Source organism: Caretta caretta, chromosome 3, assembly GCF_965140235.1.
Source record: "Caretta caretta isolate rCarCar2 chromosome 3, rCarCar1.hap1, whole genome shotgun sequence".
Taxonomy (NCBI): Eukaryota; Metazoa; Chordata; order Testudines; family Cheloniidae; genus Caretta; species Caretta caretta.
In genome coordinates, this window is record NC_134208.1 from 81,172,747 (window position 1) to 81,316,925 (window position 144,179).

General features: G+C 43.0%; 2 protein-coding genes and 1 long non-coding RNA gene across 9 annotated transcripts; 1 reads left to right on the forward strand and 2 right to left on the reverse strand.

Moving 5' to 3' along the window:
• Positions 1-217: 217 nt before the first annotated feature.
• On the reverse strand, positions 218-55,522 carry POPDC1 (popeye domain cAMP effector 1). Of its 2 annotated transcripts, XM_048844912.2 has the most exons (10): positions 55,416-55,522; positions 49,772-49,832; positions 47,635-47,868; positions 34,284-34,408; positions 21,975-22,162; positions 20,267-20,375; positions 16,211-16,378; positions 9,185-9,326; positions 5,369-5,470; positions 218-2,215 (listed from the first exon to the last, which is right to left on the reverse strand). In XM_048844912.2, the coding sequence occupies exons 3-9, from the start codon at positions 47,855-47,857 to the stop codon at positions 5,403-5,405; spliced, it is 1,023 nt and encodes a 340-aa protein (XP_048700869.2). In that variant the 5' UTR covers positions 47,858-47,868; positions 49,772-49,832; positions 55,416-55,522; the 3' UTR covers positions 218-2,215; positions 5,369-5,402. The 2 variants fall into 2 exon arrangements, with proteins under 2 accessions (XP_048700869.2, XP_048700868.2); XM_048844911.2 differs by lacking the exon at positions 5,369-5,470.
• Positions 55,523-55,551: 29 nt separating this feature from the next.
• Positions 55,552-73,949, forward strand: LOC125634333 (uncharacterized). Of its 2 annotated transcripts, none has more exons than XR_012667627.1 (3): positions 55,552-55,624; positions 70,651-70,705; positions 73,052-73,949. It is a non-coding gene; the product is annotated as an uncharacterized LOC125634333 (long non-coding RNA). The 2 variants fall into 2 exon arrangements; XR_007355881.2 differs by lacking the exon at positions 55,552-55,624 and adding an exon at positions 55,637-56,045.
• POPDC3 (popeye domain cAMP effector 3) lies at positions 73,419-95,154 on the reverse strand. Of its 5 annotated transcripts, none has more exons than XM_075126607.1 (5): positions 94,960-95,140; positions 82,941-82,984; positions 76,816-77,545; positions 75,213-75,321; positions 73,419-74,521 (listed from the first exon to the last, which is right to left on the reverse strand). In XM_075126607.1, exons 3-5 carry the CDS (start codon positions 77,304-77,306, stop codon positions 74,210-74,212), a joined length of 912 nt encoding a protein of 303 aa, XP_074982708.1. In that variant the 5' UTR covers positions 77,307-77,545; positions 82,941-82,984; positions 94,960-95,140; the 3' UTR covers positions 73,419-74,209. The 5 variants fall into 5 exon arrangements, with proteins under 5 accessions (XP_074982708.1, XP_074982706.1, XP_074982709.1 ...); XM_075126605.1 differs by lacking the exon at positions 94,960-95,140 and adding an exon at positions 94,358-94,572; XM_075126608.1 differs by lacking the exon at positions 76,816-77,545 and having other exon boundaries at positions 94,960-95,154.
• Positions 95,155-144,179: the final 49,025 nt, after the last annotated feature.

Consider the following 144,179-nt stretch of genomic DNA (forward strand, 5'->3'; position numbering starts at 1 on the left):
GGATCATCCATATTCATTTTTGGTGCATCATCCCTGCTATAATTAAAGAGTCTCTAGCAGCATTTCCACTCAAACTCTTCTCTGAAAACTTCCTATAAAAGTTCATGCTAGACAAACTTACTTAGTAAATTCTACACACCAAAATAACCCAATCCCACACCCAATCCTCCGCATTTAGTATAAGTGCAAAAATTTAGGAGTTACAAATTTCAAATGCTCCTTTAATTCAAACATTTTTATTGTTTAGAAAATAAATGTTGCGGACTTGTCCTTAACATATCAAGTCCTCTGGCTATCTACAGTATTTTCTTTTAAAAAGGTCATGCTGTACAGTTATTTGACAATCAGCTACTATAAATGTTGCATAACCTTTTTCATGTCTTTAAGTTTGTCTTAAATGCTGATAATGCTAGTACCACACAACACTCATTGAACTTATACCTAGCCGCGGTGATTTTATCAGATCTGTATCTTTATAACCAGTTTAAGTACTTATACAAGAGATGGCAATGGATCCAAAAGGAGCTCTTATTGTCTACAAAGTAAATAAAGGTTTTTACAAAACTCAGTGAATTTATACGGTAAATTACCTCCGCTCCAAAAGGGGCCAGCGTGATCTACTGCATACATGTGAGATGTAAAATGTATTTAACATATATTTACATAAACTGGTAACTATGGCTCACCTCAATGAGAATTTTTAATATGCAAAAAACAAGCCACAAGACACACTGAAGTAACATTAAAAATTAAATTTAAAGCCACAGAAACAAGTGTCGTGCTTTGGCATTGCAAGAGCTTCAGAACAGTGTAAAAACAGATTATATACCATAGGCACAGGCTGATTCAAGGACACTCTTAGGTTTAGCTTCACTGGCAATACTAGGACGATGATCACAGTAAAAAGATCAGAGTGAGTTTAAGCCCGACTCCCACTGTTATCCACAATCTCATTATTTGTCATATTCTAGTCTCCACATTCTGTCATCTTAAATTGTTACACAGACTGTTGTATCTGCCATTACGTTCTTTGACAATGAATACAGTTTATTATTGTGATAAATACATTGACGTTATTTAGGCATCACACAAACTGGAGGTGAAGCTGGTAGCACCACCTATTATTAAGGCTGCCCAACACTTCCCATTACGAAGGGCCCTTTTTTGAACTACTTATAATTTTGCCAAACCATAACTGTTTGGGCTGAAATTTTCCATACTGGGCATCTCCCTCAGGAGAACTTTTTTGGAAAACTTTAGCCAAAACGGTGCAGCTATTTCCAAGAACAAAACTAGGGAAAAATACATTATTTTGGCCACGTTTAAAAATTCTGGTGATTTTTTTTTTTAAAGATGCTTTAGAACCCCCATGCATTAGAGCGGAGACTTGAAATTTGGCAGAAGGATGGCCTTTGTGTCAAATCTATACATTTTGCCAAATCCTTGTGAAAAATAGAATGTGATCATGTAATTAAAAATTGCATCATAATGCATACACATAAGGGGGCCAAATATAGGTTGCATGGGAAACTTAATTCTGGCTTTTCCTAACTTTTGAGTACTTGACTGTGCAACTTTAATGTTCTTTTTAAATTGTTTTGTGTGTGTAAAATATAAACACACACTTTCATGCACACACAAAAAAAGTATTAACTTCATTTTGAAATTGCAATATTAATAACTATGGTGTTCAGTACAAATGATATTGGGTCAAATTTTCCAAACATTCCCATTCACTTTCACTGGGACTTAGGCTCGTTAGTGGCTTAGAAAAATGGGACTTGGGTGATTTTAAAAGTGGTCCTCAGCAAGCAAATAAAATTTCAGACTAGTCTGTTGCTTAAAATTGAATTCAACTAGGCAGAGAGCTAAAGTAAAAATACAACCATTCAAAAATCATGGCCAATAAGTAAAAATACAATGTCTTTTTAATTTTTTTTTAAAAGGAGAATAAATAAAACTTGGCATCTTTATTTAGAAGCCACTAACACAGGTATATTGTGGTTTAATTCTCTGAAAGTAAAGGTGCTGATAGTTTTCAGAATCCCATCAAAATAAGCTTCTTGCTTTTGCCATGTCTACAGCGCCATGTCTACTCAAGGTAGTCACTGAACCTCAGGCTTAACAGCAGATGGTAGTTCAAAGACATCATCTTCACCACTTTCTTCTATCGGTTTCATTTTTGCTGAAGCTCTCATATAGGGAGATGTCCGGCCTGCCACAATTTCAAAAGAGAAGAAAAAGTTAAACTGAAGAATACACCCCCGCCATGATATAGACTTATATGTGATAAGGACACAGCAAATCTGATGATTCTCCCAAAGGTGAAGAATTTATATTTTCCAGGTGAAAGTCAATTAATTTGACATCTGTACTATAGCATTAGGAAATCATGAATGCCAGGTAAAGGGGATAGGAATCATAATCTTTTAGGGCCAAATGCTACTGTCCATACTCAGGAAAAACTCCTTTTGTGTCAATGGGAGTTTTCTGCACTTCTTACTCAGGGAATTGTGTTCCCGATAGGTATTTTTCTTATTGCTGTATTCATGCACGAATTGGCCCAAAGAAATAGAAGGAGGACTTAAGCACAAAAGGTATCTCTGAGTACTTGCCTCAGGATACGCAGTCATGACAAAATTCTTAAGTTTACTCTGGCAGATCTCAGCCAGAGTAACTGATCATAGCTCCACTGCCTCATAAGCAACAACATGGGATAAAACATACTGAGGGGTAAGATACAAATCCCATTGCATAAACAACTATAATGAAAAACATGTATGTTATATTAACAACAAAATGTAGGACTAAATAATATGCACCATATAGCTAATGACTGAAATTGGTTCACTGCTCTAGCAGTAGGTGGTAGCCTTCAGGCAAAGCAGCAAATGTATAAAACCCTCTAAAGGAGAGCACACAAAAGCACACACTCAGTTGGAAGTTAATGGGCATTTTGCCTGAGAATGGACTTCAAGATTTGAATCTATAGGAGTACATACTGTGGAGGGGGATTTAGTTTCATAACTCTCATCTGACAGGTAAATCTATGTCCTCCAATCTGAAAATTGTATTTAACTCCCTGTCTTCTCTCAATTCCCTAAAAGTTCAGCAGTCCTTCATTCACAACTGGTGCAGGCTTTGGACTGGCACAGTTTATAAACAGCCTGCATATGATGACTGAAAACAGTATGAAAAAACTTTAAAATGTTAAAATATTATCCGAGAAGAAAAACAGTAGAAGAAACACACTATATATGCAGATAAGAAAAACATTTCCCTTCAAGAATCTTTGCAGTCATAACATATGGTTAGTAAACTGACACTTATTACATAAAACTACTTAAACTTCAATCCATCCACTATGCAATAATTAATAAATGTTTTATTTTTATTACCATGGCACCTACGAGCCCTAGTCATGGACCAAGGCCCCATGGTGCTTTGTGCTGTACAAAGACAGAAGAGAAAGATGGTCTCTGTCCCGGGGAGCTTACAATTCAAGTATATGCTTTCCATTACTGGGATCAGATTTAAAAAATTACACTCATGCAAACACTGGAAGGCATTAATCAATGCTTTTAGACCACCACATGTAGTAAATGTATTATGCAGTACTTTCTGCCCCCCCTCCCCCAGTATTTACAAACTACTTTAATTACTCAGCTGGCTTTATACAGAGATTATTACGTATATTATTAAATACAGGATTACAAAGGCCTTGTTTTAAGATACTTAATTTTGTGAGTAAAAATTGCAAGTGCAGGTTAGGCCACTTAGGGGTATAGCTACACTGCAATGAAAACCCCGCAGCAGTGGGTCTCCAAGCCCAGCTCCACTGACACGGACTTGCACTCTGGGGCTAAAAATAGTAGTATAGACATTATTGCTCAGGCTGCAGCCTAGGCTCTGAGACCCTCCCTCCTTGCTGGGCTTCAGAGCCCGGGCTCCAGCCCAAGTGAAAACATCTACACGGCTAGGTTAAGCCCTGTAGCGTGACCCTGAGAGTCAGTTGACCTGGGCTCTGAGACACGCTGCCATGGGTGGTGGTGGTGGTTTTGTTCAGTGTAGACATACCCTCAGATGTTTAAATCTGAGATTTGTGGGTGAAGTTATGGATTTAGATATCTAAGTGACCTAAATAGCGGGCACAAATTGCACCCATAAAAATGGAGGCCTGAAAATTTAAAACTAAAGTTTCAATTTCTTTTTTAGATGTCACTAGTAGTTAATAATTTTGAGGGTGATATGAGCAAAGCTTATTTTCCTTTATTCAGAAAAGCCCATGTCTCTCCATAGTAGGCAGAAGCACGGTGGCACAAGCCTGCTGAACAGAGTTGGCAGTCTGCTCTCATACTGTAAATTTCTTCTGCACCACAGAAGTAGACTTTTGAAAGTGCCAGGGGGTGCTTGACCCCCAGCTCTGTCCCAGGCCCACCCCACTTCTTCCCCCAAGGCCCCACCCAGTTCTGTCCCCTCCCCAGAGTGCACCACATCCTCGCTCCTGCCCCCTCTCCCCCTCAGCCTCCTGCACGCTGTAAAACAGTTGATTGTGGTGGGTGGGAGGCACAGAGAGAGAGGAGAAGATGCTGATCGGCAGGGCCCGCCTGAGGGCAGGAGGTGCTGGGGGGAGGGGGAGGAACTGATGGGCAGCTGCTGGAGGGTGCTCAGCACCCACCATTTTTCCCCCCATGGGTGCTCCAGCCCCGGAGCAGCCATGGAGTCAGGGCCAACATTCTGCACCAATGTCATGCCCTTGCTTCCTCCAAATGCTGAAGCATCATCTAGGCATGCCTCTATCCTTTGTAAGGAGAACATACAAAGCCTGAATAAGCCTCAAACCTGGGCCTCCAATACAATAGTCTATTGCACTGTCTCCAGTTCCTAAGTTCAAATGCCTATAAAAAACGGTATTTCCTGTGAAACCCAATCCTGCTTTAAACCACAAGCTGGGTATAACATTGAACATACTGAGTAACACCCAATGAAAGCATTACTGAAAAAAATCCTCATACTACCTTCTTCCTTAGCTTAGGCCTTAGAGGGTTGCAAATACAGAATTTGTAGAGACCAGCAACACTACTGAGTGAGCTAAACCAAATACTATTTTTTTTTTAAAAGAGACTAAGTCACCTTGCATGTTTATTACTGTTAATCATTAGGCTTATTTTGTAGCAATAACATTGAAACACCATCAAAGATAAAATTAGCTGAAATTATTTGTCTGCTCCAATTCATTCTTTCCCCCACTTACTTATGTTTTTAAAAAAGTTACTTCACAGTTTCATTTCTAGTAAGTTGTGCACAGATGCATTGTGTATTTCAAGTACAAGTACCAATCTGGCATAAGCAAACTTCATTTTAATACCTTTTTGAGGATGTTGGGTTAATATGTGATGTTATCAACAGAAAACATCATGCTGCAAACGACCCGCTCCATAAGTATTATAGAACTCTTGTTGGTTATTTCCTTAATATAAAAGCAGAGTGTTAGTTTTTTGTTTTTAGTTATTTAAACTTAAAACACAGTTTATTAGTATGTGAGTAGATATTCTTGCTAATAGAACCAGTTTTCCCTCTTTCTGTTATAAAACTTTGATAAAGTCTTTATATGGATTTCTTTTTAGAAATGTATTAGAGAATTTATATTTTTGGAGCACAGCAGCAAAGTCATAACTTAAAAAAAAATTCTTTCAACTCATTCAAAAGATGAAGTTCTAGTTTTTACAAGTGTATTCCAGTAAGTACATGAAACTTAGGAGAGTATTTTTTGCTACTACAATGTAGAAAAATCCTAATCAGACCTTTTTACTGGGAAGCTTTTGTCTACACAAGAACTGGTCACATAGAAGGTTATAATTTATGCAGAGCCTTATACAGATAAGCTCCCTTTTATTGTTTTCTCCTATGGCAGAAGACACTTGCTTTTCGCTTGTTGCCCTTCTCTAAATAATCTACTGTGGGTTTTACTGCTGTTTTGTTTTTACTAAAAAAAAAAAACCGTACATTGGTTTATGCTCTAGGCTGCAGCTTGAAGGGGAACTCAATATTGGTACATTTATGCCACAATTGGAGGCATACTGGCATGCATCATTGGACAAGTCTGAAAAGCAATTATTGAATATGCTGCACCTACGGGTGCGACAGGGCTACCTGAAACATAAAAGTGGAAAGCTAGATGTCCACCTTTTTGTTCAGATTGCTTTTGGGACCCGAGAGAAAGAGAGCCCTGGCTAAATCTTCTTCTCAATACCTACATTCAGGCAATGCTAATTTGTGACAGTGGAACTGTGTCATATAGACAGTGTTATATAGGGGTAACAGACTACCCAGCCGTCTAGGCAAAGAATTTAATTCCATAGAAGCACTGCATATCAATGAGACAGCTAATCCCCTTCTATCAGTTTTGGAAGCTTAGACACTTTATTAACTAACACAAAGAAATCTTGTTGAGAGAAACAAAGAGATGGAATAATAGGAATACAATAGCGAAGAGGACTTTACCAAGTATTATTAAACTCAGGTTTATCTTAAATGTGGATTAATATTATCTCTGAAAATTGTAAGCCTTTAGATAATGTTGAAATACTGGAGTAAACACTGTGAAGCTGTTAACTAGAAGTGAGGTTCTCTTCCAAACTGCCCATGACAGTCTCCCAATTGCACAAATATAATCATTCAGTTTCCTACATAGGAAAGAGAGGAAGTTGTATGCGGGAGAGCTCAGAATTAATGTCCCCCAAAACCCTGTCTTGCTGGAAAAAAGATCATAGGAAAATTAAGAAAAATCAAATCTGATCTGCCGCTAACCCCCTAAAACTACATCCTGTCAGTCACCCCCTAACAATCAGGGTGGAACACTCCTAGGGCTTGTGCTCCTATAACTGTGATGACAATATATCATTGGTAAAAAGTAGAAAGAAAAGGACTCCCCAAATCTGGAGGCTTGGATAAGAATTGTAAGGGAGACAGTGGAGAATGGATAATTAAGGTGGTGCCTTAAGGTTAAATAAAAATTGTTAAGTCATCTGTTTTTTTTCATATTAGAAAGAGAGAAATTTGGTATTGGTGGACCACTGACAAGTTCTTATGCATTAAGGTCCTAACAGCTAAACAGTGAGATCGCGAGAGCCACCATAGTTAATTCTGTATGACCCAGTTAAACTAAGAGCTTGTGCCAGCTCGGTTAGGCACATTTTTTTTTATTTCCAATATCTGATTTCAGGTTAAAATGATTACTAAAGCTTATTTAAGTTAAGTGGGAGACAAAAAGGAAAGTATTGACATGAACACATATGACCCAAGTACACTTGATAAACAATTTTGGGTGAATGTAAATATTGCAGGATGAGAGGAGCCTATTTTTCTAAGCAAAATTTGTTAGATTCTCTATGTTGAAAACAAGTAACATAATATGATCATGGAACCTGATGATTATAAGAAATTGTTTTTAAATAAAAAAAATCTGGATCTAAAATGCGTATTTGGAAAAAAATAAAGAAATTCTTGATGTGTGTGTGCACGCGTGCCAGAGGAAGTGACCATCTAGTCTGGTGCCCACATAACTTAGGGATTTGGGCACGCCTGTGATAGTGAACGTGAAAGTAACCACACAGTTGTGGGCAAATCAGCATAACATAGTAAGACTGCGTGTCTTTAGAACACCTCCAATAAGCTTCCTATAGTTCTACATGCAACAGAGAAAAAAAGCCAAACTAAATTGAGTTATTTAAAAAATTTCTATAAAGGTATAAGATCCTGATGCAAAAAACACAGAACCTGATCCTGGCTTTCCCCATTCCACCTACTTTGTGCTACTCTAGGGGTTCGGAGCAGGTGGAAAGACAGTTTAACTGCCTACTTGGAGATTTCCAATGTTGGCACAGTGCAGACATTTTTAGCTCTATGTCACATTCCTCCCACCATACCCTTTATTGCCAGATAGAGAGGGAAGAGCATGTGCTCTGACAATTCCTGGAGAGTAAAATTATCAGTAGTATTTAAGCGCCTTAGGATACGTCTACGCTACAAAAAACAAACAAACAAAAAAAAACCAAAAACACAACCCACAACCCACCGGCAGCGAGACTCAGACCCTGGGTCAACTGAGTCAGGCTTGCACTGTGAAGCAGTGTAAATGTTAATGCTCAAGCTGGAGCCCGGGATCCAAGACCCTCCCTTCCTGCTGGGCTTCAGTACCTGGGCTCCAGCCTTAATCTGAATGTCTGCATTGCTATTTTTAGCCCAAGCCCACGTCAGTTGATCTGGGTTCCGAGGCTCACTGCCTTGGGTCTCTTTTCTGTGTAGATGAACCCTAAGAGACCTAGCCATGGACCAGGGCCCCCTTGTATTAAGCTCTGGGCAAACAGAGAACAAAAAGATGGTCCCTGACAATGACTCTTCATAGGTATTACCAGCCAGCACAATGTAGGACAGCTCTGAGGCTGCTCTAAATTGCACTATGAGCCAAACCAGCCCCAGCATCAAAGAGCTTGTAAAGGTAACATAAAACCACCATTGCCGACCCTGCACCAAGCGCTCTCCAGTGCGGCTTAGATGCAGCTATAGCAGTGGTTCTCAAACTTTTATACTGGTGACCCCTTTAACATAGCAAGCCTTTGAGTGTGACCCCCCCCCCAAATTAAAAACCACTTTTTTTATATATTTAACACCTTTATAAATGCTGGATGCAAAGTGGGGTTTCGGGTGGAGGCTGAAAGCTCACAACTCCCCATGTAATAACCTCGTGACTCCCTGAGGGGTCCCAACCCCCTGTTTGAGAACCCCTGAGCTATAGGCTATAGCCCCTGTGTACACGATTCATGCATTATTTTTTATACTGAATACAATTACTGAAACTTTCAGTGTTATTTATACATGTGATGTGCCTCCCTTTCTCAAATATATCTGTTTGATATTATTGATCTCAGACATTATAATGTAGATCATTTCTAGTATTAGTAACACTCCCTAATTTTTAAATTAGGTATATTCGGCTGCCATCCAAAGCCACTATACCATGTCTCAACTTCCCTACAGCTTAGTACAAAAGCTCCTTTTATTTACAGCAACACACAAATGGCCCAAATCTTGCTCCCACTGAAGTCAATAGAAGTTCTGCAGTTGTCCTTAATGGGCCACAGGGCTGGGCCCAAGATTTGCTTCACTTTTTTGGAGGACTCACGAAGAGAGGAAGCAGTGGAAGACCCACGGAGAAACTGCTGCAAGCCATCTTCACTGTCACTGGAACTAGCCATGCTGTTTCTCATCTGCATCACAGAAAGCTGTGAGCAAAGGCTGGGCTGCTGCTCCATTTTTTTGGAAGTCTGAAATAAAAAGGTTTTAATATATTACAGCTACATTTTAGAGAAACGAAAGCAAATCTTCCTCCATTGTAGGATCTTTGGGCTAAAGTATGGCTATTAACGTCAGAGGTGAGCTCCTATGCATTAGTGGCTATGGGCATTCCATGCAAGTGAGATTGAAGAAAGCATAACGATTCTCCAGTGAGAGAAGTGAGCTCGATTCATTGCTCTAGAGGCAAAATGGGGAGTGAGCTTGGAAGAGACACTCACCATGCTTTTAAAAACCATGGAAATAAGATGTTAAAGAGAGAAGTATCCTGCATTCATTCATCTTGCCCACACCGTTGTGAACACCACACTCTAACACCCCATTAAGATTTCAGTTCCATCTCCAACAGATAACAAAGTCAGCCAGTACCCCTACTTTATCCAACACCAAACCTTAACAACCACTTCATACACTCTCGTGGCTAGCTAAGCACATCGGACTGTCACACGATGCAAATATTTGGAAAGAGAATCCATTCTGCCCCACAGTGCCACTTTAAGAACCATGAGAAAGTCAAGAGAGACAAACTTGATCGATAAACGTATCCAGCATCCATACTGCATTTTCAGTCTTAATGTGTATGCATGGTGTTTGTGGTCACTAGTGACATAAACCTGTGTGAGGGAAGGCTAAAGTAGTCTCTGGGTTTCTCATTATCAGGATGGCACTACAGGGCAGAATTATTATGTAAGCCACCATGACCCTAGATGTGCATGTGAATACTTTCATATACTCGGTTTTTTTTATAAAGCAGTACTGCGAGTTGGAATTTCCTGGCTGACATTTGCATTTGAGGCTACTGAAGTCTTCCCACTCCTCCCCCATCCCGCCACCTTTTGGTAGATATAAAGGATACATTCATTCAACCTTAACTCCTGGCTAATCAACTGCTGCACTTGGGAATATATTCTCCAAGTGTTACAATCTAGCTTTGGGGTTTACTGAATACAGATGAAGTGTATGATCCCAGGACCTTCACTTGCTTTGGAGTACCCCTCTTGAGAAGGCTTTGGACTATAAAGTTTATATGAAAATAATCATACTCTACCTACTCCAAACAGAAGTCAGCCTCAAATTCCTGTTTCCATGCTCTGAAGAGTGCACAAGAGAAAATGGGTTTGCCTGAGGGAACTTAGCATGCAAAGGAGACGCTCATCTGTGCGTTCTCTTCTTAGGCCACACTCCAGATAGGCAAAAATCACTTGCTAACTGTGCAGCACCATCCTCATTATTGCAGTACAGAGTTCCGCTGTGTGCTCCCTGTCCTGTTCCTCACTTTTTTTTTTTACCTTGCTCTTATATGCCCAAAACACCAAACCTGTCCTTACAGGATCAGGCCTGTCTCTTATATTCTAGCTGACTTTTAGCAGCAGTTTGTATTCGTGCATTTATTGGCCAGGTATAATGTAGCAGGGGACAGTATAGGCAATGCTACATTGGTTAAAAAAAAAAAAAGGAGGACAATGTTGTTTCTCGAATGATTATTGCAGATCTGTCTGGAGGCAGAGAAGAAATCCAGTAGAATTACTGATGCTGAATTCCAGGGATGCTTTTGGAGTGAAATTTGTTCTACAGTATGAGTGGCAATTAATTCATTTTGGATTATTTTCCACTAAGTTCAAAACTTTATTATAGCAGCTATAATATGACCTAGTTAGGAGAATTTTGATTAACAACCTTATAAGAAAGAATTTTGGGTTGATAAATCCAAGTGGATTAAAATCATGAAGCAAGAGCTAAAGTGACTAACCCTAAACCTACAAGTAGTTGGAAGTTGTATAAGTGGTGCAGAAGAAGTCCAATATTACTAGAGTAAATGTTTATCAAAACTCTGAAGCCACTACATAAACAATAAGACCCAATAAGCACAACATAGCTCCTCTATCCAAACAATGCAAAGCCATGTAAGGAGACACAATGAAAGTAACACAGGGTTACGTATAGATTTGTCCTCACATAATACCTGAATCAAGACTTGTCTCCAAAAAGTCTAACAGTTGAAGTCAGAGATGGTAAAGTCCCCCTAGTCACCTAGTCCAGCTTCCTCCCAATTAAAAGATATACATAACCTTTTTTCATATAGCTAGGGTCCTACCAAATTCATAGTCCATTTCAGTTAATTTCACGGTCATAGGATTTAAAAAACCATAAACAGTTCATGATTTTGGCTATTTAAATTTGAAATGTCACAGTGTTGTAATTGTAGGGGTCCTGACCCAAAAAGGAGTTGTGGGGTGGGCGGCACAAGGTTATTGTGGGGGGAGGGGGGTTTGCGGTACTGCTACCCTTACTTCTGCGTTGCTGCTGGCAGCAGTGCTGCCTTCAGAGCTTGGCAGCTGGAGAGTGGTGGCTGCTGGCCAGAAGCTCTGCTCTGAAGGCAGAGCCACCACCAGCAACGCAGAAGGGTGCCATGATATGGTACAAGGTAAGAGACCCAGGGCCCCGTCTCTGCTGGTCAAAAATCACTCATTATTTACCCACAGTGGAACAGTTTCAACAGGAGGGACGAGGGAACCCCACACCCTAGTGGTTAGAGGCCCCTATTCACATCCTTTCTCCCCCTGTGGCAGAGAGGCGGGGGACCTGAACTAGTGTCTCCCACATCCCAGCTGAGGGCTCTAACCACTGGGCTAAAAGTTATAAAGGTGGGCTTCACCATCCCCTCCTCCTTCTCTGACTGTTTAGTGTGGAGTAAGGGAGGCCCCTAACTCATTCCCAAAGACAGACTGTAGGCACCTAAGCCACTTGACGCTAGGAAGCTGGTTTCCATTCATGGATTGCTAAGCAGAGCTAGGTGCCTCCCTGGAGCCCGGACCACCTGTCTTTGGGAGGGGGTGGAGCTTAGCACACTCCTTTCTCGTTGGCACCTCCCACTACTTAGCTTATGTGGCTCTCCACCTAGCATGCTGGCTTTCTTAGACACCCATCTCTCCCTATTTATTCCTAGGGAGCCTAAGCACCTAACTCAGGCATTGAGGAGTGCACTGTTGTTCCTGGATTTTCTAGGAGCCGTGAAACTCAGCCTTGCAACATTTGTGGATCCCACCCTGTGAATTTAGTTGGTGATTTGAGTCCTTTTCTTATCTGACAGGTATCCACATCATTAACATCGCACCCTGACCGCAGGCATTCCTTGGTGCCATTACCTGCATTATCAGAGACACCAAGGTTAAATGAAAAGAAGAGACGATGCTGTCTTCTCATTCCTGGAGGTTTCCCTACCAGCTGAAGGCAGAGGCACTTTGGCTGAGTAAAACAAAGAAGCTTTACTGCCTATGTTGTGCAGATCACCCTATTCTCTGCTTGATGTTTGCATCCTGCAATTGCTGACAATCATCAGATTCCTCCTTCATAATCAATGGCAAACAGTGGTTTGACCCCAGCAAATGATTTCTTGTCTGGAAATTTGCAGCTTCTTTTCATTGAAGAATCTGCCAGCCTGCTGAGAGCAGCAACTAAGAGAGTAAGGAGGATTCCTGTCTCACACTGGTATTACACCGGTATATCTCCACTGACTTCAATGAGGCTGCTCTTGATTTACACTGGTGTAACTGAGATAAGAGTCAGTCCCATATCTGATGTTTAATCATTGGAAGAAGAACCTATACCCACAACACAAGAGAGTTCGCTTCTGCTGTGGAGATGGCAATCAAATTATAACAATGATCACTTCCTGACCTATCAGCTACTTGGCTAGAAATATTTATATCAGTCATGGGTTCAGATTCTAAGGCCTGGTTACATTGCAAAGTTGGTCAATGTAAGCTGCCTCAGACTGACCTAGTTGTGCATGAGTCTACACTTAAATTTGTCTCCCACCCAGGTAAATGCCCTGTTATGATGACATAGTAACACCACCTCCCTGAGCAGCGTTAAGCCAGGGTTGATGTACTGAGGTTGATGCAGCACATGTGTAGACACTGTGTTACTTATGTCAACTCTAACAGTCCTCCAGCAGCTGTTCCACAATACCAGACACTAACCATTTTGGTCACCATTGTGAACTCCACTGCCCAAGGTCACAGGAGATCAAGGAGATCCTGCAAGCCAGTGCTGCATCAGACCATGAGCAAAGGGCCTGGAGGGTGAACACTGCACACAGCGTAGCCCGCCACACTCTGCCCCCAGCCCTCCTGCTTCCACTCAGCACGGCTCCAGTCTCCTGGAGTAGTCCCAGCTTGGGCTGTGCCACCTGCCCTCCCGGTACTCTGGGGATGGGGTGGGGGGCTGTGGCCACGCTGCCTGCTCTGGGGCTGGGAGCACTAGCCTGCGTAGGGGTGGGGGCCAGCAGCTCATGCGCTGCCCATGGGCCCAGGAGGCCAAGTAGGAAAGGGAGAAGGAGATCCACAGGATAGAATGGGGCTTCCCTGGCAGCAAACACAGATGCTGCAGACCCTTGTGGACCTACAGGTTCAACAATCACAGTGTTGCCTCCCTTTGCAGTCCATGCAGAACTCCACTGCAGCACCTCCCTTCCCCCTTTACCCCCAACATTCTACGCGGCATCAGGGGCTACATCCCTACCCCTACCACTGTACCCCAGGGGACATTAAGGGCAACTACAGCTTCACATACAGCAATGGTCGCTTTCACAGGTTAGCATACGTAGGTAAGATGGACATGAATTTTCTTTCACTTGGTTAATAAATGAATGGAACAGAACTTAAAGTTTTTAATGTATTTCCTTTTAAATTGAACAGATTTTTCTTTGCAGTGGTTTTGTTAATGAATAAAATTCTATTTGGAAAATAATTCGTTATTAGCTCACAACATATGCTGCAGAGTGCCTAGCAGTTCTAATAGCACCTGCTTACTTGTTACTGTACAGTGTGACAACTCATAGCATCAGTGACATGGTGTAATAACCATAGATGTACAGCAAGCACCACAAAATGAATAGGTGCACTGACAATGTTATATTCATAGGTGTGAACCAACACCACACAATTCCTAACAGGTCCAAAACAGCAAGGCCAGGTTGAGCACAGTACACCACAATGCATTCCTGTGGCTCACTGCTGAAGTTCTCTTCCAAAGCCTCCCTGAGCAGTATAGCTCCATGTTGAGCTCTTCTAACAGCCCTTATGTCTGTCTGTTCAAACTCAGCAGAAAGCCATTCCACCTCTGCCCTACACTCTGGGACGGCAGCTTTTCCCCCCGAGCTTCACAGTTATGATGCAGGACATAGCAGGCAGCTGTAACCATTGGGATGTTTTTTCCCATTGAGATCCAATCTTGTAAGCAAACACTGCCAGCATCCCTTCACTCTACCAAAAGCACATTCAACTGTCATTCTGCACCTGCTGAGCCGGTAGTTGAATCTTTCCTTTGTGCTGTTGAGGTGTCTGGCTTCATGAGCCAGGGGCGCAAGGGTCATTTCAACATCAATTCAGTGATGATCTGCCACTTGGGAAAGGAAGTTCCAGCTTGTAGTTTTCTGAACAGTCCTGTGTTCTTAAAGATGAGAGCGTTATGCACCTTCCCTGACCAGTCAGCACTGATGTCGGTGAAGTGTCCCTGGTGATCGACCAATGCTTGCATAACCATTGAGAAGTAGCCCTTTTTGTTGATGTATTCTGTGACAATGTGATCTGGTGCCAAAATAGGGATATGGGTGCTGTCTGTTGCTCCACAGAAGTTTGGAAACCCCATTGCTGCAAAACCATCTACTATGTCCGGCACGCCAGAGTCACAGTCCTGCATAGCAGGACATGAATAATGGTCCTGCATACAACAAAGGTTGCCACAGTGGATTTTCCAACTCCAAAATTGTTTCCCACTGGATGGCACTAATATGGCACTGAAAGTTTCCAAAGTACTATTGTCACTTGCTTCTCCACTGTCAAGGCAGCTCTCATCCCAGTGTCCCTGTACTGGAGGGCTGGGTGAGCTTAGCACACAGATCCAGGAATGTGGCTTTGTGCATCCAAAAGTTCTGCAACCACCACTCATCACCCCAGGCCTCCATTATGATGCGATTTCCAGTCAGGCTTGTTTCTTGGGGCCAGAAATGGCGCTCTACCATCTGCTGCTGCTCCATGAATACCAGTAACCACCTTGACCTGGCTCTTGTTATGGCCCACAGCTACCTGTTCTCCAAGAAATAGTCCTGATCCCCACAAATCAGTGGGTTCTTCTTACGGCTTTGCAAGTACCAGAGGATCGTGCGTCCTGTGCTTGCAACACTTATGACAATAGGGCAGAGCTGTGTAGGCTCCATGCTTTATCAGAGATGGCAGACAGAGAGGAGGGCTGTGCAGTTTTGTGAGATTTTTAAATATGGCATGAAAATTATGGGATATAGATGACATTATGGGATGGAGACAGTTGCATGCTGAGAAGTTGACCCCTTGCGCCCAGTCACACTGATGATTTGTTTCTGCCCCACCATTCATTGCCAAAACTTCCCAAAAGACAGTGCGTTGGACGGTGACAGGTTACGCACTGGGATCCCTACCCATGGTGCGCCACACTGTGCATCAACACAAGCACTCCTGAGGAGTATGCACAGCACCACGGCAAAGCGCCAAGCATGCATGTAAGCGATATACTAACTGCATCAGCTTTATGCCAATGTAACTTGTGTCGGTGAAAGTTTGTGGTGCAGACTTGGGCCTTAACCACACCTCTTTTCTTTTAAGCACTGAGGTGACATTGATGAGCACCTTTATCATCCAAAACACCCAAATATTTTGCATTAAGCATTTTTGATACACAAAAAACAATTCCGTCAAGAGAGAGAGAGAGAGAGAGAATTTAATGGAATATATGAGCAGGATTAAGAGGATAAAATTAACCTGTCTTTATAGCATCTAACAATAGAACACAGGGAGGGGAACCCTCCCTCAAAACTCACCTTATCATTTAGTGTTGGATCATTCAATGAGTAGAGTTTGTTTGTAATATCTTTACCGATAAGATACCTAAATATTTCATAAAGGAATGGTTCAGATTCCAGAAAGTAAGTCAGTCGTTCCCTGGACCAGCACAGAAACTTACAGTTGTCATCTGCAGTAATGGTGACCTGAGAAAAACATATGTACAGAATTAACACCGATTTATGGTTTGAAAAACAGGTCACACCAGATTTTAATTTGGGGATGCAGCAAAAATAAACTAGTGCAGTCATGACTCAACCCGTGTATATCCCATAAGATACATACCACCTACAAGTTTAAAGGCACCCAAGATGCTGCTGCTTATTTTTTTTAAATTCCATTTTTTAATAAGTGCAGTAAATGTTTTCAGCTGAGATTTTTTTTTTCCATTTTTCATTTGTTTAATGGACTGGCGGAAGTGTATGCCATGAGAATCCTTTCCTCGCCAAATAGAGCTGTCTCCATCAGTACAGTTAAGATCAGCATTTGTAATCCAGACATATATTTAGAAATAAAATATAAGGAACACACCTTTTAATTCCACTGAAATTCACTGGACATAAAACAATCAAATTAAATCCAGTGACCTTAATGCAATTCCCATCTAATTACATGAGAGCTAAATTTGTCCTAGAAAGATTTTTGCAAGGATATTGTGGAAAAATCTCTTTACTCATGTGACTAGTCCCACTGATGTTCCAAGACTACTTATGTAAGTAGTTATTCATAGTTACTACGCGTTGACGCAGTTGGTATATGAAAAAAATATAATGATAATAATAAAATAATAATAATAATGTTTTGAAATCTCATACAAATTGTTACAGCTTGATTTGCTCTGTCATAAGCTACAACAAAATTAGTGACCTTTTCGTAAAGGCAAGCCTTCGACACCTGTGCTAAACAATCCAAGCAATTAGTCATCAGTAGTACTGTTATGGAAGTTACAGAAAGGTTTACGTCCCCTTTTCAGGAAGACAATTACAAACTTATTAACACTGGAGCAGGGTCTCGCATTCTAGCCAGAAGAGGGCAGTGGCACACTGAAACCACTATAATCACAGTTCAGTACTGCTATAGCCATGTTTAAATCAAATCACTTATTTTACAAAAAAAGTAAACAATTAAAAGTAGGATTCATATAGTTACTTCTTTTCTAAGTTACTTGTAGCCTTTTTTCCTCCTTAAAATAAACTAAAGAAGGTATAAGTCTCAGAAGGTGAGGGAACACAGTTACATACTAGACACAGGTTTTAAGTGATACATTGTAGTCTCCATTTTTTGTAATAGTTCTTAGAAGTACAGGTTTGGGAAGAGTATTTGTTCATCAGCACAGCCAGCGGATGGAGCACAAAAGGTTCTATAGATCATTTAAATATAAAGTCCTGCATGAACATTCCTGATGAGATTTTTTTATATAGGTCAGAGTGTGGAAATTAAAAACAAAACAAAAACCTAGAAAGTGAAGGTCATCCCATACTAGATAATAATTTTAAGGTAGGAGAAATTTGATGCTAAACTATTTCCCTTCAATAGCATTAATCCATGTCTGATCATCTTCTAAAGGAGAGATTACATGAAGAAGACTGCAAGTGTACAGGATTCCTTTAGTGAATATATCTTCACAACCATCTCTCCTTGGCCTTATGCCGAGTTCTTGACTGGAACATATTATCCTAATCACTTAGATGCCATACCAACCCTGCCTCCCTTCCCGGCATGATGAGTGTCACAGTCCAGTATCTATTGCACAGTCAGTCATAGTTAAGAATAGTAACACTTTAAGGAACTAGCAAAAAACATCTGGTACTGATTTTAGTATTTTGGGTAGAAAACCTTCCCTCCTTAATATTTTGTTATCTGCTGCACACCAGTATATAATGCTTTCAGCCATCTGTTCACTTTCCAGAGCTTCTAAAGCAACATAAGTTAAACTGAGAAAAAAGCCACTGTTATTCTGCATAAGAGTGTCTGCATGGGGAGTTATACCAGTAAAACCATACTGGTACAATTATACTGGTATAGTAATTTCCCCAAGTAGACAAGACCCTTAGAAACCATGATCACTGCTACAGCATGCAGATAGAAAGATAAGGGATTTCTGAGACAACAGCATTGTTCTATAACATGGCAGAAAGGGCTTGATCCAACTCCAACTGAAGTTAATGAGTGACTTTTCATTGATATTAATGGGAATCAGATCAAGCAATAGGATCAAGTCCTAAGAGATGTTAGAACCACACTGTTTTCCTTCAGAGTGCAAGGCCATCAACTACCAGTCACGTTAGTCTCTGTTGGCTTTACTCTGGATTCACACCAATGTAATGAGATCAGATTGTAAACTCTTTGGGGCAGGGACTGTCTTTGTGTTCTGCATTTGTACAGCGCCTAGTACAATGAGATCCTGGTCCATGACTAGGGCTCCTAGATGATACAATAATAGTGTCGCTCTATGTTATAGTATCAGATCAGCTAAACCTAAAAATGAGAACCCCTAAGATCACTCCCTGTCTCCAGTGTGGTACTCTATGGCATGTTATACTAGGCATCAACTCCTGCAGCCTCACTTATGTGATGCTCAGGGGTGAAAGTAATATAAAAGACATACCGGTACAGGGGCCTGGCTCTGAGCCCCCAGAAGGGGCGGGGCCTTGGGCAGAAGGGGCGTGGCTGGGGGGGGTCAGCCTCCCCCAAGCCAGCCCTTCCATGCAGACCACCCCGTGCTGCCTGGGGCTCTGGCGGCGATTTAAAGGGGCCAGGGCTCCCACTGCTGCTGCGGTAGCGGCGGCAAGGAGCCCTGGGCCCTTTTAAATCACCAGGCCCAGGGACAGGTGTCCCTTTTGCCCCCCCCCCCCCCCCCCGTCCCATCGGCAGTCCTGGGAGGGGGGGGGGGGGAAAGAGGCAAAAGGGGCAGCGACGTTAAAGTGCGGTCAACTGTGTAAGGGCCGGTACAGGCTGCCACTTCTTACTGGTATGCCGTACCAGCCCACTTTCACCTCTGGTGATGCTCCTGTTGAAGTCATTGGGAGTTTTGTCTGAATATAGACTAACTTTTGCTCTTAATCATAAGGACAATTTTTGTGTGCATGTGTTCAAAAAGGAGGCCTGCTCCTTAAAGACAACATCTCATATAATAAATTAATTTTACATTTTTGGGAACACAAAAAGGAAATAAATAAATAAAGTGACTCAGTATAAGTAATTATTGCTGAATGACAACTGCAATATTTTCACACATTAGCTTTTTTTCAATTGAACACATTTAAAGAGACACCAACTTCAAACTTGTAATAGTTTTTTTTTAAAGCAGTTACAACGAATGCCTAAGATTACTGTAACTAAAAGAGTTTAAAAGAAAAATATTTTTTCAGTTTCTCGTCTTTGTGCATTTGACAACAACATATTGCATATAGCCAGTTTCATACTTTTCCAATAGAGTCAGTTAAGACCAGATCCTGTAGATAAGCACCTGAATAGTCCCTGTGGGTGGATAAAGTGAAGTATGTGCTTGTTTGCAGGATCACAGCCTTATTTGTGAGTGTGACACATACAGCAATAGTAGAAAGGAGGAACATTAAAAATATAAATGTGTGATTGTAAACCAGGGGAACCAGAGGTAGCTGTAGTACCTGAAATTCACTTAAAAAAACAAAAAAACAAAAAACCAAAAACACTAGCTAGATTCAGTTTGAGAACATCTTTTTAACCTATACATATCTCACTCAACATTTTGCTGACAATTTCAAAACTCCTTCTGATTTATATGTCCTGCACAGGGAGTGCAGATCCTATTAAACAGAATTTAAATATATGAACTGTAGGGAGAAAGAACAGCATAGAACAAGCCAATACTGAGGTTTGTCAGTGAAAAAACTAATATCATTTTGAAATGAATTACTAGTCAGGAGTATCTTTTAAATGGTCTAACATATATTTTTTTAAATATAAAAAAAAACCCGTAGCAAAAACTGTGTAAGTCAATAAATTCACTGCTCATTAAGTTCATATCCAGTGACAGCCAAATAGAAACATACCTGGAATTTCTCACCCCGGTTCATCTGAGTTGATCGAAATTCAGGAGAATCTATAAAGGCACAGGGGTAAATATTATGCAGAAAATGCCCTCGATAGGAGACCTTCATTCTGATGATAAAAATATTTGTTAGAACATTTAAAAAACATAAGGTATAACAACAATCTAAATTTGAATAGGATTATTGACAATGATAATACAGAACTCGGAGAGGTCACTGTAAATCCATGTTTCAGGGAATTTCCACCAAGCATCTGACCTAGTTGTCAGCCAAATAATGAGAGTTTTGACAAAACTTAGTTTGATTCTAAAGGGAGCAGTATCACAGCCTAAAAACAGGCTACATGGTTTGAAATAATAAGTATATCCTTCATAAGGTGGTGCTATTTGTAATAACATCACAGCATCAGCCAATTTAAGTTGCCTGATATAATCCCCAGGAGTACTGCTTTCAGGGCTATATTTCTAGAATAAAAACCTAGAAGCAGAGCTGTATGAATAATGGATTTTTTTGGTTTGCTAGCAATTCCAAAACAAAAAAACAGCACTGTTTCGGGTCAAACGTGAAACAATTTTTGGGACGTTTTTGGTGAATATTTTGTCTCCATTTCAACCATGTTAAAAAGCTTTTTATTTTTTTTCCAATCAGAATTAGAAGCAATTGCCCAAAGAGAAATTTCGAAATGAAGTTGTTTTGAAGTGAAAAATTGAAACACTGAGAAAAATGTCAAAATGAAACAGTTTGGGTTTTGTATTTATTCACTGATTAGGGTTTATTTCCACTCCAACAATTCAGCAAAACCTACACAAATTCACTAAACATTTCAGTGTTGTCGAATCTGCATATTTCACTGAAAAAGAGTTTCGGCCAAAAAAATTGCCCAGGTCTACCCAGAAGGCAGCACCCAGTAGGCAGAATACTACATCTATCAGATGTCCTCCAAATACCTTGGGTTTGATCCACCTGCATAGTGACATAGGATGCCACTAGCACCCCTAAGGAAAGAGGATAGATGGTGGTACCACAGCTTACAGGGAATATCAGCTTTAAACTCTAGCTAGAACTCCACAGCAGCTTCATGAACAAGTCTGATCAAGGGAAGTTATGAATCGGTGCATCTCCAAATCAGCTGGCTCTGCAGATCCCATTGGCCAGGAACTGCGGCCAGTGAGAGCTGCAGGGGTGGCGCCTGAGGGTGGAGGCAGCTTGCAGGGCTGCCTAGCCGCACCTCCACCTAGGAGCAGCGGGGACAGGTTGACGCTCGTGGAGAGCCACCCAAGGTGAACCCTCCCTCCCCCCGCACGGACCTGGTACCCCAACGCCCAGCCCTCCCCGCACTCTGAATCCTTCGTGGCTGTTCCTCCCCATCTCACTGCTTCCAAGGAGCCATGCAGAGCCAGGTAGGGAGCCTGCTGGCCTCGTGCCAACTGGAGTATAAACCTGACTTTCTATGAAGTTTAGAAATGTCAGTTTAATAGAGCTTTCTGGTTGGTACAGGGCTGGATAAACACAGCTTTTACTGTATATTGCGAACAATTATTTTTAAAATGACCTTCCTTTGAATTTGTTTTTCATTCCACCCTCATGCAATACACAAGACTTTCCCAAACTTTAAGAAGTGGGGTTTTTTACCCACGAAAGCTTATGCTCAAATAAATCTGTTCATCTTTAAGGTGCCACCAGACTCCAAACTTGATGCAGCACATACTTTCCCTTTAGCAGGATACTTAGTCGATCATCAACTGATGTTTTGTCCTCTGCAGCATATGCTTGACCTGTTTTTAAAGTCTGAATGTTGCAGAATTGTCCAGTTAATCTCTGGAACAGTTCTGGAGGTACGTGGAGTGGTTGAAACATTCTCTTGTACAGACTACTGAACTCCTTCTCTATCTTGATCTGGAATGCAACAACAGACATTATAAAAGGCGAATGGGTCAGTGAAGAAACCGAAGTGCAGGGTTATTTTTCAGTTCCACAGGTTGCTATAAAAATTCACCATTTGCCAAAACGGTTGTAGCTGAGATACCTCAGGTTTTGTCTACATATAGGGCAGGAAAGAACTGGCATCTCTCCGCAAATGTTGACTCTCAGATGGTGACCATAGCACTTGTTTATGCAGAGCTAAAATTGTGTCAAGATGGTATGCTGGTACTTTAAACATCTTTTCTGTACCCGTAGAATTTGAATTGATGTAAATAGTCATTCTGGATTTATACTGCTGTAAGAGCAAATAGAGTTTGGCCCAGAAAGGCATCTGGAACAACAGGACCCCCGTGTCTTTCACTACACATCTGTGCCTCAGGAAAGAATGAGGGAGCACCTCTTCATATTCATGGCTTGTATACAGAGGGACAGCAGGCCTGCAAGCCCTAGAAACAGAGCCAGCATGCAGAAACCCACCATACGCACATGTCATGAGTGAGGAAGAAGCCACTGCCAGATGAACATCCCACTCTTGGGAGCGCACCCAAACTGCGGCTGCAGGGAAGAGGAAAGGAAGCTGGCTGAAATCCTAAGCCTGAAAGTATTTCCTGAACGAAAGCAACTGGGAAGGAGACAGCAGCTAGTGCTTTGGGTCCTTGTCTACCCCAAAGCACAGGAAACCTTGAGCAGAGAGGCCTGCTTGGTGGTGGAACAGGACAGACAAAGGGTGTGGACATCAGAGGATAAAAAGGGAAGTAAACATATTCAGAATGGAAAATAAAGAAAAAATGATTAACAAACTTATAGGTGGGGCTGGTAGCACCACCTGTTATTGTTGCCCAACACTTTCCATTAGAAGACTCCAATTTCAGGTCACTTATCACTTTGCCAAACTTAAACTACTTTAGCTGAAATTTTCCATGCCAGGTGTCCGCCTCCAGCTCAATTGTTGTGGAAAATTTCATCCAAAACAGGACAGCCATTTCCAAGAATGAGACGAAGGAAAATAAAATTATTTTTCAATGTTAAAAATATTCTAGTGACATTTTCATTGGAAAGGCCCCTATGCTTTGGGATAGGGACTTTACTTTTGGCAGGGAGGTGGCCTTTGTGTCAGGGATGCGCTTTTTGCCATCACTGTGAAAATCCGTCCAAATCCAGCCAAGTTACACTTCTGAAAGGCACATTTGCACAAGTTCAGTTGAAATTTGCTATAGCTTAACAGTGAAAAGTCTTGCAAGATTCTATCCTCACTGAGCATGCTCGAGGCCTGTCACAGCTCCTTGTGCTGATCAGAAAACACATGTGCCAGCCCCACAGAGCAATGGAGCATGTTCCAGTCCAGGGGCAAAGGTAGGCTTTTAGCTATGGCTGCTCCTGGCTAGGGTGTGTCCAGACACCCGCACTGAGAACAGGGAAGTGGTCTCTCCTGTGCTCCCAGTGACCTCCACCCCCTACTCTATTGGGACCCAGGCAACGCAGTGGAAGGAACAGTCTGATTCTAATGCAGAGGGAACAAAAGCCAGACATAGGACATTGAGAGTGAGGGCCAGGGAGTAGATTGGGACACAGAGCTCGAGGGTGGAGACTGGGACTGGCTGGGCAAGGAGCCTGAGAACCCGTAGGGATGGGAAGGGATAAAGATGCTGGTGAGAAAGATCTGACAAGAAGACAGGGTGTGACTGGCTGGGCAGAGCAACTGGGACAAGGAGCCAGCGGAGGGGAGGACACTGAGAATGGATGAGAAGCCTGGGGAGGGAGATTGGGACTGGGAGCATTGGCTCCTATGGAGGCCTGGGAAACATGGGCAGGGGAGTACTGGAGGAACACAGAGACAAACTGGGGAGGGAGACTGGGAATGGGAAAAGGCGGATCCTGGGGCTGGGACCAGAAGCCTCTCAGAAGTGGAGACTGGCACTGACTAGATGAGGAGAATGAAACTGGGATACAGAGGACTGGAGCAGAGACAAGGGCAGGAGGATTCATGGAGGATGGGACAGAAGGGGTCAAGCTAGGGGGGAAAATGAGCAGAAGTGTCCGTGCCCGCTGCAGCACACATTCCTCCAGAGTCTGCAACGGAGCCCATGATCCCCGAGTCTTACCACATCCTTGCTGCCAGCAAATATCTTTGAAACCCACTGGCAAAGTGTCCCATCCCCCTCTACAGCTAGTCCACATAGAGAACAACAACAACCACCAGCTAGTACTGCTATCAGTTATTCTGTTAGCTCAAGCGGCAGAGGTCTGTGCAGTGGATCTAAAAGATTCCAACCTGCTAATGATCCCTGTGGGTGTCAACATAATGCCACGTGAAAGAACTTCCATTTTTGAGTTTGCTTTTTAAATATCTAGAAAATTACGCCCAAAAATTACATTAAAAAAACATTATTAAGGATGCAAAGTCAAGCCCTGAAAAGCTAAGAAAGGCCGGATTAACATTGCCTGTGCACCTTTAATCTGTCCTCCTTATGCATATACATTATGATATAGCCTTTAAATACCTGAAAGAGGGGCGTTGGAATGGAAACGCTCAGGCAAGATTAACAATAAGGTTGTTAGCACTCAAACTACAGTAACTATGTTTGTAGGAGACTGAACTTTTCAATTCCCCAGGCCGTGCTGCACATCATAGTTCTTAACAACTAAAAAGGGCCTATGCCCAGGCAAAGCAAAGTTTCAATTTAAACATACATGGTAGGGAGACGTGTGCTAGGGATCATAATAGATCAATCACAGAATCCCCTAAGGTTGTTAATATCTGCATATAGGTTCCGTGCAACTGTGAGGTTAGATGGACTGATTGCAATTGACATCTCTTCTCCAGTCAGTCCCTCCTTTGTGTCAGCAATTCTAACTTAATGCTGTGTATCTCCCTGCATGTGATCTTACCAGTTCACAGACTGGGTCAAATTTTATTCTTAGATGTGTATGTGCAGCCCCCGTGGACAGAGTTGGGAATTACACAAGCATTTGTGAGGGCAAAACTGACTAAGGAAAACAAAACAAAGTTTAGAGCTTTCATGATCTAATATGTAAATATATCTAAGTGGAAAGCAGGCGTAACTGAAGTGCCGCTTTTAAAACGAGTGATCAGGTGGGAGGTATTATTCTCCTTTGAGAGCCCTCCCTCTCAAAGCAGTGTTCACCCTAACCTAAGTAAGCACAGTTGATCGCTTCGGCAGCCGTCATCGTGAGCCATTTTCCAAATGAGCCATATGGGTAGGTATCAGTTTTGCTCTGTGATAGATGAAGAGTTCTGGAGTACTGCCAAAGCCTCGAGCCAGAGTGCTGCAGAGGCACTGATTACAATCTTTTAGCTTCTGAGTTAGGGGGAGGTTCTTAAAAGAACCATGTAGGTAAAGCCTCAATAAGCTAAAGCCAAAGAAGTCATATTTTGGTCAGAAAAGAACCCACTGTTTTTCCAAAGACTACATTTAATGAAATAAATATTTAACGGAAAATATCTATCAATTATTCATTCTGCAATAAGGCTTGAATTTTAATTGTTTTTCCATTCTTTCTGGATTATGTGATGTGTGAGGCCAAGTAAATAAAAATGATTCTGGGTGGTGGCCAATACTTGCAGATAGAAAATCTCATTCAAAAATTATTTTTCAACATCTTCTTTGCTACCTTCTGTGGTTATGTTTAAAACCACCAATTTTCAAGTTCATAGTAAAAGCAAAGTTACATTCACAGCAATTACAAAGAGTGGAGTAAGTAGCCGATGTTGCATCTACAAGAAGAGTTATTGCTCAGAAGGTATAATGAAGAAGATACATATATTGTCTGGCATATGTTTTCTTGTTTCCTTTTAATTTTACAGTATTTTTAAAATTCACATGATGGATGGGTTTATGTTGCAAGATATTCAGAGCCTGATTTTCAGAGGCGCTGAGCATCCACACTGCTTACAACTGCAGTTATGGGTGCAGAGAACTTCTGAAAAATTGGACCCTTAGGGTCCAATTCCTCATTGTGCCATTGCCTCTTTTTACTTGCTAGGTTAGCACAAAGGGGCAGGTTTAAGTCCTCTCTGGGGAAATTACCCTTTCTACTGGGAACTCCTTATGCTAGGTGCACAGTCAACCCAACCAGCTCTGTACCACCTCTGAGAATAGGGGAAGCAGGGTGGGGGTGGGTTGTACTGAGCGTGGCGTGGCCAGTGTGGATCCCCCAGAGAGACCACTGCACTGTACTTGGGCTCTTCCCAAAGACAAGAATTGCAGAGGAGAAGCCTCTCTTACCAATAAAGGGAAGAGTGTGTGAAAGGCCACTGTTATGTACTCAGACTATTGTTTTCAAAGCAAGAAGGAGCGTTCTGAACAGATGATCTTCACTTTAAGCAGTCATTCACATCAATGCATAGTGAGCGTAAAACAGTACCTGATTTGGTAACATTTCACTCCCACCATCTTCTGGGCAAAGGACTACAGAAGGTGTAAGGCAATGGAGTAGCAGGACTGGGATCTTCAAATGAAGAGAGAGTGGAGTTGTTTGAAGATACAGTCACATTGTCACTTTGCTTTGTCTGTCACATGAGGAGGGAGTATTCTAATCATGATGGAAATTTCTAAGCCGATATTTACATGCATGAAACTACTTTTATACTGCTGAGTTCAAATCATAGAAGATTAGGGTTGGAAGAGACCTCAGGAGGTCATCGAGTCCAACCCCCTACTCAAAGCAGGGCCAATCAACTAAATCATCCCAGCCAGGGCTTTGTCAAGCCAGGCCTTAAAAACCTCTAGGATGGAGATTCCACTACCTCCCTAGGTAACCCATTCCAGTGCTTCATCACCGCCCTAATGAAATAGTTTTTTCTAATAAACCAACCTAGACCTCCCTCACTGCAACTTGAGACCATTGCTTCTCGTTCTGTCATCTGCCACCACTGAGAACAGTCTAGATCCATCCTCTTTGGAACCCCCCCTTCAGGTAGTTGAAGACTACAAAAGAGAAGAGTGAGGGGGGATTTGATAGCAGACTAAATAAGCCCAGTTCCCTCAGCCTCTCTTCATAAACCACATGCCCCAGCCCCCCTAATCATTTTAGTTGCCTCCACTGGACTCTCTCCAATTTGTACACATTCCTTTCTGTAGTGGGGGGCCCCCAAACAGGACACAGTTCTCCAGATGTGGCCTCACCAGTGCCGAAGAGAGGGGAATAATCACTTCCCTCAATCTGCTGGTAATGCTCCTTTTAATGCAGCCCAATATGCCGTTAGGCTTCTTGGCTACAAGGGCACACTATTGACTCATATCCAGCTTCTCGTCCACTGTAATCCCCAGGTCCTTTTCTGCAGAACTGCTGCTTAGCCGGTCGGTCCCGAGCCTGTCGCAGGATGGAAGGATCCCATGCACTATGTGCAGGATTCTGCACTTGTCCTTGTCCTCAGATTTCTTTTTGCCCAATCCTCCAATTTGTCTAGGTCACTCTGGACCTTTCCCTACCCTCCAGCAGATCTACCTCTCCGCTCAGTTTAGTGTCATCTGCGAACTTGCTGAGGGTGCAATCCATCCCATCATACAGACCATTAATGAAGATGTTGAACAAAACTGGCCCCAGGAGCGACCCCGGGGTACTCCACTTGATACCGGCTGCCAACTAGACATCGAACCATTGATCACTACCCATTGAACCTGACAATCTAGCCAGCCTTCTCTCCACCTTATAGTCCAATCCATACTTTTTAAAACTTGCTGGCAAGAACACTGTGGGAGACCGTACCAAAAGCTTTGCTAAAGTCAAGATATATCACACCCACCACTTTCCTCATAGCCACAGAGCCAGTTATCTCATCATAGAAGGCAATCGGGTTCGTCAGGCATAACTTGCCCTTGGTGAATCCATGTTGACTGTTCCTGATCACCTTCCTCTCCTCCAAGTGCTTCAAAAATGGATTCCTCAAGGACCTGCTCCATGATTTTTCCAGGGACTGAGGTGAGGCGGATTGATCTGTAGTTCCCCGGATTCTCCTTCTTCCCTTTTTTAAAGATGGGCACTATATTTGCCTTTTTCCAATTGTCTGGGACCTCCCCCGATTGCCACAAATTTTCCAAGGATAATGGCCAATGGATCTGCAATCACATCAGCCAATTCTCTCAGCATCCTTGAATGCATTAGATCTGGACCCATGGACTCGTGCATATCCAACTTTTCTAAACAGTCCTTAATCTGTTCTTTCATCACTGAGGGCCGCTCACCTCCTTCCTGTATTGTGCTGCCCACTGCAGCAGTGTGGGAGCTGACCTTGTCTGTGAAGACCAAGGGGAAAAAAGAAGCATTCAGTACTTCAGCTTTTTCCACATCACCTGTCACTAGGTTGCCTCCCCCATTCAGTAAGGGTCCCACACTTTCCCTGACCTTCTTGTTGCTAACATACCTGTAGAAACCCTTCACATCCCTTGCTAGCTCTAACTCCAATTGTGCTTTGGCCTTCCTGATTACATCCCTGAATGCTCAAGCAATATTTTCTCCTCCCGAGTCATCTGTCCAAGTTTCCACTTCTTGTAAGATTCCTTTTTGTGTTTAAGCTCTCTGAAGATCTCTCGGTTAAGCCAACCTGGTCCCCTCCCATATTTGCCATTCTTTCTGCACATCTGGATGGCTTGTTCCTGTGCCCTCAATAAGGCATCTATAAAATACAGCCAGCTTTCCTGGACTCCTTTCCCCCTCATATTAGCCTCCCAGGGGATCCTGCCCATCAGTCCCCCGAGGGAGTCAAAGTCTGCTTTTCTGAAGTCCAGGGTCTGTAGTCTGCTGCTCTCCTTTCTTCCTTTTGTCAGGATCGTGAATCAACCATCTCACTGTCACTGCTGCCCAGGTTGCCACCCACTTCTACTTCCCCTACCAATTCTTCCCTGTTTGTGAGCAGCAGGTCAAGAGGAGCACGGCCCCTAGTTGGTTCCTCCAGCATTTGCACCAGGAAGTCGTCCCCAACACTCTCCAAAAACTTCCTGGATTTTCTGTGCACTGCTGTATTGCCCTCCCAGCAGATGTCAGGGTGATTGAAGTCCCCCATGAGAACCAGGGCCTGTGATCTGGAAACTTCTGTAATTGTCCGAAGAAAGCCTCATCTACCTCATCCTCCTGGTCTGGTGGTCTATAGCAGATGCCCACCACGACATCACCCTTGTTGCTCTCGCCTCTAAACTTAACCCAAAGACTCAAACAGGTTTTTCTCCAGTTTCATACTGGAGCTCTGAGCAATCATACTGCTCTCTTACATACAGTGCCACTCCTCCACCTTTTCTTCCCTGCCGGTCCTTCCTGAACAGTTTATACCTATCCATGACAGTGCTCCAGTCATGCGAGTTACCCCATCAAGTCTCTGTTATTCCAATCACATCATAGTTCCTTGACTGTGCCAGGACTTCCAGTGATTCCTGTTTGTTTCCCAGGCTTCTTGAATTCATGTACGGGCACTTAAGATAACTAGTCAATTACCCTGCTTTCTCAGTAGGGATCAGGAGGCCTCCCCTGTTGCACCCTCCTCCTTGCGTTTCCTCCCGGTATCCCACTTACCTCAGGGCTTAGGTCACCATCCCACAGCAAACCTAATTTAAAGCCCTCCTCATTAGGTTAGCAAGCCTGCTTGAGAAGACGCTCTTTCCTCTCTTCCTAGCAATCCTTCTTCCTGAAACATCCCATGGTTGAAGAATCCAAAGCCCACTCTTGGACACCACTTGAGCAACCATGCATTTATCTTCACAATTCGATGGTCCCTACCCGGCCCTTTTCCTTCAACAGGGAGGAAGGATGAGAACATGACTTGCGCCTCAAACTCCTTTATCCTTCCTCCCAGAGCCACGTAGTCACAGTCACCAACTCAAGGTCATTCTTGGCATTATCACTGGTGTCCACATGGAGACGTAGGAAGGGATAGCAGTCCAAGGGCTTGATCAGTCTCAGCAGACACACCGTCACATCCTGAATTCTAGCTCCAGGCAAGCAGCACGCTGAGTTTCCTGGTCTAGATGGTAGACGGATGACTCCATTCCCCCTTAGGGGAGAGCCCACGACAACCACCACCCCATCTCCGCCTCTTGGGAGTGGTGGATGTGGAACCCCCATCCCTAAGACAATGCTTCCCATGCCTTCCGGTCGATGGTGTCTCCCTCTGATCCCTTCCCTCAGGTAACTCTTCCAAATCATTCTCTGCCATCGTATCTGTGCAGAGAGCCTGAAAATGGTTTCTTACCTCTATCTGCATTGGGGGTACAGGAGTTCTCCTCTTTCTTCTTCTGGAGGTCACATGCTGCCAATTTTCTTCCCCATTCTGCAATGTCCTCTGAGTCTTCAGCATGCTGTGCCTGCAGTACTAAACGCTGTCATCTATCCAGAAAGTCTTCATTTTCTCTGATGCTACCCAAGTATCAACCCTGAGTTGCTAGTCCTTTAACCTTCTCTTCCAATATGAAGACTAGTTTGCACTTGATACAGACGAAGTCACGTCTATCCTCTGGGAGAAAGGCCAAGATGGTATATCCTGTGCGGGTCACAACAGCGGATCGTTCACGATCCACATTGTCTTCCTTTCAAGAGCCTCTTCAGATGTTTTATTTACTGCTCACAGAAGCCTGAAAGGCAAAAAACTCTGTGAGAACTCCCCCAAGGCGAACTCCCTCTGTTTGCCTATCCTCTGTTCACCGCTCATTTTGTTCACAACTGGCTGCTTTTTCATAAGGCTGCTGGCTCGAAGCAGTTGCCCTGGCCCAAAGCCTTTCCTCCAATCAACCATTCAAGGCCCACCTGGAACAAAGCACTCCCAATTCACACTTTTCAAACCAACCAACCAGACGGTCAAACAGTCACAAATCTTAGTGATCAGTAGTCCTTCATTTATTAACACCTCACGGTAAAACTCTCTTTGGCTCAAAAAACAGAGACAGCGTCTTCCATTACTGTGCACTTATTTAGCTATTTGGATTTTATGATGAATTGCCTTTCCGCCTAGACCAAGGGTGGATACAGCATTGTCTCTCTCATACAGACACACACACCCCTAGCAACAGAGGTGAAATGAGCAATTTCATGGTCAGTATTTGCTTGTATGTATTTTAACCTCTAAAAGAGCAAGTGTGAGTGGTCACACGCCGAAGATGGGTGCTATCAAAGGGACATAGACAGATAGAGTAGAAAGACAAGATGACAAAATCAAAACTGATATTCTTGCCAATGCGTGAGAGGTGTCCCATTGGGGTATGAAGAAATCTGGACACAAATGCTTGTCACCATTTAAAAATGCAACCTAAGACTAGGGCTGAATGGAGGTTCTTACGTAGTGTTGCATCTCTCCCGAACACTCAATTCCATCCAAAGGACTAGCTACTATTAAAATCAAATATGGCCTGCTCTTAGAAGTCCCGGCTGCATTGCTTTACTGGCACATGCAATCTGAAGATGAAAATTGAAAAACAAACATCATTTTCTTTTCAGACACCACTGAAAGGCAGTTGTCAACCATAACGCGCTCAAGGGACAGTGCATATAAAAATAGCCAACTGCACTTTTCCCAGTATGGGCATAAGTAGCCAACTAAACCCAGAAGAGGAATTTAGCAACATTATAAGATGGGCAAGAAGTCCCCTCACCCCACCTGTTGAAAGGATTATCTAACACTTTAATTGACTAGTAGTTTATAAATTGAGTTTCAAACTCAAATATTCTCTATTTGGACCTACATAAACAATATCTATCAGTGTTTTATACTACTGCCCATCACTGTAGCATTTGAGTGCCTTTCCTGCAAGATCAATAGCAAAAGTGAAGTCCCTAGTGGACTCTGGCACTTTTATACAATCAAATTATTACTGTGGCACACAAAAAAAAGTATGTTAGTATTGCATTAAGTCTCAGATTTTAGTCACTTAAGTCAGAGTTAAAATTCTTACTGCTATTTTAATCTTGGTCCTTTGCATACATCTGTTGCAAGAAGGTCTTTTGTTACTTTATCATAGAATACAGTGGTTCTCTGTGTTTTCAATACCAGGATCTACCATCCTCCCCCAACACCCTCTCTAATCTAACAGAAGAAGGGTAAGATGGTCATGACACATTAGTGACCTCTCTGGAGGTTATGACATCCATGTTGGGAGCCTATAACATAATACATATGAAAATTTGTGTACAGTAGGTGCTTGGATACAGTAATGGGTGGGGCATAACAGACAGAATATCTGAGTTTATAGGCAAAGGTGCAGTTTCATCATCATATCATATTCTGAAGACCAAGAAAATGTTTTCTAAAATAATTGTGTAAGCATCTCAGACAGAGAAGTAAGAAACAAATGTGCTTATCCCTTTTAAATTGAAGAGATTTTAAAAGGCAATGGGCAATTTAGGCTCATCTTGGATAGGCTCAATATACTGTATGTAGCTAAATGGACAGTTAGCAGTAGAGCAATCTATCTAGTTTTAAAATAGTGACTGATGATGCTTTAGACAAAAACTAGATAAAGCTTTACTTTGCCCTGCCAGGAAAGGAGGAGAGTATGTGAGAGGGCAGCCAGGGGATTTGATTTGGTATAAGAATTCAGTTCCAGCTGGAATTTTTTCTTCCAGCACTGATCTAAGATACACTTTGGAAGGAGTAGGTCTGATTTCAGGTACTGGCTGAACAAAGCTAAAGGCCATATTCTGCAGTACTTAATGGAGTAATGCATAGAGTTGTTCTGCTAAACACCTCAGAATTTGGCCCCAAGTATATATATTCCTGTAACCTTCACATAGCAAATTTCTCTTAAGATTGGACTTCATATTGTACAAAATCTAAGTGAGCAAAAAATAAAATTTTCCCTTTTTCTTTCTAAGCCTAAAGATTTCTGAAAAGAGGCAAGAGGCTGCAGTAAGGACTAGCTATGTGCTAAAATTTAAAAATAAATGGTCATACACAAAAAGAATACATAAGGGGAACAAATTAATGGAAACACTCCTGTGGTCCACTGGAGCCATGGAATAGGCACATTCTAACCCTTATCCCCACCCATCCATTGAATTTGTGTACTCACAGAATGGGAAGATATCAGGTGGCAGGATGGATAAAGGAATGGGGATTCCCAAGGATCCTGGCTTCCAACCTCAGTGACTGTGCTCAAGTCTGTTGATTGACTCCAGTTTTACACTACTCTGAAGACCCTTCCAGATTATTGGCTCACTCCCCTAGCTGTTCCCTTTGATTCTATGGAGGGGAGTCAGAGGGTGCACAGCCAGAGTTTAGGCAGCTTTAGCTTCGCTGATTTGACCTGCAAATATCCCCATGCCCCAAACTGGTTAAAGGCAGGAATCATGACACTGAATGTGGATCTTCCATCACCCTACCCACTTTCTCATGCTCATTCCTGGGCATCCCAGATATCTGATAGAGAAGGGAATAGTATTTCACTTATCACTTTCCCCATCTGCAGGGTACGACCAGGGTTTTCTTTGTGGATTTCCTTCCCTCTGCAGGACAGGGCAAGAAAGGACACATGGCCCAAAGGGTATTTTTGTATGAATGGACTGCAAGAACAACATTAAAGTTGTTTGTATATGAACACCTACATTTATTTCCAGGTTTATGAAGAGCCAAAATGTACTCTCAACCTTGTCCGCACCAGTACACCAGATACTTCTAGGTTTAAACTAAGCAAGAGAAGTTTTATCCCTAAAGAGGTCATGGCCTAATTTTCCAGGAATAATTAGTTATGGATGTCCACCTTGAGATATGCAGACCTGATTTTCAGAAGTTTTGAGCACCTATCCTCTGAAAAATCTGGCCCCTTTGAAATGCTCCAGTTGTGCATCCAAAAGTCACTAGTCACTTTTGAAATGTATGTCCTTGTCCTTTAGATAAATAAAAGGATGCCTGACCCCCCCCCCCCCAAAAAAAAAAAAAAAGGTTTAAAATGGAAGTACTACATCAGACAGTGATGCACAAACTATCAGGATAAAATCACACTAATGTTAGCTGGTACCTGCTGGGGTTGATAACTAACCCACTCAGGCAAAACTCCAACAGAATTCAATATGAGGCTTGCCCAAGCACAGCCATAGGACTTGGTCCATTCCTTGTACCCTACCAGACTCTGTAGTAATGATACTCTTTACATACCGGTCTTCTCTTGTACAGTAGATATATAAAATGTAGGAAGTTGACAACCAAGAACACCGAATTCCAGATCATTATATCCAAAGCACAGCGGTACAGAATGGCCCAGATGATGAAAAGTACACATCCTGTCAAAAATAAAGCAGGAAGTTAAAAGATATAAAAAATCTGGTAAAAATATTTTTGTATTTATACACACACACACACTTCATTCTTTTGATATAGATAATACAGCACCCTATTTTAGAGTACAGTGATTATGTTCAGAAGTGATGCATTTCACAAGTTTCAGTCTTAGGTACTATGGATCAAGGTAAGCAATGTTTTATTAAGTGTAATAGTTAATTTTATTTAGTTACAAGAAGTAACTAAAACATACAACTGCTTCATACAGCTGTCATTACGCTATTTGAGACAAAAATGATAACAGGGTGGATAAAAATCAATGATTTTTTATTTAAAATCAGATTTTTTGATAAAATGCTTTGAGGAAAAAAACCTATCTAAAGATAGTTTTAATTAAGGTACATTATAGCTCAAAGCATATCTCATTATGGAGTAGGAATTATAAATTCTAAATTCTATAGTATGAAACAATATATTCATGTAATGTTTAAGAAAAGTTTTGTAAATGAGTTCCAGTAGTTCATGGATTAGGGACCCAATCTTCTGGGGTTCCAGGGGCTTCAAGATTTAGGTTCATCTTTCTATCTACCCAATGGGACACAGTGCTCAGTCTAGAAGATACTATCAGAGATGCTTAGTTTTGCAGTTCTCAAACTGTGGATTTCGGTCTCCAGAGATAATATGCTTGTTAACAGCAAAAATGTTTTAAAATAAATAAATATACATAGAGAGGTAAGAAATAACAGACCTCAACCCTATTGTCCCTCTGCAAATTTGTGTACACAGAGTCAATCCCATACCTCTCTCTAAAAGTGCAAAGTTTCAAAAAGTTCAATGAATAGATTGCTAGTGGCAGAACAGATTTGGACAAGGAGAAGTAGTCTGGAGATAAATGTGAGAAGGGAGGGACAGGCAGTAGAAACAAAAGTGAAACTGTTTGAGTAACATATTCCATAAGCCTTGAGGTCTTTCTGAGGGTAGCCCTCATTGATTTGGGGTTACCAAATAGGGTTTGGTACTATTCTCTCACTAGAAGGGAAAACCTATAATGGCAGTAGGCCATAATATTTTATTGAAGCTCCTCTACCTGTGGGTAAGACAGGCATGCGTGCAAAATGCAAACAGTGTAACAAAGAAATACAAGGCCTGGTTGCCTAAATGAAACAACATCATGAGAAGTGTTCCTTCTCAGGAGGAAGCTGCGTTGAAGAGGATGAAAGGAACATGTCGGATCTTCAGGTTGGTAAACTTTTTTATTTCATACTTTAAGGACTGCCTGTCTTCCTTCTGAACTATTCTTGAATTCTCATGTTTGAGCAAAAAATATAGTTGTTACTCAATGGTACTATCATTTTAGATGCAGTTGTGATAAAAAAATAAATAGCTGAAATAGGCAGCTCTTCCTTTTACAATTTCACCTTTAAAGTAGTACTGAGTGTCAGTGAATGCAATGAGTAATGCTAAATGAGCAGTATGGTAATAATAATTAAATAACTGCATTGGCTTATTTTGTTTAGGAGAATCCATCCTCAACATACAGGATTCTGAAGACTATCCACCTTCAAGATCACTATTATTTTCTATAGTTTCAGAGCTATCTGCCAAGGATAGCATTTCAGTCACACCATGTATGTCACATAGCCACAGTATACCACCTGTAGCAAAAAGAAAAAAAAAAATCTCCATCATCCAAAAACCACCATAGGTAAGATTACAAAAAAAGAGGCAATTGATGAAAAAATTGCCCGGTTTGTTTATGCAACAAACTCTCCTTTCCGTATGATTGAGAACCCACGCTTCATTAACATGGTTCAGTCATTAAGACCAGGATACAGTCCACCCAACAGAGCAGATGTCTCAGGCAAATTGCTGGATAAAGTGTATGAAAGAGAAATTGAGCGGTGTGCAAAAGGTCTAGAGGGTAAAATTGTTAACCTGAGTCTTGATGGGTGGACCAATGTCCGCAATGATCCTGTTGTATGTGCTTGTGTGACAATAAAAGAAGGGAACATCTTCCTTACAGAAACAACTGATACATCAGGAAATGCACACACAGCGGAGTACCTACAAGAAGTAGCATTAAAAGCTATCACAAACTGCAGGAAAAATTTCAAATGTCTAGTACGCAGTTTGGTCACAGACAATGCTGCAAATGTATCCAAGATGAGAAGAAATGGATTTAGAAGGGAGTCCTAAACTAACAACATATGGTTGCGGTGCTCATTTGATGCACCTCCTAATCAAAGATTTCAGTGTTTCAGAAATAAAGGCTAATGTTGTTGAAATTGCAAAATACTTCCATAACAACCACTTTGCAGCAGCTGCTCTGAAAAAAGTGTGAGGAACCAACCTAACTCTCCCACAAGCCATGCGACGGAACTCAGCAGTGGACTGTTTTGAGCACTATATCAAGAACTGGCCTAATCTGATGACAGTTTGTGAACAAAATTGTGAAAAAATTCTTAACATTGGGCTTAAGAGAAATGTTGAACACATGCGGAGTATCCTGAAGACTATTTCTGTAGCCTTGAACAAAATGCAGGGAAATAGTTGTTTTATTGCTGATGCTGTTGAAATTTGGAAGGAACCGAGTGAGATCTTAAAAAGAGAAATATGCAATGACAGAGTTAAATGACAAGCACTATCTGCAGCTCATTTTCTTGCAAATATTGTCAATTCTCAGTAGCAGGGTCAAACCTTAACTGCTGAAGAAGAGGAGTTGGCTATGACATGGACATCCAGCAATCATCCCTTCATAATGACAACTATAATAAACTTCAGAGCTAAGGGTGAACCATTCAAGAAATAGATGTTTGCTGATGACGTTTTAAAGAAAGTCACACCAGTGAAGTCACTTAGGTGGAAGTCACCTAAGCACTTGGATTCAGAGACCGTTGAAGTGATAATCTCACTTTTAACAGCAGTAGCTTCTTCTGCCGGAGTAGAAAGAATATTTTCTTCCTTTGGACCAATCCATTCCAAATTGATAAATCATTTGGAGCTGAAAAAGCAGGAAAGCTTGTTTTTCTTTTCCAGATTATGAACAAACAGGAAAATGAAGGTGAAGATGCCCGAGTTAGCAGCAGAAGCCAATATTTTACGTTTCTCATGTTGACCTGGCTGACATAGTCGATTTAATTTGTTGGTTTTTTTTTTTTTTTAATATTTCATTTAACTATTTTAGTAAAAAAAAAAAATTAACAAAATCAAACCTGATTTTAAAAAACTTGAATGTTTAACTAAATTCAAAAATTCATGTGCTTGTTTTGTTAAAATATTATGTTTGCTGTTGAAGAAAAAAAAATCCAGAATACATAGTGTTGTTGATTTAGTTAAATAAAACAAACAATTTAAATGTCTGTCTGATGATCTTCTCCTAATACAGCATGGCAAGAAAATCCTCCAAATATTAATGATTAACCTGTTGAATTGGAGATATTTATGAAGTCATTGGCAGGTGAACTATCTGCTTCAATTACCTTTGGTAAATGAAATAACCAAACAATCATTCATTTTCTGATATAGCTGTAAAACTAATCTGAAAGGTTTTCAAAATAAATCACTTAAAAAATGTATAGTGTGTACCTTCTAAAAATGAAACCTACATCTATCTCTGAGTTCTGAAGAATACGTATTAAGGTTATAACAACCAATAAGAATGCACTTCTATGTAGAAATCCATGATTAAATGGAGGCTTCCTGACTAGTGATTAAAATCAAATGCACCCTGATGATAAGCATTGATGATAAACATTCATTTCTAGGGCTGATGCCTGTAGATAAACAAAACATGAGTAAGCAAGCACTATTTGCCTGGAGCTCCCTAAATGCCATCCACCAAGATTTTCAGTTTTAAAATAAAAAACACCACCATAACATGTTATGAATCTGGCTTCCTGCTGTGAGTTATGCCATTGTGCAAGATATCATTTGTTAGGAAAACAGAATGACTGATGAATATCTTCTACATAATTTTCAAATACTAATTCCTCTGCTCTGATTAGTGAGAGCTAACAAACAAGATAAAGTTCTTAATTATGCATCTTTCTCTTACAATGTTACTCTTTCAAGTTGCCATCTCAGCTTGAAAAATTTATACTCCATACATTTTTGCCAGTTCAAAATTCAAACTAGAGCCCAAATCAGTGAACCCTCCACGTGCAGAACTCCTGTTGATTTTAATGAGAGTTCAACAGATAAAAGGTCTTGCAAAAACTGAGGTTCCTGGCCATTAGAGAAACTGATTTTGGTAAACTAGCCTTTTGTAAGTGTGAAAAGAGATATGGAACAATTACTGTAAAATTCATATAAGCAACATAAAGGTCTGGTAATTAAATAGATTCTCTCAAACACTGAACATGTTCTATATTGTAAAAATAACAAAAGTGATATTTCTCAAAAATACACCTTACAGGGTCATAACTTTTCTCAACATTTCCTCAATGGGTCATGAAGACTTTGTTCGTAAAGTCTTAACATAGTTCAGGAACCCTGTAAGTGATTTACCGCTCTGCCATTGTACTGTGTGTAGAACCAGTTTGGCCCCACTCAAATCATGTTTAAAGTCTTCCTAACAATGCAGCTGAAAACAAGGTTTTGGCATCACCTACTGTCACGAGGTGCTTACAGTACTTCAATGGTAAAAACCTAGCCCTATTCAAGTCAATGGCAAAACCCCTTTTGACTTCAATGGGTCCTGGATTTCACCCTAGCTTTCAAAGCTATTTCTAAGCTAGCAGTGAATGAAATGAAATGCTAGAACAAAGAGAAGCATCCATACGTTATCTGAAAGCATTAAGAATTCCTCCTGCTCTCTAATTTCTCAGAGCACACATGATTGCCAAGTGTGTTGTATTCCACTGTTCTGAATCCAACTACATCTTTATTATTATCCAACTATTTATCTTTATTAAAAGTCAGGGTATTTAAGGTGGTTAATAATGAATCAGGCCAAGACTCCAACAGTGAATTGCTTTTTTTGACTACTATCAGAAAAAGGAAATTCTAGTTAGCTCTTTGCATTACAATAGTATTAGACTTGGAATATTATTATTAATTATTTGTATTTCCATAATGCCCGAGTGCCCTATCATGGAACAGAACCCCATTGCACTAGGTGCTATATGAACAGAATTGAAAAAAAAAAAATTCCCTGTCCCAAAGAGCTTACAATCTAAGTATCACACAAGAGACAAACAGGGGAGCGCAAGGAAAGAAGACGACGATATTAGCTAGCATGATAGGCAGCAGTCTTCGTGTGCCAGAAGCTAACGGTTGTCAAGTTTTTTGCAGGCTTCATGGAAAAGGAGAGTTTTAAGGCGGAATTAGAAGGATAATGAGTTAGTTTTGCAGATGTTTAGAGGAAGCGCCTCCCAAGCAGGTGGGGCAGCAGGGAGAAAGCACAAAGATACTTGTTTGAAAATTCTGTAAATGGGCAATGGAGGCTGGCATCACAGATAGATGGGAGCGAACATTTCAGTAGAAAATGAAAGAAGATAGGCAGGCTTCGGTTAGCTGTGAAGGGTCTTGAAAGTGACAAGTGGATTATGTTTGATGCAACTGAGAAGGGAAAGTATGGTCAAAGCAACGGGCTAGGAAAATTATCTTTGCAGCATCATTTGAATGAATATGAGTGGGGCAAGACAGCACTTGTCAAGGGCAGTGACAATTGAAGAAATGTTGCAGTAATCAAGAAGCAAAATAACAGCCTGGATGAGCATTTTAGATGTGTGGATGGATAGGAAAGACCATATCTTAGAAATGTTACGCAAAATGAATCCGCAAGATTTAGACATAACCTGGACGTGAAGACCTAGAAAGAGATTGGAGAGGATGCCACAGTATGGGCCAGAGTGACAGGCAGGATGGTGGTGTGATCTACAGTAGCCCAAAAAGGAGGTATTGCGGGGAGGGGGCAAAAAGGGGAAGTTAAGATGAAGAGATCTGTTTTAACAATGTTCAGCTTGAGCTGACATCTAGTCATCCTCAAGAAAATGTGTTTAAAATATGTTCACACTTCACTCCCATGGTATGTGATGTCATCTCAGACCTCATATTTTAAGAAGAGTTGGGGATAGTCACTACATGAAGCTTTCCAAGGAAAACTTAAATATTGCAGGGGTAGGAGGTATTTCTTATTATATCAGTGGTCTGAGAGTGCAAGAGACTTATACATTTTACAATATAAATCTATCTTGCTATAACTGAAAGGAGTTGCTATAACAGCAGGAGTTTGCCTGGGAGTTCGCCTGGAGTGAGCCCAGTGAGGCTTACATCTTGCCAACTTCTCTGAGGAAGCTCATAGTAGGAAGGTGATATGGAAGGGGGGGGGGGGGAGGTTTCAGCTGTTGTGACCTGCACTGGATGTGCCATGTTTGTCTTTCTTCCAGAGGACAGAAGCGACATTGTCTGTACAAAGTGCAAGCTGGTCTCCATACTGGAAGAGAAGATTGAAGGTCTGGAACAACAGATAACGACCCTGTGTTGCATACGAGAAACTGAGGATTTTCTGGACAAAAGTCAGGATATGCTTCTACGGGCACAAAGCTCTAAAGATTTAGAGCAGGTTGCACAGCGGAGCCAAGAGGCCAGTGAAGAAGCTTGGCAACATGTGACCTCCAGAGGAAGAAGGGGGAATGTCTGGGTTCCAGCAACGTGGACACAGGTAACTAACTGCTTTCATGTTCTCTCCACAGGTACCATTGCGGCGAGTGGACCAGATGATAAATCTGGGGGGAGAAAGCAGAAGGAGACTCTGCTGGTTGGAAGGCATGAGATGCACTGTCCTGAGACTGTGGGTTCCACGACCACCACTCCCAAGAGAAGGAGGCGGGTGGTGGTGGTCGGGGACTCTCTCCTCCAGGGGACTGAGTCATCTATCTGCCGCCCTGACCGGTAAAACCGAGAAGTCTGCTGCTTGCCGGGGGTTAAGATTCGTGATGTGACGGAGAGACTGCCGAGACTCATCAAGCCCTCGGATCGCTACCCCTTCCTGCTTCTCCACGTGGGCACCAATGATACTGCCAAGAATGACCTTGAGCGGATCACTGCGGACTACGTGGCTCTGGGAAGAAGGATAAAGGAGTTTGAGGCGCAAGTGGTGTTCTCAAACATCCTCCCCGTGGAAGGAAAAGGCCTGGGTAGGGACCGTTGAATCGTGGAAGTCAACGAATGGCTGCGCAGGTGGTGTCGGAGAGAAGGCTTTGGATTCTTTGACCATGGGATGGTGTTCCATGAAGGAGGAGTGCTGGGCAGAGACGGGCTCCACCTTACAAAGAGAGGGAAGAGCATCTTTGCAAGCAGGCTGGCTAACCTAGTGAGGAGGGCTTTAAACTAGGTTCACCGGGGGAAGGAGACCAAAGCCCTGAGGTAAGTGGGAAAGCGGGATACCGGGAGGAAGCACAGGCAGGAATGTCTGTGAGGGGCGGGCTCCTGCCTCATACTGAGAATGAGGGGCAATGAACAGGTTATCTCAAGTGCTTATATACAAATGCACAAAGCTTTGGAAACAAGCAGGGAGAACTGGAGGTCCTGGTGATGTCAAGGAATTATGACCTGATTGGAATAACAGAGACTTGGTGGGATAACTCACATGACTGGAGTACTGTCATGGATGGTTATAAACTGTTCAGGAAGGACAGGCAGGGCAGAAAAGGTGGGGGAGTAGCACTGTATGTAAGGGAGCAGTATGACTGCTCAGAGCTCCGGTACGAAACTGCAGAAAAACCTGAGTGTCTCTGGATTAAGTTTAGAAGTGTGTGCAACAAGAGTGATGTAGTGGTGGGAGTCTGCTATAGACCACCGGACCAGGGGGATGAGGTGGATGAGGCTTTCTTCCGGCAGCTCACAGAAGCTACTAGATCTGGTTCTCATGGGTGACTTTAATTTTCCTGATATCTGCTGGGAGAGCAATACAGCGGTGCATAGACAATCCAGGAAGTTTTTGGAAAGCATAGGGGACAATTTCCTGGCGCAAGTGCTAGAGGAGCCAACTAGGGGGGAGCTTTTCTTGACCTGCTGCTCACAAACTGGGAAGAATTAGTGGGGGAAGCAAAAGTGGATGGGAATCTAGGAGGCAGTGACCATGAGTTGGTTGAGTTCAGGATCCTGACACAGGGAAGAAAGGTAAGCAGCAGGATACGGACCCTGGACTTTAGGAAAGCAGACTTCGACTCCCTCAGGGAACGGATGGGTAGGATCCCCTGGGGGACTAACATGAAGGGGAAAGGAGTCCAGGAGAGCTGTCTGTATTTCAAGGAATCCCTGCTGAGGTTACAGGGACAAACCATCCCGATATGTTGAAAGAATGGTAAATATGGCAGGCGACCAGCTTGGCTTAACAGTGAAATCCTAGCGGATCTTAACCATAAAAAAGAAGCTTACAAGAAGTGGAAGGTTGGACATATGACCAGGAAGAGTATAAAAATATTGCTCGGGCATGTAGGAATGAAATCAGGAGGGCCAAATCACACCTGGAGCTGCAGCTAGCGAAAGATGTCAAGAGTAACAAGAAGGGTTTCTTCAGGTATGTTGGCAACAAGAAGAAAGCCAAGTGTGGGCCCCTTCATGAATGAGGGAGGCAACCTAGTGACAGAGGATGTGGAAAAAGCTAATGTACTCAATGCTTTTTTTGCCTCTGTCTTCACTAACAAGGTCAGCTCCCAGACTGCTGCGCTGGGCATCACAACACAGGGAATAGAGGGCCAGCCCTTTGTGGAGAAAGAGGTGGTTAGGGACTATTTAGAAAAGCTGGACATGCACAAGTCCATGGTGCCGGACGAGTTGCATCCGAGAGTGCTAAAGGAATTGGCGGCTGTGATTGCAGAGCCATTGGCCATTATCTTTGAAAACTCGTGGCGAACGGGGGAAGTCCCGGATGACTGGAAAAAGGCTAATGTAGTGCCAATCTTTAAAAAAGGGAAGAAGGAGGATCCTGGGAACTACAGGCCAGTCAGCCTCACCTCAGTCCCCGGAAAAATCATGGAGCAGGTCCTCAAAGAATCAATCCTGAAGCACTTACATGAGAGGAAAGTGATCAGGAACAGTCAGCATGGATTCACCAAGGGAAGGTCATGCCTGACTAATCTAATCGCCTTCTATGATGAGATTACTGGTTCTGTGGATGAAGGGAAAGCAGTGGATGTATTGTTTCTTGACTTTAACAAAGCTTTTGACACGGTCTCCCACAGTATTCTTGTCAGCAAGTTAAAGAAGTATGGGCTGGATGAATGCACTATAAGGTGGGTAGAAAGTTGGCTAGATTGTCGGGCTCAATGGGTAGTGATCAATGGCTCCATGTCTAATTGGCAGCTGGTGTCAAGTGGAGTGCCCCAGGGGTCGGTCCTGGGGCCGGTTTTGTTCAATATCTTCATAAGTGATCTGGAGGATGGTGTGGATTGCACTCTCAGCAAATTTGCGGATGATACTAAACTGGGAGGAGTGGTAGATACGCTGGAGGGCAGGGATAGGATACAGAGGGACCTAGACAAATTGGAGGATTGGGCCAAAAGAAATCTGATGAGGTTCAATAAGGATAAGTGCACTTAGGACGGAAGAACCCAATGCACAGATACAGACTAGGGACCGAACGGCTAGGCAGCAGTTCTACGGAAAAGGACCTAGGGGTGACAGTGGACGAGAAGCTGGATATGAGTCAGCAGTGTGCCCTTGTTGCCAGGAAGGCCAATGGCATTTTGGGATGTATACATAGGGGCATAGCGAGCAGATCGAGGGACGTGATCATCCCCCTCTATTCGACATTGGTGAGGCCTCATCTGGAGTACTGTGTCCAGTTTTGGGCCCCACACTACAAGAAGGATGTGGATAAATTGGAGAGAGTCCAGCACAGGGCAACAAAAATTATTACGGGTCTGGAACACATGACTTATGAGGAGAGGCTGAGGGAACTGGGATTGTTTAGTCTGCGGAAGAGAAGAATGAAGTTGGATTTGATAGCTGCTTTCAACTACCTGAGAGGTGGTTCCAGAGAAGATGGTTCTAGACTATTCTCAGTGGTAGAAGAGGACAGGACAAGGAGTAATGGTCTCAAGTTGCAGTGGGGGAGGTTTAGGTTGGATATTAGGAAAAACTTTTTCACTAAGAGGGTGGTGAAACACTGGAATGCGTTACCTAGGGAGGTGGTAGAATCTCCTTCCTTAGAAGTTTTTAAGGTCAGGCTTGACAAAGCCCTGGCTGGGATGATTTAAATGGGGATTGGTCCTGCTTTGAGCAGGGGGTTGGACTAGATGACCTCCTGAGGTTCCTTCCAACCCTGATATTCTATGATTCTATAATTCTATGAAATTGAGCTCTATGTTTTTCATTTACTCATAACGAAAAATTTTGGGGCCAATTTTTTTTCCCATACTTTGTCCAAGTATAGATTTTTTTCTGACAAGTTAAGCGAGAGTGGAGAAAAACAGATGAAGAAATGAAAAACAAAACAAAATACAATAAAGCCCAGACCACATAAACAAACCCTACCCTTCCAGTCAGGTGTTTCAGCAACTGCACAGATGCTCAAAATTCTCTATGCAGTTGTTGTGGAGTTTTAAGAGACTGGGTCTGTATTACCTTATCCAAATAAGTTCTGCAATGTCAGAATGTTGACCAGGCCCCAAATCATGCTAAAACAATTAAAATATGTTGAAATACCACAAACGGAAGACAAGTGAGCCCAGGACAATACTTTCTATTAGGGCTGTCGATTAATCGCAGTTAACTCAAAAAAAAATCAGTTTTAATTGTGCTGTTAAACAATAGAATACCAATTGAAATTTATTAAATATTTTGGATGTTTTTCTACATTTTCATATATATTGTATTCTGTGTGGTAATTGAAATTAAAGTGTATATTATTTTTTATTACAAATATTTGCACTGTAAAACTGATATAGTATTTTTCAATTCACCTCATACAAGTACTGTAGCGCAATCTTTGTTGTGAAAGTGCAACTTACAATAGATTTTTTTGTTACATAACTGCAGTCAAAAACAAAACAATGTAAAACTTTAGAGCCTACAAGACCACTTAGTCCTACTTCTTGTTCATCCAATCATGAAGACAAACAAGTTTGTTCATATTTACAGGAGATAATGCTGCCCTCTTCTCATTTGCAACTGTGATGGGTTGGATCACAGAAACCCCCTTGGGACTGCCAACTGATGTGCCAAGACTCCTTTGGTCTCTGCTTTCCCTGCCAGTTTGGGACTCCAGCATCCTGTCTTGTGGAGCCAGACACGCTAGTCTGCTCCAACACAGACTCAGGGTCTGAACCACGTGCCCCAAAGCTGCAGACTAACTGAAAGCAACTTAAGAAGTGTTCCTGTCCTTGACACTCAGATGCTCAACTCCCAATGGGGTCCAAACCCCAAATAAATCTGTTTTTCCCTCTATAAAGCTTATACAGGGTAAACTCAAGTTGTTCGCCCTCTATAACACTGATAGAGACACATGCACAACTGTTTGCTGCCGCCCCCCCCCCCATTTATATATCTTTTGCATAAGGTGGGACTCCTTTGTCCCTCTGGGTTCTCACCCCTCCTTCTCAATGGAAGAGCACCAGGTTAAAGATGGATTCCAGTTCAGGTGACATGATCACATGTCATTGTAAGACTTAGCCCACAGGTATACAGGAAGACTTACAAGTAAAACAGAAAAGGAGTACTTGTGGCACCTTAGAGACTAACCAATTTGAGCATGAGCTTTCGTGAGCTACAGCTCACTTCATCAGCCATCTACAGTCAATTGTCTTGGTTAATGGGAGCCATTAAGATTCCAAACCAACATTAATGGCCCACACTTTGTATAACTACAATAGGACCTCAGAGTTATATTTCATATTTCTAGTTTCAGACCAAGAGCGATACATTTATACAAATAGGATGACCACACACCATAGATTATACGCTTTGTAATGATACCTTACAAGAAACCTTTTGCATGAAGCATATTCCAGTTACATTATACTCACACTCATTATATGATTTTATAAAAATATGCTAGAGTGCAGCATCACAACAATGTCACCAGAAAGTGAGAACAGGCATTTGCATGGCACTTTTGTAGCTGGCATTGCAAAGTATTTACGTGCCAGATATGCTAAACAATTGTATGGTCCTTCATGCTTCGGCCACCATTCCAGAGGACATGCTTATGACACTACTTAAAAAGATAAATTGTTAATTAGATTTGTGACTGAACTCCTTGGGGGGAGAACTGTATGTCTCCTGCTCTGTGTTACCCACATTCTGCCATATATTGAAATATATTTCATGTTACAGCAGTCTTGGACAATGACCCAGCACATGTTCATTTTAAGAACACTTTCACTGAAGATTTCACAAAACACGAAGAAGGTACGAATGTGAGATTTCTAACCAACCCAAGATTTAAGAATCTGAAGTGCCTTTCAAAATCTGAGAGGGATGAGGTGTGGCAGATGCTTTCAGAAATCTTAAAAGAGCAACACTCCGATGCAGAAATTACAGAACCCAAACCATCTAAAAAGAAAATCAACCTTCTGCTGGTGAGATCTGACTCATATGATGAAAATGAACATGCGTCGGTCTGCACTGCTTTGGATTGTTAATCAGCAGAACCAGTCATCGGCATGGACACATCCCTTGGAATGGTGGTTGAATCATGAAGGGACATATGAATCTTTAGTGCATCTGGCACGTAAATATCTTGCAATGCTGGCTACAACAGTACCATGCAATCACCTGTTCTCACTTTCAGGTGACATTGTAAACAAGAAGTGGGCAGCATTATCTCCTGCAAATGTAAACAAACTTGTTTGTCTTAGCAATTGGCTGACTAAGAAGTGGGATTGAGTGGACTTGCACGCTCTAGAATTTTAGATTGCGTTCAAAAATAAAAGTTTTTTTGTACATAATTCTACATTTGTAAGTTCAACTTTCATGATAAAGAGATTGCACTACAGTACTTGTATTAGGTGAATTGAAAAATACTATTTCTTTTCTTTTTTGGACAGTGCAAATACCTGTACTCAAAAATATAGAGTACTGTACATTTTTTATTCTGTGCTGTAACTGAAATCAATATATTTGAAAATGTAGAAAACATCCAAAAATATTTAAATAAATTATATTATTGTTTAATCGCACAATTAATTTTTTAATCACTTGACAGCCCTACTTTCTATAGGTCAGTAAATGGAATTTCAGCCACATTAAAGTTGTAAAAAGTAAATTTTGTTTGGCCTACCTGTAGCAAGCAAGCCTCGCAGGAAAATCATATGGAAATTCAGAGTGGTTGGAATAACCAATCCAATTGCAAAACAAATATTTGCCACATGAAAAACCAGATGATGAACCTCACTCCAGTTTTCACATGCAGTCTCATTGACAGGTACAAGGGTGGAATTTTTAAAATATGGTATAAAACCTAATGGGGTCATGGTGAATGAATTGATTTCTGTAGTATTCATCTTGAAGAATCCTGTAAAAATACAAAAGAGGCATTAAGAGTAATGAGCACGAATACAACGGAAAAACAATGACGTGTGTCATGGGACTTAGGGGTATATTCTCTCCTTCAAGTGCAGACATATTTCTCCTTAATATGAACAAAAATTCTACACATACTTCAAAAGTTAAACTAAGTCCCTACATACGGTTGCCAACTTTCTAATGGCACAAAACCAAACACCCTTGCCCCACCCCTTCTCATAGGCCCTGCCCCTTCCACGAGGCCCCACCCCCACTCACTCCATCCCCCCTCCCTCTGTTGCTCGCTTTCCCCCCACCCTCACACACTCACTCATGTTCACCAGGCTTGGGCAGGGGATTGGGGTGCAGGAGGGCTGTGAGGGCTCCAGTTGGGGTTATGGGCTCTGGGGTGGGGCCAGAAATGAGGGGTTCAGGGTGCAGGAGGGGGCTCTGGGCTGTGGGTTGGGTTGTGGGAGGAGGTGAGGGGTGCATGCTCTGGGCGGCGCTTATCTTGGGCGGCTCCCAGAAGCAACCGGCATGTCCGGTTCCTAGGTTCAGGGGTGGCCAGGCAGCTCTACGCCCTGTCTCCGCACACAGGTGCTGCCGAGGAGGGGGCAGCACGAAGAGTGTGCATCTGCCTAGGAGCCCAGGGACATGTTGCCACTTCCGGGGAGCATGCAGAGCCAGGTAGGGAGCCTGCCAGCCCCGCCAACTGCACTTTTAATGGCCCGGTCAGTGGTACTGACTGGATCCGCCAGAGTCCCTTTTCCACCGGGCCTTAGAGCCGAAATCGGACATCTGGCAACCTTATCCCTACACATGAAAAACATTTTACAGTCACATTTAGGTGAAAACTAAGGGCTTGAAGAAGGGATAAAGGTCAATATTCTGACAACCTGCACACACGATGTATTATCAGATACATGCCCAGTGACTTTCGTAAGATGTGAGAGTACAGGGGTCCACCCATGCTAAGCAGCTTGCAGGACTGGCACCATAATGGTAACTTCTGCTGCTTGTTAAATGGTCCTTTGGACCATCCAGGCATACTGCTTCCAGTCCCTCATAGTCAGAAGACACATGTGAATACCAAGAGCAGTATATAGCTGTGGTACCTGTAGAATAGCAAAGCTAAATACAAATTCAGAGGAACCTGTTATCATAATTTGTTGTTAAAGAAAGCTTGCCAAAAAAGCCAAAGAAAATTTATGTCTTTTAATTCTTCTTTATAACGTATAAAGCTGTCCTGAAAGTATTTTCTCTTTCTTTCAAAGGAGGGAGGAGAACTGATATTTGTAAGGTTAAAAAAACAAAACAAAACAAAAAATCCACCAAGTCTGATCTTCTCCAGTTTTGCTGTAGGACTCCCTGGAGATCAAAAATGTATGCCCAAAGCTCTCTCATTCCATACATGAGTGTTAGGGTGAGAATTAATAAAAACTATTTCCCTTCTCAGTTGATCAGGTTTCACTTGCTCGGTGTCTCTGATAACAAATGCTCTAGCTCTCCAGTCATCCATTGACTCTTTCAGGAAAATTGGGCAGAAGAGAACTGACTTTCTAACGTAAAACAGACTCAGGTTCCAAGAACAGAACAGACCCACTGTAGTCCTGTAATCTTACCTCCTGTGTAAAACAAGCCGTGGAACTTCTCAGCACAAATTATTAGAACATATATTTTAGAAAAACAACCAATCTTGATTTAAAAATTGCCAGTGATGGAGAATCCACCAGGAACCTTGGTAAATTGTTCCCTTAGCTAAAAATCTTCACTGTTTTCTTTAATCTTGTAGGCCTTTTTCATACAACAAAAAGAACCAATAAAGTTTTTTTCCCTTAGCCAATATCATTCCAAAACACAGTTAAATAACTCTGATTAAATAGGTAACTAAAAAGGAAGTTGGGAGATATTACCTTTTTTTAAGCCTATTGCAGACAGCCTTTCCTCATCAAGATTGACAGCAACTTGATATACCTAATACACAAAGGTTAATTTTTCAATTGAAGAAACAATGATTCATTTCATATTAAAAGAAAGTAAAGTAAATCTTGTTTTCAGCTAAGTATTTAGGACACCTACTGGTTGCAATATAAAAGGTTATATGGAATTCTGTTTGATTCCCATTAATGAACTACGTTTGCATCAGCGAGAAAACACTCTTTTCCTGTAACACATTATGGAGTATGCATTGTAACAAATCCTGTACAGACATTCCCTTGATCTTTCATGCACCTTTCTGTGACATTATACTCCATATTCTTTATGAAAATATGCTTGTGATAGGAATATGACATAACTAAGTTGTACTTTAAGCAAGATGAGCCTTGTAAGGTATTGTTGGAAAGGTTATGGTTTACTGAATAGGATTATCCTATTTGTATGCATGTATCATTTCTGTATCTGAAATTAGGAATATTGTCTATGTATCTATATTTCAACTATGTTATTTTGGGCAACACCCCCTGCTAACAACTTCAGATACAACAGTGAAAAAGCCTGAGTGCTGAGGCCCATCACCAAGAGCCAATGGACTATAAAAGAGCTTTGTCTTCCTGTGAACATGTGGGTCAGTCTGTGAAGAATGGCTACAGGCACCCTACAGAGGCATGTGACCATGTCACTGGATACTGTAACCCATCTTGAATTTCTGTATTTTTCCATGAGAAGCTGGAGGGGTGGGGTGGGGGTCAAACTAGGAAACAAATGACTCCTGCCTTATGCAAATCCTATTTAAGGGTGGAGAGTGAGGTAATCCCGGTAGTCAGTTCTCCCCCGCTATCCCACCCAAGAGGACTGCTGGAAGCAACAAAGACTGAACTGGGGGAAAGAACTGTCCCCAGGCTGGAAGGGCACCTGGCCTGTGAAGAAGATTATTAGAATCACATTTAGGGTGAGAACTTACATGTAACCAGTTTCTTTACTAACACTAGCTTAGTTTGCATGCTCTATTTTCTTATTAATCTGCCTTGTTCTGTCTGTTATCTCCTTAACTACTTAAAATACATCTGTTACAGTTAATACATTTATTTCTGGTTTAGAATATAACCCAGTTCATGTGATTTCTATGGCAAGAAGTTGTGCACACCATCTTCCACATTGAGGGAAGAGGCAAATTTCATATAATTTGGGGTTTGTACTCCAAGGGGGGGTGGACATCTGGGTGCTGTGTCAAGCCCCTTAAGCTGAGCCTTCTCAGAGCGGCTCTCTGTGCGGCTGGGTGTGGCCCTGTCTGTGTGCTTGGCTGGAAAAGGCTGAGGAGCCTAGCCCAGCAAGACCAGGTAAAAGGGGGCCCAGGCTGGCAGAACAGTCTGCCTTTGTGGTGTCCCATCACACCAGGTGACATCACGAAGGGGGGGGGGGGGTTCAACCTGTCACACCACCAAACCACACTCATACATTCCTTACATCCCAGGTCTAGCCAGGTGCACATGTGGTGAGTGGGACCCCTTCACAGGTGCCTAAATATGGATTTAGGAACCTAACTTCTGGCTTCGTTTTCCTTTTAAAATCTTGCTGTCTAATCCTCTAAAGTTCAAGTTGACTTATTACTGACACACAGATATAGGAGTGCTACTGACAGATAGCAGAAGGCTGTTTCTGATAAACAGACTTCTAAGTGCCTGCAGAAATAGATTTACTCTATCTACAAAGTGACAGATTGTGCCACTGGGTCTTAAACAAGGCTGCCCACTAATTTCAGATGGAGATACTACTTAAACTAGAGGATGTCTCTGAAGTGCCACAAGTCCTCCTTTTCTTTTTACTTAAACTAGGTATGCAATCTGGGTATTTATCCATAGATAGTTACAGGAAATAAATTGTTAGACATAATTCTGAAACTTATATCTTTTCCTCTGGTCCTAGCTCAGATCTTTCAGTCCTAACCTGTTTATAACCACAAACATGAAAAATTCTATTCAAAGGATACATATCTAGTTTTCACTTTCGGACTTTTGGTATTTCAAAATACCAAAAGTTCATAGTAAGTGGGAAGCTAAGGAGTAGAAGCTCAAGCTTCTAGTGCTTTCAATTCAGCTTACTTATAAGCTGGGATCCTAGAAATCCATTTGCCATGGAAAAAACGCTTGAATTTGCCCCCCCTCCCCATTTTTATTTATTTTTTTTGTTAAAAACAGAGATGGGACTCGGGCTGTCAGCCCAGGGAGGTAGGGCTCCAGCTGTCAGATTTCATTTTAAATTGCAGAAAAATGTGGATTTATGTTTATAAGAGAATTTTGTTTTTTTCAATCACGGAAAACTAGGATTCCCGCTTATAAGAAAGATTACTACAATAGTGTAATTTGAACTATAACATAGTGTGTTAACAAACTGTAATAAAGATATATTCTTTACAAAAACGCCTCTAAAACTGATGTTTAAATAGAAGTCATAAAATTTCATCTTCAGAAACTATTGTGTATTTAGAAAAAATGGATGGAACGTTGTCAACTTAAATCTGACACAACATTTAAATTTTGTAAAATGATGCTTTTTAAAAAACTTAATAAAATGTTTGATACATTTTTAAAATTCAAAATTAAAACAATTGCTTTTAAACACACACTCTCTCCCAGTTTACGGCACTCAGAATCTGAGACTGAAAACTCAATTTGTTTATAATTAAACCAATTTCATTGTTTTTCCACTATCGGAGCTAAGAGAAAAGCAAGTAGTAAATAAACAAACAGTGAAAATAAATTGGATGTTTATGCTTAAATTGACAATGTCTCACTAAATCTACTACAAGATGCTATAATCAACAAGAAAACCTGTTTAAGTGTTGTCTGGAAAGTGGTCAGAATATTAATACCAATATTAAACCGACAAGAGTGAAGATACTTTGAATTAAATGTGTGTTAAAAGGGATGGATTTGTAAAGATATTTAGGCAGCTAGAGATGCAGATAATGAGATTTTCAGAAATGCCCAGGGGCTAGATCCACAAGGGGGATTTAGGCATTGCAATGCAGGGTATATGACTTTTAGGCGCCCTGCCACTTAGTGGACTTTCTAGCTGTGCGTTAGGTGCCTAGGCTCCCTATGCAACGTCTGGGGAAAGTTAGGTGCCTAAGAACAGGATCCACAAAAGCCAGCACTTTAGCTTAGCTGCTTTAAACTACTTGTTGGAAATGCCACGAGGGGTATGGCCTCCCCCTGTTCCTCTAATGGACATAGGTGCCTAAATCTAGGCTGGATGGAGGCACCCCCTTCTGCTCAGGATTCACACCCATGAACTGTCCCCTGGAGCGAGATGCCTAAGCTCCTTCTCGGCAGAAGATGTGCTCTGCCGCCGCCGCCACCCTTATATGCAATAACTCAGGAGTTCGTGCATTTACCCAGGCTATGGGAGACCCAGGTCCAAATCCCACCTCTGCCTTATTTGAAGCAGGGATTTAAACCCAGGTCTCCCGCTCCCCAGGTGAGTGCCCTGCCCTACCACTGGGCTACTGGATATAAGGGTGGCAGTTTTGTGCAAGACCTGATCCAATAGCACGCTTACCAGACAGGCTGGGAACGCCAAGTCTGAGGATTCTGTTGGGGTTTAGGGTACAAATCAGGCTCTGGGCATCAGGGATTAGATGGCTTTGAATATGCCCACTGACAGAAATTTAGGTGGCTAGGGAATGTTATGTACCTAGGGACTTCAGGAGCCTGCCTTCAGGGTTAGACGGCAGCTGAGTGGGGATTTTGTGGATCTAAATTTTGGATTTAGGCACATGAAGTGGAAGTAAGATCCTCAAAGGGCTCTAGGTGGCTAGCCCCTGGCTCCTAACTGCTACTGAAATCAATCTTATCTGAGTCTTTAGGTACCTAAATACCTTTTAAAAATCTGGTCCTGCATTACCAGTTCTGCAACTGTATCCATACAGATGGCTCCCCATGGATCTAATTGCAGGATTGGGCCTCAGGATTTTTTTTTTTTTTTAAATCTAGCTCTAAAACTTTTCTTCAATCTACTTTCCTATGGTTCTGCAGCAAAAAGAGCTCGCAATAGAGCCTTGCCTGTAACTATTAATTTTGAGAGCTGAAAACAGACCGCTAGTGCTATTCTAATTAGGCGTGTTGTAGTTTAGTTTAATTTTCTTTTACTCCTGAAATAGGATTGAAGGGAGAAACAGAGGAATGTGAAGAAAACATGTATTTGGACATGCTATGCAAGTGAAGCCCTGCACCCCTTTAGATTAAAATGTCTCTATACTGAAATATTTGTTAGCCTTGGGCTGTGTAATGTTCTTGATACAAATTAACAGTATGTTCATTCTGTGTATTAAGAAAATGCATCAATGTTAAGTGAAATTCTTCATATTGCTCACACTATCATCAGTCATAATGGCAAAGATGCGTGCTGGGAATGGTGTTAACTGCAGATACAAATTTGTGTTATGGTTACATAACACACAGACACATGGAAAAGATCTGTTAAGGGAAACATCTATAACTGTCACTTTGTAATCCTCAACCTCTCTCAAAATAACAGAAGTTTAATTTTAATTCACAATATGGAAAAACTATAAATACGTGTCTTAAATCAGAGCCAATAAAATTAAGATATTGAACATTTGCATTTATAATAATAAAATAATGTTCTTTCTAAAGCACCCGTCCTATCAAGTCACTCAGGGTGCTGATCAACCATTGGGCACATGCACACTCTCCCTCCCAAAAAACCCTTTAAGATTAGGATTTCCTAAAAGGAAAAAACAGGTAGGGAGAAATGATGCTGTCTTTACCACCTATTCAAACCTATACATTTAGGGGGGAAAGTTTAACATTGTTTAAAAGTGGGAAGGGATGAAGGGACTCATTTCAAGGATGAGTGTGTTCCACAATCTTAGGACCACTACAGCAAGGGCAGGACTGCTTGCCAATCTAAAACACTATGGTGGAATCCCTAAAAGATGAGTGGTGTCCAAACATACTAAATATTATCAGATAACGTTTAGCATACGAAGTTTTAAGGCAAAGCATATTTTACAAGAGTGGCAACCCCCTAAAACACGGAAATACTGATGCGACCTTAAAAAATGTGCTAGTACTACAATTCTACACAAATGCCTTGAATACGTCTATTTGAACCAATCCTACACCAAAGGAATTTAAACAAGCTTCTATTGGGAAAAGAAAACGTGTTCTGAAGAAGCTCAAGTCACTCAACTATCATCAAATATTGACTAAATCCTGCAACCTCATGTGCGGTGTATACTCACTGTAAGTGAGGTTCCATTTGAATACTGCTGTCTTGCTTGCCTCTCTTGGCTTTCAATACAATTTGTTTTAAAGCCATTTCAGTAAGAGCTGACCTACCAGGGGGCGGGAGGCTCACGGGGGTTATCGGGCGGAGGCCGCCAGGGGCCCGCGGCCGCCAGTGTCCGGGCAGGGGCCGCAGGGCCGGGCGGGGGCTGCACCCGGCGGGGGCTGGCCCGGGAGCGTCTCCCCGGGGAAGCTTCGCCCGGTCCCTCCGGGCAAGCGGCGCCTCCAGCTCCGATTTCAGCCGCTGCCCGGAGACCTCCAAAGAGCAGCTGCCCCCGCAAGGGGTGCGTCTGCCCCGCTCCCTTACCTCGCCCTGCGCAGGCTCCCCGGGGCGCTGTCGCTGGGACTCGGCGGCTGCTCCCCGCACCAGCTGCCACCCGCGGCCGCTTGGACTAAAATAGGCAGGAAGCCGCCAGGGGCAGGCAGCGAGCGGCCGCAGCGCGCAGGCGCTTCCCACGGACACCAGCCGCTGCCCGGCGGCCGAGACACTGAACAGCTGCCGCAGCCGGGAGCGGGGTAAGACGGGCCGAGGGCGGCGGGCAGAGGGGGCCCGCCAGGGGGCGGTGCCGCGGGGCTGCGAAGGGGCAGAGAACGGTCTCGGCTCAGCCCCCGGCCAAGGCAGGGCAAGTACCCGCGCTGCCTGCCCTGGGAGTGAGGGGGCCTGCTGTGCTGCGCCTCCCCCCTGCTGAGTCTCCCCAAGGGGCCCCAGATACTGACTCCATACCCCAAGGCTCACGGCCCCCTGGGATTAGGGCAACAACGCTTCTAGCTCCAGACCGAACGCACCCCCACGGCAGCACCTGCTGGCTCGAGGGGGCTGGCTCACTACAAAAGCAATTTTCCCTCTCTTGGTATTGACACCTCATCAGTTATTGGGAGTGGACCACCTCCAGCCTGAGTGAATTGGCCTGGTCACCGCTGGTTCTCCACTTGTGAGGTAACTCCCTTCTCTTCACGTGTCAGTATAATAGTGCCTGCATCTGTAATTTTCACTCCATGCATCTGGAGAAGTGGGGTTTTCACGCAGGAAAGCACATGCCCAAATAAATCTGTTAGTCTTTAAGGTGCCACCGAATTCCTCATTGTATACAATAAAAACAGAGTTTACAGTTTGGTTTAATGGCTTTCAGCACCACCACTGTATAAATTCTTCGAACCACTGCCCCGAGACCTCCCCTGCCCCCCCACCCACCCAGCTGTGTAGAATTGGGCTTGGCTGGATTCCATAATCCTTTTTTATGACTTCCATGGAATAACATCCATATTCATTTTCAAACAGTTTTTTGCCTAATATTTATTGATTTTAAATGTTTACAGTTGTGAGAGCTTGGGGGGGGTCAAACAATGCGAGGGGGGATCAACTAGTAATTGTTTAATAATAGGAGATGGTTGAGAGGCAAAAAGCCAAAGCTTTATAAAGCATCAAAACACCAAAAGGTCAACATCACATGTCAAAATACACAAAGTAAATAGTAAATCAAATTCTAAATAAGTTCTCAAGCTGCATTTTTCTCATTTTGCCTCAATTCACTCAGGCTATCTTGTAAATTGCAAGTATTATCCACAGAAAAAAAATGTTTGTGGGTGTGCAGTGAAATTAGAGAGACAAAGTGGGCGAGGTCATATCTTTTATTGGATCAACTTCTCTTCGGGAGAAAGCTTGCCTCTCTCCTCAAGAGAAGTTGGTCCAGTAAAAGACATGACCTCACCCCTCCTGTCTCTCTAATATCCTGGGACCAACTGGGCAAAACAACACTGCATACAGTAAAATTGACATTTATCAACATTTGTCAATAAAAGTCTATCCTTCCAAATCTATATATCTAACAATCTCTTTTAGCTATACTGTATAGACAACAGTCTCCTCAGCGAACTAGAGAGCATTCTCTAAAACTGGCCTTGTCTAGTCTAGAAGAGTGCACCAGTTTAATTACATGAATTTAAAACCAAACTAGTTAAACCAAGGTGAAGCCTTAATATAGGCGCATTTAAATTGGTTTAACCCTTGTTTATGTTTATTAAAAAAAATATTGCAAGTGCAAGCTAAATTGCTATAGGCAAAGGACTAAAGCAGTGTAAGTGTGCCAATCTCATGGGGTTGTGCCAGTTTAGCCAGATTAATTTAGTTGAATTGGTGCACTTTTAGGCCCATCTGTACTGAAGAGTCTGTACAGCTGCCTAGTGTTATCTCTCTCACATATCTCTTTAGCTATAAAAGTCTGTGTAGCTCTCTAGCAAATAGTTTCTTCAATTCTCTAGCTCAGGGGTGGACAAACTACGGCCTGTGGGCTGGATACAGCCCGTGAGGCCGCTCCCGGAAGCGGCTGGCTCCATGTCCCTGTGGCCCCTGGGGGAGGGGAGGGGTAAAGGGCTTCATGCACTACCCTCACCTGCAGGCACTGCCCCCCACAGCTCCCATTGGCCGGGAACGGGGAACCGAGGCCAATGGGAGCTTTGGGGGAGGTACCCACAGGCAAGGGCAGTGCGCGGAGCCCTCTGCCCCCGCCCTCCTCTAGGGGCCGCAGGGACATGGTGCCAGCCACTTCCAGGAGCAGCGCAGGGCCAGGGCAGACAGGGAGCCTATCTTAGCCCTTCTGTGCGCCACTGCCACCCCAGAACCGCTCCAGGTAAGCAGCACTGGGCTGGAGTCCACACCCTGACCCCCTCCTGCACCCCACACCCCAAACCCCTGCACCTCAACTTCCTGCCCTGAGTCCCCTCCTGCACCCCAACCCCCTGCCCTGAGCCCCCTCATGCACCCTCCCCCTCACTGCACATTTCCTCCCGCACCCCAAACCCCTACCCCAGTCCTACATTCATGGCCCTGCATGCGATTTCCCCACCCAGATGTGGCCCTTGGTTTGCCCACCCCTGCTCTAACTGATAGACCATTAGTTGTAGAGACTATGGCAGAAAATGTGGCCTCATTAGTTAAAACAAAATGATTTGGCTCTGTTCTTACCTTTACTGACCTGCTGTGTGACCTTTGGCAAAGTCACATAAAGTCTTTGTTTCCTCATACGTATAGGAATAATAGTATGTGTGTATATTAACAGTAGTTCCTAGAAGTCCCAACTGAGATCTGTGTCCCATTGTTCTAGGCACTGTGCAAACAGACACTGCTCCAAACAACAAAAAAACCACACACTTATGTAACTTTAGCACCCTCGTGGCCAAGATGGAGTCTGCTCTGCAGGCACCTCTGGCCAAGAGAAGGCGCACTCAGGAATGCAGCAGGGAAAGTCCTTTCCATCCTAGGGACACTTGTTCCCCTCCAGAGCGCACATGCATGCACAAAAAGTACAATGAATATAGGAAAGGAAAATATTAACAGAGGGATGAAAGGAGAAAAACAGGGGGAAACATAAGGGAGCAATAAAACAGGGTTGCATTCAATTCAAGGCCCCACAGGCCCAGTGGTAGCACAGTCTGAAAGAGCAGACATGGCGCAATGTGTCTGCACACAGTTCAGGAGTCCTGGATAAAGTTCCAGCCACTGGTGAGTCTTAGATGCTCCAGGTCATCTTGAGTGCCAAACTTTCCCCAACAAACCCCTCCAGTGCCCTCTTCTGCTGCTCTCTGCAAAGCTACACAGAGCGACCACCTCCCCACTTAACTAGCTAACAGCCTCCCTCCTTATTCCCGATGCAAAGTCACAAGCCCAGTACTCACGGCCCCATACAGCTCTGGGCAGCAGTGATACTGGGTCCAGCTCCGGTTTGTCCTGCTCCTGTCCTGGGGTGTCCCCGATCAGCTGCTCTGTCCCTCCCAGGCTTCAGGCAGGTCCTTGGCGCCAGGCTCTGTAAACCCCGAAGGGCTTACGCTTACAGTTGAAATAGACAAGACAGACAATGAGCGGAGGGTGGAAACAAAGGCAAGAAGAAATGAAGTCTCTTGAAAAGGTCACAGAGCAAGTTAGTGGCAGAGTTGGAGACAGAACCAAGATCTCTTGACTCGCAGACTAGTGCGCCTACTTACAGAGTGTTGAGGAGCATATTCATGTGTATAAAACAAAGTAATTTCCCCTAAATTTATTTAGAACTTAAATTATATTGCTATTCTATAAGAGGCTATAATGGAGCCAATACTGCAGTTATTTTTGGGCAAAATTCCCATTAAAGTGAATGGGCAATTTGCAAGTGAAGTTGCTCTAACACTGGACCCTAAATGTTTTATACAGGCACGCAATAATGTATAACAGCAGCAACATTTGTAAATGTAGCCAGGGTTTTCTCCAGTTTTAAGAAAGAATGGTCAGGACAAGGTAGGAAGGGAGCAGTCATTGCATGGTGTTGTTATGTGTCATATATCCAGGAAACATCTATCTACTATTTGGATTTATCAAAAAAACACCCTGTATGTATTATTTATTATTAGAAGGAAATTTGTCTGGGAAGAGATTGCATGGGGGTGAAAAATAATTCGTCCAACCCCTAAAAGGTTGCAGTACTAGGCTAATTATAAAAGCATGCAGTGAGATACAATTTGATCTTTCCTCAAAAAGTGGAATAGAGAAATTACAATGTATGTGGTTTGGCAACATATCAAAAAGTGGCTACTAGAAGTCTGAAGGAATGGCATCTTCTGTGCACTAGAAAAGGACCACTTGTGTTTCTGTAAGCATGTTCTGAATGGGAGATATAAAACACTGTGTAATAGATTCAGGATCCTGCTGTTTTCCAAATCATTTTCCAAATGATTGATGCAAAGTAAGGGTCAGGGGCTGAATTTTAGTCTCAAAGAAACTTAACAGGTCCACTAGCTGTGATAATAGTATGATAGTACAGTGGTTCTCAACAAGGGGTCTGGGGTCCCTAGGGGACCACAAGCAGGTTTCAGGGGGTCCGCCAAGCAGGGCCAGAATTAGACTTGCTGGGGCCCAGGTCAGAAAGCCAAAGCCTCACTGTCTGGGGCTGAAGGCAGAGGCCAAGCCCGGAGCCCTGAGCCCCACCACCAGGGCTAAAGCTGAAGCCTGAGGAATGTAGCTTTGTGGGGCCCCCTGTGGCATGGGGCCCTAGGCAACTGCTCTGCTTGCTATCCCCTAATGCTGGCCCTGGCTCTTGTATGCAGAAAAGCAGTTGTTGTGGCACTGGTGGGCCGTGGAGTTTTTATTGCATGTTGGGGAGGGGTGGGGGGTTCACAAAGAAAAAGGTTGAGAACCCCTGTGATAGTAGACAGACAGATAGATATGTAATCTGAAGGGCTCAGAGAGTCATGGGGCTATGAGGGCAGGGAAAGGCTGTTTGGTATTAGAGCTTGTCATAAATATAAAGGGAAGGGTAAACCCCTTTAAAATCCCTCCTGGCCAGAGGAAAAATCCTCTCACCTGTAAAGGGTTAAGAAGCTAAAGGTAACCTCGCTGGCACCTGACCAAAATGACCAATGAGGAGACAAGATACTTTCAAAAGCTGGGAGGAGAGAGAGAAACAAAGGGTCTGTGGCTGTCTGTATGCTGCTTTTGCCAGGGACAGAACAGGAATGGAGTCTTGGAACTTTTAGTAAGTAATCTAGCTAGGTATGTGTTAGATTATGATTTCTTTAAATGGCTGAGAAAAGAACTGTGCTGAATAGAATGACTATTCCTTTCTGTGTGTCTTTTTTGTAACTTAAGGTTTTGCCTAGAGGGATTCTCTATGTTTTGAATCTAATTACCCTGTAAGGTATCTACCATCCTGATTTTACAGAGGTGATTTCTTTACTTCTATTTCTATTAAAAAAGTCGTCTTGTAAGAAAACTGAATGCTTTTTCATTGTTCTCAGATCCAAGGGTTTGGGTCTGTGGTCACCTATACAAATTGGTGAGGATTTTTACCAAACCTTTCCCAGGAAGTGGGGTGCAAGGGTTGGAAGGATTTTGGGGGGAAAGACGTGTCCAAACTACGTTTCCCAGTAAACCCAGTTAGAGTTTAGTGGTGGCAGTGGATATTCCAAGGACAAAGGATAAAATTAATTTTATACCTTTGGGGAAGTTTTAACCTAAGCTGGTAAAAGTAAGCTTAGGAGGTTTTCATGCAGGTCCCCACATCTGTACCCTAGAGTTCAGAGTTGGGGAGGAACCTTGACAGAGCTATGCAAACTAATCACAACAGACAATTTATTTGATTAACTAAGCCCCTTTTCCTGTTCATGAATTATCTGTGAACCATCTGATTTTTACAGATTTGTCCAGTATTTGAAATTGTTCAAGGAATGATCTATCTGAACATTTTCCAGCCTATGGATTGCTTACAAATGAATTTCTGAAACCGTTGCTTCAAGTTTTTGCTCTTTGTTCTCAACAATCGGTCACCTAAATAACATGGTTGCAAGGCTAGCTCAAGAAAAAAAAAGTTACCTTTTTCCGTAACTGGTGTTCTTTGAGATGTGCTGCTCATGTCCATTCCATTTTAGTGTATGTGCTCACCACATGCACTGGTTCCAGAAGGTTTTCCCTTAGCAGTATCTGGTGCCCTCTGGAGCGGTATAAGGGGTGCCGCCACCTCCCCCCACCCTCAGTTCCTTCTTGCTGGGAACTCTGACAGTGGGGAAGGAGGGTGGGTCATGGAATGGACATGAGCAACACATCTCAAAACACCAGTTACAGAAAAAGGTAACTGTTTTCTTCTTACAGTGCTTGCTCATGTCCATTCCATATCAGGTGATTCCCAAGCAGTGTCAATGGAGGCAGGTAGGAGTTCATGGACGTGTAGATTGCAACACAGCTCTGCTGAACCCAGCGTCATCTCTGGCCTGCTGAGTGATGTCATAATGCACCGTGAACGTGTGGTGAGAGGACCACATCGCGGCTCTACGGATCTCCTGGATGGGGATGTGTGCCAGGAATGCTGCTGAGGACTAGTTGAGTGGGCTCTGACAATCGGCGGCGGCGGCGGCACCCCTGTCAGATCATAACAGGTCTAAATGCAAGAGGTGATCCAGTTGGAAATCCTCTGTGAGGACAGCAGAAAGCCCGTCATCCTATCCACTGTGGTGATGAAGAGCTGAGTTGATTTACAGAAAGGCTTGGTATGCTCTAGGTAAAAAGCCAAGGCCCTTCAGACGTCCAGTGCATGAAGATGCCTCTCTTCACTTGTCTTGTGCGGTTTGGGACAGAGCACAGGGAAGAAGATGTCTTTGTTCAGATGGACCGTAGATACCACCTTCAGCAGGAAGGCCCGTACAGCCACAGCTGAATCCTTGACGACCATTAGTGGTCCAGCAGGCTACTCGCCTGGATCGTCCTGGACCTGTGAGGTCTTTCCCCCAGAAGCCTCGAGCACTGGAGGGGTCTGGGATGTTGAGGCCTCTGGCCTGTCTGAGGCTCCCGACACTGAACGGGCAGCCTGGGAAGGTTGGGTGAACCCCCAAGGGCTCCATGGGTTACATGGCGCCAGCCACTGTGCCTGGGGCCATGGGACAGGTTTTGGTGCTGATGAGGACTATGCCGACATCTACATCGGAACTGTCCCGCAGTCAGGGAACTGTGCCAGAGCTATCATCTGATTGGTCGCCACCAGGTGACCAGGATTGGGCGGAGCAGCGGCCAGTTGCTGTGTCTGGAGCTAGACCTGTCCAAGCGAGATGAACATTTTGGTCTGGGCCTTGGAGAACAATGGCGTTCATCGAATTGGCGTTAGAAACCCGGTGATCTACGCCTTACGCTACCGGACCAGTACCGGGATGTCGAGCAGGACTGGGAGCTATTACGAGCCAGTTGCCAGGAGGATATTCCCGAATATGGCGATCCCCGTCTTGGAAACCAATGATGGCAGGCTGGTTACCGGTGGCTTCAGTCCTCTAATTGGTCCCAGGATCATACTGAGCTCTTGGCCACGTGAGGGGTCTGTCTCGGTGCTCTTGCCAAGGGGTGCGTACGCCGGTGGGTCTACGCCCGGCTACTGACTAGGTACGCCTTGAATCCCGCTGTTGGTGCGCAAGGTCTGGGGACCAAAAAGGGCTCCGCTGGGCCTGTCTCTCTGCTCCGAAGTATGATGGCTTCAGGTGGGCGAGCGGTGGCAGGACATCCCTCGCGATGGGGAATGGCGCCATTGAGGCGGGGACGTATGCAGAGGTCCCAAGTTGGGTTTACCCCATGACCTGGGTATCACTGGTGCAGGTGGCACTGGGAGCATCAGGATCTCCGGAACTGCCTGCAGGGCTTCAGTGTCAATGGCACCTGAAGCTGATGGAGGCCTGTGTCGATGTCTGGGGACTCAGGCAAGGCATGAGATGGGCTGCACCTCTCACCTTGAGCTTAGGCCCGACCTCCTGGAGAGAGCATTGAGCAGTCCAGTGCGGGTCTTGGCTCGCCCCCAGCCCTCTCCTTTCCTTTGCAGGAAGTAGGAGATCGTCCCCTCACAGTCCTCTTCAGCTCCTTGGCCAGAGCCATGAAGGGGGAAAATGGTGCCAGCCTCTGGACGGCACCGGTGGGGCACTCCGCACCGATGCTGCGGTGGTTGGTGCTGAGACGGATCTTTGCTCTGGTGCCGGAGTGTCTGCCAACTCTATCAGGAGCGCTCTAAGGCATTTGTCATGCTTTTTAGTTCTGGGTTTGAAGGACTTGCAAATGACACCTGTCACTTATAAGCCCTTCACCCAAGCACCTAAGACAGCTACTATGGGGATTGTGGATGGACAGGGGCTGCTTGTAGCAATCACAGGGCTTGAAGCCTGGGGACCAGGGCATGCCCCATCCCCAGGCCGAGTCCCGTTCGGGACTAATAAAGGCTTTAAGAACTACTACTAAGGGTAACTAATTCACTTACTAAGTTTATACAACTAAATTATAGGTTCTGCAAAGTTTGCAAGAACGGAGAACAATTAACGCTAGCCAAAGCAGCAAACGTTCCAGCACCGTCACTGGCGGCAAGAAAGAACTGAGGGTGAGGGGAGCGGGTGGCGCTTCTTAGACCATGCCATGTGGGTGCCACTCCAGAGGGCACCAGAGCCGGTCCCCTAAGGGAAAAACTTCTAGGAAACACACCTAATATAGAATGGACATGAGCAAGCACTCAAAGAAGAACTAAAACTCTCTATCAAAAACTATTGAGGCCAACAAGGCCGGGATTCAGTGTGCAGCCTTCACTACCCATTGCCATGCTAGCTTGGCAGTAAGGGTGGGGAAACAATAGTGAATCTGTCCAGAGTTTGTGCGCACATTTCTGGAGAGAGTTAGGGAATATTGGATAAAGGTTTTCAAGAGGGGAACTTTTGATGTGTTCCAATTAGGGCTAAGAAGCCAGGGGAAACATCCCAGTTGCCAGAGACTCAAATTATTACCACCATATTGCTTCGAGTAGGCATGAAGTAGCTCTTACTGCATGCTGCACAACACTGCGACATGAGCACTAAAATAACACATTAGCATCTCAACTTGTTCCTGGTTGAGGGAGGTCACATTTCTGAAGGGTCATTCAGGGGCACTGGAACAATTTGTATGGGGGAGGGTGCTGAGAGCCACTGAACCAAACTGTAAACCCTGCATATGGTGGAAACCACTTCAAGACAGGGGGTGTGGCCGCACCCCTCGCTCCTGCTCCTCTGGGGTCATTGCAGCTGCAGATTTGGCAGCATTTTTTTGAACTAATCAGGATTTTCCTGCTCCCTTGTTGGATGACTCCGAAACCCCAGGAGTTTAAGATGACCACCCAAACATTTTTGGTGCTAATCCTCATTCAAATCCATATTAATGACCATCCACAATAATTTATCTGTCTGCAAACATTTTTGTGAACAAAAATGAATGTGTAGAGCAAAGCAACTGTGAATACAGTCAGAGTGAATTTATGGGATTCTGTTAGAACAAATGTTCGTGAATATTTTATTACCCTGTTAGGCTTATTTTAATTCTGCATTTCCTTACGTTCCAGTGTTTATTGGGAAGTGTAACTTTAGTTTTGAATTTCCTGGCCTCTAGATATGTGTTTTAAAATTACAATGTTCTGTTAAGGATTTTCTCCCTTACATAATAAAATGCATTTAACTTTAACTCCAATATAACATAGTCCCCCCCAGCCCCCCAAATATTTAATCTTGGTACAGTTAACCAGAGGTGGTGATTTGCCAGGGGGTGCTTGACCACCACTTCACCCCCCTGACCCATCCCCCTCCCCCCCACAAGCATGCCCCACCCCTGTTCCTCCACCTCTCCCACAGTGCCTCCTGGGGGTGGGGGGCAGCTGGCTGGTGGGTGGGCAAGAAGCAATAGGCAGGACTGCCGGTGGGTGCTGAGCACCCATTATTTTTTCCCTGTGGGTGCTCCAGCCCCAGAGCACCCATGGAGTCTGTGCCTATGTGGTTAGTCTTATAGAAAGTAATTCACTTTCTTGGGGTCAGCAACAATGTGCAGATGGTGGATTTTATGTCACAAGCAAGCAGGTTTTATGCCCTTTCTTCCCAGTCTTTTCTCCTATTGTTGTTTTTATTATGAAGGGAGAAAAAGAGATGTCAGATGGGAAATGTTTAAAATCTCCAGCAGGGCAAAGAGGTACTAGAAAAGAAAAATGGAAGAAAATGTTGAAAAGACAATTTAAGTGATAACTAGAGGAAGAAGCAGATGATAATGGAGGGGGGAAAAATTAAAAGCTAGAATTTGGAAGGTGATTCTATAAAATCATTTAACGAAAGGACAATAAAAGAAGATAGGAGTTAAGGGTAAAAATATTATGAGATCTGAGGAGTAGTATATGGGGACAAAGCCAGATGAGAAGAAAGGTGGTAAAAGGGCATTTTCCAGTCATCCTTTTCTACTCCCTGGAGTCAGGGACAGAGGAGAGAGAAGAGTAATAGAGATGGCAAAAGACAAGAAATACCAGGGAAGGGTAATCACCAGATACATTCTGGGAAGTGAGGGTCAAGAGCAAGCATCTGGCCAACCTGTGACTGTGCACGATCCTCTCCCAGCACACTGGAAAGAATCTACGGAGCCTGGAGACCAAGTATGAGTATTTCATGTGTTTGTTCAGAGCAAGAGTCCAAAACAAGAGACTTCAAGATACCGTCTGCCTTCAGCATTAACTTGAGCTAAGGGGACCCTAATGTAACTATTCTGTTCCTTGGCTGGATTAACTTCTAATTCTAAAGTCATGTAATGTGTGATCACTTAAAAAGATAAAACAATTGACATTAAGAGTCTGATTTTGCATTCAAAACTCACAGTGCAGGACTATAGAATCAGAAATATTGAGCCCATGTACATGTAAGATCTCATGTACGCTCTTTATTTAAACTCACTATAGCAGAATGCATGCCAATATATATTCTGGACTACTTTAATCCTTGCCAGAAGAGTCAGGATAAAGTATTCCTGCAGCAATTTTGAATGATCTTTCAAAATACTAGACAAACGAAGAATCATTTAAAATTTTTCAGCTGTATTCAATGAAATTTGGGGAAGACCAGTCTAATGAACAACATTTATTATAGCTCTTTGCTCTGTAAAGTAAATCTATTAAACTGAGCCCTTAAAAGTAGGCACTGCAGTGTATACACACACACACACTTGCAGTATGTCTATTGTTTTTGCACCAAATGCTATTTTCAATAAATGCATAAAGCATTGTGTATACAGTGCTGTTCTGACCTAAAATACCTATTCAGATAACTATGGTGAAGAACAAAGTACACTGGCTAGTAAAATCATAGATCAGTATAATATTTTATATTCCACATCTGACTTCAGGTCCTCAGTATTTACATACTGCTATGTTCTTATCATTTATAACGAATCTCCAAATTGTTTTATATATGCCAAATGGACTTTAATTGTATTGAAAAACTATAACTGAATTGGGACCAGAAAATGGAGATTCAGGAAAAACAAAAAACAAACCCAAAACAGTAAGGGCTGTATCCTGGTATTTATTTTTAAGCACTGATTTCACTGCGGGAGTTCTGCTTAAAAACATAGGATGAGATTTCTAGAAACTAAAATAAGAGGTATGAAGTTTGATATATATTTTAAAAGATATAAAAGATGTTTATCAGCTAAATCTCTTAGCAAAATACAAAGTTACATCAAAATTAGATATAGTTACAATAAATAAAAACTAAAGGAACATTAAAGTTGCAGAGTTAAATAAATTCTCAGAAGTTAGGAATTAAAGTGCCTCTGCAACCTTATTTCAGCCTCCTTCTGCATATGCTATTCCTGAGGGGAATTCTGCACCAAAAACTTAAATTCTCTGCCAAAAAAAAAAGAAAAACTTTGCACACTATATTTTAAAATTCTGCATATTTTATTTGTCAAAACACTATATAAATCACTCCCATTTTAATTATTTTGGTAATTTATTTCAAAATACTTCTCAGCAAGTATTTCTGTAACAATATAGACAACAAAAAAGATTCAGGAAATGTTTTTGGTCAAATAGATTCCTTACTAGACATATTAATACAGAACTTTGAGTAATAATTCATTTAAACTGCAATACCGAACCATATTTCCCTCACCCCTCAGAAGCAGTGCAAAGGTTTGAGGGAGTCAGGGGTAATGGAGGAGCTGAGGGAGAGGAAAGTAATTGCTGGGAAGGAGCCTGAAAGTGAACCTGGAGGGTTGTTGGATGTGGGTGGGAGAAGTATGGAACAGTTTTTTTTGTGAGGAGGGGAGGGATTGTTAGGAAGTTGGGGAGCCTCGTCCATGTAGACCCTGACTGACCCCTAGCCTTTCCCAATCAGTCAGGTACATCTCCCCTGTCCCCGTACCTCCTCCCCTATCTCCATGTGTCCCTGCAACCCCACTCCCATTGACCACCTGGTCCAGACTATCCTGCCCGCTCGCCCTTCTGGACCCCAGTCTATATGATGCCTAGCAGGTACATGTGGCCTGGTCTGTCTGCCCCCTCCCCCTCATGTATCCCATGCCTCCTCACCTGGCCCTGCAAGCAGGGTGCTGTGAGGAATGAGCCTCTGCTCTCTCCTTCTCGGCTGCTGACTGCAAGGGCTAGTGAGCAGTGAGCTGGCTGCTGTATTGTGGGAGAGAGGCGGAACTGCAGTGCCTGTCCGACAAAATGTATTTTCTGCGGCGGAAAAAAAATCTGCAGGACCCATGAATTCTGTGCATGTGCAGTGGTGGAGAATTCCCCCAGGAATAATATGCATTATGATTAAGGATAATATTTAGTCATGGAGGTCACAGATTCCATGACTTTACTGGACCTTTGTGACTTCTTTGGCTTCAGCTGTCAGCAGCTGCAGTTGGGACCAGAGCCAGGGTTGTGCATCCTGCGCCCTCCCCAGCTGTGGCTGTGCCTGCCCCCCGTGGCTGTATATCCCCCACAACCAGTGGCTGTGGCCTGGGCTGCCCTCGCCTGGGGCTCTGCACCTCCCTCCCACAGCTGGGGGTCAGGGCCCTGATTGAGCTGGCCACAGCTGTGGTCAGCTACACAATCAGCCTCCCCCAGCTGTTTTCACTCCTCTTCCCTACTGTAGCCCTCTCCAGGGTTGCTTTTATCCCCTATTCTGCAGGAGTGGGGGCAGCTGCTCCACTACAAAGTCATACAAACAACATCTTCATTCACCACACCCCCCAGAGCTATTCCCAGAGCACAGTCCATCCTCTACACTGTATGAAGCGTGCGTGTGTATGTACACACACACAAACAGACATGGTGTGGTACAAAGGTTTTATGAGCAGCAATTGGTAATGGTTGCACAACTCAATAACTTGACAAGTAATGCAAGTTATTCCAAATAAATGTTAATGAAACTTCATACCATCTTATTACATATATGCCATATGTACTATGGAAAAAATACTATTTTAAGAATGCTTTAGAGAAATTTAAATATTTTACACTGAGGTTTTCTTTTGTATTCTTCTACCTGTACAATTATGATCCTTATGATTTGTCTATACTTGGCATTTTCAGCCATTGGTAGCCAGTAACTGGTGTTAGCTGCACCAGTGCAAGTCCCAACTGTAGACAAGGAAAGCCAGGATTTCAGACAGCAGTAAACTCAACTAATGCAAATTGCAGCTTTTTTTTAAGTATACTTGGGGTTTGTATTAGTGCAGTTACACTGGGAGTTGAGCCCCCAATGGCTGAATCTCAATTCAACAAGACTTCCGCTACCAGGAGCCCACATTGTACGGGGAAATTAAAAATAGTTGTGCAAATATCTAAAAGTTATTAAAAATAGTTTTTTGTGTATAAGGCTCATGACTTTGAAGTTAGGTATTTGAAGATCTTCCAGGGCTAGAACTGAGTGCCAGCACTGAGAGGAGCAAACATTATTCATTCTCTCTATTATTTTATCACAACTTCTTATGGTGTTTATATGGCCCCTATCATTAGCTTCTGAGCACATCACAATCTTTAACATACTGACTCACAAAACCACTGTGAGGTAAGGAAGTGCTATCATTCCCATTTCACAGATGAGGAATTTAGGCTGAGTGACTTATTCAAGGTCATACAAAGTCAATGATGGAACAGGGATTTAAAATAGGTCTCCCAGAACCCTGGGTAGCGCTTTAACTACTGGAACATCTTCCTCAAGCTCTTGGAAGCTTCTTGCTTTCCCCATGGGTGATGTTTGTATGCTGCCTTTGTAGGTAAATCTGCCAGCAGTTTTTTGACCTTAAGCACAATCCTGTAAATCCTTACTCAGACAATTAGTCCCACTGAAGTCACAGCTGCTGCTTAAGCCTTCCAGAGCAGCCGGGTAGGTCACATGCCTCACTTGTACTGATTTTCTCCTACACATTTGTATTTATGAAGCTCCACCTACACTCTTTGATTCACCAGGATGATGTGGATTTATTTACATGTTAAGTTACCAGGCTAAATTGCTAATTTGCATGTTAAGTTTCATTAATTCCTTTGATTCACATTGGGACGTGGGTATGCATAGAACAGAGGTGAAGACTTTGAAAGTTAAAATAACAAAGTGGGTTATGTATAGCACTTGTCTTCTTGAGCACTTTTGTGTGGGATTACTAACACCACAAAATTCAAACATCAGTGTTTACAAGGTCAGGTTCTGTGAATGGTGTACTATAACAATCTGTCCGAAACATGCAAGGCCCATTACAGCTTTTACTGCATCTACACTAGACAGAAAATTAAGCAGAAACTGCAGACACACACAAAACTCTACAAAAAGAAACAAGTTAGTATGAATTATGCAGATGAAAAATTGATGTACTCCCTCTGGAATCATGAGCCCATTATGGTACTTTTATATTTTTCATGCATATAAATATAATCAAAATAAACACTTTCAAAAGGTAGGCTAAGGAATTGGTTTGACAGTGTGTCTATTCAGCTACCTCAGAGTATTTCAGAAATACTCCCACTTTAATATAAATTCAACTATTACAGCAGTATAAAGAAAGTAGAGTAATTTTACCTATTTTTACACCCCTGAGTTCAGTGTAGTTTTTTTTCCTTCATGTTATGTACCTAAATAATTGAGAATTGTTTTTAATAACAGATGGTCTTGCAAGACCAGTTCACATCGGTGGCAAAATACTTTATTGTAATTTTTCTTGTAGGTTGAGAATATAACGGTAGGCAATGCATTGTGTCACAATAATTTCATATTATCAAACTTTTTTCTAGAAAGTGGTATCAATATCATTTCATCATTGCAAGATTGCATAGCTTCAGCTAAGTGGTAAGTCTATAACATTATTATTCATGCTCGTTTCCCATTTTTCTACAAAACAGGCTGAATCTTGTGTGTTATGTACCACAATCTACTCCATGATCAAGTCGTCTTTGATCAGATTGAGCCACAGTTTCTGTTTTGGTCCAAGGCAAATAATTCTTGATTAGAAGTTGCACCATGTATAATAATAAATAGAGCTATGTTGTCACCCCAGGCAGTGGAGTAGAATGTAACCCTTGCTTTTTACACAAGACTAAATTCTGTCACCCGTACTCACATTATTTGGATTTCAATGGGACTGCTTGCAATGTAAGAGCTACTTTACAAATGAGTGGCAGTCAGGCCCCTAGCTTTACAGGCTTGATTCAGCTGTGTGTTATTCTGTCAAAGGACCGTAGCCAGCCAGCCAGCCAGCCACGCCTCAAAAGTGGGCAGCACTAGTTGTGGAGGGCTCACAGCAATGGTATGAAGAGGATACATTGATTTGGGGTGTCCTGTAGGCAGATGCTGCCAGTGAACCTCATATGGAGTCAGAACCCCAAATTAAAATGAACCATTCCCTCGGGGAACTCCTGAGAACGCTGGTGGTGCAAACATCATCTTCTCTCTTTGAGCTGAATTCTTCCTGGGGCACAGTTATCTTTCTGGTGTGTGGCCTGAAATTTGCAACTCAGAAGGGGGATTCCTGCCTGACATGTTCAAAAATGCTAGAAGCACTAATCAGTTGACAGACTGATGCACAGATGAAAGGGCAAACAGCTGCTTTATAAAACAGTCACATTGTGCCAGATTTACTTATAACAGTACCCAACTCCATCAATAGCCCCACTCAAGACAATGCAACTATTCAAAGAGCGAGGTGCTACTCAAGCAGAGTCACTACAGTCCAAGCAAAGGATTCACAATATGGACCTCTGTGCTTCAAAGAGCAGCATTGACTTGATTACCCTGTCACTTAAACCAGTAAGACCTCATTGATTAATGACATTATTCCTGATTTACACAGTGGGGTGAGACTAGAATCAGGCCAAAAGTCTATATCTGTCTCGCTGTACATACTCACACTGATAATTAGAACCCTACCAAATTCAAGGTCAATTGTGGTCAATTTCATGGTCATAGAATTTTAAATGGGAGTTTTGTCATTGATTTCAAAGCAGACCAGAATTTTACCCTATATATCTGATAGTACAAGCAAGGGAAATTAGTACTAGTAAGTTTTGTAAAACCTCTATTTAAAATTAGCTTTTTTTTTTAAAAAAAAAGAAAAAGTCAGGATGTCTTGATTTTAAGGGCTAACAGAGCAATAAATCAATGCTTTGTCTATATCTGTCAAAGCTAGAATACTAGCTTTCTAATGGCATTTCTAGTCCTAGGGCGTCATAAAATATTGTAAAATCTCTTATTGGTCCAAAACAAGTTATATGGCAATGGACATATTCAATCCTGGGTTTTTGTCTACATCAGACTTGGTGAGGAAAAAATAATTTTGGGGTACTTTAAAAAAAAATGTTGAAAGTTTATCTGAAGAGTGAGATATTTGATAGTTGTGGCGGACATGGATGAGTTGGCAGAACACAAGTGAGAAGTCAACAGAGCAATAAGAGAACCCAATTATATGAGGTGCAAGCCACCTCCTGCAAAATACTGTACATCCTCAGCTCCAAAATTAATTTAGGGACTCAGCATCTTTTAGTTAATTAAATGGCTGCAGGTATTGCCACAGGGTTACAGAAACAAAGTAATTTTATGGACATTGTGACATCATGTGGTATAACATAGGGAATACATAATAAAGAGGTTATTAGCATGAATTTGGGATTACCCCCATTATACACGAGTAGATTTGCAATATCACATGGCACCACTACACATTTCTCACTAGAAAATGGACAAAAGCTAAAAGCAGAATGTGTTCTTGCATTGTACAATGCTACTTTTATTTGTATTGAGTGATGTACAATATATACGTTTTTCATCACTTGTAATAACTTTGTTAAAATACATGGATTTATTTGGTTTGTTCTGTAAAGCCACTCTTACTGAAAACTACTGACTCAGGCTCCAGGATGAATGTGTTTTTGAAAGAGTTTCTCTCTTACACAGTAAGATTACCTTCAAAGGTAGACACTGTGGCAACTGCTTTGAACCTCCACCAATGACTCGTAAGATCTAGTTTAAAAAAAAAAAAAGAAGAAAAAAAAAAGCAAAAAGGCAGGCACTAACTTTTCCTCCCAAGCCCTAGAGCAATTTTTTTAAATTTTAAATATTAAAAAGGCAATCTACCTTGATATGTATCAAGCATTAATATTGTCTCATAAAATAGTAATGGTTTTCCCTTTTTGATTACAGGCATGCATCAAGCATAGAGCAAGGAAGTAAGTTAAGAAAGACATTCAAACACCTCTTCCCCAAAGGCACCATGACCTCAAGATCAATTGGAAAAAGTATAAAACTAGCTTTCCCCAACCAAATGTTGATCTTGAATCCTCAAACTATTAAAGACACCCACACATACTAGGGAGAAGATGTATTTTAAATTAAAAAGTTTATAGGCACAGAAAAGTGACTTTGCAAGCTGAATAGGAGTACTTCACTACTAAGAAGAATAGTTTGCTGTTTTATGTTGGTAGCCCCATGTATTTACTGATTTGTGTCGCTTTATGACAAACCTGGCTGAAAGGGTTGCTGTAAAATTCGGACTTAAATGTGTTAGTGATGGATTGTTGTACAGTATTTATTTTACATTATGATTGGCACTTACACCTTTTAAGTCTAGTTACTATAGCATCACATTCTATTAAAAGCACTACACAATTTTTTTCCTATTATATACTTTGCTGCAATTACATTGATTGCTTTACTTTTTTTTCACGTCGGCAATTACATTAGTGTTTTTTGTAATGCTTCTTTCCTATAGCCTCAGAGAAATCAACTGTTCATGGACTGAATGGAGAAAAAAAAAAGTTGTCTTACTGTGCATTTCACATTCTGTCATTTCCCTTTTTAAAAAAAGAAAACAAGACAATCTGACTTAAAAAATGTTTTTAAAGTAATCTTCTCTAAGCTTCTGATGGTTTAAAAAAAAGACCAGGTCCAGATATTGTAATTATGAATGTAACAAGGAACTCAAAATAACTTGCTTGTTGTATTCCATAATTCATTATGACAAGTAAGTTGGAATACATATGATCAAGAGCGCTATGCAAATATCTTAAAAAAAAAAAACAAACCACAGAAGGCACCACAATTACAATAAAGCTTCATCCCCTCATGATTCATTCCCCCCCCCCAAAAGTAAAGACCAACAAAAGAAATTAATCATAATGCATAATTAGTCAAAATGTACAAGCCAACCAGCTGGCTCAGCAGGGAGAAAAGGGATGCAAGTTATTTTAACTAAAGTAAATGGCACTTTCAATCAAGTTTGGCTTTACTAGGTATTGTTCAGCTTGATTTTCCTGTTAACAACTTGTATTTCCCTATTTAATTTATCATTTTTTGTGTTTATTATTTTTTAGAAGAGTCACAGTTTCCAAAGTTAGTGAACTTTTGTCTTGAATTGCTCACAAGTTGTTCTGCAGGTTGCACTTTGGGTGTCCCTGGTACTGCCACTTGGTAGAAGTTTGGTAACCGGATGTCGTATCGAAGTCCTTTTCCTACGTGCACTCTGTCATTCAAGGCATATAGTTTATCAGCAATGTCATTCCCAATTAAAATTGAAAACAGACGTGAGATGAAACGGTGTTTAGCAAACAGCAAATACAGTTTCTTTCTCCTCCAAGCCACATATCGACAGTCTGTCTCTGCTGTAAGAGTTACCTGAAAATGAGATTAAAAATAGCTAAATTCTGGTGTGCTGATGTTGACTATACAATTGTATGAAGGCCTCAAGCCTGTTCTTCTTACTCAGAAGAAACTCCTATGGCTTCAGTGGGAAAGCTGCATAAGTAAAAACTGCAGAATCAGGATTTATGACAATTGGCCACAGAAATCCTACGAATAGTCCTCTGAAAGTGCCACTAGCGCTTCTTGGATTGCTGCCTGTGCATGTGCCTTATTCTTTCTGCTCTGTATCTACAACAGTTGAAGTTAACTGAGCTATGTCAATTTAAGCCAGCTGAGAATATGACCCAAGACTCATTGCAGATAAAGGACAGGTGGGGAAGAAACCAAGAATTTCTAGTTTCCTTGGATCCGGAAGTTCTCTAGCTGTCAGCCTAGACAAAATGTAAAAATACCAGTACAGAATACAAAGGCAGTCTAATTCTGAAATGCCGAACACAATCATTTTTTCTAAGCAATCAGATTTTGCAGCAACAATATAAAACTAAATAGAAAGGAGATACCAACAGAATACAGACCTCACCAATCAATTGAGTAACCAGACCTCCCTCCCCTATAGACTCAAGTCTGGCATTTTCAGTAACAAAAATAATACAGTACATTAATTTCTAAAGTAATTAACTATGCAACAGTTTAAAGTAGTACACAAAACCCCCTCATGTTTTACCTGGAAAATACCCTCTTCTGTGGGTCTAAGGGAATCCCATTCAGGAGAATCCAGAAATTGAAAGGGAAAAATATAATGCAGAAACTCTCCATCAACTGTCACTCTGATCCTACCAAAATACAGTGGATATGTCAATATTGCACTCATAAAAGTAGACAGAATAGTAAGTTACTTCTAATATTAAACAGCAGCTAGATGTGAGGTACTTTAATATTCAGTATAGGGAGTTGAAGTCAGTGGGGTCTCTGCTGATTTGTTCATACTGTTTTCTTTAAGTTTTTATATGCAGTTGGAACAAGCACACACAAAACAGCAAGCAAGCAACTAAAGTTCAAATCCTATAGTCCTTACTCAAGGCAAGATCATTCTAAAGGTGACTGGCATGTGGAAGGGCTGAATGTTAGGCATATGGTGACCTGATATGGCGGATATACATAGAAATGGTGAAAAAGCATGATTCACCTTCTTCTTCGAAGACCTATAGAACCCCCTTTGTTATTTTGTGGCTCTGCATTTTAGAGGGCTGAGGTGAGAGGGGGTATGGTAGCCCTCTGGGGTGACATCCCTCATGTAACATATATGGTTTTCCCATGCAAGGTAATGCTGTTTCAGAAGCTGTGATTAAGGCCAGGGGAATAGCATGGAGACACTGGGTCTCTGTATGAATGGCCTAGTCCTCCACAGACCAAGATTTTCATGAGTTAAAAAATTATCTAGGACTCAACTGGACCTTGTATGCCTCTCTGAGGGCTACTCAGGATGGGGCTTAATGCTCTCATCTCCCATGGGCATGGGGGTGCAAGTCTTTTATCGTACCCCAGGAAGGAGTGTAGCATGCACTTCCCTGCATGTTTGGCCAATGTGGAGGGATGGACACTACCCCTGCAGCATAGCTAGCACTCATGCAGACACTAGTAGGGACAGTAGTTGTGCCCAGCTGTCGTAGAGGGAGGCTGTTTGTTTCTTATGCCTTTTTCCACTCCTTGGACACCCATGAAGCAGCCAGGTACAATCTAGGCTATAATGTAATGATACACTATTAAAATAAACACAGCATTCACTGCTAAACGGTGTAGAACAATTTTGTTTCCCATATTAGTCAGAAAAATGAAAAGGAGGACTTGTGGCACCTTAGAGACTAACAAATTTATTTGAGCATAAGCTTTTGTGAGCTACAGCTCACTTCATTGGATTCATTAGTCAGGTTATACTAATAGATAACACTTCTAAAATATTCTTATGTTATTAAAACAAATACAGTGTACACATTGATTAATGCACTCATACTCCCTTTATTTGAATTACTTAAGGAAAAATGGAAGTGGTATAATACAATGGTCTGAAAAAATATTAGTCTCCTTGTTCTTTAAGCTGTTAGGCTTTTGGGCTCAAAGTGTTCTCATGCTGGGAGACTTCCTGGACATGTTTACAGTTTTTAAACTGTCAACCTATTTAATCTCTGGTACTTGAATTAATTGTGAGCAAACAATATACAAATAAGGAATTACTGTTTACTTTTATATTTGGATAAAATATTTTATATTTTATATTTGAAAAAAAAAAAACCCACCCTGTAAATAGATAAGAACAAACTGATACAAACCTTCCAGACACAAGCATAGAGAGTTTATCAATAGGTGTTTTGCCTTGCATAGCATAACAATGCTCCTTCTCCAAAGTAACCACTTCTGCATCACAGCACAAGACAATCTTCCTAAAAACAGTCAAGGAGATTCCCAGAGGCTGAAAAAGAGAACTGTAGAGTTCCTGGAATTCTTTTTCAAAGGAAACACTCCGAACTTGGTAGGTTACATAAATAAATTGTATGAAGCATATCACAAATAGGACAAAATTCCAGGAGAATATATCAGCAGCACATACATCCAGCCAAGCCCATACAGAAGAGCAGAGAAAACCCAATCCAAGCAAACTGAAGACGTACATTAGCCCAAAGAATCCACTTCCTCCCATGAAGCCAACAACAAATAGAATACTAGCTAGGTGGTAGACAGATCCCTCTGCCTCTTGCTTCCAGGCTACACAGGTAGGATGTGCATATATCAAGCTCTCCCAAAAACTTTCATTATCTCCCATGGCTGAAATAATTATTTGGTTCAGTTTAAGTTCTCTCTGCTTTCTAAAACTTTATTTATATAGGTACAGGTAGAGGGGTCCATTGCTCTTCCATCTTTGTAGCCACAGGTAACTGATCACCATAATCCTAGGCTCTTCTATTTTAAGCATCTAGGAAGTTAGTGTTCTCAGAAGTCCATGTTCTTTCTCACCGACTCATGTATCCTTCCGATTTGGTTAGATCCATAACGTGATCGGATCTGGCCAAGTGAAGAAAAGAGAGGAGCATTTATACAAACATTTGCATAAATTAGCTCAGATAAGATTTCACAGATTTTAATGCCAGAAATGGGCACTATGTTCATCTAGTCTGACCTCTTGCATAATACAAGTCACAGAATTTCACCAAGTGGCTCCAGCCTCAAGCTCATCATAACTTCTGGCTTAAAGAAGTAAGGTGAAGGGGGAAATCCACCCTAGCTAAGTTATTCTAATGGTTAATTACTCTCACTGTTAAAAATTTGCACACCTCATTTCTAGCAAAAAACAAAAACACCACAACTTTCCTTGTCTTAGATATCTTTCTTAACAACATATTGTCAGTAGGTCTGTCAAGCAATTAAAATAGTTATGGTGATTAATCACACTGTTAAACAATAATAGAATACCATTTATTTAAATATTTTTGGATGTTTTCTACATTTTCAAATATATTGATTTCAGTTACAACACAGAATACAAAGTGTACAGTGTTCGCTTTATATTTCTTTTTGATTACAATTATTTACACTGTAGAAAAACAAAAGAAATAGTATTTTTCAATTAACCTAATACAAGTACTGTAGTGCAATCTCTTTATCATGAAAGTTGAACTTACAAATGCAGAATTATGTACCCAAAAAGCTGCAATAAAAAAATAAAACAATGTAAAACTTCAGCGCCTACATGTCCACTCAGTCCTACTTCTTGTTCAGCCAATCGCTCAGACAAACAAGTTTGTTTATATTTGCAGGAGATAATGCTGCCCACTTCTTGTTTACAACGTCACCTGGAAGTGAGAACAGGCATTCTCATGGCACTATTGTAGCCAGCGTTGCAAGATAATTATGTGCCAGATGCGCTAAAGATTCATATGTCCCTTCATACTTCAACCACCATTGCAGGGGACATGTGTCCATGCGGATGACTGGTTGTGCTCAATAACAGTCCAAACCAGCGAGGACTGACGCATGTTCATTTTCATTATCTGAGTCAGATGCCACCAGCAGAAGGTTGATTTTCTTTTTTGGTGGTTTGGGTTCTGTAGTTTCTGCATCCAAGTGCTCCTCTTTTAAGACTTCTGAAAGAATGCTCTCAGCTTGTCCCTCTCAGATTGTGGACAGCACTTCATATTCTTAAATCTTGGGTCAAGTGCTGTAGCTATCTTTAAAAATCTCACATTGGCACCTTCTTTGCATTTTGCCAAATCTGCAGTGAAAATGTTCTTAAAATGAACAACATGTGCTGGGTCATCATCCGAGACTGTTATAACATGAATTATATGGCAGAATGCGGGTAAAACAGAACAGGGGACAGACAGTACTCCCCCAAGGAGTTCAGTCACAAATTTAATTAACACATCTTTTTTTAACGAGTGTCATCAGCATGGAAGCATGTCCTTTGGAATGGTGGCTGAAGCATGAAGGGACATATGAATATTTAGCATATCTGTCATAAAAATACCTTGCAATGCCAGCTACGAAAGTACCATGCAAATGCCTGTTCTCATTTTCTGGTGATATTGTAAATAAGAAGAGGGCAGCATTATCTCCTGTAAATGCAAACAAACAAACTTGTTTGTCTTAGCAATTGGCTGAACAAAAAGTAGGACTGAGTGGACTTCTAAAATTTCAGAGCCCACATTGTTTTGTTTTTGAGTGCAGTTATGTAAAAAAAATAAATCTACATTTCTAAGTTCAACTTTCATGATAAAGAGATTGCACTACAGTACTTGTATAAGGTGAATTGAAAAATACTATTTCTTTATAATTTTTACAGTGCAAATATTTATAACCAAAATATATATACTTTGAAATCAACACAATATATATGAAAATGTAGAAAAACATCCAAAATATTTAAAGAATAGAATACAAATTGAAATTTATTAACCGTGCAATTAAAACGGAGATTAATCGTAATTAATTTTTGAGTTAATCGTACGAGTTAGCTGCGATTAATCGACAGCCCTAATTGTCAGATATTCAGCAACAGTCCTTTTACGGCACTGAAGGAATGACAAGTTTGGCATGACTGATTCCTTATTCAAATTAAGGAGAGATTGTGTGTTGTGGGGGTTATTTTATAGCTATGTCAAGAGCCTTACTAATTATATGCTAACATACAAGAACACTGTTTATTAATATTTTGAACTACGGACCATGTATAAACAAAAATCAAAAAGAAAATTTAAGGAGCAAAATTCAATATTGCAAGGATGATAGCAGTGCAATACAAGTTTCATTAACACCAAAGTAGGAGTAAGTACCAACATATTCTTGTTAATATTTTAATAGGATTTATCAGTTGGGGTTGAATTTCAGTTCAGATTTCCAAGCGTGTTCTATGTATCTATGGCCTCCCATCACTGTAGTACTGGTGATCCTCCCAAGCATTTACAAACAGAAATAAGAACAAAACAAAACAGTTCGTCGGAGCAATAGCTTGATTAATTTGTATTTTGGGGGAATTTTGTTTGCAGAGTATGAGAGAGGAGAACTTATTGAGAGAAAGCTAAGAAAAACAAATGAGTTTTACATTTAACAGTGAGATCTGGGGGTCTCTAAGTAGTCTCTAAGGTGCCACAAGTACTCCTTTTCTTTTTGCGAATACAGACTAACACGGCTGTTACGCTGAAACATATCAAGTAGTAACTTTTTAAATGAGGGCTACAAATACAAAAATAAACGATCTACTAGTTGGGAAGGCCTCCCTGTAAACAAGATGTGTTGAGGCAGATCTGCTGGAAATGGAACGTGGGGAGGAGGGAATGTCTGTTGGTAGCCAAGTGGGTAGATCCAAAGAACACGTTAGATCAGTGGTTCTCAAACTTTTCTTCGTGCGGACCACTTGCAAATTGCTGAGGGTCTCGGTGGACCACTTAATGATCTTTCCAAATGCTGTTTGTACCATTAGCTAACTATTGTAAAGCACTCTGGATAAAAGCTATATACTTCATTTTTTTTGTTCTACAAATAAAAGCACACAACTCCTATTTTAATATCAGTAGTCTTACCTTTCTAATGCAACGGATGTGCCCTCTCCCCGCCGCCACGGCAGCTCCTGAGCTGCGAAGGAGGAGGATCTCTCCCTCACCACAGCAGCCCCCGAGCTGAGGTTGGGAAGGGGGAGGTGTCTCCCGCGCCGCGGCAGCCACTGAGATGGGCGGAAAGGAGTGGGGGTCTCTCCCCCTCTCCCCTGCCACAGCAGCCACAGAGCTGAGGCTGGGAAGGAGCGGGGGGAGTGGGGGTCCTCTCCCTGGCAGCTGCAGCCCTGGAGCTGGGGAAAGTCGCCTCTTTCTCTGGCTTTTGCAGCCCTGCACGTCCCAAATTTTCCCCACCCCTTCTTCTCACTCCACTGCCCCCTCCCACCTACCTCCTATTCCCCAAGGCCACCACCTCACCTTACATGTGCGTCTTCTCCAGGGTTCAGGCACCTAATTAGTGGAACCATGCTTACGCAGCTCCACTAATTAGGCGGGTGGCCTTTCATTCATTCGTGTGCGGCTGCCCAGGCGTGTGCACCTTAGAGGGAACTATCTGTGGACAACCTGAATGGAGCTCGCGGACCACTGGTGGTTCATGGAGCACAGCTTGAGAACCTCTGCGCTAGATGGCATGATTCTCTGATGTAGGGAATTCAACTCTGACATAATGTCACAGCGGTAAATGTTGGTTCATGCCTGAATTAACAACCTGCGGAGAAGGTCTGAATATGAAGCCAGGGGGCCTGATCCAAAGCCCACTGAAATAAATGGAAAGACTCTCATTCACTTCAGTGCGCTCTGGATCATGCCCATAGCAAGGGAAACAGTGGCAGCATAAGAACTGCTGGTGTAAGAAATGGTGGAGCCTTCCAGTCACAAGCAAAGTCTTCAAGCATGGTTGGGGAGGGGGTGGTCTACAGAGTTTTTCATGGATCCCCAGCCTCCTTGTATAATGTAGGACCTATGGCTAGCCACCACCTCCACCTCACTGAGTGGGTGACCCTGTGGAGATACCCAAAATAGACTAGAAATTTTCCCTTCCTAGGAAGGGCATGATCTAGCTTTTTTGTTTACTTTTTTTTTTTAAACTTACAAATAACTTTTCCCAACATGGTAAGGAGTGCTTCTTAATATTTGAAATGTTATTGGCACAAATTAGATCACATGCTTTTGTACTCCCTGAAGTCAATGGCAAAGCATCTACTGACTTCAGGGGTGAAGGATCTGGCCCCGAATGAGTCAATATGGAACATAAGCATAGTGCAGGGTGTTCCTTTTTCATCACATGTAAAATGACACTTTTCAGCTATGACATGCAAAAAACCTGTCTAGTATAAGTAAAGCCACACAGTTTAAGAGTGTCTTTGTGTACACCAAGTACAAAGGAACTTGCTCTTATAATACAAGCATGAAAATATAGAAAGAATTTCTCAAAAGCAACTACTAAGAGAACAGTATGTAACAAAGCATTAGAGTTCTAGTGGTTCTCAAAGCCGGTCCGCCGCTTGTTCAGGGAAAGCCCCTGGCGGGCCGGGCCAGTTTGTCTACCTGCCATGCCTGCAGGTTCGGCCAATTGCGGCTCCCACTGGCCACGGTTCGCCATTCCAAGCCAATGGGGGCTGCGGGAAGCGGCGCGGGCTGAGGGATGTGCTGGCTGCTGCTTCCCACAGCCCCCATTGGCCTGGAACAGTGAACCGCGGCCAGTGGGAGCCACGATCAGCCGAACCTGCAGACGCGGCAGGTAAACAAACCGGCCCGACCCACCAGGGGCTTTCCCTGAACAAGCGGCGGACCGGCTTTGAGAACTACTGTAATTTAGCCTACATGTTAGAATATACATCATACTGTTTAACACTTCCAGTATTCATTTTCCTCATTTTGATTTATTTCCAGGAAAAGCCACTGAATATCTGAGCTCTGTGAGATCACCAGAATTTAAAAAACATATTTGCTTCTGTGTCAGATTTTAAAACAAAGTATACTTATCCAAAATGAGCCTAGCATTGGTAGGAAGTATAAAATCAAAATTCATCAGTGGTGTAATTAAAAGTGAAAAATACCCAACTTTAAATGTCAGTTCCACTGCTGTTTTACTAGGAAAAAGAGAAACCTATTGCAAATACTACATTTCTTGGGACATCAAATGGAACTGATTTTCCAGGAACCACTGAAGTCAATACTTAGAGGAAATGCTACTGGTGTGTTGAGAGGATCCAGCAGTTCAGAAGTACCACCATTGAAATGACAATTCAGAGAGGTGCATGGAATAGATCAATAGCACATTTATTAGCTGCTGAGCTTTAATTTGTTTTAATTTACTAAGAAAAGGAACATTAGCTGTAGGATTCCAAGACATGTCTGCTAAAATGGTGAAATCTAGAAGAGCTGAGAAGAATATAGTGAGGCAGTACCGATGAGAAGTTCTGGAGGTCTGCCCGTCTCTGAGTACTAAGATCTGCAAGAGAGAGAGAGAGAGTGTGTGTGTGTGTGGGGAACATGATCTTTGTTTCTACCCACAGTGCATTATATATATATTTTTTTGTTAAAAGTCGGGAGCTATCTGTCACTATTGGACCCTAAATCCTGTAGAAGAGATATCCTGGAGCTTTAAGATGAGCTGTTCTCCAAATTCTGTTCTCAGTCACACAAGTGTAAATCTTGGGGTCAGTGGAGTTACTACAGAAATGTAACTAGATGCAGAATTTGGCACTTTGACCAAGTGAGTTGATAAGAGTAATCTCTGCTACAAATAAAAATTCTTAAGTTACTTAGATGGAGAGATCATTAGGCATGACAAGTAGGATCAAAATATAGGATTGTTGAACTCAAAGAAACAAAATTGACAAAAAGCACATGGCTGTTGAGTCTTCTATTCTGAAATCCTTTGGCAGAGCATGAGATTGCTGCTAGTCCACTGCAGAACAAGTGATTTTTTTAAGACAACCTGGTCCTATGTTGTGGTTTATTTTACTTTTGATAGCATAGATATTTCTAGCTTAATGTCAACAATACCAGGTCTACCAATTGTCAAATTAATACAATACCAATTCCTATGAAGTAAACTGCTGCATTTTTAATGAGATTGTGGTCAAAATATTATGGGGGACTCTGCCTGTATGATGTAAATAAGATAATAGATCAGTACTACTATCTAGTTCACACAACACTGAGCATTTATTAAGTTACGTAACCAAAATTGACACAGTGCAGCCTTAGAATTCCGGTGGTTTTGGATAGCCACTACCAGTTAACTCAAAGCTTTTGTAACTCCTGTATTTCAACTCATGTAAACACAGATTGGCTTAGGTTCATTAGTGATTTTGGTCTATCTTTTAAAGTAGAGCAGTACATTGTCAAGACATACATGCGGATATCAAGATTAATGCACAGAGCCAAAACACCACAAATCCAGTGTCACTTGTACTATTTCCACTTGATAAAGAAGGTCAGTTCCTGACCTTAAATTTCTTAGTCTTGAAGGGTTATTGAAGTCAATAGAGTTTCCTCCTATGCCAGATTTCAGTTTGATTAAAAATGTGTATGAAAATGTTTCACAAAATGACAAGCATTTAAAATACTTCATAACCTTATAAAGTCCCTCAAAACATCTCTCTTCTGCATAGTCAATTTACTTCCTATTTATACCAAGGTATAGCAGGGCTGTCGGGGGGGGGGGGGGGGGGCAATTTGCCCTGGGCCCCATAGGGGCCCCCATGAGAGTTTTCGGCGGCAATTCAGCGGTGGGGGGTCTTTCAGTGCTGCCGGACACACCCGGAGTGAAGGACCCGCCGCCACTTCTTCCGCTCTGGGTCTTCAGTGGCAATTTGGCAGCGGGGGTCCTTCCACTCCATGTCTTCAGTGAAGTGCCCCGAAGACCCCCAGGAGCAGAAGGACCCCCACCGCCGAAGACCCCAGGCCCCCTGAATCCTCTGGGCAGCCCTGCAGTATAGACAGTTTACCAAGTTATCAAATGGCATCACAAACTCAGAAGTAGTAAATGACTGCTTCTTGGAGCAGCTAGTCCTGGAACCCACGAGAGGCAATTCTTGATTTAGTCTTAAGTGCAGCACAGGATCTGAGGTGAATATAGCTGTACCGCTTGATAATAGCAACCATAATATAAAATCCCTGTGGCAGGGAAAACACCACAGCAGCCCCACACTATAGCATCTAATTTCAAAAGGGGGACTACACAAAAATGAGGAAGTTAGTTAAAACAGAAATTAAAAAGGTACAGTGCCAAAAGTGAAATTCCTGGAAACTTTTTAAAGACACCATAATAAAGGCTCAATTTAAATGTACACCCCTAAATTAAAAAACATAGTAAGAGAACCAAAAAAGTGCCACCATGGCTCAACAAAGTAAAAGAAGGAGCGAGAGACAAAAAGGCATCCTTTAAAAAGTGGAAGTTAAATCTTAGTGAGGAAAGTAGAAAGGAGCATAAACTCTGGCAAATGAAGTGTAAAAATATAATTAGGAAGGCTAAAAAAGAATTTGAAGAACAGGTAGCCAAAGACTCAAAAAGTAATAGCAAACATTTTTTTAAGTACATCAGAAGCAGGAAGCCTGCTAAACAACCAGTGGGGCCACTGGACGAAGGAGCACTCAAGGACAATAAGGCAATTGCGGAGAAACTAAATGAATTCTTTGCACTGGTCTTCACAGCTGATGATGTCAGGGAAATTCCCAAACCTGAGCCATTCTTTTTAGATGACAAATCTGAGGAACTGTCCCAGATTGAGGTGTCATTAGAGGAGGTTTTGGAACAAATTGATAAACTAAACAGCAATAAGTCACCAGGACCAAATGACATTTACCCAAGAGTTCTGAAGGAACTCAAATATGAAATTGCAGAACTACTAACTGTAGTTTGTAATCGATCATTTAAATCAGTTTCTGTACCGAATGACTGGAGGATAGCTAACGTGACGCCAATTTTTAAAAAGGGCTCCAGAGGTGACGCCGGCAATTACCGGCCAGTAAGCCTGACTTCAGTACTGGACAAACTGGTTGAAACGATAGTGAAGAACAAAATTGTCAGACACATAGATGAACATAAATTTGTTGAGGAAGAGTCAACACGGTTTTTGTAAAGGGAAATCATGCCTCACCAGTCTACTAGAATTCTTTGAGGGGGTCAACAAGCATGGGGACAAGGGAGATCCAGTGGATATAGTGTACTTAGATTTTCAGAAAGCCTTTGACAAAGTCCCTCACCAAAGGCTCTTAAGCAAAGTAAGCAGTCATGGCATAAGAGGGAAGGTCCTCTCATGGATTGGTAACTGGTTAAAAGATAGGAAACAAAGAGTAGGAATAAGTAGTCAGTTTTCAGAATGGAGAGAGGTAAATAGTGGTGTCCCCAGGGGTCTGTACTGGACCCAGTCCTATTCAACATATTCATAAATGATCTGGAAAAAGGGGTAAAGAGTGAGGTGGCAAAATTTGCAGATGATACAAAACTACTCAAGATAGTTAAGTTCAAAGCAGACTGAAAAGAGCTACAAAAGGATCTCACAAAACTGGGTGATGGGGCAACAAAATGGCAGATGAAATTCAGTGTTGAGAAATGAAAAGTAATGCATATTGGAACACATAATCCCAACTATATATATAAAATGATGGGGTCTAAATTAGCTGTTACCACTCAAGAAAGATCTTGCAGTCACTGTGGATAGTTCTCTGAAAACATCCACTCAATATGCAGCAGCAGTCAAAAAAGGGAACAATGTTGGGAATCATTAAGAAAAGGATAGATAATAAGAAAGAAAATATCATATTGCCTCTATAAAAATCCATGGTACGCCCACATCTTGAATTCTGCATGCAGATGTGGTTGCCCCATCTCAAAAAAGATATACTAGAAATGGAAAAGGTTCAGAAAAGGGCAACAAAAATTATTAGGGGTATGGAACGGCTGCCATCTGAGGAGTGATTAATAAGACTGGGACTTTTCAGCTTGGAAAAGAGATGACTATGGGGCAATATAATAGAGGTTTATAAAATCATGACTGGTGTGGTAAAAACACTTGCTTATTTCCCGTTTACTCCTTCTCATAACACAAGAACTAGGGATCACCAATGAAATTAATAGGCAGCAGGTTTAAAACAAACAAAAGGAAGTATTTTTTCCACACAACGCACAGTCAACATGTGGAACTCCTTGCCACAGGATGTTGGGAAGGCCAAGGCTATAACAGGGTTCACAAAAGAACTAGATAAGTTCATGGAGGACAGGTCCATCAATGGCTATTAGCCAGGATGGACTGGGATGGTGTCCCTAGCCTGTGTTTGCCAGAAGCTGGGAAAGGGTGACAGGGGATGGATCACTTGGTGATTCCCTGTTCTGTTCATTCCCTCTGGGGCACCTGGCATTCGCCACTGTTGGAAGACAGGAACTGGGCTAGGTGGACCTTTGGTCTGACCCAATATGGCCGTTCTTATGTACACCACCATGGCAATGGAACCCATTTGCTCAGGAAGATTTAAAGGCTCCAAGACCATGGAAAAAATTCTCTGCATTTATAGCTGGATATGCTCACAATGAACCCAGTCCTCCAAAACCTGCCACATGGGAATTTCAATGGGAATTCTGCACAGAGAGAACTTGCAGGATCAGGCCCCCAAATCAGAGTTGCTTCTGCCATTATTTTGGGAGAAACATTCCTGTAAATTATGGGAGGCCAAGAGTTGTCGGTAATTTTTGCCACAAGGGTATTGAGACTAATGGAACAAAGTACTTGGCAGAGCAGAGCAAACAGTGTGTGTGTTCCTTGATATTTCCTAGTTCCTCTAGGTGCAGGACATATAGCTCCAAGGGCTACACAATGGCCACTATACAGACACTATTCAGTTTATCCCCAGTACAGGGAAATCAACAGTGCTATTAATTGCAAAGCTTCTGCCATTTAGTACCACTCTAACAAGCGCCTAGTACTAGTGTATATATAGGAACACCACAATTTCACTGAGTTGTTTCCATTCTCGTAGTCAAAACTGTCATTAGAAGATGAACTTCTGATTTAATAATAATCAAAATATTCAAGATCTGATTTCCCAAGTATGAAAAGTTTAGTTTAAGGGTTCATGTTGCTTCCTGTGAAGTAAATAGCAAAACTTCCATTGTCACAATAGAAGCAAATCAGTTAGTGAGAGATCAACATATCTGACATAAGAGCTGTGATCACATACCACTACAGTATTTTTTTTAAAAAACAAACGGTAGTATTTCTGCAGGTACTGAACTGGCTTTGTGGAAGTGTTTTAAGGAGGGCTTTAAGAAATAATTAAAATAAGAAAAAAACCTTATTAAAAATTAGTAAATAGAATGGCAATATTCATAAAATCATAGAATATCAGGGTTGGAAGGGACCCCAGAAGGTCATCTAGTCCAACCCCCTGCTCGAAGCAGGACCAATTCCCAGTTAAATCATCCCAGCCAGGGCTTTGTCAAGCCTGACCTTAAAAACCTCTAAGGAAGGAGATTCTACCACCTCCCTAGGTAACGCATTCCAGTGTTTCACCACCCTCTTAGTGAAAAAGTTTTTCCTAATATCCAATCTAAACCTCCCCCACTGCAACTTGAGACCATTACTCCTCGTTCTGTCATCTGCTACCATTGAGAACAGTCTAGAGCCATCCTCTTTGGAACCCCCTTTCAGGTAGTTGAAAGCAGCTATCAAATCCCCCCTCATTCTTCTCTTCTGCAGGCTAAACAATCCCAGCTCCCTCAGCCTCTCCTCATAAGTCATGTGCTCCAGCCCCCTAATCATTTTTGTTGCCCTTCGCTGGACTCTCTCCAATTTATCCACATCCTTCTTGAAGTGTGGGGCCCAAAACTGGACACAGTACTCCAGATGAGGCCTCACCAATGTCGAATAGAGGGGAACGATCACGTCCCTCGATCTGCTCGCTATGCCCCTACTTATACATCCCAAAATGCCATTGGCCTTCTTGGCAACAAGGGCACACTGCTGACTCATATCCAGCTTCTTGTCCACTGTCACCCCTAGGTCCTTTTCCGCAGAACTGCTGCCTAGCCATTCGGTCCCTAGTCTGTAGCTGTGCATTGGATTCTTCCATCCTAAGTGCAGGACCCTGCACTTATCCTTATTGAACCTCATCAGATTTCTTTTGGCCCAATCCTCCAATTTGTCTTGGTCCTTCTGTATCCTATCCCTCCCCTCCACTAATTCCACTAATCCTCCCCCAAAACAAGGAAATATTAAGCCAGAATTGTGATACGGGCTATCCTCATATCTGTTCATATCAAAGATTAATCAGATAAAAATGTAAATTTTATTTGAAACAACCATATGCAGAAAAGTGTTTGAGGACATTGCAGAGTCCATACAGAACATGTTTTGCTTATGTAAATTACTGTTTTCATAACTGTATTATATCACCATATATTTGTCACAGAATACTTTAGCTGTGGTATTCTTTGAATATTAATTATTCACCTGCACAGAATACTGGGAACACTAATTTCTGAAAAACTTAAGATGTGATCTGTTTGCTCTTCTAATACTTCAGTCCTTTCAATTCAGTCAAGAGGTAAAGCAATAGCACACTGTGCTTATTCAGGCTTCAAGCAAACTGCCCTTTAGTTGGAGCATATTAAGTATTCAGAAGGAAAGATCTGTGGGTTTCTGCACTAGTTAAAACTGCATGGGTTGGCTTGATTTAGCTCTCACTTATACCCTTCATTTATATTTTGCATTTCTCTCAGCTTGAACAAATCAATGAACTCAGCTTCACTTTTGTTTATGGTCAGTTTCACTTTCAGATTTTTAGTGCATTTAAGTTTGCATTTTAAACACTGCTTATTTGCTTAAGAGCAAATGTTTTCACTGGAATTTCAATAATTGTGGAAACACTTCCATTTGTGGTAAGCTTTATAAAAGCTTGTTTTTACAAAATTTAACCTGTTTCAAGTTTAAGTTGCCCTTTTCTGTGAATGTAGGTCAACTTTTCTGAGGAAAAAAAAATAATATAGCACAGGATGTCAGAAGTGTACTACAACAAGGACTGACAGAATAGTTTAGAAAGTCATACAAGTTCTTAAACAAACTTGAGTATTTATGTGTATTCTGTCTCAGGACTTTCAATTCACTGTGCTTAGTTGAATTTGTATGTGAAACAAGGTCAAGGATACTATTTTTAATTGTATCATTCCTTTTCTAACTTGTTAAACTGCCCTGGAATTAAAAAATAAATGAGTATAGAATAATTTATTTAAGGTTTATCAAAAGCATCATATACAGTGAAAGCTTTTGATGTTACAAATATTTTGTCTTCAAAATTTTAACAATTTACTGTTGTTTAAAATTTAGGTAAGTTACAATAATTGCTTCTTTATTACTGTAAAACATACCAGACAATAGCCCATATTGGAGATATCTACATTTTAATTCTAAATAATGTTTTCTTTTAAAAAACATTAGTTTCTTTTCCAATTTGGATGGGGACTAATAACACATAGAAAGCACATAGTACTCTTGCAGAAATCTGAGTTATAGACAATAGGCTAGTTAGCATCTTTTCTTTAGTTCTTTCAGATAAGGGGGAACATTGTGCATGAAGCCTACTGGCACAGAATGAAACAATCCAGATCTTTTATTTTCAAGTATGGTGGATTACTTGCACTTGAGAAAACTTGAATAAAATTCACATATGTTAAACATGATTCATACTGTGTTGGTCAAACAATGTAATGATTTAAACTTATTGCATTTTGCAAAGAAAACAGTAAAGTGAAATCAAACGGCATTCCTGTTTACACATTACAGCTTTTAAACTGTTTTCAAGGAATCTGCTAAGCCGTAACAGTGCATATTTTAAAAGCTGTTTTACAGCTGTGTTAATGAACTGCACTTGAACCTTGCAAACACAGTTCATCTTAAAATTAATTAGTTTGTATGTTGCATAACCATATGAGCTCCCCCTGGCAATCCTACAATTCATGCATCAACAAATTAAGTGCATGCAGCATGGTTGGTTATTTCCAAACCAAGAAGTAAACACTGAGATTTGGTTCATCACAATGCACCAGTATGAAAGCCAGACTACAAAAGAGGAAAAATAGTTAGCTACCAGTTCAAACAGATAAACATGATAAAACATGGGATATCACTTTACCTATCCCACGTGTTCCAAAACACATTCCAGTATGGTAACAGCGGTACTTTAGTGCAGTGGTCACCATCCGGTCTATCACGATTGACTGGTCAATCCTAGAGGATCTCCCAGTCGATTGTGATCTCCAGCGGTGCAGTGTGGCTGCCGTTAAGCCAGACTCCCTGCCTACCCCAGCCCCATGCCGCTCCCGGAAGCTCCTCCTCCTGCACCCCAAACCCCTCCTACACCGCAACCCCCAGCTCTGACCTCCCTCCCAGAGTCAGCACCCTGTACCAACTTCTGGACCCCAACCTCCTGCCCCAGCGCTGACCCCCATCCCAGAACCAGCACTCTGTACCCCCTCCTGCACTCTAACACTCTGCCCCAGGCTCAGCCCAAAGCCCCCTCCCACACTGCGAACCCCTCAGTCCCAGCCCAGAGCCTGCATCCCCTCCTGAACCCCAACCCCCTCTTCCAGCCCAGTGAAAGTGAGTGAGGGAGAGCGAGTGACAGAGAGAGGGAGGGATGGAGTGAGTGGGGTGAGGCTTTGGGGAAGGGGCGGAGTAGAGCCTGGGTTGCCCTTAGATTCAAAAAGCGATCTTGGGCATAAAAAGGTTGGAGACCACTGCTTTAGTGGTTACTAAAATAGTTTAACTTGACTTGGGCATTCAGGTTTGAAAATATACCTCTAATTTGTGCTTAATTGAGACAGGGGGGTAGGGTTTTTTTGGAACAAGTGTCATATAGACTATCACAAAAGCAACTCCATACGGAAGCGTGCACACCCAGAGAGAGAGAGAGATCATTTAGTATCACTTTCAAGTACATTAATAGATTCATTTCTGCCTACCATTGTCAGAAGAGACTTATAAATTCTTTATCCCAATATAATCAAACTATCAGGCTATTATTATTTATTATTTGTACTGTGGTAGCTTCTAGACACGCACTGTTCTACGCACCATACACATTACAAAAAAGTAGTCTCTGCCCCAAGAATTTACAAACAAATAGACTAAAGTTAGTTTCAGTTAACAGTCCTTTTCTCCTACTCCAATAAATTTCCTGCTGATCAAATTTTATCTTAAAGAGATTTTCTTACAACAAAACTTGTAAGAGAAGGGAAAAACTTGCCTTCTCCCTCAAAATTAAAAATGTCGTATTATGCTTCCCTCTTGAATAGCATCTAATTTCCTTACTATCAGCACATGCAACTCAAGGGTTACTGAATGAGTCACTGGCATGCTACATAAAATACCTGCCTGGAGATAATCTATACTACTTTAAGATCTGGCATCATACACAGTATTGTGTCATGCCTAGATAGCAACAACTCTACACAGGTGAAAGCCCTTTCTTACTTTCTTTTGGTCACTGAAGTCATTTTCATAAGAACATAAGAAAGGCCATACTGGGTCAGATCAAAGGTCCACCTAGCCCAGTTCCTGTCTTCCAACAGTGGCCAATGCCAGGTGCCCCAGAGGGAATGAACAGAACAGGGAATCACCAAGTGATCCATCCCCTGTCACCCTTTCCCAGCTTCTGGCAAACACAGGCTAGGGACACCATCCCGGTCCATCCTGGCTAATAGCCATTGATGGACCTATCCTCCATTAACTTATCTAGTTCTTTTGTGAACCCTGTTATAGTCTTGGCCTTCCCAACATCCTGTGGCAAGGAGTTCCACACGTTGACTGTGCATTGTGTGGAAAAAATACTTCCTTTTGTTTGTTTTAAATCTGCTGTCCATTAATTTCATTTGGTGATCCCTAGTTCTTGTGTTAAGGAAGTGTTATTTACTTCTTCTCCACACCAGTCATGATTTTATAGACCTCTATCATATCGCCCCTTAGTCGTCTCTTTTCCAAGCTAAAAGTCCCAGTCTTATTAATTGCTCCACAGATGGCAGCCATTCCATACCCTTAATAATTTTTGTTGCCCTTTTCTGAACCTTTTCCAATTCCAATATATCTTTTTTGAGATCGACCACATCCTCACGCAGTATTCAAGATGTGGGCGTACCATAGATTTATATAGATGCAATATGATATATTGTCTTATTATCTATCCCTTTCTTAAGGATTCCCAACATTCTGTTCGCTTTTTTGACTGCCGCATACATTTCCCTTGGATGTATGCAGCTAAACTCCCATGAATCCACAGAATGGCAAGAAAACTAATTTCTGGAAGCCAGATTTCATCAATGACATCTTTATGACATTACCAGGTGGTTCTATGATTCAATTTCATAAGAGAGCAAGTAAATAAAATATTTGCCTATAAAGTGATTGGCAGGTTAAATGTACACAAAGCTTTAAGGAACAGCTGGTGGGTTGTGGAAGATTTTGTAAAACATTCTATTTAGAAAAAAAAAGTCTCATGCTTTGTGTTACTCTCCTTTTGTTTATGTGCAAAAAAGCAAATATAAAGACCAGGTCTTAATGTAATTGCTCTTACTGTTTCTTACTCAATTAAGATATAATTATTTAGTGGTGGCAAGAGAAAGTCAAATCTGAAGTCAACAGGACTACTTCCCTGAGTAAAGGGAGAAGGATTTGGCCCCTAGTTGGTTCTTGTGGAAAGACTATTACTACACAAAAAACCTACTCCTCTCTGTGCTCCATGTGCAAAAGGAGTTATACACATAGAAAATTTGCAGGATCAGGTAGAGAGATTAGGACTCCAGTTGGGAAAATAAACTCAGAATTCTTACAAAACAAAGATTTTTGTTTTGCATGCATATCTTTACTAATCAGAGAGGAAAGATAGCTTTAGAGCAAGTGTCATGCAAGCAATATTCTGTCTAAATGGAACATTTTATGAGGCAGCAGGGAGCTCTTCAACCTTTAAGTGATCTCAAAACATTTCAGACAAAATTACTGCATTTCACTACTGTTCTACTTTTAAAGTGAAGCCTTTTACAGAGGAATGGCGTTCTAATGTAGAAAGCACCTGTTTCAATGAAATCCGTTATTTCGGCAATTAATATGGACTGTTTACAGTTGTTCTTAGTTCCTAACTAAGCATTTCCCGCGGATGATATTAAATATTTGTGATACTACAGCTTGATTTTCCATTTGGAATGCGGTCCTCCTTCTGGATTCATGTATCCCATCCAGTGTTGCGAAGTTACTTTGTACCACGCCTAAAGCAAGCCACAAAGACAACGCCACCGCTTCCCGTTCACAGGCACTGTCACGAGCAGCGGTCTGCGGGGAGGAGAGAGGCGCTTCGGGGCCAGGACGCCGCTACGGGCGGGGTGTGGGTGCTGGGAGCGCAGCCCGGCCGGGCAGCGGAACCCGGCGGGGAGAGCAGCGCTCGGCTCAGCCCGGCTCTCCCCGCCGCGGGACCCCGCAGCCGGCAGGGGGGCTCGGGGCGGGGGAGCAGGCGGTGACCCCGGGAGCCGCAGCCGCCCCCGACACAACCCCCCTCTGGCTGGCTCCGGGGGCAGCGGGGCCCATGGGGGTTATAGGGCGGGGGCCGCCTGGGGTCTTCGCTCGGGGCCGCCAGTGTCCGGGCGGGAGCTGCACCCGGCTGGGGCTGGCCCGGGCGCGTCTCCCCAGGGAAGTTTCGCCCGGTCCCTCCGGGCAAGTGGCGGCTCCAGCTCCGCTTTCAGCCGCTGCCCGGAGACCCCCCCGCCCCAAAGAGCAGCTGCCCCAGCGGGGGGTGGGTGCGTGTCCGTGCGCCGGGAGCCTGCCCGCGCCCCCCTTACCTGGCCCTTAGCCCCCTGCCGGGCGCCTCGGGAAAAGTTTCCCGGCTCCAGGGCTGAGGCGCCGGGGACTTCGCTGCTGCTTGCTCAGGCCCCGGCGCTGCCGGCGAGCGGCCGCTTGGACTAAAATAGGCAGGGAGCCGCCAGGGGGCTGCGGGCGGCGCCAGCTCCGGGGCAGGCAGCGAGCGACCGCAGCGCGCAGGCGCTTGCCACGGGCAGCACCAGCCGCTGCCCGGCGGCGGAGGCACCGGCGGGCTCCGGCCACGTGGCGCTCTGCGCGGCCGGCCCCGGGCCATGAAGGGGCCCCGCTCCCCCGCCCTCGCGCCGGCAGCGTTCCAGCGCTGGGCAGGTGCGGGCTGAGGTTGAGGCGGGCCAGCTCCTGCGCCCGGGGAGCTGGAGCGGGGCTGTGCCGCGGGCTTCTCGAGGGAGGGGAAATGCGCCGTCCGTCCTGGCAAGCGCTTGCAGGTCCTAATAGACGCGAGCGAGCCAGAAGATAGGCGGCCCATAGCAGTGCTCCCCTCACCCCCTGGACTGCTTTGCGTTTGCCTTCTGCTGTGGACCAAAAAACAGACACCCGGCTCGCCCTCCCCCCGGCAAATACAAACCTGCTGAGAAGGGGATGTGGGGAGCAAAGCGTCGTGTCCAGCTTCTGCACGCATCCCAGGTGAGCTTAGGCTGGGTGTCTGAGCTGTACCTTACATGCACCCATTGCGAGCCGTTCCGGCTATTGCGGTCTTAAGGGAGAATAAGCAACAGTCTTTAAAGAGAAATAAACGTGACGGATTTTTTGTTAACACGAAGCGGCGCTTGTCCCCTTACTCACCGTGAGTAGAAGCAATAGAAAAGAGAGGTATTTGCAGAGCAAGGTATTAGCCGAATCTGCCCCACAATTACTAGGTATACATTTGGGATATAACAATAGCCCTGTAAGCAGGAGCTGGGCGCCCCAAGAAAATAATGAGATATTTTCAAGTAATACATTTTGGGTTCTTCTGATTTGCCTTCGGTTGTTAGACCACCTCGGGTTCACATTTTCAAGCTTTTCTCTGGAGTCATGAGGGTGTTTTTCTTTTTAAAGGAAAGCTTAGGTTTTCAGATAAGAACATAATTCCGGCAGGTGAGGCTTTAAGAAAAACAGCAAATATCACAAGACTCAGGATAAAATGGTGAAAATTAGCAACAGTGCATCACAGAGGTAGCGGAGATCATATAATTAAAACTATGACTATACACATTACCTACCATTTATTAACTTCTCTATTTTCCCCTCCCCGTTTTATGATACTTCTTAATAGGGTAAAAGAACTGTAATAGTACATTATGTTCATCACAGGATGTGGGGCTCATTGTTGTCCACCACTTTTTCTAGGGCACAGTTGTGGAGGGAAGACAGTAGCCTCCCTTAAGGACAGAGTTCAGTTTCTTCTGAGAGCATCGCCAAGGAATTGCTCCTAATTAACAGTTAAAACCACAGTTCAGAGTAAACAAAAAGCAGTTAACTTTTATTGCCAAAATACAGAACAGAGGGAAGAAAGAAAAAACAGTGTTCAGAAAATAGAAAAGGAGGACTTGTGGCACCTTAGAGACTAACCAATTTATTTGAGCATAAGCTTTCGCGAGCTACAGCTCACTTCATTGGATGCATCCGATGAAGTGAGCTGTAGCTCACGAAAGCTCATGCTCAAATAAATTGGTTAGTCTCTAAGGTGCCACAAGTCCTCCTTTTCTTTTTGCAAATACAGACTAACACGGCTGCTAGTCTGAAACCTGTCTTTAGAAAATATGTACCTGTTATGGATTCGGGGCTAGATCCTGAACATCTTACCTTAGCAAACTCCTTATTCAGGCCCAATGTGAAAAGCACTTACAGACTAGCCCTGAAGTGGAAGAGCCAGAATACTGAAGATTTTACTAGGATCCTAGCAATTCAGAACTCTGTCATGTTTTTCCCTGACCTGATATAGCTGCAGCACTGCCAGCTGTGACAGATCAGGTCAAAGCCTGCTTAGCCAAAGAGCTCATTTTATAAACTCCTCCTCCATCTTAAAAGTGATGTAAAGTGTCATCTATCTCTGTCCTCACTGGACAATCTAGATACTTATAGGTTTCAGAGTAACAGCTGTGTTAGTCTGTATTCGCAAAAAGAAAAGGAATACTTGTGGCACCTTAGAGACTAACCAATTTATTTGAGCATAAGCTTTCGTGAGCATACACAAAAGCTTATGTTCAAATAAATTGGTTAGTCTCTAAGGTGCCACAAGTACTCCTTTTCTTTTTGCTAGATACTTATATGCAACTGCTATCACAGAGTGCCTCTCCAGGTATTTAAAAACAAAAATAACAATAGAACCAACTAGAATTACCTTTAAACCATTACCTTAGAAATGAATAGTTCTAGAGAACATAGTCTAACTAAACAAAAATCTAATTTCCTTCTTTTTTTCTAGTTACCCAGCATATATTGCTATTTCCTTTGAAATGCACTATGAAAATTATATTTCTGCATTACATGATTGTAATGCTTCTGGTTTGTACCCTGTCTTCAGTTGTCTTGTTTTAGACTAAACAAATGTGTCACAAGATCTAATTAAAAGTATTAACCCTGTGTTGATGCATATCTCTTTTAGTATGTTAATTGCAAATTTTAGTGGCCATTTTGGGGAAATATAATTTAGGGATTGACATAGATAGTCTTGTAATTCCAAGTTAATAATACATAAAAATTGCAGAATATAAAATGCACAGTTCCAGTTGTTACAGAAGCCAACCCTCAGAGGTAACCAATTATTTTTTTTGTCAAGGTCCAAATTTCTTGGTCAAGGTCCAGACTCTAGAGAAAACAACAACAATGATAATAAGTAAATAAAAAGATTTCACTGTCCATTCAAAAGTGTCTGGCGGTCCATATTTGGCCCACGGTCCACCTATTGACTACCCCTGAACTAGAGTTTGAGCTATGCCCATTTTAAACATTAAGTGTGCGGAGTCTCAGTTGTGATTTCCAGTGATATCATATTATAGTGGCCAGCTGTGAGGACTGAGGCCCAATTCTGCAAATTAAAATATACAGTCAAACTGCTGTGCCCACATGTAGTCCTGGTGAAAGAAAGGGAGTGGGTGCAGCAATCTACCAATGCATTTTAAATTGCAGAATTGGGACCTATTGCAACAACTTTCAGATCCACTTTCTATGGCTTCTCTCTCCATGTTTTTAAATATGAGCTCCAAATTTGTAAGGGAAGAAGACACATGCTTCTTCATTCATTTGTTCTCCTAATACTTGAAAAATAGACCATCAGAATGATTAGCTCCAACAGCAGCCCTACATTACATAGATCCACAAAACGCCATAGTCTGGCTACAATCCTTAACTTTTTCAGGAAAAAACATGCCTATCTACTAGGGTAATATTAAGTCTATTAACCTAAAATTTTAATGATAGAGGCCTGTACAGCACCTTTCTAAACACGTGCCTTTTAGGTGTTGTGAACACAACTTTTAGGTAATATTTTTAAAAAGTTTCAGCTATATTTTTGCAGTGTTTCCATTTCTGGACTCAATCCTGCGCTCCCTCTGACGCCAAAAGCACAACATAAATAGGAGGAGGATATGCTTGGAAGGATTAGATTTTTATTATCAGTACACATCAATTTTACCATACACACACAAACTGACAAAAATATTTCCATCAATAATAGAAATTTACAGATAGGCAAGGTGGGGAAAATGCTGCTTGAGAACTTATTAGAGAGCTCGATTTAAGGATATTTACTTTGTATATTGTGACATATGATGTTGACAGTTTGTGTTTTACCAGTTGTAAACTTTTTGAATCTCTACGTCTGTTGTCATTAAATAATTGTTGTCTGACTCCTCCCACATAATTTCTCACAACTGAGAAAATTTAAATAGATAAACATTTAAAAAATGCTTAAAAATAAACATCAGTATTATGCCTCAAATTATAAAAAGATACAAATCGAATTCAGCCAAGCTTGCTTACATACCTGGAAGATGAAAGAGTTGACTTCAGTGGGACTTCTCAAATCCTTAGAATGAAGAAGATATCTAAATGTTTTGTGCTGGAATAGGTCCAAAGTGAGCCTATTGTGTTTATTGTTTTGCAGACACAAATTGAATTAAATGGGATGTCTCACATGCTTAAAGTTAAGCACATGATTAAATGCTTTGCTGGCTCTGGGCTGAAGCTTCCTTAACACAATGTACACTGAAGTAAAGCATCTGGCATCTTGATTGGAAAGTAGTTACCAAGCTCTATATTTGTCACTGTATGGTATAGCTAATCCCTCCTTTCCCCACTTCACCCGAAGGGTATGTCTGCGCTACAGCTGTGCAGGAGTGCTGCTGTAGCGCTATAGTGTAGACTCTTCCTACAGTGATTAAAAGGGTTTTTCTGTTGTTGTACATAATTCCCCTCTCTGAGAGGTGGTTGCTAGGTCTACAGAAGAATCCTTCCGTTGACCTAGTCATATTTACACTGGGAGTTAGGTCCACTTAATTGCGTTGCCCAGGGCACACCATTTTTCCCATCCCTGATCAACATAGCTAGGTCAACCTAAGTTATAGCTATAGACCAGCCAAGCCTAAAACAACTTGGGTGAAATCCTGGCCCCACTGAAGTCAGTGGCAAGGTTCCCATTGAATTCAGTTAACATAGGATTTCACTCTAGTTGTCTGACATACTTCCCCCACTCCCTTCCTAGAAGTAGCACAAAATTCTAACATTTAATTAAAAAGTACTCATTTCTGAGAGTGTGAAGTAATACTCACTATTCTTTTCTCAAACCTGATTTATATATTAGGTCATGAAAAATTCTTAATTCTAGCAACACCATTTATTTGAGATTTCTACACTATTAAACCAGTGGTTATGCAGGCTTACATTTTTCCATGGTTATTTTTATTGTTCCTTGTACTGTAGTGATCTTTGTCTCACGTATACAAAGTTCAAATATAAGGATAGAGTTGAAGGTTTCTGATCACTGGTTCACATTCATTCCCAGTTGCCTTAAGGATGTACCTGAATCATTATGTTTATTTTTCATTGGGCTAATAACAGATGGGATAAAGATGAAGAGAAGAGAACTTCTGAAGTTTCTATTTTTTTCTAATTAAACTATCTGTAAAGATCCAATCATTCATATAAATCAGTATAACTGATGTGGGGAACTGACCTTGGGAAATGAGATTAATTAATATATTGGTTGATAAATTCTTACTGGTGATTCTTAATGATTAATGGTTTACTCTAATTAAAAACGCTCTTCATTAAGGAGAAAGGAAAAATTCTAATGCATTTTGGTAACTTATCTGTGAGATACTTTTCCATTTGTTCTTGGTCTCAAGCAATGACTAAATTCTTCCACAGCATGGATCATCCAGGCTCAGTTAATGTGCTATGATGCTGCCTATTTTAATCCACTCAGATCTATATCACGTATTTTCTAGCCATTGAAATTTGGGACTGAGATTACAAATATCCTTCTAAATTTAGTCTCAGTGCAGTACACTGGGCTGCATGTACTGGTGCAATAAACTGCAAAAAAAAAGTGAATATTTGGTGGAATTAGTGTGGAAAAAGGCAAAAGTCAGTACTGGTTTACTAACAAAACTATCATTGCTTTCAAATAGTTTATTAGGGCATCACAAAATAGGCAGAGAAGGGAAGAGATCTAGATCAAGATTTTCAAAAGTGACCTGTCATTCTGTGGGCCTTAATTTTTGAGTCCCAAACTGAGACACTTGGTTTTCAGAATGTGCTGGGCATTTATTCAGTGAAAATCGGGCCCTTATGAGATGTCCCAAGCTCAAAAACCTGAGGACCTAAAAATCTTTGCCTTAGATCCCATCTTCCTGTAGGACAATTTTTCTCATGACTGATGCTTATTACAAATATGAGTATACATACAAGATGAGTGGGAAAATAATAGAATGGATATAAAAATCGCATAATGAGGATATACTTACATTGCCTATCATGCTTTGAATCAGCCAGCTGAGTAATTAGTGTCCTCTTGGATTCATTTCAAAAGTTTTGTATTTTTTAATCTGCCTAAAATGATTCATTTTGAGATCAAATGAAATAATAAATACAAAAACAAATTACAACAGGTGTTGTCCCATGCAACAGTTATGAAAAATATAAATTACACATTTTTAACTGTAAAAATTTCATGCACTTGTAAGAAAGTATACAAAGGAAAGTCAGATGAATGATATCAAGGGTCTAATTGTTGGTTCCAAACTGCTGCCTTTGCACAGTTCTGGCAGCATAAAGCAGCAGTAGTGCTGACAACCATCTACCCAGGAATTCCCACAGTGTAGGGGAATTCCTTAGGTGGCATAGAGCCAGTGCAGCAGCTATATTTTATCCTTCCACTTCCCAGCTGCTGGTGTAATGGCATGATCCTGTGATTTGGCTATTCCCAGCTGCAGGAACAACCTCTTGGCAGCCAAGAGCAAGTTAGAACTCAGTGGTATCAAAGGTTTCAGAGTAGCAGCCGTGTTAATCTGTATTCACAAAAAGAACAGGAGGACTTGTGGCACCTTAGAGGCTAACAAATGTATTTGAACATAAGCTTTCGTGCTGTTAGAGCTAACAGAATCAGCATGGACATATGAAAGTGAGGATCAGCATCAACCCATGAAACAGAGCCCACCTATGACAGTGATGGGCAAGACATAAGGCTACATAAAAGAAGTAGAGACTCACCACCATGACTCATCTTACCAACATCAAGGAAATCTGATTACTCCATAAAATGCCAAGGTTGTCTTGCTATCTCCTTCTGAACAGCCCTGCCTCCAAACTAAAGAGCAGTAATTAGGTGATATCATTATGGTCAAGAGATGGTTTCTTGAGCAAGGACCTAAACACTGCTCATTTAAGGGATACTGGCATCCTATCTTCCCTTGGAGAAGAATTACTGGATTTCCTCATGATGGGGTCATTAACATAATGCTTGATTTAATTCTTTAGAAAGTAGTTCCCCTGGGTTTCTCAGATTTATATCCACTAACTGGTTTCTCACAACTCTATTTCTCTTCCTTTATCACTGTCAAGTTGCTTCATTTCCTGTATCTCTGACAAATTAGTGGGAGGTTATGTTTTTTATTTTCTTAGAATATCTTGGATGTTCACTAAATCTTCAGCTTTCCTGGTGGTGGTAACATCAGTGAGGCGAGTCTTTGAGCCTTGACCTTAGAACCACCGTATGTGGTCTTCTATAAGAACCCAGTTCAGCTCCGGCCCCACCCGCCTTCCTTCCGAAGGCGATGTCCTGGCTTATATGGAAAGCGGATATCTTCTTTCTGGTCTTCTGCCCTAAGCCCTATGAGACTAGTGAAGAGAGGTGCCTCCACACTTTGGACATAAAAAGGGCCCGGCTTTCTACCCAGATCAGACAAAGCCTTTCCAAATGAAACTAAGTCAACTCAGCTTTTCATCCCTACAGCTGATAGGATGAAGGGCCTCCTGGTGACCACCCAGAGGATTTCTAACTGGATCACCTCTTGCATTCGAACAGGCTATGAGTTAGTGGGAGTCCCTCTGCTGCCAATCATCAGAGCCCACTCGACCAGAGCACAAGCATCTTTGGCAGCCTTCCTGGCACACTTCCCGATCCAGGATATCTGTTGAGCCGCAACGTGGTCCTCCATGCACACATTATGGCCCAGTATGCCATAACTCAGCAGGTCAGGGACAACGCTGGGTTTGGCAGAGCTGTGTTGCAATCTACACATCCATGAACTCCTACCCACCTCCAAGGGGTACTGCTTGGGAGTCACCTAAGTTGAATGGACATGAGCAAGCACTTGAAGAAGACAAGACAGTTACCTTTTTCCATAACTGGTGTTCTTCGAGATGTGTTGGTCATGTCCATTCCACAACCTGCCCTCCTTCCCCACTGTCGGAGTTTCCGGCAAGAAGGAACTGAGAGTGTGGGGAGCCGGTGGCCCCCTATATACCGCAGCATGTGCGCACTACTCCCGGGGGCGCCAGAGCCAGTCCCTCTGGATACTGCTGAGGGAAAAACTTCTGGCATCGGTGCATGTGGTGAGCACACACACCAAAGTTGAGTGCACATGAGCAACACACCTTTTTCCATAACTGGTGTCCTTTGAGATAACTGTCTTTTCAGTATTCACAAACATTCAGTTATCAGTCTCTTTGAGACTGCCACCAGGGATGTTAAGTAGTGATGTTGGATTTTGTGTGTCAGATTCCTGGCCTGATTGGTAGTTATGAGTACAACAAGGTCTCCTGTCAATACAAGGCTCCCTGTTGCATTAATTGCATCCACCATGATTATTTACTGCAGAAACGCCCATTGTTTCCAGCATAGCTGCAGGTATCTGGGGCATTGTTATATTTAATTCAAAAGTATTAAAATAGAAATGCATCCATTTGAGTGTCTTCACTTTATTATGCTGCTAATGAATTATAAAGTGTATATCAAAATAAATATTCTTGAAACTACTTCCTAATGAATCACTTAGACAGTGTGCCTATTCAGTTGTGTCATTGATTAATTATATTTTTTGCTTCCTTTCTGGAATACAAATGCTTTTTATTAAAGTAATCCAAAGACAGTAAGAAAGACTGACTCATTGTTATGGTCTTTCATTCAGCTGTGATTTGACAGAGTATCCCTTTCAGCATTTCTGGAGTATACTTGTAACCCTTCTGCAAGGCCGAGTTGATAGCAGCAGTACACAGGGGTTCCCTCTCATCAAAGCAAATGCAAAACTGGCTCGAGTTCCCACCCAGTGACCTGGGAAAATCTTACACACACCCCGGGACGTCTCAAAGAGGCGAGAGGGGAAGTATTGCAAGTACAGAGTCTGGGTGTAGCAGAGAATCTTTAATAACATGAGGTAAACGACATCAGCATTAAATTGGGAAAACACCACAACTAGGGCTCATCAACCAAACCATGAGCAAAGACCCACCCCAGCAATTTGGGCCATGTCCTTTCCCTTGGGTTCTTGAGTCCCACAACCCAAACATCTCTTGAGTCCAGCAATCCAAAAATCACCCAAAGTCCAACAACCCAAAAGTCCAGCCCCAGAGTTCAAAAGTTCATCTACAGGAGTGTTACTCCCCAGTCTGGGTGAGAATGTGCACATGGTGGGTGGAGGGGAAGAGCTAAGGGGCACCTTACGTGATCTGAAGCTGACTGCCCTGCAGCTCCATGGGGCTTCACTCCGATCTGCTCCACAAGCCGTCCCACAAACTGCTCCTCTCAGCGTCCCACAAGCAGCTCCCGCCATCCCATGAACTGCTCCACCAGCTGGTCCACGAACGGCTCTGCTCCACTCTAGATCTTCAGGCTCCCCACTACTTAACACAGTGCTCAGTGATTTCAGCTCTTAGCAATTTTAGCCCTTTAGTGATTTCAGCTTGTAGTAGTGGGAGCCTTAGTGCTGGTGCACCATAAGGCCAAAGTAAATTCAGCTCAGCACCTGTAGCTAGACTCCTAATAGACCCAAAATTAGCTCTGATAGTCCACAATGGAGAGAGACAGAAGTGCAATTAATGTTTCAGGCCCTCATAAAGGGGCCCACACCACCAGTCTCCAGCCTCTCTCAATTCACAGTTTTGGAACCCATGTCCCTTGCCTAGCTAGTGCTACTTAGTTGATGGCGAGTCCCTCCATCATAACAAAAGGCCAAATACAGTTCCACTGTCCTTGATTCCCATAATCAGGGTAATAACAATTTATTCTTCCTGCCCCAATAAAAGAGACACTGGGGATCCCACAGCAGCCAAAGTGACCATTTGGGCAGCTATGGCCTCATTCTAGGCAGGGTGGGTGTGCCTATGCAAATGAGATCAGCCCCTGAAGTTCTTTTCCACAACTTGCCACACCTCACCACCAGATGTCAGGGTGGAGCTCATCCTGACTCTGCTTACATCCTTGAATGGCTGCAAGTGGCTATGATACAAATGAAAGTTGATATTACCTTAAATACAACTAGATGGAAGATATTCTGTTCATCCAGTTTCAGATTTATCAGAGCACAGTCATTAAATACTAATATTATCTGGAGCATTGTGATAAATGTACAGCAAGCCATGCCAGCCACAGGCAGTATCACAGGGGATCCTTTTTACTAGATTCTGGTGCAGGTAGGTGAATTATTCCAGAATATTAAATGTGTCATTAGTTCTGAGCTTCAAGATATACCTTTAAATAATAATTGCCAGTTTCAGTGGTTACAATTTAGTGATTATGAAGTTCAGTAACTGCCAGTGTTACAAGGCATCATCACCTCCAATCTTTCTATAGATGACACCATTTTTTGCAAGTCTCAATGGCAATCATTTATTTACACAATGGGATTCAGAGCATTCTTGGAAAGGCAGAAGAGGTGACGAAAGGCCATAAAGCAAGGAGAATGCTATTAGCCAGGATTTAAAGAAGTGGCCAATAATTTTAGGTGCCTCAAGTTTCAGGGATCCAACCTGAGACACCTTAGAGGGGCCTGATTCTCAGAAAGTGCTGAGCACCAACCCATTTTTTGGCAGCAAGAAAAGCAGTTTGGGGCTTAAATTAATGCAGGTATTTAAAGTTTCATGGTCCCCATTGTTTTGTTGATTTTAGAGTGTCCTTCAGACTCAAAGAAAGGATCATCTTCAGAGCAAATGACTGTCGTTACCGTGTGCCTTCTAAGACCCTTTTAAATTTTTAAAAAGTTGTTCCTTACCTGCTGAGAAACACTCAAATGATTAGTTTAGTATATTCCAGTTTGCAAAGCCATGTAGAGGATCAATTTAAAGCAGAAGAAAAAGATGAGCAGTTATAGAAGAGTAGAGAGAGCTGTAACATTCCAGCTATCTTAATGCCACCTCCTTAAAGAGTGTAGGATTTAGTGAAAGTGGATGCAGTATGTTTTAAAATAAAAAATAAAATGTACACGATAGCACTAGTTTCCACCGTGAAGCACAGCCAGCACCAATCTCTTTTATATACTTCCTTTATTAAAAAAGTACATTATAATGAATGTTCAGTAGAAAGGAATATGAAGAGGCATCCTGTCTGAAGAGTGAGATACGGCAAAAACAATAACAAAAATATAGTAATGATTGTTTCATGAGCATTAACATCTATGAGTGTTTTAGCAAACAATGGAAAGAAGACAAATTTCCCCCTGAAGTCAATGGGAGTTTTGGATGACAAAAAGAATTCACAGAGGGCTTGAGTCAAAGCCCACTGAAATCAATGGGAGTCTCTTTCCCTTGAAATTTGACTTTTTCATGGAAAAGAGAAGACAACACCTGGGGAGTGGGAGAGGAAAGAAACGTTTATAGACTAGGACGTTTCCTTTGGCTAGAATTGTGGTCCTCTTTCTGAGCCATATCTGACCACCTTCACACAGGTGCATCTTCTCCGGAATTTAATCCGGAATGCATCTCTATGTGGCCCAATTCAGAGTCCATGGAAGTCAATGGACAGACTCCCATTGACTTCACTTGACTTTAGATCAGGCCCTACTTGATGGACGAATTAGGGTTGCTGTTTCCACTACTAGTACCTGAAAATATATTTATCTGTGAACTTTTCTCCTCACAGTTCACTTCTTATTTTATAGACGAGGTAGGTGGGGTAATTTGTCTCAACCTGCAAAGGAGTCCTTTACACACAAGGTTATAACAGTGACTAATCTTCAGTTCATATTTGATTTGTGAACGAATGCTGGCAATTTGCTGGTACTCGCATTCAAGTAAGTATAGAGTACAAAAGATATTCTTTGTTCTTAGCTAGTGAACTGTGTGTTTGGTGTAGTGTTGCATTGGCTGCTATTTTACCTCTGAAATGCCACTTTGTGGCTTCCCTAGAAATTAGGCATCAGAGTGCACCTCATTTCTGAAAATTGCGGAAGGGATTCTCTCCAGCTTCCAGATGCCCTCTATTCTACTGCCTCCTGCAACCTAACTCTTTCTGCCCCTACTTGGCTCTTGGATTCACCAACTTGCTGATTTCCACTTCATTGTGTTACTCATTATTGCAAATGCCTCTGATGAACAAATGTCTTAGAACAGCATGTACATAAGCAGCTTCTCTAGTACCAATAAAATAGCCAATTAGCAATGATGGGGGTGGGAGGGGAAAAAAAAATCAGTAGACTAAGCCATAATGTTGTTTATATAAAGAATCAGCTGACCAGGATAATGGATTCTTGATGTCCCAGATACCTTAGATATGTTGTGATAATTGGGCCTACCAATTTACCGTTTGTGAATTCAACTGTAAAAAGTGAGTGTAAATACATTAGATGTCACAATAACCTACAACAACAAATGTTGATGGGAAAAGGACTGAAAGGGACACAAAGACTGAATTAGTCCAAGCAAAAAGGCCAGCTGATCTAACTCAAGAGCTGTGTTAAGATCACACCTGGTAAACGAGAAAAGCGTGGAACCAGAAATCAGTGAACTAAAATTGGTGTGTAAGAAATGAAGTCCAAACTGGTGGACAAAATAATGAGATGGGCTATACCATCCATTATTCCCTTTGTGGGCCTTTAAAGAAAGACTCTGGGGAGAAATATGGACCAGTGGAGTGAGCTTCACTTTCCTGGCTGCCACCCCCACCATCTCCTGGGATGCAAGGCCTTCATCGTCCTGATTCTGAGACATGTCCTGACCAGAATGGGCCAGAGAGAGTGATCCAGATGACATTGTCACCTCCACCGGCCCCAGCTAAATCATCACCATCTAGGATGAAACAGGATCAGACTTAAACAACAGCAGCAGCAGCAACAGCTTTACCTCATTTTAACCAACTTTCTCTTTTCCCCAAAAGGACAGTTATCTTTGATGTCATCTACAGCTGTCACACAGGAGGTTTTCCTTCCAAAAATTCCCTCCAGCTAAATGGAAAGGAACAAGAGATGTCGTTAAAATGCAGGCCTTATTTATTACCTGGCATTTCAAATGCTTTAACTGTTTTTCTTTCTTTTCTTTATCTTTTTTTAAAAAAGTTACAATTGATTTGTAATGGTATGTTTGCCATGGTTCTAAGCTGGCTGAGGTCTCTGTATACTGAACCCAGACTTTGTTTAACACTGTTTAATTTTGGACACTGCATCATGTTAACACCTTTGCCCCATTTATTCCATCTAAATTAATACAACAGGTTATACATATGCATACCAATGCTTAGAGAGAGATGAACAATGAACTATACCAAAGATTACTGGGACATCAAGAATATCAGTTATCTTGCCTGGTTCATTCTTTTTGACAAGTTAATTCATGTTAACATACTTCTTTCCTTTGTTCTGGGATTGACAAGGAGATTATCTTTCAGCAGAGCTGATTTCCTTCCCCCCCACACACATTTAGTTGCTTACTTAAGAAAAAAAGAAAGCTGAAATACTACTTTTAGGAACATTTTCCTGAGTTTGCTACATTGATTTATAGACTCAAAGATGTTTTTATTGCTAGTCTTTTCTGGCATGAACGTTGTCATTTATGGCACACATTTTGGCTAAAAACATTCACAGATAAAATATCAGGGGCCAGATTCCAATGTCAGTTACATAGGTTTAACTACAGAGCAAATGGAGTTACACTGGACTTACACTGATATAACAGCCGAAGCTAGATTGAGGTATTTAGAAATTAACAAACTAAATTTTATTTGTAAGGTTGTAAAATAGTTGGCCAACTGCATGTCTGTACTGGGTCTAGCACAATGAGACCCTGATCTTTGATTAGGGCAGTGGTTCCCAAACTTGTTTCTCCACTTGTGCAGGGAAAGCCCTTGGTGGGCCGGGCCAGTTTGTTTACCTGCCGCTTTCGCAGGTTTGGCCGATCGCAGCTCCCAGTAGCTGCAGTTTGCTGCTCCAGGCCAATGGGAGTTCCTGGAAGCGGTGGCCAGTATGTCCCTCAGCTCGCGCCTCTTCCAGCGGCTCCCATTGGCCTGGAGCAGCGAACCGCGGCCACTGGGACCTGCGATCGGCCAAATCTGCCGACACGGCAGGTAAACAAACCGACCCGGCCCTTTCCCGGCACAAGCAGTGGAACAAGTTTGGAAACCACTGGATTAGGGCATGTAGATGCTACTGCAATACAAATAAACAAGAAACTTGCAATAAGGCAGGGCTTCTCCCCAGCTTGCTAAGGGACTCGTTGCCACACCCACATTCTCTTTAGTTAGTTTTATTTTTCAAACATACGCAACAAAACAAATGAAAACAGTTCTTCAGCTCACCCTGGTCTACAATCCCCAGGGTATGTTTCCCCTTTACCTTTCAGGGTCTGATGCCTCACCTCGCTTCTCGTCCCCTCTCCCCCAAGGGAACTCTGGCAGTCCTCCTGTTTCCTAGCTTTGACTCATCAAGGTCAGCTTCCCCTTCCTCAAGCGCCCTCTTTTAAAGCCTCATCTGAGTCAGCTGATGTGGCATAGGCATGCTGGCCCTGCTCCCTCTTAAATGGCCAGTGTCACTTTGTGACAGCACTGTTGAAAAATCACTGCTTTTGAGTGAATTGTATTAACAGAAAATTATAATCAGTATATCCAAACATGATTTAGGTGCTCAGGTACCATAGTGATAGACACAATATAAGAACCAGAACAGAAGAGAATATCTTATATTAAAATTCTTCCCAATTTATATGCTAAGTATTAGATGCCTCTTTGAAGTTAATAAAGTTACACCAGGAATGAATTTGGAGCCATATGTTTTAAACAAGTAACATACAGTCTAGTACTATGCATAGTATTCTATTTTGGGGTTACTATCTTCAGTGGATACAAAATATTGCACAGGAACATAAATTATGTTTTAAGATTACATATTCTAAGACAGAGAATGGTTTTAAGAATAAAGAAATAATAGTGAAGAAAATGGACAACTTTATCCCTGTGGAGTAACACTATGCCTCAGTCTGCTGCCATAACGTAAATCCTGCTCACATTCAGTGGAAGAAGTAAGAAGCCAGCCAAAATCCAGAAATCCACTTCTGGCTGAGGCAGATTAAATGTGCTGATTCTAAGGGGATTTTTTTGTTCACCAACAAAGATGAAAACAAGAGAGGTACTGGGCTTGATGGGGGAAGCGGATTGCTACCTTTACTTCTGTGCTGCCTTCAGAGCGGGGTGGCTGGAAAGAGGCAGATGATGGCTGGGAGCCCAGCTCTGCAGGCAGCACCGCACAGCCAGCAGCAGCGCAGAAGTAAGGGAGGCGATCCCATACCATGTCATCCTTACTTCTGCACTGCTGCTGGCTGTGCGGTGCTCCCTGCAGAGCTGGGCTCCCGGCCAGGAGCCGCAGAGCTTCCTGCAGCTGGGGGAGGTTCCTGGAGGTGGGTCTGACCTGGCCCCAGGAGCAGCCCCTGCAGGGGAAGAGGAAGTCCCGTCCCTCACCAGCAGCTGGAGTCTTGTGTATGGTAGGAAACCTTGGCCAGGGCACCCCAAGCCCTGCCCCTCCCTGGATCTGGCGCTCTGGAGTTAAAGGGGCCTTTGGCTGGCTGTGTGTATGAGGGGTGATCACAGATCCCCCCCCCCCACCATGGCACCCTGGGCGGTCACCCACATCTCCCACCCATAATGCCAACCCCCCCCAAAAGTAAGGACTTCCCCATACCATGCCACCTTCCCTTCTGCACTGCTGCTGCTGGCGGTGGTGTTGCTGCCTTCAGAGCTGGGCACCCAGCCAGCAGCTGCTGCTCTCCAGCTGCCCAGCTTTGAAGGCAGCACCTCCCCCAGGAACAGCGCAGAAGTAAGGGTGGCAATACCCCATTCTCCCCTATAATAGCTTTTTGACCCCTTCATTCCTGCCTTTTGGGTTGGGACACTCATGATTACAACACCGTGAAATTTCAGATTTAAGTATCTGAAACTGAAATTTAAGATTTTTAAAGTTCTATGACTGTGAAATTGCCCAAAATCAACTGTGAATTTGGTAAGGTCCTAGTCATGGTTAACTGTAGGAACAACCTAGGGTTAACCATGATTTGCCCCTACACGCTGTTGCACATAAACACTATGCTAGTTAAAACATGTTAACATCTTTTAACCAAGTACATTTTCCTACTGCACATATTTCTTTGGTCAGACCAGATTTTCTCGTGTTACCATTAGTGGGAAATTTTTATAAAGCTTCCCTAGTATAGACCAGGCTATTGAGTCTCCTGGGCTCTCTGTCCTTCTCCTGATGGTTTTTCTAAAGAAAGGTACAAAATAGCTCATTGTCTCTAAAAGCTGATGTGCACTATTCCTTATTCATATTCCACACAATTAAAGCTATACCATTCTCTTTTTGACATAGGGGGTTGCCATGAAAGTGTGATATCACAAAGAGGATATAAACTTCCAGATTATGACAAGTAAGAGTAGATGAACTCTTAAAGCAAAATATCCTTTAAAGTGTCCATAAGTATGAAAAAAATAAAAAGAAATTATGAAAATATGGAACAAACAGCATATGCAGAATGGTCTATAAATAGACTTGCTTCATAAGACAGCAGATGCCCTTTACAATAATTATTAAACAGAACTGTCATTACTTCTGCAAGTTCAATCTGTCAGAAAACTAAAGCAAGGGGTCTCCTCTAAGTATTTGTAGGTGTTTGGTTTAATTATATTTGATCATAACCTGAATTAAACAAAATGTGCGTGTGTTTGGGGGCGTGAGTGCAAGAGAATTTTAAATGAGATCTAGCATGAAACATGTGTTACCGCTGCACCTAAAAAAAAATATCTTGGCATGCTGATGTTTGTGAAAAAGATGAATGCAGAAACCATTTATGAGTTCAAAGATAACTACAGAGAGATTCCATGGAAAGACTGCCAAGAGAATTTATTTTGAATTTCTTAATTCACAAATGCTCTGAATCAAAAAGTGGCTCCAGAAACAAAGGGACAGCTTCTCAAGAGCTTAATTACTCTCCAGATCTGCAAAGTAACTCTGAAGCCACCATCAATTCCACACTTACGTTCAGTGCTAAACAAAGAGCTTTGCATAATAAAGCCTCTGCTACTAGAGATTTTTTTTAATCAATTTGGCATATAGGCTCCTTCATTATAATCCAAGGACATGAAACATTTGAGATGAATGAAATGCCATGATATAATCAGAACCGTGTTTTTATTTATTGTTGCAGGACAGATTTTCTTTCGGAAATTGAAGGATCTCTCAGGCTAATGTTTAGATTCTATACATAGGCACAGCAACAATGTAGTTGTCATAAATATAAAGGGAAGGGTAAACCCCTTTGAAATCCCTCCTGGCCAGGGGAAAGCTCCTCTCACCTGTAAAGGGTTAAGAAGCTAAAGGTAACCTCGCTGGCACCTGACCAAAATGACCAATGAGGAGACAAGATACTTTCAAAAGCTGGGAGGAGGGAGAGAAACAAAGGGTCTGTGTCTGTCTGTATGCTGCTCTTGCCAGGGACAGAACAGGAATGGAGTCTTAGAACTTTTAGTAAGTAATCTAGCTAGGTATGTGTTAGATTATGATTTCTTTAAATGGCTGAGAAAAGAATTGTGCTGAATAGAATAACTATTTCTGTCTGTGTATCTTTTTTGTAACTTAAGGTTTTGCCTAGAGGGGTTCTCTATGTTTTTGAATCTAATTACCCTGTAAGATATCTACCATCCTGATTTTACAGGGGGGATTTCTTTATTTCTATTTACTTCTATTTTTTATTAAAAGTCTTCTTGTAAAAAACTGAATGCTTTTTCATTGTTCTCAGATCCAAGGGTTTGGGTCTGTGGTCACCTATGCAAATTGGTGAGGCTTTTTATCCAACATTTCCCAGGAAAAGGGGGGTGCAAGTGTTGGGAGGATTGTTCATTGTTCTTAAGATCCAAGGGTCTGGGTCTGTAGTCACCTAGGCAAATTGGTGAGGCTTTTTACCAAACCTTGTCCAGGAAGTGGGGTGCAAGGTTTTGGGAAGTATTTTGGGGGGAAAGACGCGTCCAAACAGCTCTTCCCCAGTAACCAGTATTAGTTTGGTGGTGGTAGCGGCCAGTCCAAGGATAACGGGTGTAATATTTTGTACCTTGGGGAAGTTTTGACCTAAGCTGGTAAAGATAAGCTTAGGAGGTTTTTCATGCAGGTCCCCACATCTGTACCCTAGAGTTCAGAGTGGGGGAGGAACCTTGACAGTAGTGTTAAAGCATACTTAATTATATGAATATTGGGTTAGCTCCAGCAATCATGCATGCTAAGCAGCAGACCTATAGCAGAGAATAACCTCCAAATTCCTCATCCAGTGCAGTAAATGCCCCAATAAACCCTATGTGGGTGAAACAAGACAATCACTGCTATGCTTTCCAATCAACTCGCACAGGAATATGATCAGAGACAAAACACCACCCTATCCCCTGTGGGCGAACACTCTTCTCAAAAAGAAAAAGGTGTACTTCTGGCGCCTTTGCTCAAATAAATTGGTTAGTCTCTAAGGTCCTAAAGCCACAAGTCCTCCTTTTCTTTTTGCGAATACAGACTAATACGGCTGCTACTCTGAAACTCTTCTCAATGTCATCACTCTATACCTGACCTATCAATCCTCATCCTCAAAGGAAACCTGAACAACACTTTCAAAAGATGAGCCTGGTAGCTTAAATTAATTTCTCCGCTAGACACTAAAAAAAACATGGTCTTAGTAAAGACACTAGATTTATGGCTTATACAACAATCTAAGGCTATGTCTACACATACAGTCCTGCACCGATGCAGCTCTCCCGCTGCAGTGCGTCTGGTGAAGATGCCCTATGCCCAGCTCTCGTCAGCATAATAAAACCATCTCTGCGAGTGGTGGTAGCTCTCCTGCTGACACAGTGCTGTCCACATCGGCGCGTATGTCGGTGTAACTTATGTCGCTTAGGGGGGTGGCTTACGCACACCCCTGAGCAACATAAATTATGCCAACATAAGCTATAGTGTAGACATAGCCTAACTCACTAACACCTCTTTTTGTCCTGTGACTACAGGGGTGTTAACAGGCCACTTCATCTTGAAGGGTCCCTTAGAATATGTGCTAACTACTTGTGGTAAAGTATCTGCTTGAACTTATATTTGGCTGTGACACTCTGGGTATGTCTACACTAAGGAATTAGGTCGAATTTATACAAGTTGATTTTTTTAGGAAGCGATTTTATACAGTTGATTGTGTGTGTCCCCACTAAGCACATGAAGTTGGTGGAGTGCATCCACAGTACCGTGGTTAGTGTCGACTTTCGGAGCATTGCACTGTGGGTAGCTATCCCACAGTTCCCGCAGACTCCACCGCCCATTGGAATTCTGGATTAAACTCCCAATGCCTGATGGGGCAAAAACATTGTCGTGGGTGGTTTCGGATATGTCGTCAGTCGCCCCTCCCTCCGTGAAAACAATGGCAGACAATCGTTTCATGCCTTTTTTCCCCGAGCGGATGCCATACTGCTTTCAGCAGACGGTGCAGTAGGACTGCTAACCGTCATCATCGAACCACCGCTTCTGCTGCAACTCTGCTCTCCTGGTGCCATGAATCCACCTCGCAGGTCCTCTCTATGACCGTCGTCATCCACTGCAACTCTGCTCTCCTGCTCTTCTCTCGCCAGACAATGGCAAGCGTGCAGCCTGCTCAGCTCAGCTCACCGCCATTGTTGTGTCCTGGTGCTGCTGGCAGCAGACGGTGCTTTGAGAGAAGAAAAACTGGTAATCCAACAACCGCTTCCACTGCAACTCTGCTCTCCTGCTCTTGTCTCGATAGCAAATTTCTCCATGTTGTCTCTCATGGGCTTCCGCTTCAACCCTGCTCTCCTGAATCCACCTCGCGGGTCCTCTCATTGTTCTCTATAAATATCTACACTCGTGGCATCCATCATCAGCCACTGCTTCCGCTGCAACTCTGCTCTCCTGCAGACAATATACCATGGCAAGCATGGAGCCCGCTCAGATCACTGCAGCAGTTATGAGCATTGTAAACACCTAACGCATTATCCTGCAGTATGTTCAGAACCAGAACCTGCAAAGGCAGGCGAGGAGGCAACGGCAGCGTGGTGACGAGAGTGATGAGGACATGAACAAAGACTTCTCTCAAAGCACGGGCCCTGGCAATGTGGGCATCATGGTGCTAATGGGGCAGGTTCATGCCGTGGAACGCCGATTCTGGGCCCGGGAAACAAGCACAGACTGGTGGGACTGCAGGTCTGGGATGATACCCAGTGGCTGCGAAACTTTCGCATGTGTAAGGGCACTTTCATGGAACTTTGTGACTTGCTTTCCCCTGCTCTGAAGCGCAAGAATACCAAGATGAAAGCAGCCCCTCACAGTTCACAAGCGAATGGCGATAGCCCTCTGGAAGCTTGCAATGTCAGATAGTTACCGGTCAGTCGGGAATCAATTTGGAGTGGGCAAATCTACTGTGGGGGGCTGCTGTGATCCAAGTAGCCAATGCAATCACTGAGCTGCTGCTATCAAGGGTAGTGAGCCTGGGAAATGTGCAGGTCATAGTGATTGGCTTTGCTGCAATAGGATTCCCTAACTGTGGTGGGGCGATACACGGAACACATATCCTTATCCCTGTCTTGGGACTGGACTACCTTGGCAGCCAGCACATAAACTGAAAGGGGTACTTTTCAATGGTGCTGCAAGCACTGGTGGATCACAAGGGACGTTTAAGCAACATCAACATGGGCTGGCCGGGAAAGGTACTCGGATCTTCAGGAACTCTGGTCTGTCTGAACAGCTGCAGCAAGGGACTTACTTTCCAGACCAGAAAATAACCTTTGGGGATGTTGAAATGCCTACAGTTATCCTTGGGGACCCAGCCTACCCCTTAATGCCATGGCTCATGAAGCCGTACACAGGCAGCCTGGACAGTAGTCAGGAGCTGTTCAACTATAGGCTGCCAAGGTAGTCCAGTGCAGAATGGTGGTAGAATGTGCATTTGGATATTTTAAAAGCTCACTGGCGCAGTTTACTGACTCGCTTAGACCTCAGCAAAACCAATATTCCCACTGTTATTACTACTTACTGTGTGCTCCACAATCTCTGTGAGAGTAAAGGGGAGACGTTTATGGCGGGGTGGGAGGTTGAGGCAAATCACCTGGCCGCTGAATACGCGCAGCCAAACACTAGGGCGATTAGAAGAGCACTGCAGGGTGCGCTGCACATCAGAGAAGCTTTGAAAACCAGTTTCATGACTGGCCAGGCTACGGTGTGACTGTTCTGTTTGTTTCTCCTTGATGAAAACCCGCCCCCCTTGGTTCACCCTACTTCCCTGTAAGCCAACCACCTTACCCTCCTCCCTTCGATCACTGCTTGCAGAGGTGATAAAGTCATTGTTGTTTCAAATTCATGCATTCTTTATTAATTCATCACACAAATAGGTGGATAACTGCCAAGATAGCCTGGGAGGGGTGGGGGAGGAGGAAAGCACCAGGTGGAGGAGGGGAGGACAAGGCCACATTGCATTTCAAAACTTATTGAATGCCAGCCTTCTGTTGCTTGGGCAGTCCTCTGGGGTGGAGGGGTTGGGTGCCTGGAGTGCTCCCCCCCCACCCCACATTCTTGGGCATCTGGGTGAGGAGGCTATGGAACTTGGGGAGGAGGGCGGGCGGTTACACAGGGGCTGCAGCGGCGGTCTGTGTTCCTGCTGCCTTTCCTGCAGCTCAACCATACGCCGGAGCATATCAGTTTGATCCTCCAGTAGCCTCAGCACTGCATCCTGCTTCCTCTCATCATGCTGCCGCCTCCTGTCCTCACGTTCATTTTGTGCTTTCCTGGACTCTGACATTGCTTGCCTCCACACATTTTGCTGAGCTCTTTCAGTGTGGGAGGACTGTATGAGCTCAGAGAACATTTCATCGTGAGTGCGGTTTTTTTCGCCTTCTTATCTGTGCTAGCCTCTGGGATGGAGATGATAGGGGAAGCGCTGAAACATTTGCGGCTATGGGAAGAAAAAAAGGGAGAGTAGTATTTAAAAAAAGACACATTTTAGAGAACAATGGGTAGACTCTTTCATGGTGAATCAAGCTGTTAACATTACATAGTACATGTGCTTTCGGTACAAGGTCTCATTTTGCCTCCTTTATTGAGGCCTGCGAGTTTGGTGTGAGAGATCACACATGCAGGGCCAGGCAACAGAATTCGGCTTGCAGGCGGCCATGGTAAGCCACAGTCTTTTGGCTTCTTTAACCTTCATAACATGGGAATGGTTTCAAACAGCAGCGCCCTCATTTCCCATACCAAGCACCCATTGGGTTGGCCATTTAAAAGGAGGGGCTGCAGTTTTCAGGTTAACGTGCAGCACAAACCCAACTAAACCCGCTCCCAAACCCAATTCTCTGGGATGATCGCTTCACCCCTCCCCCCACCGCGTGGCTAAAAGTGGGGATGATTTCTTTTCAGCCACAGGCAAACAGCCCAGCAGGAACAGCCACCTCTGAATGTCCCCTTAATAAAATTCCCCTATTTCAACCAGGTGACCAGGAATGATATTGCTCTCCTGAGGCTAACGCAGAGAGATAAAGAACGGATGTTGCTTGAATGCCAGCAAACACCAGGACCATATGCTGCCATGTTTTATTATGCAATGATTCCAGACTATGTGCTACTGGCTTGGCGTGGTAAAAGTGTCCTACCATGGAGGACGGAATAAGGCTGCCCTCCCCAGAAACCTTTTGCAAAGGCTTTGGGAGTACCTCCAGGAGAGCTTAATTGAGATGTCCCTGGAGGATTTCTGCTCCATCCCCAGACTTTTCCAGTAGCTGTACTGGCCGCAAATGCATCCCAAGTCTTCAGGGCAAATTAATCATTAAACATGCTTGCTTTTAAACCATGTATTATATTTTCAAAGGTACACTCACCAGAGGTGCCTTCTCCACCTTCAAGGTCTGGGAGCCTGCCTTCGGAGGATTGGGAGGGTATTGGATCTAGGGTGATAAACAGTTCCTGGCTGTCAGGGAGAATGGTTTCATCCGCCTCCTCCTCATCTTCCTCGGCCCCTAATCCTCATTCCTGTTGCGTGAGACTCCCCACTTGCAGGAGTCCACGTAGAGGGGTGGGGCAGTGGTAGGGTAGAATTGCATGCAGCTCATCACAGAAGCAGCATGTCTAGGGGTCTGACCTGGAGTGGCCGTTTGCCTCTTTGTTTTTTTGGTAGGCTTGGCTGAGCAACTTAATTTTCACACGGCACTGCTGCGGGTTCCTGTTATAGCCTCTGTTCTTCATGCCCTTGGAGATTTTTTTCAAATATTTTGGCATTTCGTCTTTTGGAACAGAGTTCTAATAGCACGGATTCGTCTCCCCAAACAGCGATCAGATCCAGTACCTCCCATTCGGTTCATGCTGGCGCTCTTTTGCGATTCTGGGACTCCATGGTCACCTCTGCTGATGAGCTCTGCATGGTCACCTGTGCCACGCTGGCCAAACAGGAAATGAGATTCAAAAGTCCCCAGGGCTTTTCCTGCCTACCTGGCTAGTGCATCTGAGTTGAGAATGCTGTCCAGAGCAGTCACAATAGAGCACTCTGGGATAGTTCCCGGAGGCCAATACTGTCGAATTGTGTCCACACTACCCCAAATTCGACCCAGCGGTGTCATTTTCAGCACTAATCCCCTTATCGGGGAGGAGTACAGAAATCGATTTTAAGAGGCCTTTAAGTCAACAAAAATGGCTTCGTCATGTGGACGGGTGCAGGGTTAAACCGATCTAATGCTGCTAAATTTGACCTAAACTTGTAGTGTAGACCAGGGCTCTGAGTACCTTTCCCAGACCAGAGGTAGAGCTCTGTGTAGCTCGAAAGTTTGTCTCTCTCAACAACAGATGTTGATCCAATAAAATATTACCTCACACACCTTGTCTCTCTAATATGCTGGGACCAACATGGCTACAACAATACTACATATAAATTCCAGTTTGGCAGACTCCCTAGAGGAACAGAAATAATTGACCTTTTCTTTGTATGACCCCTTCTGGCCAATTCATGGGTCTCACAAAGGGCATTTTGCACAGCTATCCCAGCTACAGGTAATTCATTATAAGATGTTTTATAATCAATTTCTAATGTCTTAAAAACATCATTGAAGCAGTATTTGTTAGCAATCACTGATTGGCCTATCTGAAATAGACATATCTACAGTAGGTTATATAAATCTTGTAAAGGCTCGATTCTGATCGGTCATTGGGTTTTCTATAGTGTTCAGCACTACAGTATGTAAGCACTTGTTAGGAAAACTAGAGTCCACATGGTGAAGTCCCTGGCTGATATCATGTTGTCTCTGCTCTTCCCACTCCTGGTTATAGGAGGCTCTGTGTGGGATATATATCCATAATTTCATTTGTTTCTTCTCCTTCCATATCATTCCAGTTACAATAGGAAGGCTCTCTCAAAGGGAGGGCCTTCCAGTGTAGCCTGACCTCCAACAAAGTTAACCGAGAATGCTTTGGGGCTGGTTAAATTGTCATAGCTTCATTGAAGTTAATGGAGCTATAACAATTTACACCAGCTAAGGATCTGTCCCTTTATCTTCTGCTCTCATACACTTCACCCTGCACTGCAATGTCTCAGAGAACCAGAGCTCTATGTGGAATGAATATCATGCAATTTATGTAAATTTAGGAAGGATCAATCTATTTATGAGGTAGGGCTTCTGTTGAAATTTCTTATGTTTAATCAATTGGTCAAAATAATTCTTTTTACACTGTATATGGCATTTTTGATTAACTCTGAAACAGCATGAAAGTCAGCCTGTGCCTTTATTTTACAAACACATACACAAAATGAAAGAGCCAGCAAGAAATAGTTAACATTCTGTAAGAGGAACTGCAGTGAAATGGAGTACACCGCTTCTTCTGTGTGACAGATGTGTTTTGGGTTTTTTTGGAGGGGTGTATGGGGGGGAGAGGGTAAGTAAAACCCAAGATGACCTTCCTCTTAAAGTATATTAAAATCTGACTAGAATTATGTAGGGCAAATTTTCTTCCAGCTACAGCATGTTGTGAAGGAAGTGGGAATTTTAATTTTGATGAAGGAGGTGAACAGGGCACCATAGGTAATAAATTATGCTTAAAATACATTAAATAATCACTCAAACCTGTAAAAGATTTATTGTTAACAGAGCTGACAACAGCTGTTAATCATAATGTTTTTGTTGCCCAACTGTCTGATGGAAAAGCGAGTACTTGCCTTACCCCCTTAAAGAGATATAGTTGGGGAATTAATATATTTTATTAGACTAACTTCTGTTGGTGAAAGAGACAAGATTTCCAGATTACACAGCGCTCTTCTTCAGGAAGAAGAAGAGAACCTGAAGTTGAAGAGCTCTGTGTAAGCTTGAAAGCTTGTCTCTCTCACCAACAGAAGTTGGTCCAATCAAAGATATGACCTCACCCACCTTGTCTCTAATACTCTGGGACCAACATGGCTGCAACAACACAGCAAACAACAATGGAAGATTATTCCTTCAGGTAATTTTCCTGAGAGTCACTGTAACACTACAGTAAGTGAACGAAAATTGACTAAAAATGGAATGCTATAAACTGAATTATCCAAGTGACATAAAAGAGAAAGAACTCTCTCAATAGGCTCCTAATAATTTGTTTGTGGTTGGGCAGCGGGTGTCTCATCTGAAATGGAATATGGATTGAGACATATACTCTTTGTTCCTAATGCATATACTAGCTCCCATTAATGTGAATAGGAATTACAACCCTGCAGTGAAGGGAACTTGTATCACTAGGTCTGATTTTTCTCATAACTGTTGGAATTCATACCTTTTATCTTGCTAGCTAAGGGGCCAGTAGTGGAACCCCTCTTCTTATTAGACAGCACTTATTCTCATATGTAGGCCCACTCAGGTCAGCGAGACCACTTGTGTAAATACTAACCAGCATAAGGGCTACCCTTCTGAGCCCTGAAAGTCGTTTACCAGCATGACAGAGATCAGATGATGTGCATATACTCCAGAGGTGCACCTCAGTAGATAGAGGCTGGCAGTTTGTGCCAGACCATCACATTACAGCTCCTGCCACTTGTGACCCAGCTTTTTTAGTTGTGGCTTTCTGAAAAGTGAAAGTCATGAGAAGGACCTGTGAGAAATGAACTCTGCTTCTCAGCCTGTTAGGGTAACCTTGAACTCAGGGCCCCAAATGAAAGGTGAGTAGTTCAGTGGTTTAGCCACTACCCATATTTGAGAGAACAGTGGGTGGGCAGGAAGATACGTTTTTCTTTGAAGGAACAATTTTTTTGCAGGACCCATATCCCTTCAAAATGAAAGGAAGAAAAGAGAAAAGGGGAAATCTTAGATCCCATTTGAAAATAAATGGTAGATCTCCCAGTTCCTTTAATGAGACAAGAACGGGATTAGAAAACAAAACAGCAAGGAAGTTGGCGTTTGTCGGGGTGAGGTGGGGGAAGAGAAATAAATAATAAAATTGAAAAAAAAAAAAAACTACCACCACCCAGGATGTACAGAAGTAATTAGATGAGGTATTTAGAACATTTTTCATACATGAGGCAAAAGCATTTCTGTAGAAAAGTCAGGCTGAAGAATTAAATATACAGAGTATTTTTAATAAAGTAAAAGTAAAGTGGAGCCATACCAAAAGTCCCACCTCTAACACCCCCGAGCATTGGGGAAATTTTGATCTGAACATTCAAGCCCAGCTCTATATTAAACTTACCTAACTACAAGGAGGCTGGTATGTCAGAGAGACAGTACAAAAATCAGTTAAGAAGCTGTTATTACTACTACAGCTGTTCATTGGGCTCATGCTTCCCCTCTGTCAACAGGGGTTTCCAAACAGCATTGCTGGTTGTCTGATGAGGGGACCTAACAGAGATGTCAATGGCTAGGAATAGTCTGGGGCAGATATTAGCAAAATATAGATTAAAAATTTAGGAACAGATCTTCAAGGCACAGATCTTCAAAGGCATTTAGGCACCCAACTCCTAACAATGGGAATTAGGCATCTAAATACTTTGAGGATCTGGGTCCAAGTTAATTGCTGAAATTTGGCCAGATCTAGTCATCCATTTTAGAGGAAAGGCTAGTCAGTCTCTTGCTAAATTCCTGCTAGGACTGCCTACCTTCCAAATTCCTTTTCCTGTTTGGAAAGTATACAACACATTCACCTGGTTGTGAATTAATTTCTGTCATTTGGAGGGCATGGGAGAAGAGGTGGTATACTACAAAGCAAGCTGTTCATCACAGGAAATAAATCTGCTGTCCGTTAAATAAGTTTTTGTTGTCTTCCACAGAAAGAGAAAGAGCTGCACTTCCTACTTTAGGCGGGACAGAAATAGAGGGCCTGAGTCAATAGTGTAAATAGTGTACATAGGAGTAAATCCACTAAAGTCAATGGAGTAAAACTGACATGGGAGAAAAATAAGGCCCAAAGAGACCAGAACAGATTATGAAAATTTTTGGGTTAATGTAGACCACATTTGAATACAGAGCTTCTCTCTGGATCAGGTCTACTCCCCATTGGTCATTGCAGAACATCTTTGGCAGTTGCTTAGAAGGAAAAGTAGTATTAGGAAATTTTTAATATAGTCGCTGACTTTTAATGCAGCTGACCAGCTGGAAGTCAGAGAAAGAGAGAGCCGTGTGATCAGCCAGCTCTTCATGGACCACTAAAGGTCCATCAGCTGCAGTGTGACAACCTTTGGTCTATAAGAAATGTTTCAAGAAATGTTCTTTAGCTAGGTACCTACCACCCATATATTCAGAGTAATTACAGATGGAAAAGAATTGTTAGGTAATTTAGGCCTGACCTACACTACAGGTAGGTCGGCATAAGGCAGTGTTGACCTAACTCTGTAAGCGTCTACACTGCAACATTGCTTCTGCCACGTAAATCACCCATTACACTGACCTAATAACTCCACTTCCATGAGAGGTGCAGCGCTTAGATCAATGTAGTTAGGGGGATGAAGTGTCCGTGTAGACACTGTGTTACTTACATCACCTGTTGGCTGTCAGCCCTGCACAGGACTCACAGCTGGAGCCTTGCCACCAGAGCCTCCCCGCCTCGAGCTGGCAGCCCTGTGCCGGCGAAATTAAACCACCCCAATGAACAGTGGTAGCATCTCCTAGAGACACAGTGCTGTCCACACTGGCACTTTTGTCGGTGAAGCTTATGTTGCTTGGTGTGGTTTTTTCACACCCCTCACAGACAAAAGTTTTACCGACAAAAGTACTAGTGTAGATGTAGCCTTATATACTTGCAATAAGTTTTGGCATCAAAAGCGTCTCTCTGACCAAAAGAGAACTGGAAGAACTCAGGAGAATAATAAATAATAATAAATAACAATAATACTTAGCACTTACATAGCGTTTTATATTCAAAGATCACAAAGCTCTTTACAATAAAAGGTAAGTTTTATCTGTAATTTACAGTTAGCAGCTTGTTAACTATTTCCAACTCCTTGGAATATTCCATATTAGAGAGATTCAAAATGAATCAAAATGCTGGTTTTCTTAACTACCCCAGTGAGTGTACACATATATATACGGACCCTGGACTTCAGGAAAGCAGACTTCGACTCCCTCAGGGAACGGATGGCCAGGATCCCCTGGGGGACTAACTTGAAGGGGAAAGGAGTCCAGGAGAGCTGGCTGTATTTCAAGGAATCCCTGTTGAGGTTACAGGGACAAACCATCCCGATGAGTCGAAAGAATAGTAAATATGGCAGGCGACCAGCTTGGCTTAATGGTGAAATCTTAGCAGATCTTAAACATAAAAAAGAGGCTTACAAGAAGTGGAAGGTTGGACATATGACCAGGGAAGAGTATAAAAATATTGCTCGGGCATGTAGGAATGATATCAGGAGGGCCAAATCGCACCTGGAGCTGCAGCTAGCCAGAGATGTCAGGAGTAACAAGAAGGGTTTCTTCAGGTATGTTGGCAACAAGAAGAAGCCAAGGAATGTGTGGGCCCCTTACTGAATGAGGGAGGCAAACTAGTGACAGAGGATGTGGAAAAAGCTAATGTACTCAATGCTTTTTTTGCCTCTGTTTTCACTAACAAGGTCAGCTCCCAGACTGCTACGCTGGGCATCGCAAAATGGGGAAGAGATGGCCAGCCCTCTGTGGAGATAGAGGTGGTTAGGGACTATTTAGAAAAGCTGGACGTGCACAAGTCCATGGGGCCGGACGAGTTGCATCCGAGAGTGCTGAAGGAATTGGCGGCTGTGATTGCAGAGCCATTGGCCATTATCTTTGAAAACTCGTGGCGAACCGGGGAAGTCCCGGATGACTGGAAAAAGGCTAATGTAGTGCCAATCTTTAAAAAAGGGAAGAAGGAGGATCCTGGGAACTACAGGCCAGTCAGCCTCACTTCAGTCCCTGGAAAAATCATGGAGCAGGTCCTCAAAGAATCAATCCTGAAGCACTTGCATGAGAGGAAAGTGATCAGGAACAGCCAGCATGGATTCACCAAGGGAAGGTCATGCCTGACTAATCTAATCGCCTTTTATGATGAGATTACTGGTTCTGTGGATGAAGGGAAAGCAGTGGATGTATTGTTTCTTGACTTTAGCAAAGCTTTTGACACGGTCTCCCACAGTATTCTTGTCAGCAAGTTAAGGAAGTATGGGCTGGATGAATGCACTACAAGGTGGGTAGAAAGCTGGCTAGATTGTCGGGCTCAACGGGTAGTGATCAATGGCTCCATATCTAGTTGGCAGCCGGTATCAAGTGGAGTACCCCAAGGGTCGGTCCTGGGGCCGGTTTTGTTCAATATCTTCATAAATGATCTGGAGGATGGTGTGGATTGCACTCTCAGCAAATTTGTGGATGATACTAAACTGGGAGGAGTGGTAGATACGCTGGAGGGGAGGGATAGGATACAGAAAGACCTAGACAAATTGGAGGATTGGGCCAAAAGAAATCTGATGAGGTTCAATAAGGATAAGTGCAGGGTCCTGCACTTAGGACGGAAGAACCCAATGCACAGCTACAGACTAGGGACCGAATGGCTAGGCAGCAGTTCTGCGGAAAAGGACCTAGGGGTGACAGTGGACGAGAAGCTGGATATGAGTCAGCAGTGTGCCCTTGTTGCCAAGAAGGCCAATGGCATTTTGGGATGTATAAGTAGGGGCATAGCGAGCAGATCGAGGGACGTGATCGTCCCCCTCTATTCGACATTGGTGAGGCCTCATCTGGAGTAATGTGTCCAGTTTTGGGCCCCACACTTCAAGAAGGATGTGGATAAATTGGAGAGAGTCCAGCGAAGGGCAACTAAAATGATTAGGGGACTGGAACACATGAGTTATGAGGAGAGGCTGAGGGAGCTGGGATTGTTTAGCCTGCAGAAGAGAAGAACGAGGGGGGATTTGATAGCTGCTTTCAACTACCTGAAAGGGGGTTCCAAAGAGGATGGCTCTAGACTGTTCTCAATGGTAGCAGATGACAGAACGAGGAGTAATGGTCTCAAGTTGCAGTGGGGGAGGTTTAGATTGGATATTAGGAAAAACTTTTTCACTAAGAGGGTGGTGAAACACTGGAATGCGTTACCTAGGGAGGTGGTAGAATCTCCTTCCTTAGAGGTTTTTAAGGTCAGGCTTGACAAAGCCCTGGCTGGGATGATTTAACTGGGAATTGGTCCTGCTTTGAGCAGGGGGTTGGACTAGATGACCTTCTGGGGTCCCTTCCAACCCTGATATTCTATGATTCTATGATTCTATATTGATCATATGTGAAAGAGAGAGAGAAACTTAAGCACTGGAGTACTGGTTATCGTGAAAATGACTATCTCCTGAATTGAAAAACTCATCAAGGGTGGAATATAATGTTTAAGGCAAAATTGCAGATGATACCCTTTGAAATATATATATTTACCTAAATGAAGATGGCATCAGTTAGCCTTTGCTGTGGCTTAAATTTGGCTCAAAATGTAGCACCAGCAGTAAAAGGGACAGGCAACTTGAATAAGTAAGTGAAAATATTTCCTCTATTTTTACACTGTTTCTCACATTTGAGTCCCCTCCCCACACTCTAAATATTCTTGGCCACCCCTTCAGAGCTCAAAGCTCAGTTCTACTCTCAAAAGAAACTATCAGTGCAAAAGATCTGCTCCCTCTTTGCATTTAGAGAGGATTCTGATTACAGTTGTAAGTAGTAAATTTGACTGCTTGTTAGACCCAGCCCAGTCAACCACACCCATAAGAGTGCAATCTGAATTCTATCCCTTCTTTTGCACCATCAGCAGAACTGGTTTCTAAATTCCAGTGGTTACACTGCAGCAAGGCAACTGAAGCCTTTGAATGTTTCCATTAGCCATGCAAGCGTCCTATCAATTTTTAAAAAACCACGCCAAGCACTCAGCCTCAACATCTTGTGGTAATGAGTTCCACGCTTAATTATGTGTTGTATTAAACTAATTCCCTTTATCCGTTTTAAAATTCTTGCCTTTTAACTTCATTTGGTGCCACCTTCTTGTTTTATGAGACAGCATAGATAGTAGTACCTGATTTACCTTCTCTAGACCATTCATTGTCATGTGCTCCCATCCGTCTCTCCCTCTGAATAATCTTAGCTCTCTTCCCTCAAATGAAAATCTTTTCATGCATCCAATCATCTTTGTTACCCATCTTTAGATCTTTCCATTTCTGTTGTAGATTTTTTGATATTTCATGTGCAGAACTGGTGATAGGATTCTGGAGGATGGTTTATTACAGATTTATACTTGGACATAATATTTTCAGAATTCTCTCTCAATCCTTATGTATCCCTACATTTTGTCTGCTTTTTTCATCACCACTGTGAATTGAGGAGACGTTTTACTTAGCTGCCCACAAATAACACCAAGGTTTTTCCCCCCTCCGAATGGTGATGGCTAACTGAGAACCCAACAGTTCACCTTATTCCTTTTAATAATAACTTATCTTTCATTCGCTAATACTGAGTTTCATGTGCCACATTGCATAGATTTGCTACATTGGTTTGAAATTTTCTCTAGTATTGAAGAAACTAGAAAATCCCCGTATCTTTGTATCTTCTAAAAACTTCGTCACCTCACTGTTCACTCCTTTTTCAGATAATTAATGACGATATTTAGGTCACCCCACTGTGCTATATTGAAAACTGTCCATTTATTAAAAACAACAAGGAGTCTGGTGTCACCTTAAAGACTAACAGATTTATTAGGGCATAAGCTTTCATGGGTAAAACACCACTTCTTCAGATGCATGGAGTGAAAATTACAGATGCAGGCATTATATAATGACACATGAAGGGAAGGGAGTTACCTCACAAGTGGAGAACCAGTGTTGACAGGGCCAATTTGATCAGGGTGGATGTAGTCCATTCCCAATAATAGAGGAGGAGGTGTCAATCCAGGAGAGGCAAAGCTGCTTTTGTAATGAGCCAGCCACTCCCAGTCCCTATTCAAGCCGAAATTAATGGTGTTAAATTTGTAAATGAATTTTAGTTCTGCTGTTTCTCTCTGAAATCTGTTTCCGCACTTCCCCAGGTGGGTATTGTAGTTTTAAGAATGCTTGATAAAGACCTTGTAGGTGTTTGTCTCTGTCTGAGGGATTGGAGCAAATTCAGTTGTATTTTAGGGCTTGGCTGTAGACAATGGATCGTATGATGTGTCCTGGATGGAAGCATGAAGGTAAGTTTAGCGGTCAGTAGGTTTCTGGTATAGGGTAGTGTTTATGTGACCATCACTTATTTGCACTGTAATTTCCAGGAAGTGGATCTCTTGTTTGGACTGGTCCAGGCTGAGGTTGATGGTGGGGTGGAAATTGTTGAAATCCAGGAGGAATTCTTCAAGGGCCTCCTTCCCGTGGGTCCATATGATGAAGATGTCATCAACATAGCGCAAGTAGAGGAAGGGCACTAGGGGACGAGAGCTGAGGAAGCGTTGTTCTAAGTCAGCCATAAAAATGTTGGCATACTGTGTGACCATGTGGGTACCCATAGCAGTGCCACTGACTTGAAAGTATAAGTTGTCCCCAAATCTGAAATTGTTGTGGGTGAGGACAAAATCACAAAGCTCAGCCACTAGGTCTGCCATGACCTCTCAGGGATACTGTTCCTGACAGCTTGTAGTCCATCCTCATGTGGAATATTGGTGTAAAGAGCTTCTACATCCATGGTGGCCAGGATGGTGTTTTCAGGAAGATCACCAATGCACTGTAGTTTCCTCAGGAAGTCGGTGGTGTCTCAAAGACAGCTAGGAGTGCTGGTAGCATAGGGTCTGAGGAGAGAGTCCAGATAGCCAGATAATCCTGCTGTAAGAGTGCTGATGCCTGAGATGATGGGGGTCCAGGGTTTCCAGGTTTATGGATCTTGGGTAGCAGATAGAATACCCCTGGTTGAGGCTCTCCAGGTGTGTCCGTGTAGTTTTGTTCCATGGCTGTAGCAGGGAGTTTCTTGAGCAGATGGTGTAGTTTCTTTTGGTACTCCTCAGTGGGATCAGAGGATAGTGGCCTGTAGAATGTGGTGTTGGAGAGTTGCCTGGCAGCCTCCTGTTCATAATCCGACCTGTTCATTATGACTACAGCACCTCCTTTGTCAGTCCCTTTGATTATAATGTCAGAGTTGTTTCTGAGTAACAGCCGTGTTAGTCTGTATTCGCAAAAAGAAAAGGAGTACGTGTGGTTGTTTCTGAGGCTGTGGATGGCATTGCATTCTGTACGGCTGAGGTTACGGGGCAAGTGATGCCCTTTGTTCATAATTTCAGCCAGTGCATGTCTGTGGAAACCTACTGACCTCTACACTTACCTACATGCCTCCAGCTTCCATCCAGGACGCATCCCACGATCCATTGTCTACAGCCAAGCCCTAAGATACAACTGAATTTGCTCCAATCCCTCAGACAGAGACAAACACCTACAAGATCTTTATCAAGCATTCTTAAAACTACAATACCCACCTGGGGAAGTGAGGAAACAGATTGACAGAGTGAGATGGGTCCCCAGAAATCACCTACTACAGGACAGGCCCAACAAGGAAAATAATAGAACACCACTGGCCATCACGTACAGCCCCCAGCTAAAACTTCTCCAGCACATTATCAATGATCTACAACCTATCCTGGAAAATGATCCCTCACTCTCACAGATCTTGGGAGGCAGGCCAGTCCTCGCTTACAGACAGCCCCCCAACCTGAAGCAAATACTCACCAGCAGCTACACACCAAACCACAGAATCACTAACCCAGGAACCAATCCCTATAGCAAACCTCGTTGCCTACTCTGTCCCCATATCTACTCTAGCGACACCATCAGAGGACCCAACCACATCAGCCACACTATCAGAGGCTCATTCACCTGCACATCTACTAATGTTATATATGCCATCATGTACCAGTAATGTCCCTCTGTCATTGTACATTGGCCAAACCAGACAGTCCCTACGTAAAAGAATAAATGGACACAAATCGGACATCAGGAATGGTAACATACAAAAGCCAGTAGGAGAATACTTCAATCTTCCTGGACATTCTAGAACAGATTTAAAAGTAGCTACACTTGAACAAAAAACTTCAGAAACAGCGGAATTAAAACTCATTTGCAAATTTAACACCATTAATTTGGGCTTGAATAGGGACTGAGAGTGGCTGGCTCATTACAAAAGCAGCTTTGCCTCTCCTGGATTGACACCTCCTCCTCTATTATTGGGAATAGACTACACCCACCCTGATCAAATTGGCCCCGTCAACACTGGTTCTCCACGTGTGAGGTAACTCCCTTCCCTTCATGTGTCATTATATAGTGCCTGCATCTGTAATTTTCACTCCATTCATCTGAAGAAGTGGTGTTTTACCCACGAAAGCTTATGCCCTAATAAATCTGTTAGTCTTTAAGGTGACACCAGACTCCTTGTTGTTTTTGTGGATTAGACTAACACGGCTACCCCCTGATGCTTGTCCCTTTATTCCTACTCTTAGCCAGCTGTCTCTTAGCCAGTTTATAATCCATGTCAGACCACTTCCTCGAATCACTGCTTAGTTTCCTTAATAGCTTCTTGAGATGGACTTTGTCAGAGGGTTTTTGAAAGCTGAGGCATGCTGGTTCAGGGATTCTCCCTTTGTCAACAAAATAGTAGCTAGGTCAAAGAATGCTATTAGATTGGAAAGGCAAAATGTTCCTTTACAGAGGCTAAATAAACTTATTTGCACATATTCATCTAGCTGTTTTAAAATTCTCTCTTTATCAACAAGTTTGTTTGGAATGATAATTAATGAAATAAGGCTCACTGGTCCATACTTCCCAGGATCCTCTATGGCTTGTATAAAGATGAAAGCTCAACAGAAGAGCTGTTGTATTATGTGAAAATCTCAAATAGAGGGTGCTTTTGCCCTATACATTCTGCAGCATCAGAATGACTCTGCTGAAGTTTCTCTATTAAAATCTGTCAAAGGGTTCACTACTCACTGTTGTGGCACCTCCTGGTGGCTCTCAACCAGTCTGACACTCCCTCCTTTGTTTGTTCACCATGGGGGGGTGGGCGGGAGTCTCTCTCTCTCTCTCTCTGGACTCCACTTCCCCAGTGGCTGGTAGGGGAATCCAGGCCCACCCACTACTCTGGGATCCAGCCCAGGGACCCTATGCCTAGCAACCATGGTCTACACAATCTCAGATCCTGTTGCTATTTCCTCAGCATCCTTCCTACTTTTCCTATCTTCTGCTCCCCTGGATTGCCACTAAAGCTTCCTCTGCTCCCCATGACTTCTTCACCCCCTCTCAGGTTCTTGCCAGAGAGTCTTACCATGATTTGAGGACTTCAATAGTTCAGACATAAGTTAGGGGTTTGTTACAGGAGTTGGTGGGTGAGATTCCGTGGCCTGCATTGTGCAGGAGGTCAGACTAGACGATCATAATGGTCCCTTCTGACCTTAAAGCTTATGATTCTATGATTGTAGTCCCAGGCAGGATCCCAGGGCTTACTCCCCGCTAGGATTCCTCATCTCTTACCAACTTCCCTTCTCTCTCAGGAGTGACTTCAAAGTTCCTTCCCACAGCCCCTCTTGCTCTCTACTTCCTGATTTTATACTAGCTCAGCCTGCCCCTGCCCAGCTAGGCTTCATCATCAGTCAGAACTTGTCAGCCCTGACTCATCTCCAGGTTCCGCCTGTTGCAGGGTTAACTGACCCTTTTTACATCGTCAGGCCTTATGTGGGGGCAGATACCCAATCACAGGGTCTGATCCATAGCTCACTGAAGATGTGTATTGACTTCAATAGGCTTTGGATCAAGTACCCAGAGGGTCAAGTTATCCTGTTAATCAGCTTCCAATACCCAAAACTATTGGCCAGCTAGAACAGTACAACAACATTTTTAGGGCACAAGACTCCATCAGTCAATTGGATTGTATTTGACTATTAAACCTTATTAGCTATATACATGTTAAATGTGAAAAGGGAAATGTAAAGTCAGGTAAATTAATTCTCTTTGCAGCTACAAAGAATGTGATAATGAAAACTACACCAAGCCTGTAGTAGGAGGATAGCAGAGCAGTCTCTAGAGCTTATACATTTGAAACAATTATAATGACAAGTAACAGTTGTAGAGGCTAAATCTCTGTTAGTTCCAAACTCTATTAGCCCTATATCCTTTAAGCATGCAAAGGAAAAGGTAAAGTCATGTGAAGTGATTTTGCTTGCAGCTTCAATTAATATGATAATGAAGGAGTATACACAGGACAGGAGAGTAAAGTAGTCTGTAGGGATGGCCTACACTGATGAAATAATGACAAAAACCACAGTAATGCAAGTTAAATCACAGATAATTCCAATTAGAGGAGTTAATTAAATGGGCCAGGATGACATTCAAGGAAGCAAAATGCGGGCATCTGGTGGTGCTGAATGGAAAATATGAGCATGGGATACTAGCTGAACATCTAAAGGGGAGACCTATCAAACTTGTGAGACTCCTTAGTTGGGAAAGTCTCCCGTCAATCATAGAATCATAGAATATCAGGGTTGGAAGGGACCTCAGGAGGTCATCTAGTCCAACCCCCTGCTCAAAGCAGGACCAATCCCCAACTAAATCATCCCAGCCAGGGCTTTGTCAAGCCTGACCTTAAAAATATCTAAGGAAGGAGATTCCACCACCTCCCTAGGTAACCCATTCCAGTGTTTCACCACCCTCCTAGTGAAAAAGTTTTTCCGAATATCCAACCTAAACCTCCCCCACTGCAACTTGAGACCATTACTCCTTGATCTGTCATCAGCTACCACTGAGAACAGTCTAGATCCATCCGCTTTGGAACCCCCTTTCAGGTAGTTGAAAGCAGCTATCAAATCCCCCCTCATTCTTCTCTTCCGCAGACTAAACAATCCCATTTCCCTCAGCCTCTCCTCATAAGTCATGTGTTCCAGTCCCCTAATCATTTTTGTTGCCCTCCGCTGAACGTTTTCCAATTTTTCCACATCCTTCTTCTAGTGTGGGGCCCAAAACTGGACACAGTACTCCAGATGAGGCCTCACCAATGTCGAATAGAGGGGAACAATCACGTCCCTCGATCTGCTGGCAATGCCCCTACGTATACATCCCAAAATGCCATTGACATTCTTGGCAACAAGGGCACACTGTTGACTCATATCCAGCTTCTCATCCACTGTAACCCCTAGGTCCTTTTCTGCAGAACTGCTGCTGAGCCATTCGGACCCTAGTCTGTAGCGGTGCATGCAGTTCTTCTGTCCTAAGTGCAGGACTCTGCACTTGTCCTTGTTGAACCTAATCACATTTCTTTTGTCCCAATCCTCTAATTTGTCTAGGTCCCCTGTATCCTATCCCTACCCTCCAGCATATCTACCTCTCCTCCTGGTTTAGTGTCATCTGCAAACTTGCTGAGGGTGCAATCCATACAATCCTCCAGATCATTTATGAAGATATTGAACAAAACCGGCCCGAGGACCGAACCTTGGGGGAACTCCACTTGATACCGGCTGCCACTAGACATGGAGCCATTGATCACTACCCGTTGAGCCCGACAATCTAGCCAACTTTCTATCCACCTTATAGTCCATTCATCCAGCCCATACTACGTTAACTTGCTAGCAAGAATACTGTGGGAGACAGTGTCAAAAGCTTTGCTAAAGTCAAGGAACAACATGTCCACCGCTTTCCCCTCATCCTCAGAGCCAGTTATCTCGTCATAGAAGGCAATTAGATTAGTCAGGCATGACTTGCCCTTGGTGAATCCATGCTGACTGTTCCTGATCACTTTTCTCTCATGTAAGTGCTTCAGAATTGATTCCTTGAGGACCTGCTCCATGATTTTCCAGGGACTGAGGTGAGGCTGACTGGCCTGTAGTTCCCAGGATCCTCCTCCTTCCCTTTTTTAAAGATTGGCACTACATTAGCCTTTTTCCAGTCGTCCGGGACTTCCCCGGATCACCCTGAGTTTTCAAAGATAATGGCCAATGGCTCTGCAATCACATCCGCCAACTCCTTTAGCACTCTCGGATGCAGCGCATCCGGCCCCATGGACTGGATGTGCCATGTTTGTCTTTCTTCCACAGGACAGAAGCGACTTTGTCTGTACAAGGTGCAAGCTGGTCTCCATATTGGAAGAGAAGATTGAAGGTCTGGAGCAACAGATAACAACCCTGCGTTGCATACGGGAAACTGAGGATTTTCTGGACAAAACTCAGGATAGACTTCTAGGGGCACAAAGCTCTACAGATATAGAGCAGGTTGCACAGAGGAGCCAAGAGGCCAGTGAAGAAGCTTGGCAACATGTGACCTCCAGAAGAGGTAAGCGGAATGTCCGGGTTCCAGTAACACAGACACAGGTAACTAACCGCTTTCATGTTCTCTCCACAGGTATCGTTGCGGAGAGTGGACCAGATGATATGTCTGGGGCGAGAAAGCAGAAGGAGACTCCGCTGGTTGGAAGGCATGAGATGCGCTGTCCTGAGGTTGGGAGTTCCACGACCACCACCCCCAAGAGGAGAAGGCGGGTGGTGGTGGTCGGGGACTCTCTCCTCCAGGGGACTGAGTCATCTATCTGCCGCCCTGACCGGGAAAACCGAGAAGTCTGCTGCTTGCCGGGGGCTAAGATTCGTGATGTGACGGAGAGACTGCCGAGACTCATCAAGCCCTTGGATCGCTACCCCTTCCTGCTTCTCCACGTGGGCACCAATGATACTGCCAAGAATGACCTTGAGCGGATCACTGCGGACTATGTGGCTCTAGGAAGAAGGATAAAGGAGTTGGAGGCGCAAGTGGTGTTCTTGTCCATCCTCCTCGTGGAAGGAAAAGGCCTAGGTAGGGAGCGTCGAATCGTGGAAGTCAACGAATGGCTACGCAGGTGGTGTCGGAGAAGGCTTTGGATTCTTTGACCATGGGATGGTGTTCCAAGAAGGAGTGCTAGGCAGAGATGGGCTCCACATAACGAAGAGAGGGAAGAGCATCTTCGCGAGCAAGCTGGCTAACCTAGTGAGGAGGGCTTTAAACTAGGTTCACCGGGGGAAGGAGACCAAAGCCCTGAGGTAAGTGGGAAAGCGGGATACCGGGAGGAAGCACAGGCAGGAATGTCTGTGAGGGGAGGGCTCCTGCCTCACACTGGGAATGAGGGGCAATCAACAGGTTATCTCAAGTGCTTATATACAAATGCACAAAGCCTTGGAAACAAGCAGGGAGAACTGGAGGTCCTGGTGATGTCAAAGAACTATGATGTGATCGGAATAACAGAGACTTGGTGGGATAACTCACATGACTGGAGTACTGTCATGGATGGTTATAAACTGTTCAGGAAGGACAGGCAGGGCAGAAAAGGTGGGGGAGTAGCACTGTATGTAAGGGAGCAGTACGACTGCTCAGAGCTCCGGTACGAAACTGCAGAAAAACCTGAGTGTCTCTGGATTAAGTTTAGAAGTGTGTGCAACAAGAGTGATGTAGTGGTGGGAGTCTGCTATAGACCACCGGACCAGGGGGATGAGGTAGATGAGGCTTTCTTCCGGCAGCTCATGGAAGCTACTGGATCGCATGCCCTGATTCTCATGGGTGACTTTAATTTTCCTGATATCTGCTGGGAGAGCAATACAGCGGTGCATAGACAATCCAGGAAGTTTTTGGAAAGCGTAGGGGACAATTTCCTGGCGCAAGTGCTAGAGGAGCCAACTAGGGGGGGCGCTTTTCTTGACCTGCTGCTCACAAACCGGGTAGAATTAGTGGGGGAAGCAAAAGTGGATGGGAATCTGGGAGGCAGTGACCATGAGTTGGTTGAGTTCAGGATCCTGACACAGGGAAGAAAGGTAAGCAGCACGATACGGACCCTGGACTTCAGGAAAGCAGACTTCGACTCCCTCAGGGAACGGATGGCCAGGATCCCCTGGGGGACTAACTTGAAGGGGAAAGGAGTCCAGGAGAGCTGGCTGTATTTCAAGGAATCCCTGTTGAGGTTACAGGGACAAACCATCCCGATGAGTCGAAAGAATAGTAAATATGGCAGGCGACCAGCTTGGCTTAATGGTGAAATCTTAGCGGATCTTAAACATAAAAAAGAGGCTTACAAGAAGTGGAAGGTTGGACATATGACCAGGGAAGAGTATAAAAATATTGCTCGGGCATGTAGGAATGTTATCAGGACGGCCAAATCGCACCTGGAGCTGCAGCTAGCCAGAGATGTCAAGAGTAACAAGAAGGGTTTCTTCAGGTATGTTGGCAACAAGAAGAAAGCCAAGGAATGTGTGGGCCCCTTACTGAATGAGGGAGGCAAACGAGTGACAGAGGATGTGGAAAAAGCTAATGTACTCAATGCTTTTTTTGCCTCTGTTTTCACTAACAAGGTCAGCTCCCAGACTGCTACGCTGGGCATCACAAAATGGGGAAGAGATGGACAGCCCTCTGTGGAGATAGAGGTGGTTAGGGACTATTTAGAAAAGCTGGACGTGCACAAGTCCATGGGGCCGGATGAGTTGCATCCGAGAGTGCTGAAGGAACTGGCGGCTGTGATTGCAGAGCCATTGGCCATTATCTTTGAAAACTCGTGGCGAACCGGGGAAGTCCCGGATGACTGGAAAAAGGCTAATGTAGTGCCAATCTTTAAAAAAGGGAAGGAGGAGGATCCTGGGAACTACAGGCCAGTCAGCCTCACTTCAGTCCCTGGAAAAATCATGGAGCAGGTCCTCAAAGAATCAATCCTGAAGCACTTGCATGAGAGGAAAGTGATCAGGAACAGTCAGCATGGATTCACCAAGGGAAGGTCATGTCTCACTAATCTAATCGCCTTCTATGATGAGATTACTGGTTCTGTGGATGAAGGGAAAGCAGTGGATGTATTGTTTCTTGACTTTAGCAAAGCTTTTGACACGGTCTCCCACAGTATTCTTGTCAGCAAGTTAAGGAAGTATGGGCTGGATGAATGCACTACAAGGTGGGTAGAAAGCTGGCTAGATTGTCGGGCTCAACGGGTAGTTATCAATGGCTCCATGTCTAGTTGGCAGCCGGTATCAAGTGGAGTGCCCCAAGGGTCGGTCCTGGGGCCGGTTTTGTTCAATATCTTCATAAATGATCTGGAGGATGGTGTGGATTGCACTCTCAGCAAATTTGCGGATGATACTAAACTGGGAGGAGTGGTAGATACGCTGGAGGGGAGGGATAGGATACAGAAGGACCTAGACAAATTGGAGGATTGGGCCAAAAGAAATCTGATGAGGTTCAATAAGGATAAGTGCAGGGTCCTGCACTTAGGACGGAAGAACCCAATGCACAGCTACAGACTAGGGACCGAATGGCTAGGCAGCAGTTCTGCGGAAAAGGACCTAGGGGTGACAGTGGACGAGAAGCTGGATATGAGTCAGCAGTGTGCCCTTGTTGCCAAGAAGGCCAATGGCATTTTGGGATGTATAAGTAGGGGCATAGCGAGCAGATCGAGGGACGTGATCGTTCGCCTCTATTCGACATTGGTGAGGCCTCATCTGGAGTACCGTGTCCAGTTTTGGGCCCCACACTTCAAGAAGGATGTGGATAAATTGGAGAGAGTCCATCGAAGGGCAACCAAAATGATTAGGGGTCTGGAACACATGAGTTATGAGGAGAGGCTGAGGGAGCTGGGATTGTTTAGCCTGCAGAAGAGAAGAATGAGGGGGGATTTGATAGCTGCTTTCAACTACCTGAAAGGGGGTTCCAAAGAGGATGGCTCTAGACTGTTCTCAATGGTATCAGATGACAGAACGAGGAGTAATGGTCTCAAGCTGCAGTGGGGGAGGTTTAGATTGGATATTAGGAAAAACTTTTTTACTAAGAGGGTGGTGAAACACTGGAATGCGTTACCTAGGGAGGTGGTAGAATCTCCTTCCTTAGAGGTTTTTAAGGTCAGGCTTGACAAAGCCCTGGCTGGGATGATTTAACTGGGAATTGGTCCTGCTTCGAGCAGGGGGTTGGACTAGATGACCTTCTGGGGTCCCTTCCAACCCTTATATTCTATGATTCTATGATTCTATGACTTGTGCTTGTCCAGCTTTTCTAAATAGTCCCGAACCACTTCTTTCTTCACAGAGGGCTGGTCACCTCCTCCCCATGCTGTGCTGCCCAGTGCAGTAGTCTGGGAGCTGACCTTGTTCGTGAAGACAGAGGCAAAAAAAGCATTGAGTACATTAGCTTTTTCCACATTCTCTGTCACTAGGTTGCCTCCCTCATTCAGTAAGGGGCCCACACTTTCCTTGACTTTCTTCTTGTTGCTAACATACCTGAAGAAACCCTTCTTGTTACTCTTAACATCTCTTGCTAGCTGCAACTCCAGGTGTGATTTGGCCTTCCTGATTTCACTCCTGCATCCCCGAGCAATATTTTTATACTCTTCCCTGGTCATTTGTCCAATCTTCCACTTCTTGTAAGCTTCTTTTTTGTGTTCAAGATCAGCAAGGATTTCACTGTTAAGCCAAGCTGGTCGCCTGCCATATTTACTATTCTTTCTACACATCGGGATGTTTTGTCCCTGTAACCTCAATAAAGATTCTTTAAAATACAGCCAGCTCTCCTGGACTCCTTTCCCCCTCATGTTATTCTCCCAGGGGATCTTGCCCATCAGTTTCCTGAGGGAGTCAAAGTCTGCTTTTCTGAAGTCCAGGGTCCGTATTCTGCTGCTCTCCTTTCTTCCCTGTGTCAGGATCCTGAACCCAACCATCTCATGGTCACTGCCTCCCAGATTCCCATCCACTTTAGCTTCCCCTACTAATTCTTCCTGGTTTGTGAGCAGCAGGTCAAGAAGAGCTCAGCCCCTAGTTGGTTCCTCCAGCACTTGCATCAGGAAATTGTCCCCTACCCTTTCCAAAAACTTCCTGGATTATCTGTGCACCGCTGTATTGCTCTCCCAGCAGATATCAGGGTGATTGAAGTCTCCCATGAGAACCAGGGCCTGCAATCTAGTAACTTCCGTGAGTTGCCAGAAGAAAGCCTCGTCCACTTCATCCCCCTGGTCCGGTGGTCTATAGCAGACTCCCACCACGACATCACCCTTGTTGCTCACACTTCTAACCTTAATCCAGAGACACTCAGGTTTTTCTGCAGTTTCATACTTGAGCTCTGAGTAGTCATACTGCTCTCTTACATATTGTGCAACTCCCCCACCTTTTCTGCCCTGTCTGAACAGTTTATATCCATCCATGACAGTACTCCAGTCATGTGAGTTATCCCACCAAGTCTCTCTTATTCCAATCACATCATAATTCCTTGACTGTGCCAGGACTTCCAGTTTTCCCTGCTTGTTTCCCAGGCTTCTTGCATTTGTGTATAGGCACTTGAGATAACTCGCTGATCGTCCCTTTTTCTCAGTATGAGGCATGAGCCCTGCCCTCTCACGTGCTCCTGCTTCCTCCCGGTATCCCACTTCCCCACTTACCTGAGGGCTTTGGTCTCCTTCCCCCGGTGAACCTAGTTTAAAGCCCTCCTCACTAGGTTAGCCAGCCTGCTTGCGAAGATGCTCTTCCCTCTCTTTGTTAGGTGGAGCCTGTCTCTGCCTAGCACTCCTCCCTCTTGGAACACCATCCCATGGTCAAAGAATCCAAAGCCGCCTCTCTGACACCACCTGCGTAGCCATTCATTGACTTCCACGATTCAACGGTCTCTACCCAGGCCTTTTCCTTCCACGGAGAGGATGGACGAGAAGACCACTTGCGCTTCAAACTCCTTTATCCTTCTTCCCAGAGCCACGTAGTCCGCAGTGATCCGCTCAAGGTCATTCTTAGCAGTATCATTGGTGCCCACGTGGAGAAGCAGGAAGGGGTAGTGATCCGAGGGCTTGATGAGTCTCGGCAGTCTCTCTGTCAAATTGTGAATCCTAGCTCCTGGCAAGCAGCAGACTTCTCGGTTTTCCCGGTCGGGGCGGCAGATAGATGACTCAGTCCCCCTGAGGAGGGAGTCCCCGACCGCCACCACCCGCCTCCTTCTCTTGGGAGCGGTGGTCGTGGAACCCCCAACCCTAGGACAGTGCATCTCATGCCTTCCAATCAGTGGAGTCTCCTTCTGTTCCGTTCCCTCAGATGTATCATCTAGTCCACTCTCCGCATTAGTACCTGTGGAGAGAACATGAAAACAGTTACTTACCTGTATCTGCGTTGCTGGTACATGGACGCTCCCCTTTCTTCTTCTCGAGGTCACATGCTGCCAAATTTCTTCACCGTCCTCCTGGCCCCGCTGCGCAGCCTGCTCTGAATCTTCAGAACATTGTGCCCGTAGAAGCATATCCTGACATCTGTCCAGGAAATCTTCAATTTCTCTTATGCAACGCAGGGTCGATACCTGTTGCTCCAGACCTTGAACCTTCTCTTCCAGTATGGAGACCAGCTTGCACTTTGTACAGACAAAGTCACTTCTGTCCTCTGGAAGAAAGACAAACATGGCACATCCAGTGCAGGTCACAACAGCTGAACACCCCGCATCCATATTACCTTCCTTCCACGAGCTCACTCAGGAGTTGTAGTAACTACTCAGAGAAGCCGGCCAGATGTAAGCCTCAGCAGGCTCTCCCCGGGCGAACTCCCAGGCAAACTCCCTCTGTTAGCCGCTCTGCTGTTTGCTGCTCAGCTGGTTCGCAGCTGATTGGCTGACTGGCTTTTATACAGTCAGGCCCACTCAAGGCTCACCTGGAACAAAGCACTCCCTATTCACACTTTTCAAACCACCAGTCAAGCACACAGTTAAACTGTCTCCACAACAGGCACTCAGATACTCACCAACACAGCCTCCTTAATGCAGCCCTTAGCGTACCTCCTCTCAGGCAGATCCCAGGCAAACTCCCTCTGTAAGCCACTCTGCTGTTCGCTGCTCAGCTGGTCAAGATGATGGCTGGTAGAGTTAACATCAAAGAGCTGAAAAAAATACAATGAAAACAAGGATAAGAACAGATGGAAAACCAGGAACTGTCACATTGGTACCAAGAATTCTCAATGAAAGAAATTCATCTCTGTGATGATGGCTAGTACAATGTCTGGACATCACGTACAACTCAGAAACAGGACTCAAGTGGAGCATAATCCATCATCCAAAATGAGCTGCTGTCCTTGCAGTGATTGCTATTAGGGATATATGGAGTTATAAGTTGTGACCTGCAACAGAGCAGAAAGAAAACTGTGCACAATGCAGGTTTCCTTGCACTTGGGGTTGTATAAAAATCCTGCAGACTAAAGCTCCAGATCATGCAAGGTGTAGGCAAGGTTAAAACAGCAGGAGAGCCGAAGGATGAAAAATGAAGAGAGGTCATGTTATTACTACAGCTGAGGAGTAGTAAATGAGGGCACTTTGTGGAGCCAAAAGTAGCTAAAGATAGTGGGATGCATTTGTCACATTTAATGCCAAGGAGAAAAGAACTGCACTGTGGAGAGCGAGCGCTGGGATAAAGCTCATGAGAGCAGGAGAGAGACAGCCTCAGGTGAGGGCCAGAAAACACACATGACCTAACAGTATAGATGAGCAGGGCTCATAGTATAGGAGTATAGGAGCAGTATAGGAGCAGGGCTGTGAACAGAGCTTTTTGGGAAGGAAAGGCTCTTGAAAAGACACAGAGACGGAATCTTCTGAGTTGTTCCAGGGTGCTTATTGTAGGGCACTGTGATAAGGAGATATCTCTGGAGGGGGGCCCATCTTCCGCCCCTTCCTTTCACTCCCTCATTCTTTGAGAAATGCCATGGCCAACATAAAGAAAATTTAACTCTTGACCCGATCATTGCTGCACAGAATAGCACTTCAGGGTATTTTCTGCAGATTTGTTAGTAAGATTTTTCCTCCTCACTTTTTGTTTCTGACACAGTGAAAGAGCTTTTCATGAATGCAAACAGCATTTACAACACATTTCCTGCTAGAAATACAGGAGACATGACCTCACAAAAGGCTTGTACAGACTTCTAAGACTTGAATAATTACATTTGAACGTGAGATGTCAGATTTTACTCACACAACTCTTTTTTGACATCTTCTTGTGGGGTAGGTGCACCCCACCATGAGTGTCGGATTCTGGGGGTTATCCAAGTGGGTATTTGACAGCCCAAGTGGCCAGGGTCTATGTAGCAGCCCTGCAGCCCAGGGTAGTATGTCCCAATGGCCAGAGTCAGTAAGGCTGTTCTTCAGTGGCAAAGTTCACCCCTCCAGGCATTAGCTGCCTCTGGCGGTGGGACTGGGCCGAGGTAGGGGGACCTGGGCTCACCCTTCTCCACTGGGTCCTGACCCAGGGCCCTAGGGAACCGGTACTTCTATAATCAGTTTCAGTTACCCATAACTACAGTTTCAGTGACCCATAAGTACAGTCCCATTCCCGGGGCTGCTTCCTACCCTTCTTTCCAATACTGGTAATCTAGCGGCCTCTGCTGTCTCTCTGTTGGAATCAGTGGTTGGTCTCCTGGAGTCTCAGTCCAGTGGGTTTCTGTACCCTGGAACTCCAGTAGCTTCCCAGCAGAAGCCTGCAACACACGCCTACTCTCATTGGTGGCCAGCCCAGACTGAGCTGAACTACTCTCTTTTATCCCCTGGTTCCAGTTGGAGCATGCCCAGCACGGATGAGGGGGCATGGCTTCCTCTGCCCACTGTGTGCAGTTAACCCTTGCTGAACCGGTGTGGCTAGGTACATCCCATCACACATTTCATGTCATTTTGCACAGAGGGGAAAACCCACAAAAATTGACACACACAGCAATAACTTTGAACAGAAAATAGCCTTTAATGGGTACGTTTGCAAACATCAGACTAAAGGGCATCACATATGCGTTTAAATGTTTGAGGTGTTGATCTCAGGATATTAGAGAGATAAGATGGGTGAGATAATATCTTTTATTGGCCCAATTTCTGTTGGTGAGAGAGACAAGCTTTCCAGTTTACACAGAGCTCTTCTTCAGGTCTGGAAAAGGTACCCAGACTGTCACAGGTAAATACAAGGTGGAACAGATTGTTAAACAAACATGTTAAAAGACACCATTTGAGGTGAAGTGGGCAGTTAACACCTAACCATCATAGGACACAGGAGGGTTAGTGGGTTACAGATTGTTGCAATGAGCCACAAATCCAGTGTCTTTATTGAGGTCATGATTTTTAGTGTGTAGCAAAGTTATGAATTTACGCTCCCAGGCTCATCTTTTGAAGATTTGTGCAAGTTTCCTTTGATGCCTAGGGCTGATCAGATATGGGATGATCTTTATGTGAAAGGTATTCACGCATGGGTGATATGCTTTTATCATTTTTCTTTGTGAATTCATTTGAGAGAATATATCATTTTTTCCAACTGTATCAACATATCCCAAAGCTTTGGGTTTCATGAAACAAGCACACCTGGCATGTGTACCATACACCTCACAACAATTTTCATTATACATGTGGCTTCCAGGCCACTTTCAGTTGTTTTTCCTTCTACCCACGTTTGATTAAATAAGATACATACAGAAAAAGGACATTTGTGTGTGTGTGTGTGCGTGTGCGCGAGCGGTCATGTCTGCACTTTCTTTTCGGTTAGAAAATCTCCGTTAACCTTTCCAGATCCATCAGCTGAGACAAAAAGCCGGTTGGCCAAAATTTGCTGTCAGTTACGTCCCTGCAACCCCACCGACTGTAGCCATTAACTGTGGGCATAATTTGGCACTTTGAATTTAAAGTCTCAGATAAATTCTGTCTGAATAATATCTGAGCAGGGAACCTTTTTTATGATCCACTTCATCACATCTCTCCTCCAGTCATCTGTGTTTTATCCCAAGCTCCCAAACCAACAGCAAAGCGACAGACAGATACAGATCATTCTAAGTTATGAGAGTTCAAAGCCAATACTTAAGCACCAAAGCTAGTACAATGGCTGGTTTGGGCACTTGGGATAAGCTACAGTTGACTGGCTACTATAGATCAGCTTATATAACAGTAGCCTCTGACAGCTAGGGGACAGCTCTTAGTTTCCTGGGTTGAGATCTGTGTTTCTGGTCACAGAGGCACAAATCTCTAATTCTATTACATTCCCACCCCCACCCCTTGATCTTAAATACTTATGTTTGGCCAGTGATTATATTTTATGTACGTATGTGGCCATGTACGGTTGCAAACAGATGCCTCATTCAGGTACCAAATGTTCATTTTGTACACCAAATAGGATTATGCTTCTCTCTTCAGTCATATTTATGGCACAAGCTCCCTTGAAATGATCTAATCTAACTTGATAAATAAGGCAAAAATGAATGCGTTTTGGTATTAAAAACATGGGTTTTTTTTTTTTAGAATCTCTCTACATGTGATGTGAACCATATAATAATGGAATAATTCCCGTGTTCTTTCTCTACCCCAGCAGAGCCGTGCCTAGCATGCAAAAGAACAGGCTGCCTAAATCCTAATGAAAGGAACAAGTATCAAAATTAACAAATACTGCCAGAAAATTCTAATGAACTAGTTACATCTCAATGGAATTTCTGATTCATTAGTTAGAAACAACTTTGAAACAGAAAATTCCTATTCTTACTAAGAAACCGCTCCCCCAATCTATTTTCTTTAGCAAATGCTAGAAAGGCTGGAAAGCTCTACCATACAGGAAGAATAGCCCACGGGCCTAGGGCAGCAAACTGTTTAATGGCTGGGTTGTTGTGTGAATGATTGTCATCTGTGAGAGGAGTATGTTTTTCAGTTTGTCCTTGGCTGCCAAAGCTCTAGAAGTCAGTTCTGCAGGATAATCACACTATAAAAACCAGTTCTCAAAAGTTGTCTTCAGGTATTTTAAGAGATAGACCAAAGCATGAAGTTAAGGAATAGATCTGAACTTCAATGCTCAAGAAGGTATGAACCTCTTTAATTATTACACCCCCTATTTTAATTCCCCCTAAAAGCAACCAGGGTGTTTATACATGAATGAAGTAACAAGCATTTCCCAGATACCACACTGATTACAAATGCTTATTTCCCCTTTTTTGTACCAAAGGTAAGGTTCTGCAAACTACACCATCAAGCTGGAGAGAGACTTTCTGTTAAATACAATGGACAAGAGAGACACTGATTTACACCAGCTGAGGTTGTGGCCCATATCAGCAGCTACAAATTCATGCCCTTTGCATTTTCATGGTTCCAGACTGTTGCCTTCTCTATAGAGAAGAATTCAACCACAACATTTTCTGTAGGACACACATTTTTAAAAAAACTGCAAGGTAAATTTCATTTTTCAATATAACCTAGAAAAATTATAAGTATCAACATTCAATGTGTAAGTTATGTTGGCCAAGCTGGTAGGCACATCAGAGGGTTTATCATTAACAGCCAATCTGGACTTCATTTCTGATCATATATAAACTTTAATGGAGTCAATACCAGAGCAGTTTTTTCTTTTTGAGGATATAGCTCTTTGCCCTATGCAAGCATTATCGCAGTTTTGGGGTAACTGCACCTCTAGCCCCTCTCTGTGGTCTACTCGAGAAATGCCCTCTCAGGTCATGCCTCTCTGAGAAG

Excerpts from the sequence above, each read along its gene's own strand:
- POPDC3 (XM_075126606.1), bottom strand. The coding sequence starts at position 77,306 with ATGGGAGATAATGAAAGTTTTTGGGAGAGCTTGATATATGCACATCCT. Across the intron at positions 75,322-76,815 it reads TCTATGCTTGTGTCTGGAAG|GATCAGAGTGACAGTTGATG; the intron begins GTTTGTATCAGT and ends GTATTTTGGTAG. Across the intron at positions 74,522-75,212 it reads CAGAAGAGGGTATTTTCCAG|GTAACTCTTACAGCAGAGAC; the intron begins GTAAAACATGAG and ends TCTCATTTTCAG.
- POPDC1 (XM_048844911.2), bottom strand. The coding sequence starts at position 47,857 with ATGAATACTACAGAAATCAATTCATTCACCATGACCCCATTAGGTTTT. Across the intron at positions 34,409-47,634 it reads GCGAGGCTTGCTTGCTACAG|GATGTGTACTTTTCATCATC; the intron begins GTAGGCCAAACA and ends TATTTTTGACAG. Across the intron at positions 20,376-21,974 it reads AGTATCCTGCTAAAGGGAAA|AATGAAGGTCTCCTATCGAG; the intron begins GTATGTGCTGCA and ends TTTTATCATCAG.